At 40.6% G+C, this 144,179-nt stretch overlaps 2 protein-coding genes across 4 annotated transcripts; one reads left to right on the top strand and one right to left on the bottom strand.

Moving 5' to 3' along the window:
• The first annotated feature begins 42,944 nt into the window (after positions 1-42,944).
• On the top strand, positions 42,945-112,055 carry PPP2R5A (protein phosphatase 2 regulatory subunit B'alpha). Its single transcript, XM_004424892.3, has 13 exons — positions 42,945-43,824; positions 76,455-76,651; positions 79,591-79,692; positions 93,282-93,374; positions 98,151-98,281; positions 99,635-99,694; positions 100,626-100,734; positions 101,403-101,456; positions 107,572-107,622; positions 107,918-108,037; positions 108,126-108,253; positions 108,973-109,074; positions 110,838-112,055. The coding sequence occupies exons 1-13, from the start codon at positions 43,644-43,646 to the stop codon at positions 110,968-110,970; spliced, it is 1,461 nt and encodes a 486-aa protein (XP_004424949.1). The 5' UTR covers positions 42,945-43,643; the 3' UTR covers positions 110,971-112,055.
• A 1,745-nt stretch (positions 112,056-113,800) lies between these two features.
• Positions 113,801-139,476, bottom strand: PACC1 (proton activated chloride channel 1). 3 transcript variants are annotated; one of them, XM_004424893.3, is made up of 8 exons: positions 139,320-139,475; positions 135,458-135,554; positions 127,071-127,280; positions 125,459-125,610; positions 120,310-120,452; positions 118,913-119,057; positions 116,470-116,577; positions 113,801-114,759 (listed from the first exon to the last, which is right to left on the bottom strand). In XM_004424893.3, exons 1-8 carry the CDS (start codon positions 139,353-139,355, stop codon positions 114,598-114,600), a joined length of 1,053 nt encoding a protein of 350 aa, XP_004424950.1. In that variant the 5' UTR covers positions 139,356-139,475; the 3' UTR covers positions 113,801-114,597. The 3 variants fall into 3 exon arrangements, with proteins under 3 accessions (XP_004424950.1, XP_087295500.1, XP_087295507.1); XM_087439374.1 differs by lacking the exon at positions 135,458-135,554 and having other exon boundaries at positions 139,320-139,429; XM_087439381.1 differs by lacking the exons at positions 113,801-114,759; positions 118,913-119,057 and having other exon boundaries at positions 116,466-116,577; positions 139,320-139,476.
• Between the last annotated feature and the right edge of the window lie 4,703 nt (positions 139,477-144,179).

Genomic DNA, 144,179 nt, shown 5'->3' with positions numbered 1-144,179 from the left:
GTTTGGATCCTGGGCGCGCACCGATGCACCGCTTGTCAAGCCATGCTGTGGTGGCGTCCCATATAAAGTGGAGGAAGACGGGCACAGATGTTAGCCCAGGACCAGTCTTCCTCAGCAAAAAGAGGAGGATTGGCAGATATTAGCTCAGGGATGATCTTCCTCACAAAAAATAATAATAATAATTCATTCTGCTGCAGAGAATGAAATTCTCTTGTTTAGCATCTTTCTTACCTAGCAAGACCAAATCTCTTTAGTCACATCCATTGAGGCCATTTTGTCAAGTTCTGCTCTCAGTGGAGATGGAGATCCGAAGTAGCCCTCTCTCCTATCCTAATCCTTGGTTATTTAAAGACTACTAAGTCTGATCTACTTTTAGAAGCCCTGCTTCTCTCTCTCTCTTCTTACTCCTGCATTATCCAGTTTCGTCAAGAGGAATGAAACTATTGGGGCACTTTTGGCAGAAGAATTGGTGTTTGGAACATTCATGTGGCTGCTCATCCAACCGGAACATCCTCACACACCCCGATACTATCGACTCTCAGTTCTCTGTAATAAGGGGGATGGCAGAAGTTATGAAAGTCAAAATCTGAGGAGAGAATGAAAATCTCAATTCGACCTTTAGCATCAGCATTACATTTATCAGACCTTGACCACAGTGTTGTTCACAGGTAACAAGTGTTTGGGTTTTCTCTTTTCTCCCTGGCTGTGTATTTCTCTCAGTTGAGAGATTTGGAAGTAAGGATTCAGCCATCTACCACGGCCATGCAAAGGAGTCTGAATAACCCACAACGTGAAAGTGAGTCAGTAGGTTGTATTTTAAGTACCCAATAATCTACAATAGGTGCCAAGCCACTTCCACCTCTGTTTTAATCCCCTTGAACTCTGCTTTCTTTCTACTCCAGAAAGGTCTGCCGTCAGCTTTTTGCCCTTTGTGTGACTTTAAATCAGTATGTTTCCTCTCTCAGGGGTACTTTATTTTTACACCTTTTTCTCTGAGTAAGAAATGAGAAGATGTGTCCTTTCTTAAAGAGGTTGATGGTGTCCTGGTGACAGGTTATTTTAAAGATTTTTATTTATTTATTTTTCCCCCCAAAGCTCCAGTAGACAGCCGTATGCCATAGCTACACATCCTTCCAGTTGCTGTATGTGGGACGCGGCCTCAGCATGGCCGGAGAAGCGGTGCGTTGGTGCGCGCCCAGGATCCGAACCCGGGCTGGCAGCAGCAGAATGTGCGCACTTAACCGCCAAGCCATGGGGCCGGCCCATGACAGGTTATTTTATGTGCCTGCCTGGAATGGCATAGCAGGGCTGCTGCAGACTTTGCCTAAAATAAAGAAGCCGTGACCACTTACAGGTTCACACTGATATCCTAGGGGGAAGGATGGACTCTTCCCGTAAAAGTGAGGCTTCCAGGACAGCCTCTGCAATTTGCAGGTTTCCAGAGCATGAGAGTATCCAGAAGTCTACTGTTACCCTGACCCCACCCTCTGCAGGACATCCTTCATCATTTCAAGAAGGTAAAATGAGACGACCAGAGCAGGCAACAAGATTTCTCCTGGTTTATTCTGACAAGCCGGTGTGTAGGGTGCTCTGTATGGGGAATATGACTCACCAGCCTTGGTCATAACTCTGGGCCCAGGATTCACAAGTGTTCCAAAATTAACAACCAGTCTTGTACACCCACAGGGTAGTAAGACACTTCCCATTGAAAACAATCAATGCATAAATACATGGAGAAAAGGAAGGTTAAAAGAGCTGTAGATTATTATAGCTCTTTTAGTTAGCCTGAAAAATCTTTCTGGAGAATATAGTCATCTTTGCTTCACCATTTATTACCTTTTCATTCATCCATTCAAGAATTTTTTGTTGAACGTATTCCCTGTGCCTCGTGCTGTTCTAGGTCTGAGGGAGGCAGCAATAATCAGGCAGTCCTTCCTCTCATGGAATTCACAATTCAGTGGGGAAACCTTGGGCAAGTGATTTAATCTCTTATAGTTTCCTCATCCATAAAATGGGGTAATAATGTACCTGATTTATTGGATTCATTCAATAAGGTATATATAGCACTCATCAGAGTGCCTGACACTTAGCAGCCATTTGACTCAGGTTAGCTGTTAGCTTTTGTTAAGAACCAACTGGTGTGGGACTAAGATTATCGGTGTCCTGATATGCCCGTTGGTTCTATAGCCAATCTCCCCACTGGGAGCTTAGGGCCTCAGCAATGCCACAGCTGGGAACTTAGCCCCAGTGGGGATGGAACCAGAGATGCTGAGCTTAGCGTAAGCCTCCATCCGTTGGACAAACCTCATCCTCACTAACTTGATCTAAAAGGAGCTGGATAATCAATTAGTGCTTGATGACGAGAATGATGATGATGACGATAAAGAATCTGTGTAAAGTATAACTCAGTTTTATAGTCATTCATTTTATGAACTCAATTTTATAGTCATCATTTATTTCCTCTTCATTGTGGGGAACCACCCAATCAGATGGCTGCACAATGAAAATAAAGTCTGGGAATGTCAAGGTGTGTCACCCGTGGTAGTCCCATTGCAAGGAAAAGGAAAGTCAGATTGTAAAACCAGCATCGCCTGCCTTCACCTGGTAGACCCTGCTGCCTCCCAAGCCTGCAGTTTCTCTGGGCCTCAGTTCCTTCCCTGGGTCTTCTCCCTGGTGAGGTTTCCGGACACCAGCAGGCACTGATAGTTTCTGGTTTGAGTGCTCACATAAAACTCCTTACAGGTATCTGTTAACACAGATAGTATTATCATTATGTGTATGTGAGTTTCTTAATAGAGCTACTTATTTCAATATTCCTGGTGACACTTCCAAGAGCTCCTTCTGGTTTGGAAAAGGCGGGATAGACCCTCTGGCCTTACCTAGTGAGGACCTGGATTGCTGGTGGTGGTGGTAGGGGGTTGATAGGCAAAGCCATCTTTAAGGAGGCAGCTTCAGCATCAGCCTCCATTGTATGATTCCAGGCAAGTCCCTGAAACAGCTCAGTCCCATTAACAAGGGGCAAATCTTCTTCCTCAGTCAGGGAGAAAGGTTTAAACATACAATGAAAGATAACTGTTGCTTTAAGTAGCCTTGACAAGGGACATTAGATCATCTCTAAATTTCCTTCCAGTTCTATGATTCTGGAATCTTAACTATCTTGAGCTGAAGATAGTTGGAAGCTGGGCTGAGAACCTCAGCAGAGAGAGGAGAAAAGGGGGGAAAAATGAGATGGTTTAGAAAATCAGCAGAGAAGATGAGAAAAGTTTTGAGATTTTTTTTCATTTGGAGATTTGGCTGCATTTAGAGCCATTTTTTCAGCTCTGCTGGGTTCACCTTTCTGAAAGACATGCCACTATGAGATTTAAATCAGCTCACCAATCTGGCTAATTGGTGTGGTTTGAAATAGCAAAGGAGCAGGTAATCAGAGGTCTAGCTCCTTTGCTGTGCCTGATGCTACCTCCAGCTGACCCGATTTGCACATCCCCAATCTTTGTGGTCTTGCAGTGGCCTCCTTTCCAAGCCCACCAAGCATTCATCTGTCTTTTCACATGATCTTCTTTCTGTGTCAAGGTATCATAGAACCAGACAGGCCTGGCATGAAATCCATCACTTGTTAGTTACGTGACTGGAACATATTGAACCTCACCGAGCTTCAGTTTTCTTATCCATTAAATGGGACCATATTAACCTATAAGCTATTATAGATTTACTGTGAGAATTAAAAGTGCAGATGCATGGGCCGGCCCCGTGGCCTAGCAGTTAAGTGCGCACGCTCTGCTGCTGGTGGCCCGGCTTCGGATCCCGGGCGCGCACCAACGCACTGGCTGTCCGGCCGTGCTGAGGCCGCGTCCCACGTACAGCAACTAGAAGGATGTGCAGCTATGACATAGAACTATCTACTGGGGCTTTGGGGGAAAAAATTAATTCATTAATTAATTAATTTAAAAAAAGTGCACATGCATATATGATCATACTTAAACATTAGTTGAAAAGTAGGGGATTAGGTGTGTGTCCAGTGTGCCATTTAGTAGCTGTGGGACCTTAAGCAAGTTACTTAACTTCTCTGTGCCTCAGTTTCCTCATCTGTAAAATGGAAATAATATTACTTATGCCATTGATTTGGGGTAATGATTAAATGAGTTAATGTGCGTAAAATGCTTGGAATAGTAATTGGCAGGTGGTATATGCTAGGTATTAACTGTTAATATTATTGTTATTATTATTATGCAATACACCCAGCATAATGCCTGGCACAGAGTAATGCTAAAAAAATATTAAATCCCTGTCCCCTGACACCTTTAGTACTAAACTTGCTGCTGATCCTCTGGAACTCCTTCCTCTCTAGTTGTCCTGCTTAGCTGAGTATCTCTCCAGTTCATATGAAGCTGGGGCTTCAGGAGCTGCTCAGCAACCAGGCAGTCAAGGCCCATGTTTGGTGGCCCAGGTAGGTCAGTGGGTAGGTCCAGAGGAGAGCAAAAGGATGAGAAGGAACAACAACTTTCACTGCCTTTATTCCATTATTTGTCCAGGGCTCTAGCCTCAGGGACACCCCAGAGAGGGAAACCAGACTATGTGATTTGGGGGCCCTCTCAGGAAGGAGACAAGTGTTCTGGCTTCCTGGAGGGAGAGTCCCCCAAACAGATTGTGCCCCTACATTTTGTTAGCTCTGGCACATGTCAAAGGTGGCTCTGGGTTAGCTTCTGTTTTTCTGAGCCTGCAAACTAAAGAGGGATACAACAGCTTGCAGTCCCAAGAATTCGGGTCCGCACCCAGCGCTAGGCTTCTGCTTGTCGGGAAGGACTGCTAGGTACTGTGCCATCCATGGAGAACAGCTTCAGGAAGGCTCCACGAGGGAGGGAGCACTGGGCTGCTGGCCCTGCTGACTACTACGCTGGTCCAAACTGGCTGTGCTGGGGCTGCAGGGAAAATACGCTCTCACCTCAGCAGAACCAATCATGTATGGGGCACTCACCCTGCACAAGGCACTGTGGAGGGCACAGTGGAGCCTGAGGCACAGCCCGAGCCCTCAAGGAAGTCACAAATCTGGTGGAAGAAACAGAAGCACTTAAGGAGTAAACTAATAAGAGCAGGATATCTGAAGTCATCAGTTTGTCATTGCAGATATCAGTGACCTGTAAGACTCTTTAAATTCTTGAAGTTCTAGGAAGAGCAAACCCTATTAGCAGAGGCACAATAATAATATCTACTGTATACTAGGCACTCTTCTGAAGGCTTTTATATATATTATTTCATTTAGTTTTCACAGTAACCTATTGTAGTGGTCCTTACTTTCACATGGAGAAACTCAGGAACAGGGAGGCTAAGGGACCAGCCTAAGATCACACAGGTAAGAAGGTATGGAGCCAGGATCTGAACCCAGCCTCTCTGGCTCAAGAGACCACACCTTTACCCTCCTGGTTAAACTAGCTGCAGCCAGGGAGGGTGAACCCTGAGAATCACACAGGAAGGGATTCCTTCCTCTCTCAGGTTGTAGGAAACCCCCTGGTTACTTCAGTGCCTGGGGTTTAACCCATGAATCCATCACTGTGCCTGCCCCTCATATGGAGGCCACTCGTATGTCTTGCCTTCAGTACGCTGAGGGAGAATCTGCTCTGCTTGTTGAGTCACTAGCCGGGAAAGGAATCCCTGTCAGGGCAGAGGTCTCTGGCCAGGCCCCTCATAGGCTTTTGGCCAGCCTCCAGGTGGCTGCCTTTGGGGAAGAGAGGATGCCAATCCAATCAGTTGTGGCCAGGTTGGTGGGAGGTCATATAGAACAGAGGAATCAAATGGTTCCCTGCACCCTGAAAGAGCTTGACTAACACCTGAACTCACAAGGAAGGGATGTGGCTGCTCTGTATCCCTTATCATACTGAATTGCTACTGGCTGCTCACTTAGAAGTCTTAAAAAAAAAATATATATATATATATATAATATATATACATATATTATATGTATATGTATGTATGCACAAAATATATTTATAAGATTGTTTATACTACTGAAAAATACAACTATCCAGCTATCCAGACCTAGAGGATTGGTTAAATAAAGTACACTCAAGCAACAGATTACTATATAGCTATTAAAATCAATGCTATACAAGTATATTTATCAACATAGAAAGATGTTTTCATATGTTGCTAAATGTCAAGATCAACTTAAAAAACAAAATGGATATTCTGATCCTATTTTCATAAGAAAAAACATGTATATGTATGTATAGAAAAAGTTTCATTTATATACACAAAATATTAATAGAGGCTATCTTTGATAGGAAGGATTACAGATTTAAGTTCTTTCCTTTTTGCTTATTTGTATTTACATTTTCTATAGTAAATATGTATTTCTTATGTAATAAACTTGTTATTTTAAAAATCTAATGGTATGTTAGAAATTGCCCTAATTTTGTGAAAAGAATCATCTCAGTAGAAATACAAGAAAACAAAATGTCTGAATTTCTTGTTCTCGTTCCTCTTTGTCCCTCCTGCTTTTAGTGGAAAGCAAACAGTATTCGTTGTGAAGAATGATTGTAGGCCATAACTTACCTTTGAGTAATGGCATAGGAGAGCTGAAAGGGCTTTTAGGGATCATCTAGCCCAATTCCTTATTTAGCAGATGAGGAAACTGGACCCAGAGGCGTAATTAGTCTTCTAAGTGCTTGGTAGCAAAACCTCGGCTGGAATCCGGGTCCTTGGACTCCCAGTCCAGGGCATTTCTACATCATGGTGCCAGGCCGTTACATTTGCCCCATTGACACACAGAGGGGATTGGAATCATTTAGTGTGGAGACAACAACTCAGCATAGGAAAGGCTGTTGTGATGATGATGGTCAGTCACTATTCTTCAGCCCTACTGAGAGGCAAACATAGGAAGTTGGGTTTAACTTACCGTAGATCCAATAGTGAGGGTTAAGACATTGTGATGGGTGATGGGAAGATAATTCTTGCACTTTCTTCTGGAAATCTCCTATCTGGAAAGCTTATATGTGATTCCACATGAAGGCAGAGGCCAGGCTCCAAGTCTGTTCCCCAGATTCCTTCCTCTTCTTCAGTAGATGGGTCATAAATGCTGTTTGGGACATTTTCACTCTTCTTTCCAACACTTATCTTTCTGGAAAGTAGTATAGTGACAAAAATTCAAAGTCAGCATCCTATACATTGCTCTTAACCCTTTGTGAAACCAATTTTGAAAACCTGTACTAATAATATCACTTTGTCAACTTCCCTAGAGAATTCTTGGCACTAGCATTATCATATTAGTCAAGATTTTTGATTGCACGTATCAGAAACCCCACTTGAACTAGTTTAGGCAAAAGAATGACTGTATTAGCTCATGGAATCCAAGGAAAGGTTGAGTATCCAAACTAAGCAAAGGTCAGGGATGCATGGAGCTCGGCCTCAGGAACCATGAGAACCAAGGACTTCAGTGCCAGGCCTTCGTCTCTGCCTCTTGTCTCTATTTCTCACTCATGGTTGCTTCATTCTCTTTTACGGTGACAGGCTGACTCTACTTTCCATGACCATATTTCCATCTGACAGTCTCTTTCACCAGAGATGAACTTTCCTGGTGATCTCTCACTTGTCCCAAGTTAAGAAATCCCATGGGAGGGCCAGTGTGGGTAAGCTATGACCAGGGTGCTGGGTCATACAAGAACATGACCATTCCAAGACGAACACATTGTTTGTCTAGGAGAAAAAGCATTTCCCAGAAGATGAGAAGGTATTTGCTGAGACAAAGATATCCTCTACCCTCTCCTTAGAGATAATGAGTCTGAGGATAAGAGATTGAACAATTAGATGGTAAGTGAGAATCCTTAAGACGTCAAAATAAAAATCCTGAGAGTAGGATGTGCCAGGCCAGGGACATCCTTATTTACAGTGATTGACATCCAGTGAATAAAAGCCTGTAGCAAATCTGTCCTTGGCTGGGCCCCCAAGGACACACACCTGGGTATTTTAGGACCTGAGACAAATTTCAAGAATTGTGCTCCCTCTTTCCCAACACGCTCTTCAGAGATCTAAACCACGGGGGTAACAATCCTGTAATTTTAACTGTATTTATAAATCCCTAATCCTTTATGTAGTGCTTTCTTCTACTCTGTGCTTAGTCTGAGTGTTGCTATTTTCACAGAGGAAACCAGAGGAAAGAGGCTGTAATTATAGGTCAAACACCAGCTCCGGAAGCAGCAAAGGCAGCAGAGAGCTTATGGCTCCCTGCCCTCTTCCGGGTTGCACCCTGGACATCTCCCCCCTCTTTCCTCAGGCCTAGCTCAGCTCTTCATGTCTTTATCCTCATATCTTTTCTCCCTTTTGTTTGCCAGTCCAGCATATCAAGAGATAAAAAGGGAAAGTTAGAACTAAAAGCCAGTAAATTAAAACTGCATGATGCTTGAGCAGACCTGTCTCTTGGAGATAATTCAAATGGGAAAGAAAAGGAAAAAAAAAAACCATTTCAGGTCATTGGCTTTTTTAAACAGACCGCCGGCAATATTTACTACTCCTGAAATAGCACAGTCACATGAAATAAAACCGTGTTCAGTTAAAGCCTACAAAACAAAAGGACAATTTACAGGCTGGCACACTCACTGAGGTTCCTCTGTTTGCCGGCCGGATCAGGGCCTCTGCTTCCTGGTTCTCCTGGCCACCTTCTGCCCAAGGCCTGCAGATCTGTGGGGGTCAAGGTCAGACTGCCTTGGAGACCTTCCCAGACTTTTTTTCCTTCAAATAATTTGGAAAGGTAGCTAGAGGGTTGAGAGCTGGGCTGGAACAGGGACATGGTAAATGTGGCCTCCACCATAGAACTCGTGCCTGGGAAGCCCAGGTTGTGTACAACACAGGAGCAGCTGCTAATGGCGCCCATCGCCCTCCAGCAGGGTCATCTGTTCCTCTCTCCTTTACTCCTTACCTTTTTTTTTTTTTTTTCGTGAGGAAGATCAGCCCTGAGCTAATATCCATGCTAATCCTCCTCTTTTTGCTGAGGAAGACTGGCTCTGAGCTAACATCTGTTGCCAATCCTCTTCCTTTTTTTTTCCCCCAAAGCCCCAGTAGATAGTTGTATGTCATAGTTGCACATCCTTCTAGTTGCTGTATGTAGGATGCGGCCTCAGCATGGCCGGAGAAGCGGTGCGTCAGTGCGCGCCCGGGATCCAAACCCAGGCTGCCAGTAGCGGAGCGTGAGCACTTAACCGCCAAGCCACTGGGCCGGCCCCACTCCTTACTTCTTTATCTGTTATCTACCCACCCTCTCTCTCTCATCCACTTTCCTCCATTTTCCCCCTCATCTTTTCTTACATTCCCCTTTTGCCTTTTCTCCTTACATCTTAATTCTGCTGGGGCCCCTCATGGACCTTTATCGATTAGTCCTGCTGTAGCCTGGAAGGTCTGAAAGGCTTCTGGTGCAGGATTAATAAATGTGCAGTCACAGGAAAGGTCTGTAGTCGTGGTGAATTCCCACTGGGACTCAGGCCTCACTGAGGACTCAGGGGAACCTTCTCGGACTCACTCTTTGAAAGTTTTCTCCTCAGTTGCCAAAGATTTCTAAAAAAAAGGCAAAAGCTATTTAAAAGAATAATTCATTTTATTTGTGAGCATGTCATGTTTCTCAAAGCTCTTTCATATCCATTGATTTAATCTTCACATCAACTTTGGGATGTGGGCAAAGCAGTTGAGGAAATGGAAAAATAAAGAGGTTCAGTAACATGCCCAAGTCAGTCAGAGAACTCGATTCTCTGCTGCCTGGGCTTCTATGTGTGTGGCAAAGGAAGAAAGAGACGCCAGAGAGGGACTCTTCTAGCATCCAGGTGAGAAGTACATTAGCCTGAGTCCCTGGCTTATCAAATGTTGGATGCTTTGTTGACCATCGACTTTGTCACCTGGAACATCATGAAGTCCATTTCTCTCGGTGTCTGTTTCCTTCCTTTTTTTTTTTTTTTAGAGGAAGATTAGCCCTGAGCTAACATCTGTTGCCAATCTTTCTCCTTTTTTCCTTTTTTCTCCCCAAAGCCCCAGTAGACAGTTGTATGTCATAGTTGTACATCTTTCTAGTTGCTCTATGTGGGACACCACCTCAGCATGGCTTGATGAGTGGCATGTAGGTCTGCACCCAGGATCCAAACCAGCGAACCCCAGGCCGTCAAAGAGGAGCTCGCAAAGCCAACCGCTACGCCACGGGGCCAGACCCTAAGTTTCCTATTTTACATCAACAATCTAGCAGGTATTGCCTTCATTTTCTTTTGCATGTGCCAAAGTACGTACAGTAAGTGGGAAAGAGCCAGAGATGTGTATAACGTACTCCATTTTTTCAAGCATTTTATGGTTGTAAAGAAAATTACTTTTAAGTCTCCAATGAAGTCTGTCTCAATCGATCTATCAATCTATCTATCAACAAATACCTACCGAGTCTCAGCAGCGTGCTATGTGATAACATGTGCTAGGTTCCGATATGTTTGTGGGAAAAGGAAACCTCAAGAAAGAGCGTGTAGCAGAGCCTGTGTGCTTTCACTTCTAATAGCCAGCACCTGCGTCTCTATGTCAAAGGGCTGCTCTCAGCTTACCAGGACATCCTTTGCCTGGGGTTCCTGAGAGCTGAAGGGCCTGGACTGTACACACCCGGGGAGCAGCCCTCAACCAATGACTGACAGGTGTGGGGTACAAACACCCCACTCCGAGGTCTGGCATGCACTGCTGCTCCCCTGTGGGATTGAGCTCAAGTTACCCTCTGTGGGACTTCACTTGATAGCACTCCCTTCTTGGCTTCCACATATTCCCTATGCTACCTTCCCACACCCCTACTGTTTATTCCGGGATCACTTTCACACCAGTTCTTGTCTTAGGATGTGCTTGTTTCGTCTTGGGCTCCCTCCCACCCTGGTCTGTAAGACCAGCGTGAGTGAGAGAGATGGGGGAGTGGAAGACTAGGCCCGCCTTCAGGTACCAGAGAGGGACATAATTAACAGCTGAAAGTGGGGCCTTCCTAAAGGACCAGGGGACAGGGCAGCACTCAGGCAGCGAGGGAGATGATGTCCCTAAGTCTGCACAGGATACAGCTCAGTGCAGGGAGGGGAGGACTGATGGCAACTGAATGTCATTGGGAACCTTAGGGGTTTCCAGTTTGAATTAACAGAAGACAGAACCAAGGCAGGAGAACAACATCCTCAAGGCAGAGGTTGCAGCTGTGAGGCACTTCTGGGAAGCAGATGTCCAGGAGCAGACTTGTGCTTGAGCACATGGGAACCACCATCTGGGATGCCCAGAAAGAACTGAGAAAAGGAATAAAGTACTGATACACGCTACAACATAGATGAACCTTGAAAAGCTGCTAAGTAAAAGCAGCCAGACACAAAAGGCTACATGTTATATGATTCCATTTAGATGAAATTTCCAGAACAGGCAAATCCATAGAGACAGAAAGTAGATTAGTGGTTGACAGGGGCTGGGGGAGAGGGGAATTGAAGAGTGTCTACTTAATGGATATGAGGTTTCTTTCTCAGTGATGAAAATGTCCTAGAATTAGATAGTAGTGATGGTTGCAAAACCTTGTGAATATATTAAAAATCACTGAATTGCATGCTTTAAAATGGTAATTTTTGTGGTATGTAAGTGATATCTGAATTGAAAAAAAGGAAGAAAGAAAGAACTGGGAAACTTTGGGGTGGTTGAATGAGGGACTGAGGTCCTGACTTACCAGGGCTGCAAGTTAGTAAAATTTTCATTTGTGTCCTTTATTTGTTGCACTAGTTGTTCCTCATTTGATGATTGTGATCATTAGCGTCACATAACTGTTGAAGAAGGGTTGGTCACTTAGATTGCACGCGGTACAACCTCTGTGCTGTACGTGGTGGCCCTGGTCAGTTACGTATTTCTAGGAACTTCTTCAACACTTAAGATCTCTACTGCCCAAGATAGAAGTTTGGAGACTTTTTTCTAGTTGTTTCTTGAGTGCCCATCCCATTTCCCTAACTACAATGTAAACATTTTGAGGTTAGAGATCATGTTTTTTTAGGGAATTAGAGATTCCCTCTTCTTTTCCTTCCCTAAACTGGGCACCATGACCTTGTGACCTCCTCACGCTGACTCTAAAGTGAACATAGACCTGGGGTCTATGCACCCCAGGGCCTAGGCACCCGGGGCCTGGCACCAGGGTGCACCCTGTGTGAGTCTTCACCCCTGGACAGGGTTCTGTTCTATTTGCTGCTAATCTCCCTCAGATTCTTCTCCAAAGGTCAGGGATGGTTCATGGGTCCAGAGATTTTCCTCATTTCTATCCTGATACTTGCCATCATTGTTCCCTTCAACGGGAAAGGTTGATTTCTGGAGGTCATATGACATCTGCTTTTTCTGTGTCACAATACACTCCAACATGGAGCAGGCTGATTATGATAATATATTTGATATTAAACTCCAGCAAAATTGAGGCCTAAGCACCGAAGCCAGTTCAAAATGTACTACAAGTTTTCTATTTCAGTGGAAGAAAAAGAAATTTCCAATTAAAGTGTAGAATTTAGCTCCCTCCATTCAGTTCCTCCTGCATTTCCTAAACTTTCAGGAATGAAAATAAATCCTTTTCTGACAGCAGTTAGTTCCCTTCTACTCTGGAAACCCCGGTTAGGAAGGTAGTTACCTCTTAACAGCTCTTTGTGTGTTGTGCTGTGGATCGCAGCCCTCTACTCCTCACCTCCACTCCTCCATCCTGAGAAACAGACTAGTGCAGCCAGGCCTCTCCTCCCAGGGCCTGCGTTTCATAAGGGGGTCGTCTCCAGACACCCAGCATGGGTGTTTACTTGAAGGCCTGGGCGAATAGGAATGTCATTTTCTTGTTCCAGAGCTGGCAGAGTGCCTGCCCCTCCCTGCTGGCTGAGAGCCAGAGATGGCCTGAGGTGCACACGTTCTCTCTGCCGGCATGTTCTCAACGTCCCTGGGGCTGGGTCACATCTGGACTCAGAGTTTCTGCCTCCTGAGGGAGTATGTGTGTTTGCATGCTTCATGAGTGTTTGTGGGGTTTGTATAAGCATGTTATGGGTTGGAGTGTTTGTGTCTATGTATGGGTGTGTGTATTTTGGGAGTTGAAGTGGCTAAGTATATGGAAAAATCAATATTCATTGTAAAACAGTCTAACAATGAAGAAAAATATAAGCTAAAAAATCACTCAATATCACTTTAGTGAACATTCTGCCGTGTATCTCTATATATATACGCACGCACACACGCACACACACACATACACACATAGATGTAATTTTCCATAAGAAGTATCAGACAATGTACTGGAAGGCTGTTTTCTAAGCTAATAACAATAACAGACAGTTACTGAGCGCTTGCTATGTGCTAGGCACCATGCTGGTCCCTTGACATGGGCTAATCTCATTTAATCCTCATGGCCATTCTATGAGGTGTGGGTACTATTGATATTCCCATTTTACAGATGAGGAGACTAAACCGTAGAGAGGGTAGATAAGGTTAGCCTCCAATGAGTGGCCACACAGCTAGTAAGGGGGCAGAACCTGGATTTGGACTCATCTGATTCAGAGACTCTGCCCTTGACCACAGAGCTCAGCAACAGTAAGCAGCACAAGCTAGCAAGGGTCTTGGAGTTTGTTCATTCATTCAGCGTTTACTGAGTGCCTAACATGGGCTAGGTCATGGGAGTAAAAATAGGAACAAGACACAGATCTTCTTGAGGCTGTCTTTTGAAAGAGACAAATATGTAAATAAATCATTGCAACTCAGAGTAATGAGGCAAATTACTAAGGGAACAAAGGGGAAGCCATTAATACCATCTGGAGAAGTTTTAGAGGTAACATTTTAACTCTATCTCAAAAAAATAAAAAGAAAAACTATTTGCCAAGGAGTTAAATTTGGGGAGAGAGACGGGAAAGGCCACCTCAGGCTGAGCAACTAGTATGTGCAAAGGTACTGGAAGTCTCAAGAGTGTGGTGTGGCTGCAGGTGGAGAGGAAGGGAAAGGAGGCTCGCAGATAAGAATGCCAACCATAGAGGGTCTGGATGCTCCGCTGAGGAGTTTGGCCTTCATTGTATAGGTGCAAGGGAGCCAACTGGGGGTGTTTGATCATGGTGGTATTTTAAAAGGACTAGACAGCAGTCTGGAGGAAGGTTTGGAGTGGAGTAGGGCTGGGACCAGGAAAAGTAATTTTGTGTAGAGACAGTAAAGCAGTGGTTCTCAGCCCTGACTGCCCAGGAGCATCACCAGAGGAGGGGGTCCAGAGCTCAAGAGAGGTCTGGGCTGGAGATATTTTGAGGAGCCATGAACATATGGGTGGAAAGTTGAAGCTATAGAAGTAGATTATGTTTTGATTCAATTTGTCTGGGGTGGGGCTAGGATAATGGCAGGCTTTAAAAGTTCCCCAGGCGATTCTAATATGCCACCAAGGTTGGGACCATGTCAGTACAGGCTAGTGATTAAGAACACAGACTTTTGGCTCTACCACTTACCAGCAAGTAGGGGACCTTGGGCAAGTTACTTAATATCTTTAAGCCTTTGGTTTTCTCATCTGTAAAATGGAGATGGTAATAGCTACCTCACTGGCTTGTAATCAAATCAGATAAGTTATATAAGGGTTTGAGCGCTGTTCCTGGCACATGGTAAGCATTCAATACATAGTAGCTATTATTATATTGCAGTGATTCAAGAAAGAGAGATGAGGATTGGAACTAATTCAAAGGCAAGGGAGATTGCGAGAAGAATGTGAATTATAAAGACATTTCAGGGGTGAAATGGTGGGGCTTGATGAACAATTACATGGAGGGTGAGTGAGGAGAAGAGAAGAATTGAAGAGAACTCCCCGATTTCAATCTTGAACGACTCAAGAGATGATGATGCCATCACTGAGTTGGGGAGTGCAGGATGAACAAGGATATGGCCCAAGGCAAGGAGAAGGGATAAGAGAAGTGTTGGGATGGAGAAAATAAGTTGGATGAGACATATTGCGTAGGGTACCTGTGAGCCATCAGATGGAGACATCCAGCAGGAAGTTGGAGTTATGGTCTGGAGCTCAAAGGAGAGGTTTGGGGTGGAGATATTTTGGGGGAGCCATGAACATATGAGTGGAAAGTTGAAGCTATAGAGGTAGATAATGTTTCTCAGGGAAAGTATATATAGTGAGAAGAGATGAGGGCCAAGTCTAGAACATGGAGAATGCCCACATTTAAAGGGTGAGTGGTAAATGAGGGAGTCTGTCCCCCAAGAATGAGGTAGGGGATAGAAAAAATAAAGTAACAGGAATTATCATAAGGAAAGCACTAAGAAATAGCTGGCTGCTATCTGCAAGGAAAGAAATAAGTCTGGGATAGAAAAAAGTCTAGTTGAGAGTGTTGTGCAAAATAATGCGATTTTTTTAGTCACTTTGGTTCTAGGATGCTCTTAAAAGACTTTCAGGTTTTCTCATTTTGCCCACTCCTTCCAAATGGCTTCTTTTCCTTCCATATCTGGATGGCAGACGCTGGAGCAGGAACAGTGGCAAAAAGCCTCAGCCACATCCTGCCCTGTGGCAGTCCTGTGTGGGGCTGGGATGAATCACTATACAGGGCAGACCTGCAGGCATACTTTTTATACACGGAGACCCTTGCTTGAAGCTTTCAAGGATCTGACCTGGGGAAGGCCCCTGTTGCCCGTCACACCTCTCAAACTTTCTGTGGCTCACAGAACCTAGCTTACCCTGTCCTTTGTGTAAGGAAGCCACTCCTCTACCCTATAGTCAGGCCCCTCATCTCACCTCTCTTCACCAGGAAGACATGTCTTTCAAGTGGCTCCTCCCCACCAAAAGGTTTCGACGACCCAGGTCACTCGCTGAGCCCAGTGAGATGCCTCAGAAGTGGACAGCCTTGGGAATCAGGACTGCATAAATGGCCTGGGCACCAGGGACTATGGAAGGCTTTCTGAAGCTCATGTCTGATGGTGGTTCTCAAGGTTTGGTCCCTGGACAAGCAGCATCACGTGGGAGAAATGCAAATTCTCAAGGCCCAGCCCAGATCTACTGAATCAGAAACTCTGGGAGTAGAGCCCAGCAATCTGTTTTTAACAAGTCCTCCAGATGATTCTGATGCACGTTCAAGTTTGAGAACAACTGTCCCACGTAATTAACAGCACTGGAAACACCAAGGTTAGGAATCCGTCTCCTTCTTTCTGTATATCTCTCCCTAGTACACAATTCTGCAGACAATAGAGCTTAATAAATGCTATTCAATAAGTATTTATTGAGGATCTGGTATGAGAAAAACTCTTCATAACACTGAAGCCAAACACACACACTTTCTCTTTGGAAGCTTGTCTTTCACTGGGAAGTAGCAGTACACACATATGCAAAAGTTAGGTCAAAGACAGGGGTAAGGCAAGGTACAGGGTTGAAGTGAAAGGTCTATAAGTGATACCACAAGGAGCAATCAGCCAAATCCAGAATGTGGGGCATTCTACAGGACGGTGACCCTGGTTTGTTATTTAGTCAACGGCATGGTGGTGGTCGGGGGGAGGTGGAGGAGAGACTATCCCAGTTTAAAAGGAGTTAAGAGACCTCACAGACATAACCAAATATGATGAGTAAAGGTGACCTTGTTTGGATCCTGATTAAAACACACTCAACTCTCCAAATGACTTATTTTAGATAATTTTGGAAAATTGAATATAGACTGAGAAATAGATGATAAGACGGAATTATTATCGATTTTATTAGGTGTAATAATGGCATTATGAATATGTAAGACAATGGCCTTTTTTGAGATGCGTGCTGAAGTATCTGGGTATAAACTGACATAACGCCTAGAATTTGCTTTAAAATGGTCCATCCCCACCTCTAGTAAAAATGCCAAAAGGAGGATAGATGAAATAAATATGGCAAAACTTGATCGCTGTTAAAGCTGGCTGATGAGTTCATGAAGGTTTTTTATGTAAGTTTGGAAATTTTCATAAGACAAGTTTTTGGCTTTGCTTGTTTGTTTTTCAGTGAGTGATGTAGACATGGATGATGGAGCAGTTAGTGGTAAGGACTAGAATGATTTGTGGAGGGGATGGAGGTGAGCACTTCCTTCCTCTTCCCCCCGCCCCCTTCCTAGGAGTTAGCATCTCACACATACCAAGCAGAGTACAGTATTAAAAGCAGCCTGGCAGGAGCAGTGGGTGTTTTGGGGGGAGTGAGGAGATTGCCTGGGGAAGTCAGCGGCCAGACTACAGAGGAATGTGGGGAATGCCAGTCTGGATGCCTGGCTGAACTTTGTACTATAGACAATGATGAGGCTTCTGTGCAGAAAAGGGAGTGATGAAATCTGTGCTCTGGGTGGATTAATTTTGACATGCTGGGCAGGATGGAGTGAGTTGAGGAAGTCTGGGAGGGGGCTGTTACCGAGGTCCAGGCATGAGAAAGTGATAAGGGCTTGGACTGTACAGGAGTGACAGTGATGAGGGGCCAGTGGAGTGACATTTCAGATGAGTCAAGAAGTAGCCGAATCTACTGGTGACTATTTATGAAGCTAGCAGGTGTGAGTCAAAGATTAACTTGAATGACTGGGTAAAGGGTGGTACAGTTTAAGAGAAACGAGGAAACCGAGCTGATAGTGGAGATGAAGATGAAGGGTTGATTTCAAATGTGCAAAATCTGAGGTGAGGACAGAACAACGGAGCTGAGATATTTCAAACAATAAATTGTTCCAAGCAATTAGGCCATGGGGAGGTGAGGAGACTCAGAGTCACATAATTTGACTGGTTAAATAAATAAAGCCTGATGAAAGTTCAGAGACTAAAGTCCAAAAAGGAATATGAAAAAGTGAGTGGTTGAGCAGAGATAAGAGGTGAAACTACAGGGAGGGTGGGAAGGCAAGCGGGTGTTTCCAAGGCGCTGAAGAAACCTTGCTTTTGAAATCCTGCTTTCCTGTGACTTCTGCTTCCTGTTTGTGAACCTTCCCAGGGTTCCATGGCACGCAGCTCTGGTGGGTCACTCAGTCTGCACCCAGCTGCATCTCAGTTGGATAACTGACAGCTGAAGAAGGACACAGGGCACTAGACTAGGTGCTCCGTGAGAGTGGGGACCAGTTCTATTACTCCAGTCACAGGTAACCAGGACACAGCATGCTCTTTCTGGAAATGCTGTGGTAGCTGCTGATGACCTTCCAGGCCCATGCCCCACAGAACTGGGGGACTGTTTTGTCATGACTATTTAATTACTGAGCTAACAAACAAGGGAAAAAAAAAAGTCACACGGGGCAGGATTTCAAGAGCAGAATTACTTCAGCTGCCTGTGGAAATAACACCAGGTTGTGCAACAAGACTTTTGGGGTGAAAAAGGCACATTAGATCTTGGTCTGACAGTCTGGCCATTTGTAAAAACACAGCTCATTTTTCCTTTTTTTGGAGCTGCAGATAGGACAGTGGTGAGACCCCTCTTCCCCCAAAACCAGTCAAAGAGAGAAACACCTGATATTTTGTGATACAGAAGCCTTGTGTTGGTTTCGCTTTCTGGTTCTTCATTTCCAGAAAAATGACACCAAGAAGCCAATAAGATTCAAGGTGAATTTTTTTTCTCAACTGCCTTCCTTCCTGCTAAAAAACTCTCAAGCTCTGCCCATCCCCTCTTCCTTACCCCACCCTCACCCCACCACAAACCCACTTCCTTCTCAGGTCCTAGCCCGCACACTAACACCCCATTTCTGCTCTGCCCCTTTTGCTCCTCCTCCCACAGCTGCCAGCTCAGGGGTCATGCCCAGGCAGCTTGATCCTGGCCGAGATTCTTACCTCACTCAGCAGCCCTGCACAGAGCTGGCACCGCCAAGCTGGGTCACCTTGGGAGAAGGCAGGCAGGAGGGGCTGGGGTTGTGGCCTGAGAGCACAGCCGACCTGGGCCCTGTCTTACTGTAATCATTTTAAATATGACTTCCTATTATTCTTAATGTTATTAATATATGAATAAGAGCTACCATTGAGTGAGTAACTAACTACACCCCAAGCACAGTGCTAAGGGCCTTACATGCCGTTTCTCATTTAATCCCCTGGCAAACACATGAAGTAGCTGCTCTCACCATCCCCCTTTTTTTTTTTTTTTTTTTTAATTTTTTGTTTATTGCAGTAACATTGGTTTATAACATTGTAAAAATTTCAGGTGTACATCATTGTACTTCTATTTCTGCATAGATTACATCATGTTCACCACCCAAATACTAATTACAACCCATCACCACACACATGTACCAAATTATCCCTTTCACCCTCCTCCCTCCTCCCTTCCCCTCTGGTAACCACCAATCCAATCTCTGTCCCTATGTGTTTGTTTATTGTTGTTATTATCTACTACTTAATGAAGGAAATCATACGGTATTTGACCTTCTCCCTCTGACTTATTTCACTTTGCATTATACCCTCAATGTCCATCCACGATGTCACAAATGGCTGGATTTCATCATTTCTTATGGCTGAGTAGTATTCCATTGTGTACATATACCACAGCTTCTTTATCCATTCGTCCCTTGATGGGCACTTAGGGTGCTTCAAGTCTTGGCTATTGTGAATAATGCTGCAATGAACACAGGGGTGCATGTACCTTTACAAATTGGTGTTTTCAAGTTCTTTGGGTAAATACCCAGCAGTGGGATGGCTGGATCATATGGTAGTTCTATCCTTGATTTTTTGAGGAATCTCCATACTGTTTTCCATAGTGGCTGCACCAGTTTGCACTCCCACCAGCAGTGTATGAGAGTTCCCTTCTCTCCACATCCTCTCCAACACATGTTGTTTCCTGTCTTGTTAATTATAGCCATTCTGACGGGCGTCAGGTGATATCTCATTGTAGTTTTGATTTGCATTTCCCTGATAGTTAATGATTTTGAACATCTTTTCATGTGTCTGTTGGCCATCTGTATATCTTCTTTGGAGAAATGTCTGTTCAGGTCTTTTGCCCATTTTTTAATTGGGTTGGTAGTTTTTTTGTTGGTAAGATGCATGAGTTCTTTATATATTTTGGAGATTAAGCCCTTATCAGATGTATGGTTTGCAAATATCTTCTCCCAATTGTTAGGTTGTCTTTTCGTTTTGTTGATGGTTTCCTTTGCTGTGCAGAAGCTTTTTAGTTTGATGTAGTCCCATTTGTTTATTTTTTCTATTGTTTCTCTTGCCCGGTCAGGCGTGGTGTTTGAGAAGATGTTGCTAAGACTGATGTCGAAGAGCGTACTGCCTATGTTTTCTTCTAGAAGTTTCACAGTTTCAGGTCTTACATTCAAGTCTTTAATCCATTTGGAGTTAATTTTTGTATATGGTGTAAGGTAAGGGTCTACTTTCATTTTTTTGCATATGGCTATCCAGTTTTCCCAACACCATTTGTTGAAGAGACTTTCTTTTCCCCATTGTATGTGCTTGGCTCCTTTGTCAAAGATTAGCTGTCCATAGATGTGTTCACCATCCCCTTTTTAAACACGAAGAAATAAGGTTTAGAGAGGTTAAGCCAGCTGCCCAAGACCAGAGAGCAACCAAATGGCAGCACTGGGATGGAGTCTCAGATCTGCCTAATTCTCAATCCCCTGCTCTTAACCATCATGACAAGCTGCTTGAAAGGCATTTAGCTTGACTTATTCCTGCCTGCTGAAGTGGTAAAGACCATTTCGAACAGAAAGCTATTTTTGGGGGGAGGAAGGTGGTCACCAGGGATCTGGGGTCAGCCTGCCCCAGAAGCCACAGGGACCTGTATCTGGTCATCTGCAGGGTAGCCTGCTCTTTCTCAATTTTGCAGTCTCCAGGCTCCAGCTTTGCCAGGCCTCTGGCCCCATGTCCTACTTGGGTGAGTGTAATAGGGCCCAGGTCATAGATTGATTCCTTTGTGGACCAGTTCATTTCCATCCATCCTGTGGTCACTGACAGTACTCCTAACTTAGGCCAGCATTTCTCAAGTGCAGACCACTGGATGAGAACAAAGTGTTTTATTTGCTCTACAATCCTCTATTTTTAAAAAATAAATATGTAAACTATAAAAGAATATAACCTATAGATGGATGGTCAAGAGTTACAAATTTATATAGTTTTCTATTTGCAACAGAGACCTAGCATCTCAGTGAATCCCAATCCCTGAAAGGCTGAGCTCCAAAATTTACTCCTCTTCCAAAAGGTGTACTGGGAAATTGTAGAAGTATTCTAACACAGCTGAGATATCACATTTTGTTTAATTGTTCTGAGCTTATTGAGTCATGACACACCACCTCCTCATCAGACATCCCTGAGACAGAAGAGAAATCTTGTAGCGTTCAGTAACTCAGCACAGATCCAGTACAGGGCTCGGTATACAGTGGAAGTGAGTAGCTACAGGGAAAACTATACAAATTGGCCTCTCGAAGCTATAACTGCAGACTGTGAATTGTCTCGCAAAGGCTCTAGACCAGTGAAGGAGGCAACCTCCACTGTGTACACAGCACTACGGTGGGCTTGGTGGAGAGCCATGGCCATCTTCAGCACCTTGACCTGAGTGGAGGAGACAGGGAACACACCGATGCAGGCAAAAATAGACATTGAAACATGCACCCCAAAATATAGCACACATAATGATGAGGGGGGCAGAGACACAAGGGGAAAAAACCAAGTGGGTTTAAACATGGAACAGATTTCCAAAAGAAGGAGAGCATGGAGCTTGGAGTTGAAGAGTTCAAGTCTAGATGGAGAGAATAATGTGAGTCAGTGTGTGGACACAGGGCCCAGGTCAGAGAGGGCCTGTGGAGCTCAAGGCTTACACTGAGGAGAGAACTGGAGATAAAGCCAGCTGTATTCTATGGCACCATGCCAATGCCAGCTGGCTGGGATGTTTCTACCCCCAATATATACCTAATTAATTAGTTCAGCAACATTTATTGAGCTTCTATAAGTGACTGGCATTGTGCAAGGCACCAGAAATATAATTATGGTTAATACATATTCTTACCTTCAAAGAGCTTATGGTCCAGTCTAGTTAGGAAGATAATAAAGCAAAGAGGTAGTTACAGTCTCCTGTAATAAAGACCATGCTAGAGATCTGCTTGAGTGCTCAGAGAAAACAGAGGAAGGAGACCAAGCTCAGGGGGGTATCAGGGATTGTGGCACCTGAGTTAACTTAAAGAACAAATAGAAAATGGAAGGTGATGAAGGTGGGAAAGGGTATTCTGAGAGAGAGTTCAGCATGGGTAAAGATATTGAAAGGAAAAGCACATGGGACATTACAAGTATTTAGGTGTGGCAGGCGGTGTGGAGAAATGAATTTGAAGATATAGGCAGGACCAGATGTCAAACCAAGGATGCAATAGTAAGCATCCTTTGGATGAAAGATTTTAAGCAGGGAAATAATAGTGTTAGAATTTAATTCTTCAGTGGTTGGTAGTCATAGATCTAGAGTGAGAAGATAGAATAGCTTTATGGAGAATAACTACAACACCTCTCCTGAATGCCCACCATTTCTCCCAAAACCCTTACTTGCCCCGACATTTCTCTTTCTCCTTGTACTATTCAGTGCACACACTAAGAATGTTGGGAGGGCAGCCTGACGCTACTTGCACTAAGGAACACGAGCGCGCTTGGCGTAGAGCTTAAAGGCATCCACATGAGCTTCTAGGATTCATTCTAAGGTGTCCTCCAAAGGTACCCAGGAGACTGAGAAGAAATTTGCAGGGAAGATGCCTTCCAAAGTCTTACAGATGTCTCTTACCTGCCACTCCAAAATCCCAGGAAAAGGGCAGGGTCTAGGAGTCAGCATATTCATGATCTTTTTGATATTAGCCTAGAGCAATCTGAGAATAGGTAGGATAGACAGACAGACAGACAGAGAGAGACAGACAGATAGATAGATAGACAGACAGACACAGACAGATAGATAAATAGATTAGATAGGTAGGCCAGTACTAGTTTTGGTATCACAATCATATCCTACTACCAATGTTTATCTTTTCAACACCTACCCTCTTTGTTGTGAGAACTTTAACCAATTTACATTTGGTTATTTTTCCTCTAAATTGATTAAAATGCCCATTTGATTTCTAAGACACAGTGGGTATTGGGGGCCCAGACTAACTTTTTAAATGGTTTTGTCTCTTTCAAAACAGGAAGCAGCATTGACCAAGTTCATTAAAAATCAGCATCAGAGAACATTTACTGAGTGCTTAACTAGGTAATCAGATTTTGGCTTGAGGGCTGGGAATAAAGTTAGAAAGAAAGAGAAAGAGACTGGTTATACCTGGGTGGATGAAAAGGGAGCATGAGCAGGTGATCAAGACAGCTCAGTCCCTTTGCATGTATGCTGGCCTCTGTTAGTCCCATGTCCTTGAGCCTGGTGGCCAAGGTAACAGGACTTGAGATGTCCTACTTCCCCAAGTCCAGTGATTAGTGACACTTTTCCCTGGGGAGGGTCAATCCCCTTCCAGGTATGATTGCCATTGGTTGCATCATGCCTAATGACAACAGCCTAACTTTAGAATAATAGAATTTTGAGATGAGAAGCCACCTGTGTATTTTGCAAACCCAAATGAGTTGGTACCCAGCCCAAACTCACACTAAAGTTAAGGATAGGCCTAAATCATGCTTCTCCTGACTCCCACCATTCTGCCTCTTTTTCTCCTTGCTAATTTACCATCACCTTGGAACCACAAAAAAGGCAAAACAAACTTGAACCTTGTGCTGAGAGTTAAGCCCATGAGTCATAGTTGAACTACAGCTTCTTTCTCTCCACATTAGCTGTGTTTTTCCTCCACTGCGGCCCAAACAAGAATCAACCATGTGACTTTAGTTCATTCAATGGTTATGGAGTGCCTGTTATGGAGCAGGCACTGTGTTTGGATTCTGTGATGAGCCAGGTAGTAAGGTGTCTTTTCCTGTTAGAGTGCCCAGGGGGATTAGTGAGTGCAGAAGGCAGGAGAGGAGGCACCTGACCTCCTTCACTTTCAGGTGGTCAGCAAAGACTAATGCAGAGGGAAGGAATTCCAAACATCTTAAATACCTGGGTGTGGGGGAGGCTCCAGGGCAAGAGGAAGGAAGCTCTGGGAATAAGCTATCAGAGATTGCTAAAGATCTAAAGATGCTTTAGAAAGCAACTTGTGTTGCTTTCTAAAATTGGATGTGGCTAGAAATAGCTGTTGGAGGGACAACGGGAAAGAAGGAGCTTTGCCTCGAGTTCTAAGACTGTGCTGCAGGGTGGGTGTCCACTTTGCTCCCTGACCTCTGCTCTGTCCCTCACCTCTGCCCTTCTCACTTCCCACATCAGCTTTGTTCTGCCTTTTCACGCTTATCTCAAACTTTTGCTTAAAACTTCCTCCCTCCGGTGACGTTCTTTGGTTCTTTGTTCTTCGTAGAGGATACTTGGATCTCCCAGGTCAAAGCTCTTTTTTTCCCCTAAATTTTTCAAATGTCCCCACTGATTGACCAAATATTTCTTGAGCAATTAGCATGTGCTGTTGGGGAATGCACAAATTATAAAACATTCCCCTAACCACACCAAGGAGACATATACACGATTATTTTAAACAACAATACAAGGTAGTATATGATTAAATACCAAATATACACAGTGTATAGGAAATGTTTCAGGAATTTAGAGGAGAGAGTGATCACATGGGGCTGGAGTCCACGGTGAGGGCCTCATAGAAAAGTGGGCCTTCAGTCTAGAAGGTAAGAGAGTGGAACTAGGGAGTTTCCAAGTGTAAGGCAAGTTTAGGGAACAAATACTCAGAGGAGGAGTTTCATGGTGGAGAATAATAAAAATAATGTTTAACAACTAAAGAGCTCCTTGTGGTTTGCAACTTCTTTCGCACACACTATTGAATTTAAGAGTGGTGAGCTGAGCCAGATTACAGAGATTTCTGAATATCAGCTAAGATCAGGAAGATTCAACAAGCGTATGGTGGGCACCTACCTCTTGTCAAGCAATTTTGCATATCTTACCTCATTTAATTCAAGAAGCAACCTTGTGAGGTAGATGCTGTTATCACTACTTCACATATGAGTAAATTAATGGTTAAGGAACTTCTCAAGGTCATATAGTTAATAATAATAATGATAATAACAATAGCTATTACACATGGTAATTACTACGTGCCAGACTATTTAAGTATTCTTATAACAACTCTATGAAGTAAGAACTGTTGTTATCCCCGTTTTTAGATGGGAAAAACTGAAGCATGGAGATGTTAAACAACTTGCCGAAGGTACACAACTAAGTGTCAGAGACTGGACTTGAATTCAGGCTACCTGGTTTCAGAGCCCAGTGCCTGAAGCCTCTACTCTATAGCAGAGCTGGCAAGAGAAATACAGTGCACACCGCAATGTGAGCCACATGTGTAATTTTAAATGTTCTAAGAGCTACATTAAAAAGTAAAAAGAAACAGGTAAAATTGATTTTAATACATTTTATTTAACCAAATATCTCCAAAATATTATTTCAACATGTAATCAATATAAAATTTATTAATTATGTACTTTACATTTTTTATGTAAAATCTTCTAAATCCACTGTATATTTTTAAACTTAGAGCACATTTCAATTCAAATGCTAAATTTGCATCAGAAATAGTTGATCTGTATTTACATTTCATACAATTTATAGTTGAAAAAGAAGATTTGCATACCCAAGTTATTCCAAACATACTTAAAAGTTTTCCAATAACTAAGTTCCAAAAATCATTCTTTTAATATTTGAATCCATATTGTCAAACTTGGTTCCTTTATTTTAGAAGCAATGATCTGATTTTGAAGCAAAGCCTATCAGTTTCAAAATTATCTGTTTAAGCAACTTACTAATTCTTCTGTCAACTCAGTATTATTAACATTGAATTCAAAGAAGTATTACTTAAATTGAAAAGCAACTGTAAACTCATGATTATTAATAAAGTGTTCTTCATATTTTTTAGTTTTTGCAACTAATTTACATAATGTTCTTGATTACAATAAAAATCGGTACATTAATGCATGTTAGAAAAATTGTTAAATTGTTATTATGAAAAATTTCAATTTCAACATAAATTCTTACATCTTCTAGCTAGATCACAAATAAATTTTTCCTTCCCTTGGAACTTCATTTATTTAGCTCATTCATATGCAGTGTGATAACAGTGAGAAAACATAAATCACACTGCTGACTTTTTGTCTTTGATTATTGAATATTTGGCAAATATTTCTCTCATTTCAAGAAAATCTTAGCATTAACAGTGCAATAAGTCTTTGTAAAGGTCCTCCAGTACTCAACCAATAAGCATTGGAAAAGAACAAGATCATTTCATTCATTTTCTTCTTTTTCTTTCTACCGTTCTACAAGCTCGCATTTGCACATATTTAGAACAATTTTAACAACTATATCCATGACACCGTTCAGAAAACTGAACACAAATATCTTCAATATGTATCATATAAGCAGAAAAAATCAATAGAAGAAAGATCAGTTTCTTGCTTTAAATTTTTAATAAATCCAAACTTTTGACTTAACATAGAAAACCCTTCATTGTGATAGAAACTGTTTTTCATATCTAACTGACGTTTTCTTTGACAGATGTAAAAGACTCCTCAATATCTATACCAATGAGTTCAGTTTTTAGGCTGCAAAATAAGAATTTTGTTTGGTAAGTTTGAAAGTCTTTTGAGACAAAACACATTCAAAGTATTAATTGGGCAGTGTCTCATATCTCGTGACTCTTTAAAGCTGAACAAAGCTCTTGCAATTTTTCAAAATTTGAATCAGCTGAGCTTTGATATGGTTACAGTGTATTCAATGGGCAATTGTTTAGTGGCTTAACTGAATAACTTTCATTTTTTGTAAAATATCTTTTTTAGTTTTTTTATTATACTTTTCTAACAAAATTTTCATAATTGAAATAATTTATTTTATTATCTCTCTATATAAAAATGGTTTTCTTTTTTGTGTAAGATTCCAAGTCATCTTATGGCTGTCAAAGTTATGAGGTCAGATCCTGCTAAAAATTGTCTTAAAAATGTTTGTTGGACATTTAATTCTAATTTCAAGCAACTAATATTGACTCTTTTGACTGTTGAGAGGAAACTTTTTATCAGATTCACTATGTGTTTGCCGAAAATATCTCTAATATTGTCTGCTTTATCTTTAAAATTATTTTCTACAAAACAAACAGCTTTTTCATTTTGCTTTGCGGCAGCAAATTGCAATTGCCATTCATTTAGAAATATGTGACATGCCTTCTTCTCATCTCTTTTTTTTACTGTTTTAGTCAGAGTATTTAGAAGCTTCTGCATCTCTACTCCAGTCTGCATCAGTAGTATGCCATCATTTTAAACATTAAAAATTTTCCATACTGATTTTTAAACTAGAAAGATAATTTATCTCATAATTAAAATTAAAATATTTCAATTTCATTATCAATTATGATTTACATAGGTATCACTGTAACTTGCATTTTCTGCAATAAAATATTCAAATAAACATATGATGATGTTACATCGGTATGTAAAAAAATCATTCAAACCACTCTATCCATTGATACCAACTAGATCAGAGATATGTTTATGTGTAGAAACTATGCATGCACCTAACACATGCATTACAATATAACAATATTTTCCAAAATGTGTTTAATGGAAAAATGATTTACAGTGCTTCAGGTTTTAAATTTAAATTAAATTTAATTAAAATTAAATAAAATTTAAAATTCAGTTCCTCAGTCACACTAGCCACATTTTAAGTGCTCAATAGCCACATGTGGCTAGTGGCTACCATATTGGATAACACAGCTCTAGACTGTCTCTCAGTAGCAGAATCTGAGCTATGACTCAAACTCTGATTCTAAGTCCAGTATGCCTTCCTCAACCCCTCCTTGCCTCTCCAACAAGGAGCTCTGGTTGGAAGGAGACATCCTTGTGGCCTCCCAAGTTCAAGGTTTATAAACTGGGGTTAAGAAAGCCAATAAATTTTGAACAACCAGGACTCCAGGCATGTAAGAGGCTAAGAGGACAAGTGAGGGTCTACTTAGAAGCAAAAGGAGGCAAATTAACCATAAATCATTTCTAATAGTCATCGTCCAGAGACTTACAGAGACCTGGGCTCAATAAAAGCAAGATAAAGTAGGGAATAACATGAAGCCCTAGAGACAGGAAGCTTAAAAGAAGCTGAGGGCCAAACTTGTATCTGTCTAATTGTGAGGAGGCATGGTCCATTCATGTCAGTCTTACATAAAGGCTGCTAAGTTTACCAATTTCCCTAAAGATGTCTGGCAGTGGAATGATGTGATTCTTCAGGTTAAGGAAGGCCACTCCGGCAGCAGTGAACTGCAGGAGAGACTGGATAGGGAAAAGATTGGAGCTTCAAGTCTAGTTCTGAGATGACTATTGTCTAGGTATAGGGTCAAGGGGACCTAAAAAAAAAAAAAAAAAAAAGGAATAAAGCTGGAGATGCCACTCCACCCTCTTTTATTCTCATGAGTTTCTCTTCTGACTCTGCAATATGTCTGCACATTCCAATATTTGGTTTCTCCCACCTCTTGTCCTTTGTTTTCTTTCTGTGTTTGTGTCTCCTAGGCTGGTTTCTGCTCTCCCACATCACAAATGGTACAGTTGCCTCCAATTTTCCTCTCTTCCCTAGACTACCACCTTTAGGTACTGGTCTGTTCAGAAAATCACTCCGTTGTTGAAAAAATTCAGAATGATCTCAATTGATTTTTATCCTACTTGGGGTTTGTTGGATTTCTTGAGTTCATGGGTTTATAGTTTTCATCAAATTTGGAAAATGTTCTGCCGTTATTTCTTCAAATATTACTTCTACTCTCCCCACTCTCCTTTGGGATTTCAATTACACTATTTTAGACCATTTGATATTTTCTCATGGGTCACCAAGGGTGTATTAATTTTTCTTTTTTAGTTTTCTTCTTCTCCATAGTATGGATAATTTCTGTTGCTATATATTCAAGTTCACTCATCTTTTCTTCTGCATTGTTTAAGTTGCTGTTAAGCCCATTCAGTGAATTTTTCATTTCGCATATTGTACGCATATTTCAGCTCTAGAAGTTCCATTAGGTTCTTTTTTATAGTTTACATTTCATTCCTCATTATTTTCATGTTTTCCTTTAAATTCTTGAGCATATTTATAACAGTCCTTTTACAGTTCTTACTACCTAATTGCAAAATCTCTGTCATTTCTGAGTCTGTTTCTATTGATTGATTTTTTTTTCTTGTTTATGAACGACATTTTCCTGCTTATTTGCATGTCTAGTAATTTTTGATTGGATATCAGGCATCGTGTTGCTACCTGATTGGGTGTCTGGGCAATTAAGTTATTTGCAGATCAGTTTGATCTTTTTCAAGGCTTGTTTTTAAGCTTTGTTTGGGAAGGTCTAGAATAGCCTTTACTTCAGGGTTAGTTTAGCCCTACTACATAGGCATCATCCCTCTGGGGTCAATTCTGAATGCCACAAGGGTTCTACAAGGTCTCTCCATTCTACCTGGTTAGAACTTGAATGTCTCCCAGCCCAGCCCAGGAACTTGTATAACTTACAGCAACCTTGGAGTTCTCTTTGCTGAGTCTCATGGTGCTGCATCCTATTCAGCTTAGTATTCAGCCTAAGACTTAAGGGGACTCAAGATTTCTGGAGGTCTTTCTCTGCAAACCTCTCTCTTCCCTGGTATTCTGCCTCAAATATTCCAGCCACCTCAGCCTCCCCAAACTCTGATCTATTTGTCTTCATTTCAGCAAGACTGTCATGTCTACTTGAAGCCTCCTTCTTTGTGGTCTGGAAAGTGCCTGCAAGCAGAAAGCCAAGAGTATTGTACGGACCACTTCATTTGTTTCTCTTCTCCCAGGGATACAATCTTGCACTGTATGTTGTACAACGAAAACAACTGTTACATACATTTTGCCCAATTTTCTTGTTTGCCAGTGAGAAGGCAGGTCTAGTTTCAGTTAATTTTCATATCTGGAAGTGAAAGTTTCTTCATCACAATTGCTTTTTGCACTGCTAAAATTGTTCTTGCTAAAGTCAATAAAAATATTTTTCTGGACAAATCAGACTGTCTTCTTTTTCTAACTTCTTCCCTGCTGCCACTGATGGGCTATTACTTCCTTTCTCCTTAGGAATCTAAGGAATTGCATTTCCCATGTTTTTGTTTTAGCAACCCATCTGCTCCTCTAGCATTTTCTCTGCTGGTGTTACTTCACTGTCACTTCTGCTGTGGGTGGGCACCTTCGAGGGTGATGCTTGAGACTCTTTCTCTTCCGTTGTCCAGCTCCTTTCGGGGGATTTCTACTCTGGCGCATGAGGGTTGGCAGTCTGTCTGCTGGCTGGATCAAATGCAAGTTGCAAAGGATTCTCTCCTTAGCTGGGTTTCCCTTTTTGTAAGTGCTCAAATATCAGCTCAATCTCACCATTTCTGAAACACAGAGACCCTACTTTCTTCACTCCAAAATTAAAAAATGCATAGGTATATAAATATATTATTTCCTACATACAAACTGTGTAGAGAATAATATAATAAACACTCACCAATCCAACATCTAGCTGAAATTAGATACAGTTAAAGACCTCAGTGTATCCCTCTCAATTGTATTTCACTTCCTACTCTCCTTCTAGGAAGTAACAAGACTTCTGAATTTGGTGTTTTTAATTCCCATGAAATATATATTTAACGCTATTTATTGTTTAGGAATACGTATATATAAAGTTTTGTGTGCATGTGTGTATATGTATATATAACTACGTATATACTATCTACATATCCCTAAGCAATAAATAGCATTTCACGTGTTTTTAACCTCCATTCATTCATTCATTCATTCATTCATAGTTATAGCTTTTCTGAGCCACTGTGTCTGGCCACAGCAGATAAAACAAAGGGACACTCAACAGAACTCTATTTACCAGAGGCTAAGAGGTCTTCTAGTAGAGTGGTTATCTTAAGGGACAAAGGAGCCAGTACAACTGCTTGACCCAATATACAGCCTTGGTCATCTTGGGGGAGGAACAATCCTGGCTGAAGCAAGGGTTTGCCATTTGGTTTTATTACCTGAACTCATGGCAGAATTCTGGGGAGAAAAAAGGATTACAAGGAAGAACTAATTATGTAACTACTACTGATGCTACCACCGCCACAATTACCATCACCAGATCTGTCCCACACGACCATTATGAGTCAGGCACTGTGATAAATGTTTTTCAAAGCATTTTCTCTAATTCCCAAAACAATCCTCAAAGTAAGCATACTTGTCTCTGTTTTATAGATGAAGAAACTAATGCTACCAAGACCTTAACCATACTTTTGTCCTGAACACAGACCCTCATTCCAAGTGTTAATGAGCATCTTCATATGGAGAGTCCACAGACATGTTAAACCCAAACATGTCTATAATTTCTCTCTGCCTGTAGCCTCTCCCCACTTCATTTCTTTGAGTTAACAGTTGGGGGGTTAAACATCTTACATCCAGTCTGCCCTGCTCTGAAGTCTTCAATAGCATCTCCCTGCCTAAAGAATTAAGCACAAACTCCTCACGCTGGCATTCAAAGTCTCTATTTTAGGCCCCCAACCTGCGTTCCAGCTTCCTACTCTCCTATACCCCAGCCAAACTAAACTATTTTCTATTCTCCAAACATGCCATACATTTTCCTATCTCAGCAACCTTTCTCATGCTGTCCCACTACCAGAATGTTCTTCCCCTTTCCTCTATATATCTACCCATTGAAATTCTATGCATTCTTCAAGGTCAGTTTTATTTTTTATTTATTTATTTATTTTTTTGTGAGGAAGATCAGCCCTGAGCTAACATCCGTGCTAATCCTCCTCTTTTTTTTTTGCTGAGGAAGACCGGCTCTGAGCTAAGATCTATTGCTAATCCTCCTCCTTTTTGTCCCCCAAAGTCCCAGTAGATAGTTGTATGTCGTAGTTGCACATCCTGCTAGTTGTTGTACGTGGGACGTGGCCTCAGCATGGCCGGAGAAGTGGTGAGTCGGTGTGTGCCCGGGATCCGAACCCGGGCCGCCAGTAGCGGAGCGTGCGCACTTAACTGCTAAGCCACGGGGCTGGCCCTCAAGGTCAGTTTTAAATGTCCAGCTTCTCCCTGTCACCTGTTCTCCATTAGCCCATCAGAATATTATTTTTCCTCCTTTAATTATAATTGCATTTTGTTTGTACATCTCTTATCTTGACTTTTACTGTGAGTCTCTGTGTGCTTGACTTTTCTTCCTCGTGAAACTGCAAACTCCAAGAGAGCAAAGGCTGTGTCCTCCTTGCCTTTGTTTCCCTAGCACCTCCTAGCATATAGAAGGAAACAATGCTGTAAATCATTGAATTGATGTAGTACTTTCTCTCTTACGAAGACTAATACTCAAATAATTCATGTCAAAATATGGAGTCCGACATGTGCAAAGGGAGGGATTGCACCTTACACAAGGTTATGGTCATTCTTCAGTTCTAACCTGTATCCTTGACCCTAAGTAAGCTGAGACATACAGTCCCTATAATTCAGTGTGCGGGAACGGGACTTAGCTACTGAGGGCAAGAAAAGGCCTTAGCCAATCAAGAAGCTGGGATAGTTGGGAACTTTACATAGGCCTTGCCTGAAACTGGGAGGAGACCCTCAATTGATTGATAGATTTTTGCTTCCTCTATGACAGCATCACAAAGAGATTTTGTCACAGTTTTGTGTGCAAGATGGTTAGGATTAAGGACACAGGTGAGTGTGTGCATGTGTGTGTGTGTGTGTGTGTTCACGAGCACACTCGTGCATATGGTGTGTCCAGAGGGATCATGAGCCCTATTTGTGAATAGCAAGGGCTGCTTTGTTCCTGATCCTTGGTCTATACAAGGGGCTGCCCCGGGCCCTGGTTATCTCCTGTGCAGTTCTACTCACCGTTTGGTGCTGGAGCCTAGTGAGGCATGTGACAGGCTACACATCTTTTGCCCATTTGTTTCTGTCATAAATTTTTTTCCTTAAAGAGGAAAAAGAGGCTTGCATTGTTTGTATAATTTCCTTCTTTGCTCTGGCCTACTCCAGGCTGTCAGCCCAGTCTAGTCTTCATCTTTCCCCAAATTAATATACAACATGTCATCACCTCTTTTTAAAAATAAAGATCCAGCTCTCCAGCCTCAATGACCTTAAGAAACTCTATTTTTTTTTTTTTTTTTGTGAGGAAGATCAGCCCTGAGCTAACATCCGTGCTAATCCTCCTCTTTTTGCTGAGGAAGACCGGCCCTGAGCTAACATCTATTGCCAATCCTCCTCCTTTTTTCCCCCAAAGCCCCAGTAGATAGTTGTATGTCGTAGTTGCACATCCTTCTAGTTGCTCTATATGGGACGCAGCCTCAGCATGGCCTGAGAAGCGGTGTGTCGGTGCGCGCCTGGGATCCGAACCAGGGCCACCAGCAGCGGAGCGCGTGCACTTAACCGCTAAGCCATGGCGCCGGCCCAAGAAACTCTATTAACTCAACACGTCTAACCTCAGATTCATCTTTGCTTCCCCCTTCCTTCCTTCCTCTGACACCCCTTTCTTCCCCTTCCCACAAAGAAAACTGGCTCAGCTTTTGGACTTTTTGTTAAAGGTCCCCAGTTCATTTGGTCACCCAATTCAAAACCTTGCCATCATTTGTAATTGTTCTCTTTGATTTGCCACCTCCCTTTAATCAAATCTCTCTAGTGTTTCTTTTGTAATGTCTCACATCTATTCCCAAGGCCATTTTTAGTTTAAGCCAGTGATCATCAAGGAATGGGGGATAGGATGGGAGTGGGGATGGGTGGGTGTGTTGGATTGTCACTTGGGAATTTTTTCAAAATTTACTATAGCTTGAGAAAACTGCACAGGTGATGCTGACACACTGTTTAGCACCACTCAGTCAGGTCCTTATCACCTGGACACCTGGCTTGCCTCCAACCAATCTCTTTGGCTTCCACTTCCCCCACCCAGTGTTCTTAAAACACTACTTTCAACATGACATTTTCCCTTCAAACATTCTTCATTCTCTCCATTGACCTCAGGATAAAGTCCAAAGTTGTTGACATGCCATAATCTGATACCATCTTCTTTCTCTGCAGCTTTCCCAAATATGGGTATCCTAGGGGTTTTTCTCACTCTCTTTCCTTCTCACTCTACACACTCCACCCAGGAAAACAAGGGTATTCTTAGAACTCCATCTACTATTCGTATATCCATGACTCTCAGATCTCTATCTTCAGCCCAGATCTCTTTCCTTCCAGACTGCACTATCCAACTACTTACTGCATATCTCTCAAACTCATTGTCCAACTTATTATGTCCATTATATTCCTCCCCTCTCTGTCTTACTAAAAGGCATTGCCGTCCACCAGTTACTCAATCCAGATACCTGAAAGTCATCCTTTCTTCCTCTCTATCCCTTACCTCCCCCCCCAACTCCCCAATAAATCACCATGTCCTTTTCTTTGTTTACAATATCTCCTGAGGTTGATCTCTCCATCCACCTCAGATGCCTTCTTCAGGCTCTCATTATTCCTCTTCTGGCCCACTGGTCTCCCTATCTCTGGCCTTGCCCTCTGTATATAATCAGTTCATCCTCCACATTGCCAACAATGTAATTTTTCTAGAATGCAAATTTGATCATGCCACTCTCCTGTTTAAAACCCTTCAGTGTCTCATTACCAACCTGAGAATAAAATCCAATAACTGCACACAAAGCCCTTCATGACCCTCATCTTCTGCCCACAGCAGGGGGGTCATACCCAATTCCCTTCAGCTTCCTGATATACCCCCTTCTCTCAGGGCTCTGCGCCTTACACATTCAATTCCCACTTCTTGTAATGAGTTCCCCTTTCTTTCTGTTTTCAACTAACTCCTTATAGTTCTTCACTTCTCAAATCTAAAGCCTCTTCCTCTAGAAAGCCTTTCTTGCTCCCTACCCCATAGATTCTGCACTCCTCTTCTGTGCTTACCTCTGTCACAGTATTTATTATATTATCTATGGAGGTTTATGCCTTTTTGGTTTTTTGTTTTGCTTCCCTTTCCAGACTCTCTGAGGGAAAAACCTGTGTTTTTTTCCTTTCTATCCCTAGAACCTAGACCGGAAAATAGCCAACAACAAGCACTGAACGTTTGTGGAGTGAGTGAATGAACGTAGGTTTTCCAGCTTTCTCTGCCATCACTCCTCCAGTCAACATATCTTCTAACCTCCCCTCTACAAGCCTGAACTTCCCCTTCTTCACACCTTCACACCATTCCTCCCTTCACTGACTGGTAGATAGTGATATCAGGTAGTGAGAAAGGGAGGGGAAGAGGAGGTAGACATAAGAAGTTGGACACTTTGAATTTGAGAGACACGCAGTAAGCAGTTGGATAGTGCTCTCCCTTATCTCTTCTCTTTTTCTTTACTTATATAATTATGCCCCATCCTCCAGGTCCAGCTTAAATCCCATCTCCTCCACTTCAACACAAACACCACCTGTGAGCTCCTTGGAATTTATTGTCTTGGTTCTCATCAAATATTGTCCTGAATGAGAAGTGATCTTTTCCTGGACTCATGCCTCATCTCTTCCCCTAGAGCTCATGCTCCCTTAGGGTTGAGACCACAACATTTAGCCATGGGCCTTGCTCATAACAGGCTTAATAAATAGACGTTGATTGTTTGGTTCATAGGGTGACCAACTGTCCTGGTTTGCTCAGGACTGAGGGGCTTCTGGGACACAGAATTTTTAGTACCAGAACCGGGAAAGTCCCTAGCAAACCAAGATGAGTTGGTTACGTTATTGGTTCACCTAAGCAGCTGTGGACATCTGTATGTGCAACTACATGGTGTTTCCTCTGGTGCATATTCCTTGCTTTGTTTCCATAGTTGAACTTTAGTTGATGTGAGCCTTCCCCACTGAAGGTGAGCTCCATGCAGGCAGACTGTCTCATTCACTACTATATTCCAAGCACTTATGATTATAGGAGGTTAATGAATATATTTTTTTGAATGAATAGGAAACATTGAGCACCATTATGTCTCTTGATAATCTCATATTTCTTCTAGGTAACAGGACTACATGGTTTCCACATATGTAAAAATTTTTAAATGCTAGACAAGAACAATGATCTTATGGTAGTGAAAGTCCAATACATTCAATTTAATTTTTTGTGCATATTTTTGTGCTGTGAATAAATAAAGCTTGAATTTCTACTGATTTTTACAGGAGAATAGAGGACCCCAGAGATGCTAGAATACAAAATATTGCTCCTGAACACGACAGGAGTCACCGGGACCAAACTCCTAGAAGGACAGAGAGGAGTGTCACACAGATGAGAGAGACTTTAAGAGAGGATCTCATTTGATCTCTTTCTGCCAGATTCTTTATAAAAATGGCACCTAGCACATAGTAGGTGTTAAATTATGGTCGTGATTATATTTATACACACCCACAGACACACATATTTTTCAGAAAGCTGTATCCTGTGGTATAGAAGTCAAAGCTTAGGATCTGAAAACACTGAAGAACTTCCAGTTCAATAATTCGTGAAAATCCCACAGTATTGCTTGTACTCCTTCTTCAAATCACAGATACCACCTGACGTTGAAGATATAAGGTCAATTTATCAGATTTTCAAATTGATTATTATCTGTAAGTTTGAGCCAAAATAACAAGCCACTAAGAGGGAATACACTGTTGGCAGGTAGCAGCTAGGTATTTTAAGACAGGGACTGCCTCAAAACCTATTAGATGCTTCCTCCAGGTGTACAAAAGAGGAATACCTCTTACAGATTTATATAAAATCCGCATGTGAGTAGAACATTAAGGAACCATATAGTATTTTTGTAATCACTGCTCCTCATAATATTACATAGAGGGCAGTCGTGTTGAATTTAATCTCTGTTTTTTCTTTGCTAATCTACCTCCAGGCCAAATTCTGACACAAGGTGTGGCATCATATACTCTTCTGTTGTAATGGAATTTTTTTTTTTGGTAGCATATTGTGTGAAATAAGTAAACTCATTGACTGAGATGTGGAAATCTTTTTAGTGATAAAGCAATGTGGGTAAGCTAATTTCTTGAATGGCAAGTATTCCTTTTTTTTTTTTTTTTTTTTGGCCTTATCTGTATGAAAACTTTGTTGTGTTTCAAGACTCACTTCAAATATTACTTTTTTTGTTAAATTTTCTCTGACTCTCTCTTCCCAAACCAAATTTGATCTTTCCACTGCACACAACACCATAAGGAACACTTAGGATATAGTCTTTGATCATTTGTTTATGTTGTCCCTCCTCACTAAATTGAAAGGTCCATGCTTTATTTACCTTTTCATTCCTAGTGTCTGGCATATTGCCTGGCACAGAGAAGGCACGTGAAAAACGCTGGCAGGGTTGAATTAAAGAGTGGAGAGTTTGCCAACATCAGGCTTTTAGTTCCACTCTGCAAGGACAAGAGCATATGGCATGAGTAGAGCGCTTTCAAACTCTATCTTGGTTCCTCATCAATACAGGTAAAAGAGTCTGTATGCCAGGCGTTATCGGACATTTATGATTATAGCCCACTTAGATAGGGCAAAAGACCTCACAGCTATGGAAAAGTGAATCAGTGATAATCATAAAGTTTAAGTAAACCAGCATGTTTGGGAGGGATTAATACTCCCTCTGCTGTACCAACAGCCCACATTGAATTCTTTTGAAGTCCTATGTCCTCTTACTCTAAAATAAATCTCCAATCTAACCATCTCTACTGCCACTGACCTAGTCTAAGCTACTGGTTGACCAACCCAATAGCCTGTACAATAGCCCACAACAAACTGATTTAATAATGATAAGCTTAACTAAAAGCAATTTATAATTAAAAAGCAAAAATGGCTGCAGTTGAAAACCATGACTACTGATCTTGCCCCGCTAACAAAAGCCCCTTCCTAAAAATTGCAGGAGTTCCAATCATGTCAGTGTGCACTTGTGCTTGCACAGTGGCCAGAAACACAACATAGAATTAGAATACTTGAAAAAAGTCTAGAAAAGTGCTGAGTTTAGTTTATGAAAACCAAATTTCAATAAGCTTTGACAACTTGCATAGTTAAGTAATTAGTCAGAAGATCTTATTGTACATAGAAACAAAAGTAAAATATGAAAAAAAACGACTTTCCAATTTGGATCGGTTTGAGGCCCATCAGTAGGACCTTCTTGGTGTACCTGGGGTTAGGTACCAACTTGACCAAACCTGTAGTAGTCAGCCTTTAAGGTTCCTTCAACTTTCACATTCTGTTGATGCACAGCATGCATATATAAATATGTGTTACATGAGTGAATTAATGAACAAAACAATGAATGAATGAATGAATATGAATAAACCTGTAAGAACTCTGGAAGGTTCACTGAAGTCTAGAACAGTGGTTTTCAAACTTCTTCAGGTAGTGAAATACCTATAAATCATGTAGCTTCTGGTGGAGCTTCTTAAAATGTGAATTTATTAAATCTCAAGAGAGTAAACAGGGGCCGGCCCCATGGCGTAGAGGTTAAGTGCATGCGCTCCGCTGCTGGCGGCCCGAGTTTGGATCCCGGGCATGCACCGATGCACCGCTTGTCATGCCATGCTGTGGCAGCATCCCATATAAAGTGGAGGAAGATGGGCACAGATGTTAGCCCAGGGCCAGTCTTCCTCAGCAAAAAAAAAAAAAAAAAAAGAGGAGGATTGGCATGGATGTTAGCTCAGGGCTGATCTTCCTCACAAACAAAGAAAAAGAGAGAGAGTAAACATATTATATCTCTAGAAGCACATATAAAAATCTGATAGCACTGGTTGCCTCTGAAGAAGGGAACTGGATGTTGGGAGACAGGGGTAGGAGTGAGACTTTTCCTCTTACCCTTTTACTCCTTTTGAATTTTAAATAATTTCAATGCATTTAAATAAAAAGAAGTGAGGTATTAAAAGTTTTTTGATAAATCAGATACTATCTTGATTTAGATTCCAGTATAGTAAAGTGGTAGTAAGAATCGAACTTTTAAGAAAGACATAAGGAAGAAATTTTATGTTATTTTTATAAATTTGGAAAATACCACTACTATTTGATTCTGCAGATAAAGCAAGCTTGTCTCGTGTTCTATTGGAGCACAGTTTGGGAATCATGGCTCTTAATGAAAGAGAACATTGAGAGCCATAACTGTGCTTGGATATACTTTAGAGAATTTCACAGTGATATGAAAAGAACGCTCTCTCTAATGCACTCTTTAAACTCGTTAAAGGACCATGATTTTGCTATTGTGGATATTGTTGTTTTGCGAATCACTTATTTTCCCCAGCAAGCTAGATATTATGAATAAAAGAATGAGATCAGTAAGCATACCTGTGTTTATGGACGAAGGAAATCAAGTAATGTGAGGATGAACCAATCCAAAGAATTTGCCAGTGATGAAGCCTTTGCCTCTGAATCACTGTTTACCAAGGGGCTTCACACATGGGAAGAGGCAGGAGTTCCATGGCATGGAATCAGACACTCTTCCGGCATCAGGGTACATACAGATTAGTACCGAGATTGCAGTTTCCTGTTAGGTGATTCTTAGTGATCAAATCTCTGTTTAGGACCCAGATACCTTATTTACTCAAGATGGCACACGGAAAATAAATGTTCCATAATTTTCACTTTCCCAAGTGTTTTCTTTCATGTGTCATATTTAAAACTCATGCCAACTCTGTAAAGAAGGCTGTTCACTTATTTTTTTTTTCTGACGTACAAATGTGGAAACTAAGGCTCTGAGAGGATGAGTGACATAACAGGATCATACTATCAACAAGTAATAAAGGCAGGCCTTTTGATTCTTGGGCTATTGCTCTTTCCATCTCTCCCAAAACGTTTGGTGACTTGAATCTGGAATACCACCCGTCTCTCTTTTCAGGTTTTGACTCACTCACTCTTTAAAATTGTGCTTAAAATTCTTTCCCAAGAGGCTGTTTCAGAAAGCCCAGACAATATTGCTCATTGCCAGCCTCCCAACAACTTGTTTCCAGTATCTATTTTGTATCTATTCTATTAAGTATCTAACATCTATCATATTCCTGTATGAATTTTAACTTTATTGGTTTGCTCTCTGCCATTTATTTTCCCTTTTTACCCTATGTTAATTCTCCTTTTGAAATAAATAGTACTACCCTTGACTTCTAGACATTTATAATCTATTTTTAATGACATCTAAATGACTAAAGAATAGTTTATAACTTCACACTTTTGTGTCAATAAGAATGACCGAGGGAGCTTTTTAAATATAGTTTTCTCAGTGCTTTTCCACAGGTTCTGATTCTGTGTGTCTGGGGTTAGGTCTACCTGGGGTCAGGTACCAACTTGACCAAACCTGTACTAGTCAGCCTTTAAGGTTCCTTCAACTTTCATATTGATATATGCATTTTAAATAAGCACCCCAGGGGCCAGCCCGGTGGCGTAGTGCTTAAGTCTGTGCTCTCCGCTTTGGTGGCCCAGGGTTTGCAAGTTTGGATCCCAGGCACGGACCTACGCACCGCTTATCAAGCCATGCTGTGGTGACATCCCACGTATAAAGTAGAGGAAGATGGGCACAGATGTTAGCCGAGGGCCAATCTTCCTCAGCAAAAAGAGGACTGGCAACAGATGTCAGGGCTAATCTTCCTCAGAAAATAATAACAATAATAATAAGCACCCCAGAGGATTCTGATGCAGGCCAGCCAATGACCACATTTTTAGAAACCCTGCTCTTGAGAACTAAAATTTGGATGGTTATGTACTACATATCTGTCCTGCGTTCAGTAGGGGATACAGAGGTGTAAAATAACTGAGTTCTTGCTCTCTTGGTGTTTACAAACTTTCAGGGGAGAAAGAGCATAGTGCCATCTCCAAGGTATGTGATGGCTGGCCCTGCGAGTGATGTTGATAATAAATGCTATAGGAATATAAAGGAGGGAGACATCACTTCTGGCCAGATTATCATGAACGGCTTCATTAAAGATAGGGGTTGAGCTGGGGTTTGAGAAAAAGATAGGTTTCAACAAGATGGGGGAAAAAGCAGATTACTTCAAGATGTTGGAACAGTAAAGACTGAGGGTCAAGGAAGCACAACAACTACTTTTAGGGGATCCGTATGTGGAATGACGTGCCCGACTGAAAAAAGAGTTTGTGTAGGGACGTGGTGGGATTTATGCGTGGAAAGATAGCTAGGAATTAGATTGAGGAGAGCCTTGAATTTGGACTCTATTCTGTAGGTACTGGGTGGTTCTTCAAATAGGCAAACAATATAAAAGTGGAGTTTTTAAAGGCTGATCTGGCAATGAGGTTTTTGAAAGCCCTGAATTATGTTTGGTGGGCCATTGTGCAGACCCTGAAGAAGGCCTGGTCTGAATGTTTGTGAAGGTAGATTCAACATAGTCTGGAGCTTGACTGGATAAGAAAGAGAAAGGTGTCAAAGATGCTGCTAAGGTTTGAACCTCTTTGTCCTGGACGATTGTGTACAATTTCACCACTCAGTGCGTCTGAGGAAGGAAATGTTTTAAGGTAGTAAGTTTGCCTCTGGATATAGAATCCAACTTCCTACCCAAAGCTGAAATCTTCTGTACATATGCATCAGGTCATTTTGCTTAAATGGTAGTTTAAGCTGCCTTATATGGCAGCTATTTTTATTATGTTGAAAGGAATAGGTGTGGAGCTCGAGGGTGAGGAATGGAGATTTGGGTCCACTAGCGCAAAACTACTAAGTCAAAAGAGAGACAGACTGTTCAGCTCACTTATTTTTTTTTCTAGGCTTAAATTTAGGCTTAATAATTTTTACACTGCTTCTACTCTGCAAGTGTTTATCTATTTTTATGTAAATGACAAATCAATTTCTGAATTTTGTCTAGTACTTTCTATACTTTGAGTAGTGAGGGTCTTACAATAGGGGGGAGAGAGAACACTTGGTTCCCTTTGCATACTTCTCATACACACATCAGCTCACTTATTTTTATTAGGCATCATTATACATAAAGCACTACACAAAGAACTAAGATGACCAGTCCTCGTCCTTAAGAAGTTTAAAACCTAGACGGAATCTCAAAGGAAGGGATCCCAATAAGAGTAAATGACAAACTCGCAAATACACAAACCACTGATCAGCGAATTTGTACTCGTTCTGTTGGAGTAGTTGAAGGCCCTCAGTTGAAAAAGGGTGAAAATCAGTGGGATACTAAGTTGGGCACGAGAAACCTCTTCTTGAAGGGTGTGGATTTGGAGAACTCTTTTAAATAGTCGACGCTAGACTGTCCAAACCAGGCGCAAGAACAATTTTCGGGAACCGCGGTACCTGAACCACTCGAGACCTACAAATTTATTCTGCTATTACCAGTTACGCGGCTGAGGGCCTGTGAGGCTCCAAGGCCCGCCCAGGAGTCCAGTACCTCTCTCCGATTGGACGAGCTCACTTCCTCACCTTCTCTGGGGCTCCTTCGCCCGTCAATCCGCTGCTTGTTCCCCCACCTGACCTTTGCTCCGCCCCTTTTCAGTGACGTTACACCTGGCGCTCTTTCCCGCTCCAACCCTCACTATCGCTTCGGTTCCTCATTGGCCAGCAGAGAGGAGAGGGAAGGGAAGGGGCTTTCTATTTTGCTCTCTAAACTAGCCCTCTCCACTTTTCTTGTCTTCTCATAGGCTGTTTGGAGAGCAATTATAGCCTGGAGCGCTCGGGCAGGCGTGTAAAAGTACTTGGTGATGGAGAGGCACTTCACCTTCCTCCCAAGAAAATTCAGGGCGCTGTTGTGACGCGAGCGGCGCGCCGCTCGTCGTATTCACTTCCGATTGGCTGTGGCCGAAGTCCGTCACACAACCACGCCTCATTCCTCTGCCTGTCCCCCCAGCTTGATTGACTTTCCAGAAGGCCACGCCTCACTCCGTTTCTGCCGCTTAGCCCTGCGATTGGCTGAGGGAGCTGGCATGCTTTCCCACCCCCTACTCCCTCCCGAGCATCTGAGAGGCTGGCTGGACCCCGCGGAAGTTGTCAGTCAATCTCCTCCCTCCCCACTCCCTGCGAGGCCCCGCCCCTGAGCCGCGCGCCCTGGCGCGCGCGCGCCCACGCACACACACTCCCCCCTTGCCTGTACCCGCCAGCATTTCAAGTTGTAGCGGTGGCTCGCCGGGGGTTCTCCGTGGGCGGCGGAGAAGCGCGTGGGGGAGGGGGTCCGGACGGCTTCGCGCCGTGAGAAGCGACTGTGTGCGTGCCCAGGGTCGGGGCGGCGGGTGCCCGCCCCGGGGGATGAGGGGCCGGCGCTGACAGGGAAGAGCGGGCACCGCGGCGGTGGCGGCGGCTCGGAGGGGACCCGCGATGGCTGCGCCTCGGGAGGAGGTTCGAGGCAGGGCAGGCTGCGCTGGCAGCGCCCAGTGAGGTGCCGGCCGGCCGGCCGGCTGGCGACCTGGGCTGAAGAGACGAGAGGCGCGCTCGGCGCCCGCAGCCCCGCGCCCTTGCCTCAGTTGTCTAAACTTCAAGCTCCCTTCCACCCGCCCTCCGCGCCCGGAGTCAACAACTTCTTCACCCCCCTCCGCCCCCGCCCTTGCCTCCGTCAGCCCCGGGAGCTCGCCGCGCGGCGGGGACCAGGAACCTCCGGCACTGCGATGTGGCCGTGAGGCGTCGGCGAGCGGCTAGGAGAAGCTCGGCGGCGCCCGGGAGCGGGAGGGCGGTGTGGCCGGGGGGACGGGGCGGCGGGGCGCGAGCTCTCCGCGCCTCTCCCCCGCCTCCTCCTCCTGCCGCTGCCCGTTCCGCGCAAGCAGCAGCCGGAGCTGCCAAGCGCCAGGGCCGCGGAGATGTCGTCGTCGTCGCCGCCGGCGGCGGCTGCCAGCGCCGCCATCTCGGCCTCGGAGAAAGTGGACGGCTTCACCCGGAAATCGGTGCGCAAGGCGCAGAGGCAGAAGCGCTCGCAGGGCTCGTCGCAGTTCCGCAGCCAGGGCAGCCAGGCAGAGCTGCACCCCTTGCCCCAGCTCAAAGGTAACCTCCGAGCGCGCAGCCCCGGGAGGGAGCGCACGGGCTCGCCGCCGCGCCGGCAGGGCCATTTCCTTCTGGGGTTTCCTTCTGCCCAGCTGGGGCTCGAGGTGTGAGTCGCGTTCTCCGCGAAGCCTTGGCGACCCCGCCTTTGATTCAGACAGATCTGGTGTTAAGAGTCCTGCTTCTTTTTCCTCTCCCCGATTCACCTTAACTCTTCCCATCTTGGAGGAGGCCAGCACCCCTCCACACCTGCGCGCTCGCGTACCTGCCCTTGAGCTTGGAACTCTCCTGCGTCCCGCGAGGTAGTTCTTCCCTCTTCCCCAAGGCTTGCCCTTCCCCATCTTGCTTTAACAAGCGGTCTTACCTCCCGACCCTCACTTTCCCGAGACCCACCTCTTGTCGGCCACTCTTCCCTAGTCCTTTACTTTTCCAGTTATAAAGCGTCTGCGCTCTGTCCTCAACCCCCCTTCCCATTGATTGTTCCTAAGAGTCACGCAGATCAGGAATCTTAATTCCTTAATTATGAGTTACTGGACCTTTAGATTTATTTATAAAGAAAAAGCCTAAAGACCTGACATTGTAATATCTTATTTACTGGGTGGGTCGTCAGGTTTAAATGTTATCCTGTCGCTTAAAGAATACAAAGACTTAAAATACTTTATTGTCTGAGAAGATATACACGGTAAATTTGGAGAAGTATAAAGGAGTAGATGTTGTTGCTTTGCAATGGAATGGGAACTTGGTTCGCCAAGTGGTGATTCCAGGGACTTTGTAGGTTTGTACAGTAATTCACATTGGTATCCGTGCCCAGTGCCTTGCAGGAGAACTTGGCACTCCATTTGGCTCGCTTACTTTTCCCACTAGGTTTAGGGGATTTTTAACAAATTGTTTCCTGGTGTTCTAGTTTATGCTTTGTTAATTACTACCTTTTGATTTTGTAATTTTAATGTCATCGTTTTTTATGGGATAGAAATCATCATGGAACAAGATGATAATGTTCCTAGACATTTAAAACAATCTTTTAACAAAAGAAACCTGATAGAGATCTAGATCATTTGCTTTGCAAGGCCAAGAAATTAGAAGTTCATACTAAAATAGGTGAGTGTTCAGCAGATTTTTCAATCTATTTCATCCACTTCAGGGCCAGTCTGGTTCTGATTTGTCTTTGGGCCTGAGAATCCAGCCTTAGTTTGGCTAGGACTCTAAAGAACACCCCAGATCAAATCACAATTGACCTCCAATAGCTCTGGAACCCCATTCAGACCCTACACTGCCCTGCCTCTTGGGGTATGTCTAAATCAGGGACATCCTACAGCCAGGCTCAAACTGGCTTTTGAAAGAAGGTTTTATTTAAAATATGTGTATCTTGTGTTATTTGCATTTATCACTGGCTCTTTAGTATACAAAAATTGTTAAAATTACGTATCGTAGTCAGTGGTAAACCACAATGGTAGGCATTGCCAACACTTTAATTCTTGAGTGATGTCATAGCCATCAAAGAATATCGTTTTACCAGTTAGGACATTGAATTACTATTCATGGATTTTAAGTTTTAAACTTAATAAAACATCATAGTTGTTTTTATATTATTGATTTTCTTCATTAAATTGTTGAATTATTTTTAAAGTTTGAAGGTTTGTTGCTAGTGTTTTTCTTTGGTATTTAATTTGCTTTTTAGTAAGGTATTGTGGTTCCTTAGTCTTGTCCTTATTAATATAGTATTTCCTTTTATTTAATAAACATAATTGAATATTGAACATGGTTGGTTCAAGCCAGGAGATGCAGCTTTAATACATTTTGTTCTTAAAAGCCTGGCCAAAATATGCAGTTAGTAATCATTTAAGTTATATGGTGTACAGTTCAACAAGTTGAAGGTGCCATTGAATGTTTTATTTATAGCATTTGGTCACTAGTAGAGAAAAAAATAAATTGGAATTTTAGATTAATTCTATATACTTTGCATGAAAATATAGTATTCTTTATAAGGAAAGTTATGTATTCAAGATAAATTTATGCAAATTTAATTGAAGATATAAGACCCTTACTTGGATTACCCACTAATAGGAAAAACTGCTTTTACTCCAGATGCCAAAATGCTTGAAAATTTATTTATTTTTTTTGCAATTCAGTTGCTTCACTTGGTACTTTAGCGGTATACTTGATACTACAGCATTGTGTGCTTTTTCTTTCAGTAGTAGTTTTTTCCATTTGTGGCCTTAACAAAAACCAATGGAAAGCCCTTTAGTATGTATATGAAAGAGAATTTTTCTTCTTGCTCTGAAATATAATCTTACTGTGGAGTGATTCAGATATCTCTGAGCATCCAAGATCTTTCAATTGTTTATACCCAACCTGCTTATGTTACACTTTTCCATGTGGATCTAAACTGGAAAGGTGCCAGCTATTTTCCTCAAAGCATGGGTAAGGATTGACAAAATAATCCAGCTTTTTCCTCTATAAGAAGTTTATTTCTGCAAAATCATTTAGTAAGTGGGTTGCAAGATTTTAATTCAGAGTAATTTCTCTGTTTTGTTATAGAAAGTGTTTAATAAACAAGCCTTAAGAGGGTACTTTTTTTTTTTTTTTTGAGATTATAATTAAGAGATTTATTGGAAGGAACTGCTTATGCGATTGGGGGTCTGGCTAGCCAAGCCCCTAGATCCCCCCAAAATCCATATGGCAGGCCATCAGGAGGTGCAGGCTGGAATTCTCAGGCGCTGGATGAAGCTACGTCCCAAGAAGAATTTCTTCTTTTTTTTTTTTTTTTAATTTTTTGTTTATTGCAGTAACATTGGTTTATAACATTGTAAAAATTTCAGGTGTACATCATTGTACTTCTATTTCTGCATGGACTACATAATGTTCACCACCAAAATACTAATTACAACCCATCACCACACACATGTGCCGAATTATCCCTTTCACCCTCCTCCCTCCCCCTTTCCCCTCTGGTAACCACCAATCCACTCTCTGTCCCTATGTGTTTGTTTATTGTTGTTATTATCTACTACTTAATGAAGGAAATCATACGGTATTTGACCTTCTCAAGAGGGTACTTTTTAAATGAGAAACTGTTATGTGGGTCCTGAAAATTAAACTACCTTACATTGTACAGCTTAAAAAATTTTTTTTCAAAACACTTTTAAAATTTATGTTAATTCTGTAAGCTCCTCTGAGAACTAGGTACTAGAAAATAAAAGTAGGAGCGTCTTATCAATCATTTTTTCTGTATTTAAATTTACATAAGTATAGGACTTAATTTTTCTACCTTAAACTTTTCCTGTGGTAACCAACAGTTAGGAAACTTAACTTCTAAAAAGTCTGTTATTCAAAGTAGGAAGTTTTTCAGTCTGTTTAACCTATTTTGTTTAAGTCTCTGGAAGGATTGGTTTGGTAAAGTAGTAGATGTCTTACATTTATGTAACGTTTAGTGTTTACAAAGTATTTTGCACTTTATTTTTTAATTATAAAAACAGTATTGCTCATAACAAGTAAAACAGTCCAAAGATGTGTAGCTCCTAATCCCTGATATCCCTTGCTATTGGCACATCTGCTAAGATAATGCTGTTGTGTGACAATCCACAGCTCAATGTATTTATACAGACGTTATATTTCATTGGGTCATCCTAGCAACTCTGTGCAAGACCAGTATTGTTTCCATTTTATTAATGAGAAAGTTCATGCTTAAATGCTTAGTTTCAGGCCTGTGATTATTTATCTGGATGATGTTGCAACTGACACTGGTACGCAGGTCAAATGATTTCAGTATTTTTGCTGTTAAACTACCTTACGAAAATTGAAGCAGTATGATAGGAAGAGTTGGGTCATTGGGGTCAGTCCTGAGTCAAAGGTAAATTTTTAATCTTTCTGAGTTGTTTTCCTTATCTGTAAAATGGGGATAATACCTTCTATCTCCCCAGGATTGTGAGGATTAAGTGAAATAATGTAATTAAAGTGCCTAAAAATAGGCAAAGAATGTTAGCTGCCATTCTCTTTGACATTTGAAAATCCAGATTAAAAATATTTTTTAAATGAAGGATACACATAAATAGTAAACTTTCCTAGTGTACTTCAAGTATGATTTCATTTATAATCAGTTTTCAGATATGATTTATGCGAAGTGAGGTGAAGCTGTAACATTTTTCAGCATAAGTTTGAAAGTGGAAATAGGGTAGAGTCAGACTCTTTAAAATATTGAAAAACTGTAGTTAGAAGTTTTTTTACCAAGCAAAGAAATTGAATTCATCAGTAGAATTGTATAGATGTGCATTTCTCATAGGAGACACCAGTAAATAGCAAAGAACAGAATAAAACTGGTTTTGAGGTTCAAGTCCCTGTGAGATGAGGTAAAGAACTTCCCAAGTATCTCAGATTCTTTGTTGATATATTCTTAGAAACTGGGTCCCACTGGAGATATCAAGGCCAGTAACAGTGGTGCTGATTTGAAGTGCCTTGCTTACTTTTAGGGAAAAAAAATTTGTTTTCTTTCCTTGAGGTATGTGGTCTTTTAGGGTAACTGGAGCAGGAACACTGACATGATCTGAAGTTTCATAACTATCTTTTTTGTCAGAGGAGAACACTACTCATTCAACTTTTAAGGTTTATAGATGTTCTCAAAGTTAATAGCATTTCATCTAAACCCCAAACCCCATTTTGTAATTGGGATGGCACTCAAGGAGAGTGGAAATTCATCTGAAAATGTTAATAAAAATGTTTGTTTACAAAGGGAAATGACATTTTAGTCATTTTAGGGCAATTTTCTGGAATTAATGTCATATTTCTTTTGGAAGACTTATTTTTTTAATTTTTAAAAACTTTTTCAGGGTATACTTCTTAGAGAAATTGATAAATATAGTGTCCATTGCTGGCCTTCACGTGAAGGAAAAACTTTTCTATTTAAGTCTAATTTAACATCTTCAGAATTCCTATTTAGGGTCAAATTTCTTTTCCCCTCAATTTTATTACCTCCTCTGATTCTTGATTGAATTTTGGATTATTTTATGAAGTGTTTAAATGAATAAAGTGATAATCCAGTAAAATGTATTTAGTAAAATACTGTGATCATTGGGATAGAGCACCATCCTGTGAATAGTAGACTTGAGTTGTCCTCTTGCATCATTGATGATTCACAATTGCTTTGGGCTAGTTGTTTAACCACTTTGAACTTCAGTTTAATCATTTTTACTTGTAAGAATAACATTTTCCCTTGATAAAAATCACAAAGATGAATTAGTCTTTAATGAGTTATTCTCCCTCTTTGTTTGACCAAGACAGATTTATCAACAAAAATAATACATTTGAGAAATAGATTTTTGTGCTTTATTTATTTATTTATTTATTTATTTTTGAGGAAGATTAGCCCTGAGCTGACATCTGTTGCCAATCTTCCTCCTTTTTTCCTTTTTTTTCCCTCCCCAAAGCCCCAGTAGATCATAGTTGTACATCCTTCTAGTTGCTCTATGTGGGGCTCTGCCTCAGCATGGCTTGAAGCGAAGCATGCAGACTTAACTGCTCTGCCACTGGGCTGGCCCCATATTTTTTGAGTCTAACTTTTTAAATTGTAAAAAGCTGGGGATAGAGACTAGCTTATTTTTATGTGTTTTAACACTTTGGTTCTCAAACCTGACTGTGCTTGGAGAGCTTTAAAAAAGTCAGTGTCTGGGTCCCACCCTCAAGAGATTCTAAATTAATTGGTCTAAGGTAGGATCCAGGCATTCGCATTTTTAAAAGCTTCCGGGGTGCTTCTAATGTGCAGCCAGGGTTGGAATCACTAATTTAGCATTATCTGTCTATTGATTTAATTCATTAATTGAGACTTTGTCCCTTTCCCTCTGATACTCAGGGCTCATTACCCAGCCTATTAACATTTCCTGCCCTCGCTTAACCTCCTGCTATTTACTTTTCACTCTCTTAACTTTGCTGCCCCCTATGGCTACTCAGCTGTTTTCCTGAAGGGGATAGTGCTGTTAGATTCTGGAGTTTTGGGTATGATGAGATAATTCTATATCTATTGAATTTTGCTGTAGTTATCGTAATTAAAACTCAATTATTGATACTAGGTGGTCAATTTTTCTTTGTGATTTTTGGAGCTGTGGCTGAGCTGTCAAGTAAAAGTGAGAACATACGATAGAGGTGTACCTAGTTTTAATCCCATCATTCAGGGCAACATGATGATTCTAACAACTTGGGAGTGTAAAACATACTTGTTATACGCTCAAAGCGTTGTTCTGCTTCTTGAAGATTTAGAACTAATATTACTACTGTATATGTTGAATATTAGGTATTAAACAAATGAACTATTCTTGAATTTAACTGTGCTTTTGGTCATGCATTATATTTATTTGGCATCAAGAAGTGTTGTTCTCCAGTGTCTGTACTTCTATCATCTTAATCTTGACCGCAGGTTTTTATGGAAGGTAGGGCAGCGAGGACCTGGAGCCACTTATATTACAAATCCTTGTTTTGTCTTTGGCCTTTCTGCTAACCAGTTTGAATAATACTTGTATCTGTTGATTTGTTGTTTTGAGTCAGCGCCTTTCAGTTGTTATGTAGTGATATTCTCTCTCCAGAATGAGATGGTAACATTTTTGTGAAAGCAGAAGTCATCTGTGTTTTCATATCCCATTATGGTACCAAACACTGTATTCTGTGAGTAATAAATGTGGACATGTAGATAGCAGCGCTGTTTTGATGAAGAAATTACCTATTGGTTGTCTTCTGGCCCTCTTCCCTTTATACTGCACCACCCGCCCCCTCAGTTATTATTGGTTGTGCTTCTTTCAGTGATGTTAGATGCTGTCTACCAGCAGATTGGTTCTCTTCTGTTTTGTTTGGTTTTTTGTTTTAATATATTTGTGCCTAAATCTGGTTCAAGGTTTTAAAGTAAATAAATTCTGGGTTTTTAACACCATGATAGTAAATAGTAAATGTAGGTTTAAAACAAGGATTGTTTGCTCTTGTATTTTTGAGCTTTGTAAATGACTGGTGTAAGTGACATGTAACATTATTGATAGATATCTTGCTAAGAAAGGTATTGTGTAAGGTTTGTGTGGACAGGTAATACTGGTTGACTCCCAGATATGAACATGGGTATATAAACATTAAATGAACTGAAATAATTAGTTTGCAGTAATTTCTAAATTTGAGGCTCAATCTTTATTTATAAGGATGTCCTTGAAGGAGATGAAAGGAATAGATTTTAAATATATAATTACTTTTAGTGCATTATCATGTAACAAGGTACCTAAATGCTTTGCTGAAAGTTTTACATGACAGGCTAGGTTTATGCAAAATAAACTCTACTTGTCTGAGCACGATATTGACTAATAAGCAGTTCCAAACCTACTTTTTATGTATATCTTTTTGAACTCTTGCCTGAAAGAATTTGTTTATTTGGGCTGTTTGAGTGAGTAATGGTGAATTTTAGAAATCTTGCAATTTTGATCAGATTTCCTAAAGAAATCTATTATGATTTTTTTTGGAGGTGGGGTTAGTTTGCTGAATGTGATAGGCTCACGTGATAAAATTCAGAGAACCTATTTCTAACTTGGGTACTGAAGGCAAGGGATTTCTTGGGAACACACTCCTCCTGCTGGAATGGTGATGCTAATTGCACGTGCTCTACCCTTACTGTGATGTTATATCTGGTTGAGCCTTCTTCCCAGTGCTGAATTGGGACCACAGAAGTCATTCTACTTTAGCTTCCATTGAGAATCGGTTAATTTCACTCTTGTTCTAAGTAAATCGCTGTCTTGTCATTTCCTCAGAGAAGCTTTCTTTAAGGTAGGGAGGAAAGTAGGAGGTTTTTAAGCTCTTAGATACTCTCTCAGGTTTTGCTTAGTTAATGAATAAACTGTATAGACAATAGCTAAAAAGATGTTAAATGTCTGAAACAAGAATTTTTTTGAAGGAAGATCAGCCCTGAGCTAACATCTGATGCCAATCCTCCTTTTTTTGCTGAGGAAGACTGGCCCTGGGCTAACATCCTTGCCCATCTTCCTCTACTTTATGTGGGACTCCGCCACAGCATGGCTTGACAAGCGGTGCGTCCATGCGCACCGTGCGCACCTGGGATACGAACCTGCAAACCCTCAGGCAGCGGAAGTGGAGCGCATGCACTTAACCACTATGCCACTGGGCCGGTCCCTAAAACAAGAATTTTTTAATGACTAGACTTAGAACTTGTAGTTCAGGCGTATCATATCTTAAACATAGCTTAAAAAATTGCACATTTTCACTGTTTAATTGGTTTTGCCTTTGTTTCCCACTCATTGGTAAAGGATATTCTAGAATTATAGCTATTGTCAGAAGTTGATGATTATTTGAACTCATTGTTAATCCCATGCCTTTAAATTGATAAAGTGAAAAAGATGAGACAGTTTTTGTTGTAAACTCTGAATTTTGATTTAGCAAAACTGTTTTTTTTTAACATAATTTTTCAGACAGACTTTTCTAAAGATAAATATCTGTTGAAGTCTTAAGTAAAATAAGATATAACGTCTGTAGGAATATGTATCTGCTTTTTTTTTTTTTTTTAAACTTGCACTACCATTCTTCATTTAATTGGCCAGAGGAAAAAGATTTTGTTTGAAACTAGATACATACTTTGCTTTCAAAATCTAGTACAGAAATATTTTCCTCTCATTGGTGTCCATAGTGCTTAAAATTTAGGTGAACCATTGTAGAGATTAAAACTTTACTTAGTAAAGTGAATAAAATGATGAATGCCTTTTCTTTTCAAACTAAATGTCTTTAGGAGCTTGTAGTTTGGGGGAATACAGACATGTAAGCAAGCAATTTCAATGAGTGTGTTAAGAGTAAGCAGTAAGAGGCTAGGAGAGTATGTGAGGGACCCCACCCAGTTTTGGTACATGAGGAGAGAGATCAGGGAAAGCTTCCTGCAGAAAGTGACAGGTAAACTGAGCCCTAAAAGGCCAGAGGTGTTAGGCCAAGACAGATGGGGTCTAAGAGGTCTACCTAAAGGATAATATGTGTGGCCCCAGAGGTGAGTGAGCATAGCATATTTTGGAAACTGTCAGCAGTCTATGTGGCTGTGATAAAGAATATTATAATAGGGAACTTGGTAGAGAAGAGACTGGAGCAACATTTAGGGTCTAGGTCATAGTCTTGATGCCATGTACTGCGTTTATTCCTGACAGTAGTGTGAATTGTATTGGGAGATGGGAGAGAGGAACGCTACTTAGGATGCTGGCATAGTGATCCAGACAAGAGATGAAGGTGGCCCTTTCTAAGTGGGGATGGGGTGGTATCACAGGCAGGACTTGGTGAGAAGGAAGAATCAATGATGATACATTTCTAACTTGGGCACCTAGAGGTACGATAGCAATTTACTGAAAGAGAAAAGGAGGGGAAGGTCATATTTGAGAGAAGATAGTGGTTCTTTGTTGGACGGGTAGAAGTGCCTGTGGGAAATCGAAGTGAAGCTGTCTAGTAGGAAGTTAGATATTTGGGTCTAGAGCTAAGTAAAAAGACCTGTGCTAGAGATAACAATTTGGGAGTCTTTAGATTAAAGGTGTCATTTGAAGCAATGCAGGTAGAAGCAATTGCCCACTATAAATGTACGGAATGAGAAGAGGCCAAGGAATACCATCTTTAGATGATGATCAGAGGAAAAGGAGTAACCGTAAGGCAAGAGAGACTGCTTGAGTGGAGGCAAAGGAAGACAAGAGAGAGTAGAGAAGGCAGTCAGGGCAAGATAATCTTTTTAAAAATGGGGGTATGGGGTAACTGTGAAAAGAGCTGTTGACAAGTCAAATAAATAAGAAATGAAAAGTTTCCATGGGTTTGGTAGTTTTTAGGCAACACTGGTGACTTGGGAGGTGTTTCAGAGAATTGATAGACTTGAAATTTCTGTAAGGTGAGGAGTGAATGAAATTGTGAAAGCCAAGTCAGTAGGTAGGGACATCTCTTTCAGAAAGCTTGACAGTTAAAAAAAGCATGTCATTGGGCTGGCCCCGTGGCTTAGCGGTTAAGTGCGCGCCCTCCGCTACTGGCGGCCCGGGTTCGGACCCCGGGCGCGCACCGACGCACCACTTCTCCGGCCATGCTGAGGCCACGTCCCACATACAGCAACTAGCAGGATGTGCAACTATGACATACAACTATCCACTGGGGCTTTAGGGGAAAAAAAAAAGGAGGAGGATTGGCAATAGATGTTAGCTCAGAGCCAGTCTTCCTCAGCAAAAAGAGGAGGATTAGCGTGGATGTTAGCTCAGGGCTGATCTTCCTCACACACACACAAAAAAAAGCATGTCACTTTAGCTGCTGGATGGAGAATGGATTGTAGGAGAACTAGATTTTTAGAAGGATGACAAGTTAGGAGGTTATTTTAATAGGCTAGGTGAGACATGATATGTCTTGGGCTAGGGTGGTAGCAGTAGAGATGGAGAGAAAGAGATGTATTTGAGATAGCTTAGATAGGACTTGTTAATGAATTGTTTGGGGGGAAATGGAGAAGGAAAGGTAGGAGTCAAGGATGACTCCCCGATGTTTTAGCTTGGAATACTGGGTGGCTAGGTCTACCACCACTGAGAGGGAACACATTAGAGAAGGAACCAGATATAGAGGAAAAATCCAGAGTTGTATTTTGGAAATTTTAAATTTGAGAAGTCTTTTGGAAACCCAGATATAAATATCAAATAGACTTTTAGATGTGTGAATCACAGAGTGCCCATTGGGTGATTTCTATGACTTTTAAACATTGATTACAAGATTTCCAAGTTTGTTTATTAGAAAATGTCCATAGTTTGGGATGCTGGCCACTTGATCTTCTGGCCAAATTGAGCTTATCTATTCCCTATTTAATGGAATGGGTATGTACACTGGATGGGATGTGTGTGAGGGAGATCACAAAATATGTTGAGATAAGTGCATGAGTAAGGTTAGAGTTACTTAGTTGGCAGTTTTCTGCCTTTAGACTCTAAGTTAAGTGCTCCAAGACCTGAGATCCATATCTTCGTCCACAGCATTTAGGTAGCCAGTGCTTGATTTTAATAGTTATTGAATGAAATAACGAAGCAAAAACTATTAAATTGATTTAAAGAAAAACACCATTTTATGTCATGCAGTAATTCACAATTTTATGACTTATAACTGAGCAATGTTTACATACAGCCCTAAACTTAGCATTTTGTTCATGGGGAAACCAAAACAGGTAGGTTATATTTTTGTGCAAGTCATTTATAATTCACTGTCTTCTCAATTGGTTATTGATTCTTCCTCTATAATATTAAACTGAAGATGTGTATTGCCTGTGCTAAAGCAAAATTAGCACCTTATTTTCTAACAGTGCAAAGGAGAAATATTTGTAATTGGAAGCCTTACCAAGATATTGATTTCTTTTAGGTCCTGGGCAGGTAGGCCAGTATTGAACATAGGTTTTTTCTAAGAACCTTTAAAGCAGAGGATCTTTATTTCCTAAATTCTTCTGATATAAAAATGCTTCACTGATCTTCTTTGGGGTCTCCCTGTTAGCACTAGTACTCCATTTTTAAAGTAATATAAAATTTTTATTCGAGAACATTTGTTTTATGAATGAGTTCTGAGCAAGATGAAGTGAACTTTTAATCACTCAGCATATTTGTGTCAGAGTTAGATTTATGATTTGGAGTCATTACTCAGTTAAAGTTATAATCTGTAATTAGCAGTTTTGAGGAATTACTATGGAATATCAAGAATTGGTTAGACTCTGTGTACTCTTTTTTGCCTCTCTATTGGAAATTCATTTTAGTCCCCCACTACACAAGCTATGTATACAACGTTTTTGAAAACATTTTTTTTTTTTAACTGTGGCCACGTTAGCATAGCACTGCCTTTCTGATCATTATTTCCCAATTTGAGGGAGGAAAATAAATTGGGGCACGATAACTGAGACTTGGATATAAAAGTCAATTGGGCGAATTAATCTATTACTTTACTGATTTTGTTCTCCTGCTAAAACCTCCAGAAAAACTGAAATTAGACAATATGTTATCTTAAGTTTTCGACATACATTTGTGCTTCCAGTGAATAAACCAGCCTAAATTTGAATCCAAAGTGAAAATAAAATAGCAAATGTAACAATGAAATGCTTTTCAGGTGTATTTAATTTTCACAGCCATATTTCCTTCATAGGAAATTTCTGTCATTCATGTAGGAAAAGTAAAAATAACTCAGCTTTTACCTAGCTACCAGAGACCCTGCACTGATTTTGGTATTTCATATATTTTGATATTCTGTTTTTAATTTGAACCACCTGGATGACCTTACACATAATGTATTTTGATATTTTGAGAACTGCTGTTTTTAAGATCTAGAAAAGTAGCTTCTCCTGTGGAATAGGAATGACTATTTTAGGATATAATACTTGCTGTGAGTCATGAGTGAGTCTCAGTTTTCATGGTTTTCTAAAATAAACTCATTTAAAGACTATGCAATGAGAAATGTCATATTCTTAACTACCCTATTTCTTTTATAACGGCTTTATTATTTTTGTAAAAGCTTATAGACTTACTGTTAAAAACAAGTCAAAAGAGAATCTTATAAAGACTGAGAAAACTTCTCTTAAAATTTTGAGCATCTTCTTGTATTTTCCCATTAGTGGGACCGTGTAACATAGGCTGTTCTGTAAACTATTGTTTTTAGTTTAATAGAATATTACAAATAGCATATTTTCTGAAAGAAAAAAATTAAAATCAATTTAGAATTGTTTCTGAATAAAGTCTTTATTTCTGGAAATACTGAATCAAATCATCTTAAACCTTGATTATAAAAATTCCTTATATTAAAAGCAGAGGAAATAATCTAAGAGTACTAGTATTTAATTTTAGGGAGGTTACACATGGATCTCTCAGAAAATTTGATTAAAGGAATACATTATCTTCTCAGAAAATATCATATACAATATTTTGTATATAATTTCAGAGTTCTTGGATTCCCCACCACCACCCTGAAGCCCATCTATAGTCTGATGGTGGAGGGAAGTGGGGTGTTTGTAGACCTTAGGCCCTGCTCTAGAGACTTGAGTATACTTGTTAAAGTAAAGTAGGTAATTCTTTTCCCTAACACAGTAGCAGGTGTTTCTTAGGGGTTACAGGTAAGAGTGCTATAAGATGGAACCTCATCGCAGCTGTCAATACTGAAAATAGCTATAGCCCTCCATTCCATCTATAAAGATCTGCTTAATACTTCTTGTTCCCTGTAAGTCCCAAATGAGAAACAAAGATCCTTCTAAAAAAACCGTTTTATTTAAAGAATAGCAGGTTTTGTATTCAAATTGCATTAAGCAGATGACACAAATATTCCATTTATTCTCCAAGGAGACTTTATTTTTCAGTATTCTGTTTCCTAAAGTCCAAGATTCTACATTCCAAGGACTCCATATAACATGTTCCATTAGCTCATCTTCATTCCTTGTTCTTTTCTACTTTATCAGAAGTGGTTTTTAAATACCAAAGATAACCTAGTTAATTTTTTTGAAATAAAAATTGAAGAGCATATTTTAACCCTTCTATAATGCAATAGTTGTGGATATATTCACATTTGAAAAGCAATTGAGTAAACCATGAAAATATATATGCTCCTCAAAGTTTTAGATAGTATTCTAGGGTTTTTCTTAAAATAATGTATGTTTGTATATTAGAATTTATTATCAGACTGGTAGGGTGCATATATTCAAATTTTCTAAAATGTGATGATGTCTGCAATTTTTCCCACCTTTTTCAATTTTAATGAAGTCATAGATCCTTAACCAAGTCAATGGTTACAATGCTATATTTAGTTACAATTACAATATTTAGTTACAATGCTACCAATCATGTGTTAATAAATGTTTCTATTGTTACTTTATAATAGCTTGATCCTCTAAAGTTTCAAATAAAAGCTGATTTTAGACTCTTAATTATTAATGTTCTAGGGGTATTGCCAAAAAAAGCTACATGTCCTATATTCTGTGCCAGTTTCTTAAATTAGAATCTTGGATTGCATCCTGAACGTGTCACTGTAGTGGTATTGCTGGGTTGCTATGATACAGTGCTTGTTCTATAATTTGTAGTGTGAATCCTATATGAGATCCTACTTTAGATTTCAAATATGTGAGCAGCAGTAATTGGGAATATGGTACCTTTTTCCTTTCAGGAAAATTATACCTATAAAACTGTTATTTCTGTTGCAAATTGTGATAACCTGGTACTTCAAACTATTTACTTTTTAGGTGTAAAATAGAGGATTAACAATGAACAACTTGAAATAATTTGGTTATCCCTAAAGTAGTTTAGTTTATCACATTGACTTTTATGAAAATGGGCAAGAAGAGGAAGGCTTTATGATAATGAATATATTAAAATGTCATTGTTCTTCTACTTGGTGTTTGAGGTCTTGAGGGAAGTGAATATAGACTAGATTTTCTGATAAGATGCATTTGCGACAGTACCAGCAAAACTACATTACAAGGGAAAACTCCGAATTATCTTACGCTACTGATTTTTTTTTTAATTCAGTGAACTGTTCTTTTTTTTTTTTCCCCCCCAAAGCCCCAGTAGATAGTTGTATGTCATAGCTGCACATCCTTCTAGTTGCTGTATGTGGGACGCGGCCTCAGCATGGCCCGAGAAGCAGTGTGTCGGTGCGCCCCGGGGATCCGAACCCGGGCCACCAGCAGCGGAGCATGTGCAGTTAACCGCTAAGCCGCGGGGCTGGCCCAAGTGAACTGTTCTTAAAACCAACCCTACATAGCCATTTGATAAAATATTATTATTACCTCTTTCTCATTTTATGTGGTAGTTTTTGGGTTTTCATTTACATGTTCCATGAAAATTTCTATCCATCTAATTTAGTATTATAAATTGGTACAGGTAGCATAAAAACAAAACAAGGGTGTCACAGGCGTGTGTTGTGTACACATTTGTGGTGGAATGAAGTTTATGTGATTCTTTGTTAGTAGCATTTGATTTTTAAGCCACAATTGATCTGTAAACTTTTACTGTCTTTCAGTAATGTCTTGGGTATTTGATATGAGAGCATTTTAGAGACCAGGACTGGATTAAATTTTTTCAACAGCTTTATTGAGATACAATTCACATAACATAAAATTTACCAATTTAAAGTATACAATTCAATGGCTTTTAATGTAGATCTGTGCAACCATCACTACAGTCGATCTTAGAATATTTTCATCATCTCAAAAAGAAATGCTCTACTCTTTATTACCTCCCCATCTCCTTATCCCATCCTTCCCTTGCCCTAAGCAACCACTAATCTACTTTCTATCTCTGTCGATTTCCCTATTCTAGACATTTTATATGAATGGAATCATATAGTATATGGTCTTTTGTAACTGGCTTTTCACTTGGCATAATGTTTTCAAAGTTCTGTTAACCTTAAATAAATAGATAGCCAATTATTTCTCCAGCAAAAATAAGTTTATTCAGGATCAGCAAAGAATTGCAATTCGGGGTCTGCAACCATGGTAAGCCATGTGCAAGTCCTCAGCAACAAAGGGAGGAGAAACTCTCCTAGAGGGGAAGAGGAAATTGGGAGCACTATTGTAAAGGACAAGTCCGTTGGAGGACACTGGGAGTTCGAAGTGTAGTGGCTTTTCATTGGCTGAGTTGTGACAGTCTCTCATTGGCTGAGCTTCTTACCAGTCAGGAAGAGGAAGTCTTTCTTCTTCCTTTTGGGCTCTGCTTTGGAAGTAGAGCATGAGAGCTTACCCTTTTGGCCTCCTGACTCTATTTTAATGAGGTTTCTGTTTATTAATTTCCACAGTTCATCCATGTTGTAGCATGTATCGGTACTTCATTTCTTTTATGGCTGAATAATATTCCATTGTGTGGCTTTAGCACCACATTTTATTTGTCTGTTTGTCAGCTGATGGACATTTGGGTGTCCACCTTTTGGTTATTATGAATAATGTTGCTATAAACATTTGTGTACAAGTTTTTATGTGGACATATGTTTTCATTTCTCTTGGGTATATACCTAGGAGTGGAATTGCTGGGTCATATGGTAATTCAGTGTTTAATTGCTTGAGGAACTGCCATGCCGTTTTCCACTGTGGCCACACCATTTTACATTCCCACCACCAGTTTATGAGGGTTCTAATTATCTTCACATCCTCACCAACACTTGTTATTCTGTTTTGTGTGTGTGTGTGTGAGGAAGATTAGCCCTGAGCTAACATCCGTTGCCAATCCTCCTCTTTTTGCTGAGGAAGATTGGCCCTGGGCTAACATCCATGCCTGTTTTCCTCTACTTTATGTGGGATGCCTGCCACAGCATGGCTTGATGAGGGGTGCGTAGGTCCATGCTCGGGATCCAAACCTGTGACCCCCGGGCCGCCAAAGTGGAGTGTGTGAACTTAACCACTATGCCACTGGGCCGGCTCCTATTCTGACTTTTTTATTATAGCCATCCTAATGGATATGAAGTGGTATCTTTTTGTTGTTACGATTTGCATTTATCTAGTGACTAATGATATCAAGCATCTTTGAATGTTTTTATTGGCCATTTGGTATATCTTTCTTGGAGAAATGGCTCTTCAGATTCTTTGCCCATTTTTTATCATTGAGTTGTAAGAATTCTTTATATATTCTTCATACAAGTCTCTTTGTCTTTTCACTTTCTTAATGGTGTCCCTTGAAGCACAAATGTTTTTAATTTTGATAAAAAGTCCCAGTTATCGTTTTTTTCTTATTGCTCATACTTTTGGTGTCATATCTAAGAATCCTTTCCCAAATCTGAGGTCTTTAAGATTTACTCTTATGTTTTCTTCTAAGAATTTTATAGTTTAGCCCTCACATTTAGGTCTTTGACCCATTTTAAGTTAATTTTTGTATGAGATGTGATGTAAGAGTTTAGATTCATTCTTTTGCATGTGGCTCTTCATTTGTCCCAGCACCATTTGTTGAAAAGACTATGCTTTCCCAATAAATGGTCTTGGTACCCTTACTGGAAATCAGTTGGCACATGGTTTTTTCCTGGATTCTTGATTCTGTTCAATTGATTTGTATGACTATTCTTTTTTTAGTACCACACTGTCTTGATTACTGTTGCTTTGTAGTTTTGAAATGGGGAAACAGGAGTCTTCCTACTTTGTTCTTCTTTTTCAAGATTGTTTTGGCTATTCTGGGTCACTTGCAATTACAAAGCTTAGGTTATTGATTTGATATTTTTGTTCTTTCTTATATAGGCATTTATAGCTATAAATTTCCCTCCAAATACTGCTTTAGCCACATCCCATATGCTTTGGTTTGTTATGTCTTCATTTTCATTTGTCTCAAAGTGTGTTCTGATTTTCCTTTTGATTTCTTCTTTGATCCATTAGTTAGGAGTGTGTTGTTTAATTTCCACATATTTGTGAGTTTCCCAAATTTTTTTCTGTTATTAATTTATAATTTTATTCCATTGTGGTCAGAGAACATACTCTGTGTTATTTCTATGTTTTTAAATTTTTTGAGGTTTGTTTTAGAACCTGGCGTGTGGTCTATCCTAGAGAATGTTCCATGTGCACTTGAGAATATACATTCTGCTGTTGTTAGGTGGAGTTTTCTATAATAAATATAAATTCTGTAGTATTCTATAGAAGTCTGTTAGGTCTAGTTTGTTTACAGTGTTGTTCAAGTCTTTTATTCCTTATTGATTTTCTGCCTAGTTGTTCTATCCATTATTGAAAGTGAGATATTGAGGTTTCCAACTATTGTTATTGAATTGTCTATTTCTATCTTCATTTTTGTCAGTTTTTGCTTCATGTATTTTGGTACTGTGTTAGTGGGTGCACTTATCTTTATAATCGTTACGTCTTCCTGATGAATTGACCCTTTTATCCTTATAAAATGACCCTCTTTATCTCTAATAAAATTTTTTTTTGTTTTAAATCTGTTATCTGGTATTAGTATAGCCACTCCAGCTCACTTGTGGTTGTTTGCATGATATATCACTTTATATCCTTTTACTTTCAATCTGTTTGTATCTTTGAATCTAAAGTTTATCTTTTGGAGACAGCATATAGTTGGGTCATTTTTTAAAATCCAGTCTGACAGTCTGTGCGTTTTTATTGGATTGTTTAATCTATTTACATTTAACATTATTGATATAGTTGGATTTATGTCTGCCATTTTACTTTTTGTTTTCTGTGTGTCTCATGTCTTTCTCTTTTGCAGGGGAAGATTTGCCCTAAGCTAACATCTGTTGCCAATCTTACTCCTCCCACCCTGCCCCCCAAGCCCTAGTACATAGTTGTAAATTCTTCTAGTTCTTGTATGTGAGCTGCTACCACAGCACGGTTACTGACAGATGAGTGGTGTGGTTCCACGCCCAGGAACCGAACCCAGGCCACTGAAGCAGAGCACACTGAACTTTAACTACTAGGCCATCAGGGCTGTCTCGTGTCTCATGTGTTTTTGTTCTGTATTTTTCCTTTATTGCTTTCTTCAGTATTAAGTGACTGTTTTCCAAGGCAGCATTTAAGTTTGTTCAATGCTTTTTTTTCACTACATCTTTTTGAGTTTATTTTTAGTGGTTGCTCTTGGGCTTATCATATACATATTAACATATTAGAATCAACTTCATATTTATACTAGCTTAGTTCCAATGAGATATAGATGCATTATTTCTTTGTTCCTCTGTTTCCTTCTCCCCCTTTTTGTGGTGTTATTGTTATACAGTTACATTTATTGATGTTACAAACACAACAATATTTTGTTATAATTATTACTTTACCATCAGTAGTTATTTCTTTAGCCCAGTACAGCTTTGCTCCCATCCACCTCCTTTGTGCTGTTATTGGCAAGTATATTACAAATATATTGCATTTCTTTGTGGTAATGTCAACAATACATATATACATATTACTTTATACAGTGATCTTTTTTCAATCAGTTAAGAGAAGAAAGAAAAAATATGTATTTATACTGTCTTTTATAATTACATGATTACCTTTACTGGTGCTCTTTGTTTTTTTGTATGGATTTGAATTACTTTGTCTAGTCACTTGATTTTGGGCTGAAGGAATTCCTTTGGTGTTTCTTGTAAGGCAGGATGGCTAGCAATAAATTCTCTCAGTTTTTGTTTATCTGGGAATGACTTTATTTTGCCTTCAGTTTTGAAAGATAGCTTTGCTGGATATAGGATTTTTGGTTGACAGTTTTTTTCTTTGAGCAGTTTGAATATGTTATTCTGCTGTTTTCTGGCCTCTGTTGTTTCTTCTGAGAAGTCAACTGTTAATCTTATCCTTTGTAAGTGACCAGAATTTTTCTCTTGCTGCTTTCAAGATTTTCTCCTTGTCCTTGACTTTCAGCACTTTTACTATGTGTCTGTTTGTGGATCTCCTTGCATTTTTCCTTCTTGGAGTTTGTTGAGCTTCCTGGATGTGTAGGTTAGTGTTATTCAATAAATTTGGGAAGTTTTCAGTCATTATTTCTTCAAATATTTTTTCTGCTCCTTTCTCTCTTCTCCTTTTGGTACTCCCATTATATGCATTTGGTAAACTGTATGGTGTCCTACAGATGTCTGAAGCTCTGTCATTTATCTTCATCTTTTTTTCCTCTCTGTTCTTCAGATTTCATGATTTCTATGGATCTATCTTCTAAGTTCTCTAATTCTTTCTTCTGCCAGTTCACATCTACTGTTGAGTTCTTCTAGTGAGTTTTTCATTTCATTATGATACTTTTCAATACAGAATTTTCATTTGTTTCTCTTTTTTTGGGTAAATTCTGTCTATTGATATCTTCTATTTGATGTGACATTGGCACATCTTCTTTACTTCTTTAGTCGTGGTTTTCTTTAGTTCTTTGAATATATTTATAATGGCTACTTTGAAGTCATTTTCTGTTAAACCAACATCTGGTTACTCTCACAGGTAGCTTCTGTTGCCCCCTTTTTTTTTTTCTTAGCATATGGTCATACTTTACTGTTGCTTTGTATATCATAATTTTTTTGTGGTAAACTGGACGTTTAGATAATATATTGTAGCAACTCGGGTTACTGGTTCCACCCCTTGGAGCTTGTTATTGTTATTTGTTTGTTTATTTGTTTAGTGACCAGATGAAGTTTCCACCCACTACAGTGTTAAGCCTCTAATGTTGTTCCTCAGAGAGGCACAGCTTTGGGTATGCCAGTAGTCACCCTGAGATGACAGTGGTTTTGGCAGGACTCTTTGTCTTTTCTTGACCACACTCCCAAGTTTAAATTTCAGTGACTTCCAGCTGATTGCTTAATTGTTTTCACAATGCCCTGGGGCATAAATTGTTCTACAGACTAATCCAATCAAATTCAGGCTCCTTTGAAGGAATAGTTACTGAGGTTAGTGTTTGATATTTGTTCTGACACCAGGAGTCCTCCTCCAAGCTGTTTCTTTACCTGGTCTTCTCCTGCAAACTAGCTAGCTAACACCTATGTCCTCATTGAATCTACAAATCTCCCCATTGCCTCTCACCACAATCCATACTGTTTTTAAAAGCACTCTTGTTTGAACTTTTCCATACTCTGTTGCAAATGAAGTCGGTTCCTTTGGGAGGAGACATAACGGCTGTTTTATGGCTTCTCCCTCCAGGCAGAATCTCTAACCCAGGGCTCTGGAGCTTGGGGTGGGGACAGTGGCATGCTTTTGTCTGAGTAACGGCCACTTTAGGAGCTGAGCATGCAATGGAGAGGGAGCAGATCTTTTTGGCTCAGATCTTTTTGGCTTACCTCTTCCAGCATGGAACCACTGCCTTACCAGCCAGGACTAGGGTAATTGGGGCCCCAGTATTCTCAGTGGTGCTGCATCAAAGGTAGAGCCTTTATCCCAGAAGTGGAGGTTGGGCAGAAGAAGGGAACCCCTCTTCTCAACCGCACTGGCCTGGAATTTAGCCTTAAGCAACAACAGTTAGCTGTGGGCAGGATGAGAAATGCCAGCATCCTGTTGCTCACCTGAAGAAAGCTGTCTGACCAGAAGCTGGAGGTAGAGGGGGGATCCCTGTGTTCTTGGCTGCATCTCTCTGGAGTGCAGTTTCTGCCTAGCTGAGCTGGGAGGAGAGAGGGAGGTAGCTGTCTTGGTTCAAATACTACCGACTCTTGCTTTTCTTACCAAATTTTTATAGATATTTTTGGATAGATGTTTCCTCATTTGCTGTTTATCTTAGGACCATTTCCAGAAGCTTTAAAAAGTTGTTTTAAAAATATTTTTCATCAGTTTCATTGGGGAGCAGATCTGTAGAGCTCTTTATCTTGTCTTGCTAGGAGTCGATCTTCTTGTGGACTAAAATTTTAGCTGCTTTTTGTAGTAATAATTAGTACTTTACTCTTATCTAGGAATTCATAGCTTTCAGGGATATAATCATGCCAATAAAGTTGGAAACTTAGAGGAATTGGGAAAATCTCTTGAAATAAACAGCTTTCTGAAACTGACACAAGAAGAAACAAAAATCTGAATAAGTCTTATATCTATTTAATTGAATCCTAGTTGAAAACCCTGACAAGGACATTACAAGAAATGAAGATTATAGACCAATATCCTGTATGAACGTAGATGCAAAAATCTTATACAAAATATTAACAAGTTGAATTTAGCAAGGTATAGATAGATGATTCATCATGATCATGTGTGATTTATGCCAGAAATCTAAGGCTGGTTTTACATTTAAAAATGATTTGCCACTTAAATAGAATAAAAGAGAAAAGTTATATCGTCAGTTCATTTCTCCCTCGTACTTTCCGTGCAAATTCTAGCCACGTCAATAGCCCTCATCTCTGCTCTCTGTTTAGCTCAGTTAGGCTGCTTGCTGTTTTGAGGCTTCTCCTATGCTGCAATCTGGAAAGTGCTGACAGAGCTGTTGTGATTGTGGAGCTGTCTCTGTTTTCCTTCTCTCAAGGATCACAATCCCATATTCCCTGTTTTCCAACATTTGAAAACAGTTATTTCATATATTTTGTCTAATTTTTAGTAGTTTACAGTGGGAGGGCTAGTCTGCTGGCAGCAGAAGTCTTGCCTACATTTTTTGTTATCCTTATCCAATGGGTATGAAATGATGTATGGCATTTCATACATAAATTTATATATACAGTTTATACATATTTACATTTTTCTACTTACTAGTGTGGTTGAATACCTTTTCATATGCTTATTGGTCATTTATGTTTATGTGCCCTTTCTTCTATAGATTTATTTGCCTTTTTCTTATTGATTTATAGATGTTCTTTTGTGCATTCTGAATACCAATCCAGAGTTGGTTATAAAACTCGAAATGTTTTACAGTTCTCCTATTCACATTTAGTTTTTTAGTTCTCTTGGAATTAATTTTTGTAAATAGTGTGAGAGAGATCTAATTTATTTTCATATGAATAGCTAGTGGTCCTAGGATAATATATTGAATTTTAAAAATTGCCCACTGAATTTTTTTTAAAAACACCAACTCTATTATACATTAACTTTCTGTATAGGTACACTGGCATGTTTCTAGGTGTCTTATTTTTTTTTTCCAGTGGTCTTTTTGTCTATTCCTGTACAATACTATGTAGTTTTAATTACTGCATGTGATGAGGTGACTCTTCTCATCTTCATCTCTTTAAAAATCATGTTGGCTATTCTTGGCTCTTTATTTTTCCAGATGAATTTTAAGAGCAATTCTTCAAGTTCCAACAAAACACCCTCTGATGCAATTCAAATTGCATTTCCTGTATAGATTCATTGGGGAGGACATTGAGTCTTCCCATTCATGAATATGGTATATCTCTGTTATTTGTGTGTATCATATAATTCATAAAAATTTTATAATTTTCTTCTTAAAAGTCTTGAGTGTCTTTTGTTAGACCTCTCAAATTACTTGCGCCTCAAACCCAGTCACTATATTTTGAAGAAGTTCAGGCCACATGAAAGGTCACATGTGGGGGTTCTGGCGCTAGCCCCCCAAGCTAATACTTCAGCCAAAAGCCAGAATCAACTGCCAGACATATAAGTGATTTAGTCTTCACAGGATTCCAGCCTCTGGCTTTCTAGTTTTCTAGCTGAGGCCTTAGACATTATTGAGCAGAGATATGTTGTCCCTGCTGTGTCCTGCCTGATTCTCTGACCCAAAGATAATAATTATTGTTGTTTTAAGCCACTAGATTTGGGATAATTTGTTACTAAGCAATAGAAAATTAATACACCAAACATCATTCTGATTATGATTTGGCTTCTCCTGTAGGTCTGCCTAAGGAACATTTATTAGAATATTCTAATACAGCACATGGGTGAATAATTTCTCATCCTAAATTAATAAATTGGCATTTATTACTGTGTCATGAGCTTGCTTAATTTATATTTGTATGTGTATGATAAAAAGAAACCATGTATCTGAGTGTATAAGGCAGAGGAATAGACTCAGACATTCAAAATTCATCATGGGACCAGCCCGGTGGCATAGTGGTTAAGTTCATGTGCTCCACTTCGGTGGACCGGGGTTTGCAGGTTCAGATCTCGGGCACAGACCTACACACCGCTCATCCAGCCATGTGGTGGCAGTGTCCCACATACAAAATAGAGGAAGATTGGCACAGATGTTAGCTCAGGGACAATCTTTCTCAAGCAAAAAGAGAAAGATTGGCAACAGATGTTAGCTCAGGGACAATCTTCCTCACCAAAAAAAAAAAAAAAGAAGGAAAGAAAGAAAATTCATCAAGAATACAATGCTTCTTGGGAAGCTTAAAGATTTCTTGATTTAGTGGTAGTCTTCCCAAATAGGTTTCATAAACTGACACCAAAGAATACAACATAAAATTTCCTTACAACGTTTTCCTCAAGATTCTAATTTACTTCAAAAAATTCTTACAAAAGTTTCCTAACATCGAATGAATCACTGTAATCAGCCAGGCTGTATACTCAACTGCATAGGTGTTGTTTTTCTCAAATAGTTTATTCTGTGAACCTCGAGGGCTCTTGTGACTCTGGATCTTTTCAGGAAGTATCAATCTTAGAAGTCATATAACCTTTTATGACCTAGACCTGGAAGTCATCACTTCCGTAATACTGACTCTGTTCCCTAGAAGCAAGTCACTAAGTCCAGTCCGCATTCACAGGACGAAAAATAAACTCCACCTTTTGAAGAGAGGAATGTCAAATAATTTGTGGACACATTTTAAAACTACTATACTCGATAAGCGTGGAATTAGAACAAGAGAAGTTTTGTAAGTATTTAATGGTATTAGGTTAAAATAGTCAGCCCTGGTGGTCTAGTGGTTAAGATCTGGGGCTCTTGCTGCCGTAGCCCAGGTTCATTTCCTGGTCAGGGAACCACATCACCCATCTGTCAGTTGTCATCCTGTGGCAGCTGCATGTTGCTGAAAGCTATGCCACTGGTATTTGAAATACCAGCAGGGTCACCCATGGTGGACAGGTTTCAGCAGAGCTTCCAGACTAAGATAGACTAGGAAAAGGGACCTGGCTACTCACTTGCAAAAAAATTGTCCATGAGAACACTATAAATAGCAGTGGAGCATTGTCTGATACACCACCGGAAGGTGAAAGGATGATGCAAAAAGACTGGGCAGGGTTCCACTCCGCCTTACACAGGGTCGCTAGGAGTTGGAATCGACTGCACAGCACTAACAACTAAATTAGGCTAAATATCCTGGTTCTCTATCTCACAACAGAGGATATAGTCATGTTTAATGGTCCTGGTAGACTTGAAATCCTTTGGCTGAAGTTTTTTTCTCATTGGTTAGTGTTTGGATGGGCACTATCTTTATTTGCTTCTGAAGAGGATGAAGAGTAATGATGGGAGAGTGCATTCCAACTAGCACTTGTACAAACAGGCGATTCAGGGACCTTGAGATATCAATATGAATGGAACATGGGGTACAAAAGGGAGAGTAACGGGAAATGAAGTTGGAAAGGTAGTGCCCCTCAGTTTCTCCTCTTCTCCTTTCACCCTCCACTTTAGTCATCTTTACATTACATTTTTAAGGTTGGTAACATTTTCTATAGCCATAATTAAGTTTTCTGTAAATTGTATGTTAATTCTAAAGGTTGCAAGTCAGTGAACGAGGTTTATATTGTGTGACTATATAAGCTGCAGAGCCACAGAATATAATTACATTTCCTTTCTTATATAATTTTTATATATTATGTATATATAATTATATATATACTATTTATATACTAAAAATACTAATTTTTTAAGTATCTCCTGGAGTTTCTAATTGTGTCTCATTTTCTTTTCTTGTACTCTCAGTTTTTTCCTCCATATCTCCACGTAATAAGATATCCTGTTGTTCCACCTCTAGAGACCACTCTTATGGGGCCTTTTTCCTCCACCTCCAAATGGCCCAGTTGCTTCTCTAGGCCATTACCCATTATCTTCTGGCATCACTCTTGCTGATAAGAAATCTGATGGATATCTACCTCTGGTTTTTTTGTGAGTGAACTTTTTTTTTTTTTTCCTTCAATCTGAAAGCTTTTAGTCTTTTCTCCTGGGCATTTGAAATTTCACAGTGATATGCTATATTATCCCTTTGTTTGAGGTCATTTTTTTCTGTTTATTTAGTTTTCTTTCATGTTACAGGCTTTCCTTGAATGTCTAGTGATCCTTTATTTTCTATTAATATATATGAGTGAAAAAAAATCACTTCAGAAGTTGGATGGGGTTTATTGACTGTCTGAACTAGTTAAAAACTAAGATGTATGAATCTTTCTCTGGGACTATTCAGTTTTTTTAGGGAAGAACCTTCCAGGTTTTTTTTTTTTTTGCCTGGAGCATAAATGCTTGACTGTCTTTTTGAGTGGGGTGGTAGACCATTCAGCACATATAGATTTGTATAATGCCCCTATTTTCAGCTCATGTCTTAATCCCATCCTCTATTTCACTAGGCATTTCTAATCTGGAGTTCTGTAGGAACTTTTTCTGTAATTCCCTTTCTGTTTATCCTAGGATATGACTTCCTCTGTTTTGGTTTTGTCATGTAACACTTCTTCCTGTACTTTGAGTTTTCCAGAAATTTGTTGAAGTCTCTTGCCGAAGGGCCCATTTTTCTATTCTCTTTGTTATTGTAGGTTAATATCTTTTTTTTTTTTTTTGGTTTACTTTTATTTTTTGAGTGAAGGGGAGGAGACTTGCCATTTGTAACTAATATGCATTGTGAATCTCTAAATAGGTAAGGATTTAGAATATAGCTATTAAAGGAACAGTTGATATTTCAAAGATAGTAGTCTTATGCTTGTTCTTGCATTCTAGGTGATTTGAGTCCCAGTTTCATTACAGATTTTCTTTGTGATTTTAGGCATGTTATGTAGTGTGGGATCTTGTAGTACTTTACATATGTACAGCAATGGCTTTCAAACTTTTTTTGACTGCAAACTATAGTAAGGAACACATTTTACTTTACAACTCAGTACTCATATACAGTTTAATGAAATAATACTCACATGCAACTTGCTGTTTTATATATATTTTAAAATTCTGTTTGTGACCCACTAAAATGATCTTACTTCTCACCAGTGGGTTGCAAACCACACTTTAGAAAACAGTTCTCTAGAGCAGTATTTCTTAAAGTGTGAGCCAGATAGATCTTCAAGTTGGATGCTGAAAAAAACTTAAGAATTTAGAGATAAGTAGGGAACACCTGGCAAGGCTTTTGTGAGTCTTAAAAGTTGTGTTAATAATTTTCCCAGGGTGAAATGTCTCACTTCTCTAGAGTTGTCTTGATTCTTTCTCTGCCTAAGACCATGCAGGGATTTCTACAGTGGTGAGAATTTTTTAGTGAGATCAGATATCAGTCATAATAAAATGGAAGACAGTTAAGATGTGCTTAAAAAACTCATCTTCTGGTCAAATTTAAACTAATTATATATTTTGCAAGGCAAGGCACGTCTGTTGTTTGGACAATTCCTTGATTGTGCGGTTTTTCTTGTATCTTTCATAATTTTCATGCAGAGCTTTTTATTTTGAGGATTTAGTAATATTTTCTAGAAGAGCACTTGTAGTAAATCCTTAGCTCTGATGTTGTTATTAAGAGGCAAATGTAGATTAGTATTTCAGGTCATTACATAATATTCATAAGTTGTAATCGAGTTTCCTTGAGGCAACATAAATACTTAAGGCATTTAAAATTGGTAAATATGATGCACTATGATAATGATTAGTAGTCTGAATTGCTCCCAGGTAAGTACTTAGGGAGGTCAAAATATACTAATAGGTTTATGTGTAGGACTGGGTTTTTCTCTTCATTTAAATAGCAGTCACTGGGATGTTAAATACTCATCTTTTATTTGCTCCTGATTCGTTTACACACTTTGGAAGAAATTAATATCTGTTTGAAATATATAACGTCATCATTTCAAGAAAACCTGGTTTAAACTGCTCCAGCAATAATTTGAGGTCTCTTGTGTGGTAATTAATTTCAAGGTGACTGAGCAAATACTGTGTAGTACTTGGGTCATGATGCAAAACAATTACACTGTGAGCATCCACCGTTCCAATCACTGTATGATGTACAGTCATGTGCTGCATAACGATGTTTCGGTCACCGATGGACCGCATGCACAACGGTGGTCCCGTAAGATCAGTACCATGTAGCCTAGGTGTGTAGTAGGCTATACCATCTAGGTTCGTGTAAGTACACTCTGTGATGTTTGTAGAAGGACAAAATCGCCTAAGGATGCATTTCTCAGAACATATCCCTGTTGTTAAGTGACGCATGCTTGTAGTACTATAAGGTGTTCTGAATTTTTCCTGTGACCTTGTGTATTTCCAGAGGTGTTTTTAGTTTTAAACCTCTAAGTGAAATTCTGATAGAAAACATCAGTTATTATTGCAGGGAGAATCCCAGGGAAAGAAGCTATCACCATAGGAATCAGAATGAACATTATTCACATTGAAAATGGCAAATGGATAATCAACATTAGCCCAGTAAAAAGAGCCAAGTAAAAACAATATGTGACATTACTGCCTAAATATAAGACATTGCAAGACTGAAACATCGTTGAGTATGACAGACTTCATTTGCAAACCTCCTTGTAATGGGGAAGCTAAGTATAAAGTGGCCAGTGTAGATATTGCCAGTGCTTTTTACATTTAACTAACAGAATTATTATGCATTCTTTTTCTCATAAATTGTTATTCATATTTATGAAATATAGTCTGATCTTTTTTCAACCTATTGAAGTTTATTTTCTATTTTTTCTTCTCTATTTTTTTTAATGACAAAATTCAGTGTAACTGATGTTTAAGAAAGGTGCCTAAGAGTTGGGATATATTAAACATCTACAAGTGCAAAATATTTCATAATTTTTTTAATGATGAAAACTATGATCATTATCTTGTCTTGCTAAGAAAACCATTATAAAAATGTTTTTGACCTATATAAAACTATTGCATGTCTTGAACCTAGAAGTAAGCTAACCAATAGTAGATGACAGTAACTTCCTCTCTTCTCTCATTAAACCTTTTACAGTCTGGTCTACTCTTCCACAGCTGTTTTACCTTAGCTTCCAAGAACCACAAAAACAGTGGTTAAATATAGCAGTCAAATACCTTGTAATATCTGTAACTTCCCTGCTTTTAATTAATTCTGATTTTATTTTTAATTGCTCTGTTTATATTTAATCTTATAAGCACTCTCAGATTTTTTTTGATTCCAGATTATAGAGAGAATAGGCAATATATATATGGTAAATGGCAACTCCTTTTGCATTTGTTTATTGCCTAATAGTATTATCATTATATGTTTTGTATCTTGCCTTCCTAACCTGCTTCTGATCTCTTAAAGGCAGGAAATCAAGTCTAACTTTCAGAACTAATCTCAAAGGATTGTTTTGAAGGTTAAATAAATTAGCACATATGAAACACTTAGAAATGTATTTGATATGAAGGAAGCACTAATGTTAGCAGTAGTAGTATATTTTATTATGTAGCACAGCAGACTTCTCAGTAGAACATATACTTACAGGGTTAGGTAGGAAAAGATTTTTCTATTCCCTAATACCTAAAAATAATTGAGAATTAGAAACTTCTATTGTAACTCAGAGCCAGAGGAGTTGAAATGTTAACTGTTTCTAAATATTTCTAATGTTTGGGAAGATCCAGATGTGACCTATCCTACCCAAGCACTAGGTAATGCTGGGATATAGTTCTGGAGGAGAATAATTCAAATAAATCTTTAGGCCAGGAAATGGATTACTAAATGGAGAAGCTATGAAAAACATTAATTTCTTTCCGGAGAAGACTCAAGAGTTAGGTGCCTGGAAAAAGAAACTTTCTTTTTTATATGTAACATGTTCCTGAATCTACTGTTTGCCAATCCTGAAAATCATGTTGTGTCTTCTAACATGTTAGCCATAGGCTATTAGCCTGTGATGTAAGAGGAAAATGCCTTCCATTTGTATTCCACTTTGAAATCTATGCACACACCTTCATGATCATTATTTCATTTAATCCATTTAAATCTGCCATCAAAGTAGATTACTGATAAAAATGGTCATTGTTATAAATTCTTAAGCATAGATATGATGTAATAATTTACTATTTATGCTACTTTTGATACCCAGCACCAATTTTGAACTCTTCCTTGTTCTAGCCTTTTTTCAGTACATAATTTTTATTCTTCAAATTTAGAGTTTTTTCTAGCATCAAATATGTATTTGTGCAGTCCTTACATACCGTATGCTAGATGTAAAAGAAATAAAAAAGAAACCCTGCTCAGTGAATGATACTTGCCTTTGAGAAACCTAAAGTCTTTTGGTGGATGATAAAAGAAACATTCGTTAAATTCAAGCCTGAAGATAGATTCAAGCCTGAAGATAGTGCATACTCGACTGTATGATTGAGGTTGTGAGTACTACAGATGATGTGAGAGGGGAGGGGTCACTGTATCCTGACCTACCTAAGGGAAGTTTTCTGGAGAATGTGAGATTTAAGTTTATTTTTAAAGGGTGAGTAGGATTTTGAAACATAGAGGAGGAAATCTGGTAAGGTATTTCAGGTAAGAAGAATTTGAAAAAAGCCATGGCCTTTGGAGAATAGGAAGAGAGTGATTTCACATTGAGGAGCTGGTAGGGGGAGGAAGGAGAGAATAAGACTGGCGGTATAAAGTGACCACATATTGAAATGGGATGTTGTATGAATTTGCTTTTGGCATAAGGAAATAACAGCTAAAAAATATTTTAAAACTCTCCCCAAGCCACATTATAATATTAGTTATATATAAAGATTTAATCCATATTATAATAGAGATATAATATAAAGCTATATAATAAGGATATAGATATCTTTATAAATAGATAAAGATATTACTGAGCAACTAAGAGAACTATGGGGATTTCCTGTATAGTGTGAGTTGAGAAGTATTCTGATAGCTCAAATAATTACTCCTTCTCTACTATGTAATACATACCCAATCTAATAGGTTTAGCATAATTAGGAAGCTTACAAAAGCAGTGGTGTCCATCTTCTAGTTTTTCAAACTAAGTATCAGTGTTAAGCAGACATCTGTTTATTAATTGAAATTAACTAAATACCAGTATTAAGTGGGCGTCATTTATTAATTGAAATCAAATGCATATCACCATTTTAACTTTAAGGGAGAAAACCCCCTAGAGGATTTAAGGAAAAAGCCATTCAGGATACAACGGACCTGTCAGAGAATGAGCAGATTCCACTTAGAATGACTGATGGTCAGTTTGGGATGAACAAGGGTAGTGAATATATGACTTGGTAAGGTTATATGCAGTATGTGTGCCAGATGGTGCTTCATTTTCACCCCTAATAGAATGAGGTTAATTCTAGGGTAAGGATAACTGTTTAACATATTACTTGGTATTAAAAATAGTTGCAGATTTAATGGTCTTCTTTTTTAAGGATACATAACAATGTTCCCACTTAAGAACAGTTTCATTAAAGGTGATCCTGAATCAAAAACTTCATCAAAGTGATCATCAGAAATGTCATGTACTCTGTTAATATTATGTAGACTCTGATGCCAGTCTTAGGATTGTAGACCTCGGCCTTCATGTAGCAGAGAGCCACTACTGATTCTGGAATAGAGAGTATTATACAAGTTCTTTGTAAATGTAGAGCTACCATAGGAGAAGTTTCTAGTGGCATAGCCAAAAATGGGCTGCAGAAAATTCAGATTTTTAAAAAAATCTTCATATTTTTACTTTAAAAGTCATGTGAATTTTGTCATTCTTTATAATAGATCTGCATTTGTTTTATTAAAAGTTTTGTTTTAAATTATTGAGTAAAATTCACTGATCAAAAGGATGTGCTGTATTTGTCTTCTGACTTTGTCTGAATGGGTTTGGGATATCTGACCTGCTACATTTTAACAGTACCTTATCTACATCAGCTTCTAAGGACAGAAACTTGAATATAATAGCAAAGTAATTTCGCTAGCTTTCTGCCCCAGAGAATTTAAAAAGCATAGGCATCTTGGTTAGGTTATCATCTTTATGAAGATTTCTACCTGTATCTTTATATAAAGTAGATACTAGTTTTGAGTGGAAGAATACTTTTGTATATTATGAGCTAAATGTCAGTATTGAAATACATGATTTTTTAAAAATTTAATCTCAGTAGTTCAAGAAACTTAAATATTGAGCTAATGGAAGGTCCTTGTTTATAGATTTGAAAGTTCAGAATTGAAGTTTTGTTATTTTTTGAATATTGGAAACAAAAGGATTTAATACATTTGTTTGAATCAAATCAATATAATGTGCTCATATTTTTGTAATAAGTAGAAAGTAAAACAATAAACATTTATTGAATGCCTGTTATGTGCCAGGCACTGTGCTAGATACAAGAGAGGGCGGGGGGAAGGGGAGAGAGAGATAGACAAAGATAACACTTGTTTCTTGACTTCAGGGCCCTCATAGTCTAGGAGTGTTATACATGTAAAATATAATTGCCATGTAGCACAATAAATACTACAATATGCACGTAAGATACACTTGGGTAAAAGTGAATTAATTACCAACCAATTTAGCTTCAGTGCCATAAAGAAAGCTTCTAAGGGGGGAATATACATATGCTGAAACTTAATGGGGAGAGTTCCCAAGGTGGGAATGTGTAAAGAGGTCATTCCAGGCAGAGGAAACAGTATGAAATCTTCAGGAAATTGCAGGGAGTATGGTCTAACCAAAATGAAGGTGCATGCTGGCAAGTGTTGAGATGGCTCTTGACAGTAGGGAGCTGCATTTTGTATGTAGTCCTGAGGAGTTTGAACTTCATTCTCTAATTTTTGGAGGATCACTGAAAAGTACTGAGTGTGAGCAGATTGATTTTCATTTTAGCAATTTTAGCTTTTGAGATAGTTTAGAGGATAAATCAGGAATTATAGTGGTTATGGGACTGGGCAAAGGGAGCAGTTAGAATATCATTGTATCATCTAGATGATGGATGATGGGGGTCATTAAAATGGCAGTGGGAATGACAAGAAAAGGATAGATTCCAGATATGTTTAAGAAACAATCAATAACATTTAATGATTGATTGTGTGTAGTGAGAGAGGAGGAAGAGTCCAATATAAATCCCAGATTCTGGCATGAATGATGGGATTAGATGGGTCAATTTCTCACTAGATTTTTGAGAGAATTTTATGTATGTGAATAGCATCTACAAAATTAATAAGCATATAAAGGTAACTTCTGAGGAGGTTATTTCTAAGTTTTTCTTTATTTTTATTTATAGATGCCACTTCAAATGAACAACAAGAGCTTTTCTGTCAGAAGTTGCAGCAGTGTTGTATACTGTTTGATTTCATGGACTCTGTTTCAGACTTGAAGAGCAAAGAAATTAAAAGAGCAACACTGAATGAACTGGTTGAGTATGTTTCAACTAATCGTGGTGTAATTGTTGAATCAGCGTATTCTGATATAGTAAAAATGGTAAGCCTCTAGACTTATGTTCCTCAGATTTATATAAATCAAGTAAGATCTGAGGTATAACTATGAATTAATGAGACTTATTTTTAATAAATGTACAATAATTAATATACTCAAAAGAATGTTTTTTAAAATAGTCCAATTGAAAGGATAACCAGGGCCGGCTCCGTGGCTTAGCGGTTGAGTGCATGCGCTCTGATGCTGGCGGCCTGGGTTCGGATCCCGGGAGCGCCCCGAGGCACCACTTCTCCGTCCAACGTGAGGCCGAGTCCCAGGTACAGCAACTAAAAGGATGTGAACCTATGACATACAACTGTCTGCTGGGGCTTTGGGGGGAAAAAAACTGAATAAATAAAATCTTTAAAAAAAAAAAAAAAAAAAAAAAAAAAAGAAAGGATAACCACCTATTCCAATGATGCTGGCATTGCTTATAGTAGTTTGGGAATTCAACAGCCACAATGGCTGGTGGCTACCATATTGGATAGTGCAGATCTAGAGCTTAGGAGAAAGATGTAGGCTCAAGATTATATAGATGAATAGGTAATTAATGTCATGGGGCTGAATAGTCACAGAGGGAGAATGTCTAAAGGAGGAAGAGAAAACCAATGAAAAACTATGGAGCTGTCTACATTTCAGCAGTGGATAAGGGAGTTAAGTCTAAAAAAATTCTAAATAAGAATTTTAAAGGACTAAAAGTCTAAAAAAGGACATTTTTATATCATATTTTCTGATTCTGTAGCACTTGAATTTTAATCAAAACTCAGGACCTTTAAGAAGTTAAATAATATAAATAAATGTTTGAAATATCTGATGTGAAAAATAAACTACTGCCAACTTTATTGAAGTAAGGTTGTTTAGAATACTGTTTATTAATAATTCAACCTTATTCTCCATCAAACAATAGAAATTCGTTTAGGATTTGTGATTTTTGTTATTTGGTGCATACTAAGAAAATACGAAAAATTCAGTTGGAATAATTAAAGAGTCACTGAGTACCTAATTTAAGCTTAAATGTTACCAGGGTATAGAAGGTTATAGCAGTATAACCTGTAGTTGCCTTCATTTCTTTTCCCTTGTCTAATATATATTCTGAGAGAAGAGCAAAATATGTAGGCAAGTTAAATTTGGCCCTAATATACTAGTTGAGTTTTCTTTCATCACATTGTGTTAGAAGACCTGTTAAAAGAACTTAGGAAATTTTGGTTGTTTTTTTCAAAATATGAAAATAAAAGCCTTAAAATTTTTTAAAGATTAACTATAGAGAGAACATTAATCAAAATGAAATTGGCTTCTGAAACTATCATAGACAGTAAAAAGTAAGTGACAGTTTGAGAATATAAATATTGAATATTAATAGACTTCTTATTTTGTTTTTTAATTTGTGTTTAGTATTAAAAAAGGTTCAGGGGGAAAAAGCAGTGTTTTCACTTTACTGATTTCAAATGGTTTGTATTTAGAAATTTTGAAAATCCTGGGAAGATACTTACAGCTCTATAAAGTTGTTGACTTAGATATTGAAAGTACTCAAATATTTGAGTCAAATTATTCCGTAATTGCTATATACTAATAAATTCTGGGATTTAATTTCTTTCCCCAAGTAAAAAGGTATGTGTGTTTTGTCTTTTTTTTTTCTTAACTTCTGAGTATATAACTTGACTCTTTCTAGATAAGAGTGAAACTAGCTCACCCCCTTAGTCCTTTAAAGCTTTTCTGTATATTTGTTATATACAGTTAATTTTATTGGTGGCTACAAGGTTAAGTTTTTCTTTTACTGCCAACAATAATAAGTATGATCTCAAGGGCAATTGTGTGCTTTTATGGCATATATTTCCTTTTCAAGTTCTACCTATGACTTTCTGCCACTTTTTTGTGAAATTGATATCCATCCAACTATTTATTGGTTCTGCCCCATGTACTGGCTTTGAGTTCTAACAGATCAAAATTCTAGATTATTACTTTCTAACTCATAGTTATAGTAATTGACTGTTAGCAGTTATTTGGCCTACCACAGATGCCACTTCATAAGAATAGTTGGAAATTTGCTTGCACCACCAAACACACCTTGTCTCATTCTCTATTCCTCAAATAGTTTATCTCAAGTGACCAATCCCTCAGTAGTATGGCCTTAAATGTTTACTAAACCATTTGGTCTGTCAGTCTTTTCATCATTCTTCAAAAAATTTTGAGTTGGGACCACAATCTATCCTTTGCTAGAGAAAAAGGATATGTAATTTACCTTGGTACTGAGACAGACAATATGAAAGATGAAATTATAAATACTGTATTTCATTGAATCTAAAATGAAGAATCTCAAAGCACATCTTGATTTCAGAAAGATTTAATATGTTTTTTTTTTAAAGGCTCAGGGTAGATGAATTACAGTAAATTAAATCATCATGGGATATTATAAACTATGTTTGTAATAGCAGTGAAGGTATTCTACTCCCTCCGTCCTCCTCCTTAGTGTGGTGTGTATGTATAAGAATGGAGATATTTTACCAAACTCTTTTGGGTTGTAAGGTAAGTAAATGGCTGGGTTAGAATATGGAGGGAGTTGTGGAAAGATGAAAAGAATCAAGTTAGGGATAGGAAGAGTTAGGAACTTCATGCTTTTCCCCCCAAAATTACCTTCCCTCCCTTCTTTTTTTTTTTTTTTTTTTTTAAGCAAAACTTGGAAAGAACATGTTTTAAGGAAGTGGAATCCAAAGGTAATCTGTAATCTTCAGTACCTTGGCGTCTGAAGGAATCAGAGTATGAGATATAGAAAACAGAGAAACAAATGCCTGCCTTCTTCATATCTTGAAGAGGTTTATAGGTTTTGAACTAAGCTTATAGCCACAACATAACTTTTTTCTTCAAGTTGTCTTAAAATATTTCATTTTTCGTTGTTGAATTTAATTAGACAACAAAGAATATAAATCTAAATTTATTTTTCCTTACAGATCAGTGCTAACATCTTCCGTACTCTTCCTCCAAGTGATAATCCAGATTTTGATCCAGAAGAGGATGAACCCACACTTGAGGCCTCTTGGCCTCACATACAGGTGTGGAACATAATTATGTATGGACAGTTTTTACATTTATGATATTCTGCTGAAATCATGGTTCTCTCTTTTAGATCTGCGTGTCTATTTAAAATATTTGACTTTTAAGGTTTTCTTAACATTTTCTTTTCCCAAAATATTGTTTTTTACTTTTTTATTGTGATAAAACACACTTAACATTTATCATTTAAAGCTTTTTAAAGTGTACTATTCAGTGGCATTAACATTAAGCATCCCCACTATCTAGTTCCAGAACTTTTTCATCACCCCAAATGGAAACCTCCTTGTCATTAGTGTCACTTTTCATTCCCCTATCCCCAGAGCCTCTGACAACTACTAATCTACTTTCTCTCTCTGTGGATTTGCCTGTTCTGGGTATTTAATATAAATAGAATCATATAATAGGTGGCCTTTTGTAAAGTCTGGGTTCTTTCACTTAGCCTGATATTTTCAAGGTTCATCAATGTTGTAGCAATACTCTTCTTTTTTTTTTGCGGAGGCAGATTCCCCCTGAGCTAACGTCCGCTACCAATCTTCTTCTTTTTCTATGTGAGCCGCCACTACAGCATGGCAACTGACAGATGAATGGTGTAGGTCTGCACCCAGGAACTGAACCTGGGCTGCCGAAGTGGAATGTGCCGAACTTAACCACCAGGCCACTGGGGCTGGCTTTCATTTTTTTTTAATGGCTGAATAATATTCCATTGTATGGATATACCACATTTTGTTTATCCATTAATCAGTTGATGGACATTTGGGTGGTTTCTACCTTTTACCTGTTGTGACTAGAGCTGTTATGAACATTCATGTACAAGTTTGTTTTAACATCTGTTTTCCCTAAGTTTTGATATATTATGTTTTTGTTTTCATTCATCTCAAAATATTTTCTAATTTACCTTGATATCTTTTTTGACTCATTACTTATTTAGGAATGTGTTTGATTTCTGTGTATTTGTGACTTCCACATTCCTTTCTGTTATCGATTTCTAATTTTATTCCATTGTGATGGGAGAATATACTTTGAATGTTTTCAATCCTTTTAAATTTCTTGAGGCTTGTTTTATGGCCTAGCATACTGTCTGTCCTGGAGAATGTTTCATGTGTGCTTGAGAAGAATGTGTATTCTGTTGTTGCTGGGTGGAGTGTTCTGTAGAAATCTGTTAAGTCTAGTTGGTTTATAATGTTGTTCAAGTCTTCTATTGTTGATCTTCTGTCTAGTTCTATCCATTATTGAAAGTGAGATATTGAAGTCTTTAACTATTATTGTTGAATTGTCTATTTCTCTCTTCAATTCTTTCAGTTTTTGCTTCATGTATTTTAGGGCCCTATTGTTAGCTGCGTATGTTTATAATTGTTATATCTTCCTTATGGATGGCTCTTATCATTATAACGTTATCATTATAAATCTAGTAACAGTTTCTGTGTTAAAGTTTATTTTGTCTGATATTAGTATAGCCACTCCAGCTCTCTGTTAGTTACTGTTTGCATGATATATCTTTTCCATCCTTTTACTTTTAATCTGTTTGTTTCTTTGAATCTAAATTGTCTCTCTTGTAAACAGCATGTGGTTGGATCATGGTTTTCTTTTATCAATTTTTTTTTTCTTTTGTGAGGAAGATCAGCCCAGAGCTAACATCCATGCTAATCCTCCTCTTTTTGCTGAGGAAGACTGGCTCTGAGCTAACATCTATTGCCAATCCTCCTCCTTTCCCCAGTAGATAGTTGTATGTCACAGTTGCACATCCTTCTAGTTGCTGTATGTGGGATGCGGCCTCAGCATGGCCAGAGAAGCGCTGTGTCGGTGCGTGCCCGAGATCCGAACCCAGGCTGCCAGTAGCGGAGCACGCGCACTTAACCGCTAAGCCACGGGGCCAGCCCCCCAATTTACTTTTAATGTAATTACTGATAAGGTAGGATTTACATCTGCCATTTTGCTGCTTTCTGTATATCTTATGTCTTTTTTGTTCCTGTGCTCTTCCGTTACTGCCTTTTGTATTAAATACGTATTTTCTAGGGTACCATTTTAATTCCCTTGTTTCTTTAACTTTCTTTGAGTTATTTTCTTATTAGTTACCCCGAGGATTACAATTAGCATCTTAAAACAATCTAGTTTAATTGATTACCAGCTTAACTTTAGTAGTATACAAAACTTGGATACAACATGCCTCCATTCCCTACCCCCTCCTTTGTGGTATTATTGACATACAAATTAGATGTTTATACATTATATGCCCACCAACACAGTTTTGTAATTATTGCTTTTTGCAGTTGTCATGTAAAGCAGTAGAATACAAGAGTTACAAATAAAAATACATTTATACTGTCTTATATTTACCTGTTTAGTTACCTTTACCCATGCTCTTCATTTCTTCCTATGGATTTAAGTTACATATAGTATCCTTTCATTTCAACCTGAAAGATTCTCTTTAGTATTTCTTGTAGGGCAGGTCTGTTAGTGATAAATTCTCTCAGTGTTTGTTTATTGGGGAATGTCTTAATTTCCCCTTCATTTTTGAAGGAGAGTTTTGCTGGATATAGAATTCTTAGCTAACTGCCTTGCTCCTTCAACATTTTGAAGATGTCATCCCACTAGTCTTCTGGCATCCATGGTTTTCTGGTGACAAGTCAGTTGTTAATCTTATTTAGAACTTCATGTATATGATAAGTTATTTCTCTCTTGCTGCTTTGAACATTTCTCTTTGTCTTTAACTTTTGTCAATTTGATTATGATGTGTCCAGATGTGGATTTCTTTGACTTTATTCTACTTGGAGTTCATTGAGCTCCAGTTAAGTGTTCATTGTGTAAATTAATATTTTTTGTCAGATTTAAGTTGTTTTTAGCCATTATTTCTTCAAATATTTTATCTGCCTCTTTCTTCTCTCCTTCTGGTACTTCCATTATGTCTATGTTGATATGATTAATGGTGTCTCACTGGTCTCTCAAGCTCTGTTCATTTTTTGTGCATTCCTTTTTCTTTCTGCACCTCAAACTGGATAATCTCTATTGACCTATCTTTACATTCGCTTGTTTTTTCTTCTGCCTGCTCAGTTTTTCATTATTTTTGTGAGACAGGAAGTTCACCGAAGTCCTCATTCTGCCATTCCAGAAGTCCATCTCTAGAGCACACCTTTTTGGTTGAGATTGAGGGAGGGATGGTCTTCCTGCCCTAAATGCCATTGTGTGACAACTCACTCCTCAGAATCATTGGAAAATTGGTAATAAAAATTTGTTATATAGGCAGGACCAATTCTTCCGTTGAACTTTCCCTAACTAATTCTGTCTAGCTCTAACTGCTTCATTCAAACATCTCCTCAAATATGTGGCTTTAATACATCATCTAGGGTTCACTCAACAGAATCACATTGGCACTACCTCACTTGATACTGTAGTTACTAGAACTCTTTAGACAGGATTCAGGGTAGATTATCTTAAACCACTTATGCTGTATTATGAAAACTGTCATAAAGATTCCATTATAGCTGTAAAAATATTATACTCACGTGTTTAGTGTTTCTTTTGCACATGTTCTTATATCTAGTCTTTATGATGCACATGTTCTTATATCTAGTCTTTATGATCATTGACTTTTGACTATATACATTGGGTTTTATTTTTACTCCACAAAATGTCTAGTTAAAATTCTCTGAGAATACTCAAATGACACCTTCAGTTTACAGATATTTTCATATTTTCAAAATAAGCAAGGCTTTGAGGGAGAAAGTAAAAGTCACCAAATTCCAAGGATTCTTGCCTAATGCTTCAAATATAATGACTTTTATATTTTTAAGATAATATTAATGACCTAATATCTGCAGGCAAGCACAACAAAATGTTTTTCTAGAGAATTCAATGTATCTGCCTCCATATGACCAATGGCGTTCATTTATAAGATTGCTCATCATGTTTAGCTAATTATATTAATAGCAATAACAATAGCTACCATTTCTTGAGCACTTAACCATGTTCCAGAGATAGTGGCAACTGCTTTATATACATTATCTCATTTAATCCTTATAGTAACAATATAAAGTAGATATTGTTTGCATTTTATAGATAAGCTTAGATGAAGCTAAAAGAGATTAAGAATCCTGCTTAAGATTATACAAATAGCAAGTGGCAGAATCAGGTTTATAACTCGTATTACTCTGAAGTCCATGCTCTTAATTATTACAAGTTTTACTGCCTCTCCTAGGTATAGTCTATGGCCCTAAAACAGATATATACAAATTCTTATGAGGTTTAATTCATACCTTTATAGCTTCATTATAACACCAGTAAATTACATCTTCCAAATAATTTAACTAGCCATCACTTTTTCTTTTTTAGCCCTCATAAGTGAGTTTTTAAAGGTATATACAGGTATAAATTGTGCCTTAGTTAAATGGAACAAAAGTTTATATATAGGGCCGGCCCCGTGGCTTAGCGGTTAAGTGCTCACGCTCCGCTGCTGGCGGCCCGGGTTCGGATCCCGGGCGCGCACCGACACACCACTTCTCCGGCTATGCTGAGGCCGTGTCCCACATACAGCAACCAGAAGGATGTGCAGCTGTGACATACAACTATCTACTGGGCTTTGGGGGGAAAAAAATAAATAAATAAAATCTTTAAAAGAAAACCTTTTTAAAAGTTTATATATACAAATTCTAACGAGAATTATTTTCATTACAAAGCATGGGGAAATGGAGATGATTCTGGTGACAGACTTCTACTCAAATCCCAGTTTTGATATTTTTCTATCTATATGACCTTGGTTAAGCTGCTTAACTTCTCTGCATTTTCCTTTATAAAACTGGGATAAAACAGGATTGTGTTAGGATTGAGTGGGATAATGTATGCACAGAACCTAGCACAATTTTTAAAACTATGCTGTTTTCTTTGCTCTCCTTTTTTTTTCCTTAAAAGATAGTACTTTTGGTATTTGGGAAGTATACTTTTTTCTTATGTTACCTTTATGCTGATACCTTTACATGATACCCTTGGTTCTCTTTTATAGCTAGTTTATTGGTTCCTTAGAATGAACAATACTGAAATTAGCAAGTAGTCTCTTCTTCCCCTACTTCCTTCTTCCCTAGCATCTAATATAAAGTAATATCCTTTTACTCTCACAGTAAGTACCTATATGGCAGTTTGAAGCTTTCTACTTTCCATACACTCTTCTCCATTCCCTCACCTAACTCTATATTTTTGATAGTTGTAATACCTACATGGTTAGAACATGTAACTAATTATTGTATACTATTCTTTCACCTTTATGCCCATCACTTACTAGTTCTACAGCTAATATATTTAATGTTTACCATGATTCCTTATGTCAAAGCTTCTCTAATCATTTCTTGGTAATCTGGAGCTCATTCTTTAGAAGACGGATTCATGGGAACATTATTCCCTGAGTTCTTGCATGTTTAATAGCACTTTGTAGCTTTTTTTTTTTTTTTTACGATTTTATTTATTTATTTTTTCCCTCCAAAGCCCCAGTAGATAGTTGTATGTCATAGCTGCACATCCTTCTAGTTGCTGTATGTGGGACGCGGCCTCAGCATGGCCGGAGAAGCAGAGCGTTGGTGCGCGCCCGGGATCCGAACCCGGGCCGCCAGCAGCGGAGCGCATGCACTTAACCGCCAAGCCACAGGGCCGGCCCCACTTTGTAGCTTTTATTTTTTTTATTTTTACTTATTTATTTATTTATTTTTAAGTTTTAATTTTATTTATTTATCTTTCCCCCAAAGCCCCAGTAGATAGTTGTACGTCATAGCTGCACATCCTTCTAGTTGCTGTATGTGGGACGCGGCCTCAGCATGGCCCGACAAGCGGTGCGTCGGTGCGCACCTGGGATCCGAACCCGGGCCGCCAGCAGCGGAGCGCACACACTTAACTGCTAAGCCATGGGGCTGGCCCCAGTAGCTTTTATTTTTTTATTTCTTTTGTGAGGAAGATTGGCCATGAGCTAACATCTGTTGCCAGTCTTCCTCTTTTTGCTGAAGAAGATTGTCCCTGAGCTAACATCTGTGCCCACCTTCCTCTATTTTGTATATGGGACGCCACCCCAGTGTATGGCTTGATGAGCGGTGCATAGATCTGCATCCGGGATCCAAACCTGCGAACCCTGGGCCGCTGAAGTGGAGCGTGCAGAACATCCCCACTACGCCACCGGGCCAGCCCCTGTAGCTTTTATTTTTAAAGATCAACTTGATTTGATATAAAATCCTTGGTTCAGCTTCTTTACTTAAGTACCTTAAATATGGTTATTCCGGGCCGGCCCCGTGGCTTAGCGGTTAAGTGCGCGCGCTCCGCTGCTGGCGGCCCGGGTTCGGATCTCTGGGTGCGCACCGACGCACCGCTTCTCCGGCCATGCTGAGGCCGCGTCCCACATACAGCAACTAGAAGGATGTGCAACTATGACATACAACTATCTACTGGGGCTTTGGGGGAAAAATAAATAAATAAAATTATAAAAAAAAAAAATATATATGGTTATTCCGTTGTCTTCTGATTTCAGTCTTTCTTTCCCTTAATGAAGACTTGGCCTTTTTGCCTGGATGCCCAAAGGATGTTTTTCTTTTAATGGCCAATTGCTTTACTAGACTATACATAAGTGTTGATTTTTCTAGGTAAATCTTCCCAGTTGAATAGTGTTCTTTCACTATAAAAGTCTATTTTTCTGAAAAGTTTTCTTCGATAATAGTTTTTAGTATTTCTTTTGTTCCACTGCTTTGGTTTTCTTCTTTGGGGATCCTGGCTATTCAAATGTTGGCTCTTCTTTGCCTTTGTATCTCTTACTTTCTTGTGAAATCTTTTTTTTTTAATCTCTTTCTTCAGGCTGTTGGATTGTCTTTAATTTTTCTTCTTTCCACCCTCTTTTTCCATTACTCTAGTTGTAAGGTTGACTGACAGAGTGAATATTTAATTTTTCCAGCTTCAGTAGGAAGGGAATGGGTATTAGGTTAGCCAAGCAACAATGCCTGCCACAGGCTAGAACAATTGGAGGGAAGAGTGTCTTGAATAAAATGAAAAATGATATATTTTTAATGACAATAGGATGAATAATCAGCAACATCAGCTATTTTCTACATTGTCCCTGGGAGGTAGAAAGGCACCCTGCTTTATATATGGGTGCTAGGTATTACTTCAGATTACATTGTTGATTTTTAATTTGGCAGGACTTATATTTTTAAGTGGTCATTTCGTTTTATTTTTATTATAAAAGACAAGAGAAAGAAATTTATATTCTAAACTATTTGGGACACTTTAAGGAATAGTCGTCCTCATTATTTATTAATTTATTCACTCTGTTTAGCACATATACATCTAAATAAAATGGAACAGTTGTCCTAGGATTAGTTAAAGCTGATAAAAATTTTAAGATAGAGCAGCACATTAGAGCTAATAGAATTCGAAAATCTGAAGTGGAAAACTATTTTTTAATAGCATATACACAAGTTCATCTGAAATTTCAAGCATAGTTGGTATAAAATTAGTGATACTGTATTTAATGATGCAGCAGTTTTAAAAGCATGAAATTCTCATTAGCTGGTAAGTTACATATTTTTTAATCACATGTAGTTGGATAATCTGAAAAAGTCTCTTCAGTCTTTGAATTTTTAAAAATAGTTTTTCCAGGGGCCAGCCCAATGGCGTAGTGGGTATGTTCACACACTCCGCTTTGGCAGCCCAGGGTTTGCGAGTTCACATCCCAGGTGTGGACCTACACACCACTCATCAAGCCATGCTGTGGTGGCTTCCCATATACAAAATAGAGGAAGATTGGCACACATGTTAGCTCAGGGACACTCTTCCTCAAGCAAAAACAGGAAGATTGGCAACAGATACTAGCTCAGGGCCAATCTTCCTCACCAAAAAAAGAAAAATAGTTTTTCCTTTAAGATATTTTTATATGCCCATGGAAATTAACAGTGGAAATTCAGCCAAATAAACAATACGCTTTCTGTTTTTCACTGGTATGATTTGAAATTTCATTTAAATTCCCTGAAACTAATGGTTCTTAATGTTTTAGGAGGTGGTGAGTTGCTTTCAAAATATTTTTTTTTAAAAAATGAATTTTCTTCCAAGACAAAGACACAGAGACTCACAAGAAATTTTTGTACATCCATGATCCCCTGATTAAAAGGCTCTGCCCTAGATGTGTATGTTTATAGTTAGAAATCTTTTTAGTAACTAAAATTTGTTTTAGTTTTAAAATTTTGCAATTAAATGGTCTAGGGTTATCAGAAACTACTAAATAAGTGAGCTGATTTATAAGATTTGTCAGTATATTGTTGCTACATTATTATTTAAGCATCTCATGTTTTTTTATTGTGGAATATTAAAGCTGCTCTGATAAATGAGATTATAGAGAGTTGTAGCACTGAGGGAATTTGCTCAATGGAAGTTTCTTTCCCTGTTGTCAATGTACTTTGAATCAATTCTCCTAGACTTTTTTGTTTTGTATTAAAAGTTTACTTTTACAATTAGCTTATCAGATACTTGGTGCTAGAAATTAATTTAATAGGGTTAAAAGTAAATGTTAAGTTTAGTTAATGAGGGGAATAATCACAATAATTTCAAAACCTTTCAAATTTTTATTTCCCCAACCCTTTTCATGAATTTTCTAAAAATGTGCTAATTTACAGTTTATCTCTTTTTACTTTTTTTCACACTGATGGAAATACTAATGAGCATAAATGGAATAATGGAATAAATGGAATAAAGAAACACATAAGAAAGAAACAAAAGAAAGGTCATTTCAGCACTAGGGGATTGGTTATATCTTTTCATTTACTAAGTGTAGTATTATATGATAACTATTAATGAACAAGTTATAAATTACTTTTTATTTTCTTTCCTTCCCAGTATTATTGCTTTATATTTATTGAGGATCAACAGGATAGTAATTTTCTGTATACCTACTTTTAGATAATTAGGGAGGATTGGCTGCTGTATTAACCTGGAATACAGGCAGATTGTGTAGTATTTTCATTTTCTTTTAGCAATTATTTTCTTTAGTGGCACATATAATTAAGATAAGGATAGACCTTTTATGGAATAACCTGTATTAGGGACCAGAGGCTCTTTTTGGTCTGTATAATTAGAAATTTAAACTGGGGACATACATATTTCACAGTGTACACCTTCACATTCAAATAGCTCTTGGCCAAATACTATATTTTATTTATTTATTTTTTTAAAGATTTTATTTGTTTATGTTTTCCCCCCAAAGCCCCAGTAGATAGTTGTACGTCATAGTTGCACAGCCTTCTAGTTGCTGTATGTGGGACGTGGCCTCAGCATGGCCGGAGATGCGGCGCATCGGTGCGCGCCCTGGATCCGAACCCAGGCTGCCAGCAGCGGAGCGCGAGCACTTAACCGCTAAGCCACGGGGCCGGCCCCAAATACTATATGTTAAATTTTTGCATGTTGTAAGAATAAAAAATGACCTGGTGGTGTAGTGGTTAAGTTCAAGCACTCCACTTTGGCAGCCCAAGGTTCGCAGGTTCGGATCCTGGGTGTGGACCTAATGCACCACTCATCAAGCCATGCTGCGGTGGCACCCTATATAGAAAATAGAGGAAGATGGGCACAGATGTTAGCTTAGGGTTGATCCTCCTCACCAAAAAAACAAACAAAAAAATCAGAGCCAGCCCTGATGGCCTAGTGGTTAAAGTTAGGTGCGCTCCACCTTGGTGGCCCAGCTTCAGTTCCCCAGGCACAGAACCACACCACTTGTCTGTTAGTAGCCATGCTGTGGCGGCAGCTAACAAAGAAGAACTAGAAGAACTTAGAGCTAGCATATACAACTATGTACTGGGGCTTTGGGGAGGAAAAAAAAGAGAGGGAGGAAGATTGGCAACAGATGTTAGCTCAGGGCGAATCTTTCCCAGCAAAAAAACAAAAAAAAGATAGGGATCATAGCCTGATACATTAACATTTATGTACAAAAATAGAAAAGGAACATCTTTTATCCTTATTAAGGTTGAGAAACATTTTTATTACTTTGACCATTTTAATTGTGAATAGTTATTTATTATTAATTATCCTTTTAATTCTTATGGATAAAAAACTATAGACTAAACTATTCAAGGTTCGTTCAGAATCTGTCCTATTTTTTAAAAGATTACAGAGAAAAAAACATTCTTAGAGAACTAAGATTTTGTGTTTTCCATGTTCCAGGCAATGTTCTAGGCACTTAATATAAAATATTTCATCTAGTTTAGTATTTAATTCTTACATGAATTCTTTCATATATTAAATCAATTTTTAAAACTCATTTAAATTAGTTTCTTCTTTATGGAGGTTGGAAAACATTCAGTCACCATACTTCTTGAAAAGAGCCTTTTGTGTTTGTAGATCTTAAATTTGCTTCTCAGTCTTTGCCTCTCTGGGCCAAACATTTCCAGTTCCTTTAGCTTTTTGTATAGATCTTGTTTTCAGATAGTTTAATCATCTATGCTGTTTTTTGTTGTACCTTCTTCTAAAGTCTTTTATTGGTGAAGACCAGAATTTTTATATATTTTATTTTAACTACCTTAGGAAAGACATGGACAGTACTGAGTAGAATGGTAAGATTACCCTTTATTCCCTACACTTTTTTATTATCTTTCATCTTTTTAGGGTATTTTTTTGGTTTACAGAAGTAGGAGGACCATACATTGAACATCTGTGAAGTTTGCCATTTTATTAGAGAAATGAATCCGTTGCTGAAAGTATCTGTTCTTTGCAGCACTGTTTCTTAGATTCTTGGAGCAAATTCTTTCTTCATATAGAAGAACATAGAGAAACTTCAGTAACTATACAGAAATACAGTCTCTCAACAAGTATGATTTTCATTCATTCAGTATTTATTGAGCATCTATTGTGTTCCAGGCATTATTCTAAATATTGAGGGTAAAGTATTGGACTAATAATAAGCAAAAGATTCTAGTGGAAAAGAACAAATAATAATCAAATAAATAATACAATGTCAAGGTATGACAAACACAAGAAAAAAAGTAATGCAGGATAAGGGTATAGAGAGAGTGACAGGGGACAGTGCATTTTTATAGAAGCATAGTCTTAATTGTGCCATATTGAAGATTTTCAGCTCTGTAGATCACTAGTGTTTGTACCTCCATTTGGGATTACTCAACATGTATTTAGATAACCTTTTGTTATCATGGCTTCAGTGGTACTAAGTTGGCTGCATAAAAGCAGTTTCCTGCTAATCTTGACTGGTCACTTAATGTTCACCATGTCAGGTAAATGATGCAGATGAAAACTATGTAAGAAATAATGTGTGGTTATCTGTGATAGGCACAGGTTTCAACTGTATATGTGATTTAGAGGATTCTGTTTGATCTGGAGCTTGATGTCTTGTAAGTCTCCTCAAAGACGTGCTATGACTCTCAAAACTATTAAGCCTTGAGCCCTGTATTTCTGATGCAATCTTAAGAGGTAGAGTATGCAGGCTAATGTGTGCCATACTTGACTCATGTTTAACCTGGTCCCACCTTACCAGGAATCTTAACTTCCAATGAACTAGGGATCTGCATAAAGATTCTGAGTCTCTGATTCCATACCCACCAACCTGTACCCTACACCATCTTCTTCTCAAGACATGTCCTTTCTTTCTATAAAAGCCCTCTTCTTTCTTCTTGGCTTGTCCAAAATCAGATTGAATGCAGAGCTCAAGTTGCATGTCCTCCTTACAACTTTTTTTACTGACCTTATTCCACAGTGATATAGCCCTTTTCTAAATGTCTCCTGCACTTGCAGTCTGTGCCATAATTTTTGTCTATATACCATTTTATGTTTTTAGTTTGGTCTTACCTTCCTAACAAGTGAATGAGCTTTTTAGAGCTTACAGTGCCTAGTGTGTTCACACTATATGTAGCTAAAGGAAAACTTGTTACCTTGACTCAAAACACTTCTGACACTAAAGGTGTGGATTTTCCACACCAAGAAATTCTCCAGTTCTCCACGGACAGCAACTGGGTGTCCTACAGTTTATTCGTTTCTGACACTAACTACCCAGAGTTAGCACAGACCCCACAGGTTAGGGGCTCAGTCCCACAAGACTGCCCCCCACTTCGGATGGCAGTCACGAGTCTGGGCCTCCTGTACTTTTGACCAACTGGCTCTAAATCTGAGATTCCCGTGACCCACTCCTCAGGTTCAATTATTTGCTATAACAGCTCACAGAACTCAGGGAAACATTTGACTTACTCTTACCAGTTTATTATCAAGGATGCAACTCAAGAACAGCCAAATGGAAGAGATGCGTAGAGTAAGGTATGAAGAAGGGGCTTGGATCTTCCATGTACCACCCTTCTAGCATGTTGAGGTGTTCACCAACCCAGAAGTTCTCTAAACCCTTTTGTTTAGGATTTTTATGGTGGTTCCGTTAGGTAAGCATGATTAATTAAATCATTGACCACTCAACTCAATCTCCAGCCCGTCTTTCCTCCCTGGAGGATGGAGTTTGGGGCTGAAAGTTCCATTCCCCTAATCACATGGTTGGTTCCTCTGATAACCACCCTTCATCCTCCTAGAGTCACCTTATTAGCATATACTCACATATGGTTGAAAGGGGCTTATGAATAACAAAAGACGCTCCTCTCACCCCTTATCACTCAGGAAGTTCCAGGGGTTTTAGGAGCTCTGTGCCAATAACCAGGGATGAAGACCAAATATATATTTCTTATTATATCACAGTATCACAGTATTGAACATGAAAATAGGCACTGAGCAAGACGTGCCAGTGAAAGTGTGTAGCAGTCCATGAGACTGTACTAACTCTTCAGAGGACTGTGATAATTTCTCTCTTTTTGCATATGTGTACCCCAAAGCAAAATTATCTATATAGTTGGTTGATTAGAAGATTATTTATAAATACTTAATTGATATCAACTTCAATTTTTTCTTGTTATATCCCTAATTCATACTTAACCTTAAAAATTAGATAATAATTAGACCAGATAAGCATCACTCCTTTTGCATAGTTGGGCAAAAATGCATCAAACAAAACAATATTTACTCAGATCCCAAAACCATTGTTAGCCTTAGAATATTGTTGAACTCATAGTACCAAAAATTTGTTATTCTATGGTAAATGGTAGGGCCCAGATCTGGTAATGCTTTTTGTATGTTGTGAGGTCTAAGGTTAGTGAGCAGTCTTCTTTTTTCTCTCCCTTCTATATGTGGCCTAACTGGCTACCTACATGTTTGTTGAATGACTACTTTTACTTTGGGATCTAATCCTCCTTTTTTATTTTTAGGGCACTGAATTGATATGTTGTTTAATAGCTAATAAATTAAGGCACATTTTGAGCTATACTCCTGCCTTTTATAGCTGTTAGGTTACAATAAAAAAAAGTTTAGTGTATTGGCTTTTCTTCTTGAAAGACAGATGTAGGTGTGATGGAAGCAAGTTGAACTTAACATTACTTTCAGTTCTGATTTGTGGTAGCAAGTGAACATTTGCTATTACTTTTAAGATACTTGGCACTTTTTAAGTAGAAGGCCTGCTTTGACTTCTGGTTTATTCACTGTGGTTCCTTCCTGAGCCCTGTACTTATATAATTTGGTTCATTATCTTTTATTTGACTTTCTCTCATAGTTGGTGTATGAATTCTTCTTAAGATTTTTGGAGAGCCCTGATTTCCAGCCTAGCATTGCAAAGCGATATATTGATCAGAAATTTGTACAACAGGTAAGGAATTCTTATGTCTTAAATTTTCTTATATTCATCTTAGCAATGATTTATTAACATGGTTAAAAGAGTAGTTTTTCAAAACGTTAATGATTTATTTCAATATAACAGCATTCAATATTCTTACCAGACAATTAGGATAAAAGTGAAGTAGTTTTGAGAATAAAAGAGTATTTTTAATCAAGAGTGAGCTCTAATGAAGTCAATCACATTATCCTATCCAATCTTAAATTCTCATCATTATTTTATAAAGACCAGAAAAGCAAGCCTTTCTGGAATATCTAACTGAGAAAATTTGGTATTGACCATTCAATCTAAGGGCAAACTTTAAAAAAATTTTTCAGTCTTTTACCTTGAACTTGACATGTTTTAAGCACTGTGACTTTGAAATGACAGAGAGGGTAAAAATGGAAATAGAATCATTGTTAGGAGTTTGGGCTGTAGGCTTCTTTCCTGTCATCAGGTATCAATTACCTTCCCTTTTCCTTTCCCTTTCCCACCTTAGGCATTCTAGCCACCCAATTCCTGAACCACAGATAAAATGGGATCTTTAAGAAGAAAAGGCGATAGAGTTAAACGTATATGATACCTTCTTTCTTTTTTAAAATTGGTTATTAGCTATTTTTGGAACCTGCATACTCAAAATTAATTTCTCAAAGTATGTTCATTTTTATTTTTATTTTCAAAATCTTTTCAAGAATTTAAAGGCCTCTTTTAACTACATGGAATTGGCTGGCCCTAGACAAAACTGTGAAGTAGACCGAACCTTTTTATGTCCGTTTTCTCTTTTGAAATACTTATCAGTATGTAAGGTCTCATGAGGAATTTGATGCTCTCCTCTTCTAGAGTTATTTGCATTTTAAAGAAAGGTAGAAGTGGGGCCAGCCCCGTGGCTTAGTGGTTAAGTGCACGCGCTCTGCTGCTGGCGGCCCGGGTTTGCATCCCGGGCGCGCACTGACGCACCGCTTCTCCGGCCATGCTGAGGCCGTGTCCCACGTACAGCAACTAGAAGGATGTGCATCTATGACATACAACTATCTACTGGGGCTTTGGGGGAAAAAAATAAATTAATTAATTTAAAAAAATTAAAAAAAAAAAAGAAAGGTAGAAGATGGGTGAAGGGGTAGTAATGAACCCAGTGTTGAGGCAAGGATTAAAATCATTACAAGGACCCTTCCTACCCCTTACCACCATTGTGTGTCCCCTATGATAAAGATTCTACAGATATGAGTTTCACATATTTGGAGTTCAGTTTCGGTCATTTGTAGCTACCCCTGACTTCATACAAAGTATTCTGACTAGTTGCTGTGAATGTATTGATAAATGAAGAACATTGTCAAGAATATGTTCTTCAACCATTCAAATAGCTCTTCATAAACTATGAAGAAATACTGTGTGTTAACAGTAAAATGTACATTTCAATCACAAGTAAAAATCAATCAGATTAAACGGAGCTATGTTATTTTGGTAACTGCAAATGAATGCATATTTATTTCCTTCTATAGTCTTGTGTGCTACAGGAGTACAGTATATTAAGGAACTCTAGTAATGCCATATTAAATTGTATTTAAGATAACAGCAGGGGGCCGGCCCGGTGGCTTAGCGGTTAAGTGCGTGCGCTCCGCTGCTGGTGGCCCGGGTTCGGATCTCGGGTGCGCACCGACACACTGTTCCTCCTGCCATGCTGAGGCCGCGTCCCACATACAGCAACTAGAAGGATGTGCAGCTATGACAGACAACTATCTACTGGGGCTTTGGGGGAAAAATAAATAAAAAAATTAAAATCTTAAGATAACTGCAGGTTGAGGGGAACAGTTGCCTTAGTGCTTCCTCCTGCTGGAGCTTGAGGTATTTCGGCTGCTAGATTATTCAGTGAGGGGGAGCAAGAAGAAAACTGGTGGGGTGGGACCCTTTTTCTACATTCTACTCTAAATGTCTGAATTATCTGAGAAGCCAAGGCCCAATAATTTGTTTTTAGCAGTTTATATGACTGTGCTTTCACAGATCTAAGGTATTAGTGTGCTGCTTTAATAAATAGTATGTATGGGAATTCTCAGCTTTTATATTTTGATATTATTTGATTAGGGTGGTAAGTTTTAAGACTTAGAAGTACAGGAAAGGGCCGGCCCCGTGGCTTAGCGGTTAAGTGCGTGCGCTCCTCTGCTGGCGGCCCGGGTTGGGATCCCAGGTGCGCACCGACGCACCACTTCTCCGGCCATGCTGAGGCTGCGTCCCACATACAGCAACTGGAAGGATGTGCAGCTGTGACATACAACTATCTACTGGGGCTTTGGGGGAAAAAAATAAATAAATAAAATTATAAAAACAAAAAACAAACAAAAAAACCAAAACAAACAAAAAAGGAAGTACAGGAGGGGCTGGCCCGGTGACGTAGCGGTTAAGTTCGTGCGTTCCGCTTCAGCAGCCCGGGGTTCGCCGGTTTGGATCCTGGGCACGGACCTACTCACCACTCGTTAAGAGATGCTGAGGCGGCGTCCCACATAGAAGAACTAGAAGAACCTACAACTAGGATATACAACTATGCACTGGGGCTTTGGGGAGAAAAAAGGAAAAGAGGAAGATTGGCAACAGATGTTAGATCAGGGCCAATCCTCCTCCTCAGAAAAAAAAAAGTAGTACAGGAAAAAAATCTAAAGTATAAATTTGAACATTCTTTTTTTTTTAATTTATTTATTTTATTTTTTATTTATTTATTTTTTTCCTCCAAAGCCCCAGTAGATAATTGTATGTCATAGATGCACATCCTTTTACTTGCTGTACGTGGGGCGTGGCCACAGCATGGCAGGAGAAGCGGTGCATCCGTGCGCGCCCGGGATCCGAACCCGGGCCTCCAGCAGCGGAGCACACGCACTTAACCGCTAAGCCACGGGGCCGGCCCAGAACATTCATTATTTTAAGGGAAGAAAACAATTGCATAATTATAGGTTATGTTCAAATCATAGGATTTCAGAAGAAAGAAGGAAGCTAAGAATTATTGAGTGCTTTTCATGTGCCAGGCACTGTCCTTATGTGCTTTTATATAAAGAGCTAGATGGCACAGTCAGGATTTGAACTAGACTCTCTGTGATGTTACCTTCTCTTAAAAAAAAAATGGTTTCAACCATCCTCATTTTGTCAATGAAGAAATAGGCTCAGAGGTTATGAATTACCCTTAAAAGCACAGTTAGATATAAGTATCAGAGCCAGAATAAGAAACATAGTTTCCCAATTATTAGTTTTTTGTGTTTTATTATGTGAATATTGTATTTCTAATTAGATTATTTTATTTAATTATACTATTTCAAAATAGATTTCTTTAAATAGATTTGACACTTAGCTAACAACTATTCTTTAGTTTAGTATTTCCCCCCTGAGGATCAACTTGTATTAAATTATATTGTTCTTGAATTAGACATGATGACCTTAACAATGAAGGGCCCCTTTTATTAATTTGAAAGCATATCTTCCAAGTAAACCCAACATCAGAAACTTGCATTTGAGTGTCTTAAGTAGTGTAGCCATTTTTAATTAGAATAATTTGAACTGAATTTATTAGGTATGTTAATATAAATTTTCATGCTCATGGATATTTTTTTGCTGGAGCCTCATGCAATACTTTAATAAGCTAGTGAACAAAGAATGCAAACTATAAGCAAGACACTTGTTTAGGGGTATATAAATATGACTAAAGTCATCACTACCCTCAAAAAATATCCACTCTAGTAGAAGAGATACACATGTACATGAATAATTCAAGACAGAATGGAAAAAGAACTTCTGATGAGGTTCAGAGCTTGCCATCATGACTGTAATTATCAATTTCAAAGTACAGAACGTAAAATTCCTTCACAACTTCATAGGTAATTATATCGTATAAAGAAAGATTATTTTATATTTTTTCCTAAGAAAATCCAATGTTTCATTTAAAATACAGTAATACTTGTTTCTGATAGAAGAAATTCAGTTTCTTTAAAATGGAAATCTGAGCTTTTGACTTCAAATTTTTCAAAGATCTAGTCTTTATCCTCCCTTTGCTAAAGAGTTGTGTAGAGGTGTAGGAAAATGCTGATTTGGCCGATTTGAACTGGTTTAAAATTTTTCAGCCATTTGCTAAGCTGACTTAAAATAAAAATCTGTGGTCTCCTCTTTTATTTCAGTGTTGTTTCTTGGATGATTTCCACTCTATTAGCATGTATCTGCCAAAATTTTATTCTACTAATTATTACTTTTTGAGCTGTTGGCATGGTGACTCTTGAAATTTTTTAGTGTAAAATCATAAAAAAAAGAAGGCTTGGTTTGTATAAATCTTTCTGATAAACTGGGAATACATATTTGTACATGTATATTTTTAAACTTCATTTATTTAATGACTTGCAATCTGCAAGCTAAAAATTTTGTATGTGTTTTTGATTTACTATCAAAAAGCATTAAAAATATCTCAAATTTCAACACTCTAAAATTATGAGCCATATTTAGTAGTTAAGAGTAGGATTGAATTTTAAAATGAGTGGCAAGGCAAAAAAATTCCACTTTTTATATTATTGTGTTTTTATATTATTTATTGTGTCATTTTTTTGAAATGAAATAAGTGAAGAGAAATGCTCTCTAAACTTTTCTTTAGCTTCATTATCTAGCGAGAATAAATTCAATCTGATAAGGCAGAATCTTTAAAAATTTTTTTAAGATTTCATGGGTTATCTTAAAAACAAAAGTAGAATAAAGTGAAATTTTAGCTCGATTATTTTTAAAAAGTAATTTCTCAGATTTTTTTTAAAGCTCCTGGAGCTTTTTGATAGTGAAGATCCCAGAGAACGTGACTTCCTGAAGACTGTTCTGCATCGAATTTATGGGAAATTTCTGGGATTAAGAGCATTCATCAGAAAACAAATTAACAACATTTTCCTCAGGTAAATTGGTCGTATATTCATATATAGCACTTTTTTCCCCCTCCACATTTTCTTTTTATTCCAGTTCCTTTAGGTTAATTTTTAATAGCTGAAATATGCAAATTTAAGTGACAGTATTTGAGTCATTTTTAGCCTATTTTGTGGACATCATTTGATTGCATCTAACTTTTTAGAAACTTTAACCTACTTCTGGGCCGGCGCCGTGGCTTAGTGGTTAAGTGTGCGCGCTCCGCTGCTGGCGGCCCGGGTTCGGATCCTGGGTGCACACCAACGCACCGCTTCTCCGGCCATGCTGAGGCCGTGTCCCACATACAGCAACTAGAAGGATGTGCAACTGTGACATACAACTATCTACTGGGGCTTTGGGGGAAAAATAAATTAAAAAAATAAAATAAAATAACCTACTTCTCATCTAAGTGGATAGTAGTAATGAAGACAGTTTTTAATAGGTAATACTAGTCGTATTCATGTTTAAGATTTATTGAGAGGAAGAGAATTTGTCTAGTTACCTATTTCTTTGAGCTTTTTGTTTAAAAAATTTGTATGTAAATACTATATAAATCAATAGCTCATGGAAGTGCTTTCCTTTGATTTTCTGACAAAGCTAATTAAATTTATATGGGGCTTATCTTTTTACTACTTTGTAAATAATAATCTGTTAAGTAGTTGCTTCAGATTAGAAGATTTCGCTTTAATACTCACATTTCAGATTTGGTTTGTTTGTTTTAACTGAAGATCTGGCAAAATTAGGCTAGCATTCCCACACTGTAACAATTAGAGATGAGTAATAGCTGCCCCCTCTTGAAAGAGCATCTTTCTCCAGTTCTTCTTTGACCTCTCCTAAGTCCATCTGAGTCATTTATGATACCTTCCCTGTCCTGTAGTCATTTGAGTTTATGACTCCCTGCTTTAAAGGCCATCCTAATCTTGGAAAGCTAGGCAGACTGTGTAGGTTTAGAGAAATTCTGAATGAAAGTGGCTTTATTACATATGGGTCCTTTTCTCTTGGATTTTCCTATGAGTAGAGGTTTCCTATTTTGAAAAGTATTTTTTTGAGAAAACCATTTCTCTTGTAAATTTTTAAGTAAAATAAAATATTCTAGGTGAAATTATATTGTTATCTTAATATATAGCAGGTTTTAGCAAAAGTATATGTGGTTTAATAGGAAATAGACCTTCTTTTATAAGATTGCTAAGAAGTAACTGATTTGGGTCAAAGTAGCTTACAGAGAATTCCTAAAGCATGTTGGTATGTTTCTTACATTGTCCTTTGGATTGATGTCCTGACTTCCTGTCTCTCTCTGTTTTCTGATGTTTGATTTTTCATTACATCTATCTTTATTTTAAATTCAGGTTTATATATGAAACAGAACATTTCAATGGTGTTGCTGAACTCCTTGAAATATTAGGAAGGTAGGTCTGTTTTTTTGTTCTTTTGAGAATTAAGTAACTTTGAATGTTTTATGTATTAAAATCTTAGCTGGGGTCAGAGACATTATTTCGTATTTTAGAGTTTAAATATAAAGCGCAAGACATATTTTCTCAACTGAATTCTTATTATAGTTTTTTAGGGGGTCAGCATATTAAAATACTGCCATGCAAGACATCTGTTTCAGAAGAGGCTTCCTGCTTTTGAAGCTGTGGCATGTTTTATGCCTGATCTTGCCAGACTGCCTCAGAAATTTATAGGATCTGATTGGGAAGAGATGAAATAAGCTATAGTGAATCTTTGATGAAGTTACAAGAATTTTTGTTCAGATGTTGATAGACCATTCTTAATCCATCTGTTCTTTTTAAAAGAATCTACAGCCTTTGATTTTAATTTACATGAACATTTTGCCTTCCTTATTCACCACATAGCAGTATTAACTTGAGAGAAGTTTAGACTCTTCTGTTTATATTTAGAGAATGATTTTCATCTCCTCTATTAATATTTAGAGAATGATTATGGAAAGAACTACTTCTTAATTTCAGATCTTTCAATAAGTAAGAGCAACTACCCATTTACTTCAGAAAATGTTGAAAATTCTAACAATATTGTGATATTGACTCTCCTGTGGCTTTACGCAGGAAAAATAAAGGCAACAATGCATAAATAAAGTGATAGGCCTTATAGGAAATGAAGATAGAAATTGCTTACTGGGACATTAATTGGCAGTCCTAGTTTTCTTTTGGGATCATTGAATGACAGAGGAACAGACTTCAAAGTAGTTTGAAGATGAGTAAGTCATTCTACACCAGGATTGAAGCAGGGCACTGTTCCTTATGTACTCATGGGTATAATAACTTTTAGAGATAAAGTGGTAACTACTTACCCCTTCCCCCTGCCTTTTTTTCCCTCCAGTATTATCAATGGCTTTGCATTGCCACTGAAAGCAGAACATAAACAATTTCTAATGAAGGTTCTTATTCCTATGCATACTGCAAAAGGATTAGCTTTGTTTCATGCTCAGGTAAGTTTCAGAAAAATTTCAGATGAAATGAATATGGTTTCAAAGACTGATATAAAGACAGAGAAACTGAAAAATATTGAGGCGGCAATTTTAAGTATAATTAAGCAATTTGCTTTGTAAGTTGCCCAAAGCAAATTTTTATTATAATTTAAAAGTATGATAGTATTATTAAATAAGCTCAATGTACTTTAAGTGTAGATATAGGAAAGATAATATCAAGTTCTCTTTTCTAGTCCAAGCCCTGACCTAATTAACTATGTGACTTTGAATAAATCCCACATAATCTGCAGATTGTTCCGTCTAGCCGTGATAACCTAGTTAGAGAATGATTTTAGTTTCTCTGTTAATATTTAGAGAATAATATCATATTAGCATAGGCATACATGTAGCAACATGCTGAAAAACTAAAATGTTAGCTCTAGTCTTATTTCGTTTAACTTTATATTCAGAAGTTAACTACTCAAAAAAGTATCTTTTTTGAACTAGAAGTTACTTTCAAGGTTAAAAAGTTACACAATTGTGAAGATATTCATTTTCATATATTGGGTTAAACTAGAGTAAAATTTGTCAAAATGTGGTAGTCATTTTTGTTAGCTAAATAAAAAGATCCTGCATCACTAAATGTTATTTCACTCAGTAATATTTATAAACTGTCCCTTACATTTTAGCTAGCCTACTGTGTTGTACAGTTCCTGGAGAAAGATACAACACTAACAGAACCAGTAAGTATTCTATTTATTTTTATGTTTTTGGTCTACATTGTAGCATTTCATTGTAGCTTTCTTCATACCCTTATAGAGTTATCAAACAGAAGTAGTAATGTACTTTAAAATCATGTAGAAGAAGGAATGTGAGGTTAATCTACATTCAGAGAATGGGGTTGGGAGGGGGAGTTCTCATGAATTATAAGATATGTCTTGAATAACTTAAATATAGATTAATATTAACATATAGTAGTTGAGATGTGTGATGACAGGATCAAATGACTACAGTAAAATTTTATATACATATTATCTTTACTGATAATCTTTTTGATCTTCCTTTATCTTTTAAAATTAAAACACACTGTGAGGGTCCAAAAACTATTCCCTTGAGTTTTGTTTTAATTTTGGAAATAGGATTTTCCCTCTTATTAATGATAAACCACATGATAGGGATTGAAAACATTTCCTTGCCTTTGGTGATTAAACTATAATCTTGGAATAAAGGTTGTTTACTTTATGAATCAGCATAGCAACTCAGTCTTTGAGTTCTACTGCTTACTATTTGCCTACAATATGAAGATTCAGGAGAGAATAAAAATGTTATGACAATTGACTGAAGATTCAAGAAAAAGAAGAGATAAGGTAGGGAGAAATAGCATAGAAAACTTTTTTTTTTCTTGTGAGGAAGATTATCCCTGAGCTAACATCCGATGCCAAGCCTCCTCTTTTTGCTGAGGAAGACTGGCCCTGGGCTAACATCCGTGCCCATCTTCCTCACTTTATATGGGACGCCGCCACAGCATGGCTTGACAAGCGGTGTGTCGGTCTGCACCTGGGAGCCGAACCTGCGAACCCCGGGCCGCCAAAGTGGAGCGCGAACTTAACCACTACACCACCAGGCAGGCCCCTAGAAAACATTTTAACCTTGGTGAAATAAGTATTTTGAGAGTGCTTTCTAGGTATTCTAAATCTAAATATTTAAACTAAGAGTTCTTGAAGAAAAGCAAATGGTTTGAAATATTTAAATTATAAGATTTTCTTTATATTATGAACTTTCTGAGGCTATGCCTCGAGGTGCTTGAAAAAATTATTTACATACTATTCCCACTTTGACTTGAGCTTTGTGTAACAGAACAAAAGATATTCTTACATTCTCTGGTGTCTTGAGTTTTTAGACTTTTAGACTTACAGTTCTTTCTGGAAACAGCGAAAAACAGTTTAAAGACAAATCAGAAGAATGAGAAGCCCAGTATTTACATGAAACCACATAAACCTCTAAAGTGGATTAAAATGTAATACAAACCCATGATAACTCTCAATAGAATTGAGACAAAGAAAACTCATAACAAGTCATGGTTCATGCTTGATGAATAGTAAACAGATATAATTTAAATATAATTAAATTAATGTGGGGTGGCTAGGGGAGATAGGTGATTTCTTTTTAAGGAGTAGAAGATTAGGGAGAGGGATGATGGCCATACATCTGGCTGAGGTGAGTTGGGTTAATGAGAGTTGGAGCAGGATGAGGAGATAGTAAGGTAAATGTCCAAGTTGACAAAGGAAATATTTTTCAATTCATAGAGATCTGTAGATATAGAGATCTTGCAATTTCTACCATAGGCCATTTCAGCACCAAAATTACAGCCATATTACTTGGATTTGAGCCTTAATACTCATTTCCTACAAACCTGGCATTCATATCAAAGCTTCCTACAAATGATAAGTAAGTCAGAGCTTTGGCTAGCTTATTACATTCTTTATGTACCTAAATCTTGTATTGAAATTATTTTATTTTCTAAAATGGAAATGACTTTGTTATTTCTGTTTATGAAAGTAATGTGTATTGACTTAGTTCACACAATACAAAATCATAAAGCACAATGTGGAGAAAGTTCCTTGCAATCTTGTCCCTTAGAAATAACCACATAAGTTGGTGAATATATTTCTAGAAATTTTTTCTATGAATATATTTATGTGTAGGTTAAACTAACAGTGTGACAGTGCTGACCAGATTTTTTCACCTCCCAATATATTGTGGATATCTTTCCCTATTACTCTGCTTCATGTTTTCACTGGTAGCATCAAATTCCAGTATATGGATTACCATAATATATTTAATCAATCCTCAGTTAATGGGCACTTGAGTTATTGGAGTTTTCATTGTTATAAACATGTTGTTGGGTGTGAGGGGATGTTTTAGTGTGTTGGAATTGTTCTGTGTCTTGTCTCTGGAGTTGGTTACAAAACTATATGTGTATAAAAACCCTCAGAACTGTACAGCAGAAAAAGAAAAAAAATTTTTACTGTATGTTAATTTTTTAAAAAACCAAATTATTAAAATCAAAACCACGTTGCTAGGTCAAAGAGTACATGGAAATTTTAACATATTCCAAATTGCCTTCCAAAAAGTTTTAATAATATTCCAATCCAGAGTGTGAAGATGCCTGCTTTTCCTCACCCTAACCAATGCTGAATATTAAGTTTTAAAATTTTTGCTAGTCTAATAGGTCTAATAGTCTAAATATTACTTTAGTTGGCTTTTTTTTATTATTACAGGGATTGAACCATGTTTTTATATGGTTTTTGGTCACTTATATTTCTGTGTCCTTTGCCTTTTTTTTTTTTTTTTTTTTTACTTGAGGAAGGTTCACCCTGAGCTAACATCTGTTGTCAATCTTTCTCTTTTTGCTTGAGGAAGATTCGCCCTGAGCTAACATCTCTGCCAGTCTTCCTCTATTTTGTATGTGGGATGCTGCCACGGCATGGCTGCTGATGAGTGGTGTAGGTCTGCACCTGGGATCCGAACCGGGGCTGCCAAAGTGGAGTGCGCAAACTTAACCACTAGGCCATGGGTTCAGCCCCCTCCTTTGCCTACTTTTAACTCTTTTCCTATTATATTCTTTATCCATTTCAAGTTTTTCTTTTAACTTTGAATATACTGTTTTTTGGGTTTTTTTGCGTGTGAGGAAGATCATCCCTGAGCTAACATCCAATGCCAATCTTCCTCTTTTTTGCTGAGGAACATTGGCCCTGGGCTAACATCCATGCCCATCTTCTTCTACTTTATATGGGATGCCGCCACAGCATGGCTTGACAAATGGTGTGTCGGTGCGTGCCTGGGATCCGAACCTGTGAACCCTTGGGCCGCTGAAGTGGAGCGCGCACACTTAACTGCTGTGCCACCGGGCCAGCCCTGAATATACTGTTTTTAATCTTTGCCTTAAAGAACTAGAAAAAAAATTTTGTTTATGTAGTGGAATCTATTCATCATTATGGTTTCTGGCCTTGACGTCATGCTAAGAAAAATCCTCCTACCTTTTGAGATTATAAAAATATTCTCCAGCATCATATTCTAGTTGTTTTATGAATTTAGTTTTTATCTGTAAAAACTTTATTCCATCTATAATAGTTTCGTAGGCTGCCATGACGAATTACCACAAACTTAGTGGCTTAAAATAACAGAAATTTATTCTCTCACAGTTCTGAAGGCAGACGTCCAAAATCAAGGTGTGGGCAGGGCTGCAATCCCTCCAGATGCTCTAGGGGAGATTCTGTTCCTTGCCTCTTCCAGTTTCTGGTGTCTCCGGGTGTTCCTTGGCTTGTGTCTGCATAGCTCCAGTCTCACATTGCTGCCTCCTCTTCTGTCTCTCCTCTGTGTGTCTCTTATAAGGACACTTGTTGTTGGGTTTAGAGCCCACCCAGAGAACCCAGGATGATTTCGTCTTCAGATCCTTACTTAATTATATCTGTAAAGACCCAATTTCTAAATAAGTCACATTCATAGATTCTGGAGATGAGGACATGGACATATCTTTTGGAGGGCCACCATTCAACCCACTACACCATTTGAAATCAAAATTTTTGTGTAATGGGTAAGCAAGTGTATTGGTTCTCTATTGCTACATAACAAATTATCACAAAATTTAATGGCTTAAAACACAAACATTTATTATCACATAGTTTCTGTGCATCAAGAATCCAGGCATGACTCAGCTGGATCCTTTGCTTCAGGGTCTTTCACAAGGCCACAGTCGAGGTGTTGGCCAGGGCTGGGGTCTCATATAAAGGCTCAGGTGAGGGAAGATCTGCTTCTAAATTCACATGGCTGTTGGCAGAATTCAGTTCCTCAAGGGCTGTTGGACTGAGGGCCTCAGTTTCTAGTTGGCTATTGGCCAGAGGCCACCCTCAATTCCTTGTCATGTGGGCCTCTCCAACATAGCAGGTTGCTTTATCAAAGCTTGCGAGATGAGAAGGCTCTAGAGAGTCTGCTAATAAGATGAAGTCACAATCTTTTGTAACTTAGTAATGGAAGTGACATTCTGCCCTTTTTGCCACATTCTGTTGGTTAGAAGCAAGTCACATAGCCCACACTTAAGGGGAGGGGATTACACAAGAGTGTGAATTCAGGAAGGGTCATAAGAGATCATTTTAGGGGTCTGCCTACCAAAGGAGCTACATTTTTTTCTTTATAAATAGTGACCCACCAGTCCAAGTACCACCACTAAATTGACTAATTTGTTTCCCATAGAACTGAAATGCCACCTTTGTCCCATGGTAAACTCCATATATACTTGAGTCTGTCTAGATACTCTTCTATTTCATGTATCTTTTCTGTCAGTTTCCATGCTAATATCATCTTGTTTTAATTGCTGATACCAGTAGTGCAGGTTCCATTCCATTAATTCTCCCCCTAATCCCCCCCCCCAAATTCTTGGCTATTTCCTTACATTTTTGGATTTAGAGTAAGTGTTTCTAGTTTCAGAAAATAATTCAATTGGTATTTGATTGAAATTATATTACATTTATAGATTAAGTATAGGAGAAATATTTGTATAACATTAAATCATCTCATCTATTTGTAGTCTCATGATATTCGGTAAAGTTTTATATTTTTCTTCATATAAATCTTAAACATTTCTTGCAAATTCTATTTAGGTAGTTTTTGTTATGAAGGCATCTTTTTTATTTTCATCTGATTATTACTGATACTTTGTTTTGTAAAGGTATTGATTTTTATATATTTATCTTTTATCTGGCCACATATTGAATTTTCCTATTCATTTTAGTAATTTTTCAGTTTTTTTAAATATTTAGGGGGTAGATAATTATTATATACTTAGACAAATAAGTATAATTCTGCTATTCCTTTCCAACATTATTTATCAAATCCTTTTTATCTTACTGGATTGGCTCCAGAATGATGTTCTTCCCATTTTTAATATAAATGAGTGTTCTTCATTACTGGACCACACCAATATCTTAAAAGGCTGGCAAAGATCTATTACCACAAAAGCACTAGGCCCAGATGGTTTTACAGCCTATTTTCAAGAAACTATTATATAAGATGATTGCTGATGGTTTCTGATAAATTCCCTTAGTTCTAGCTTACTAAATTTTTGTCGATATATAGTCAATCAAAAATATCAAATAACTGTTCAGAATCTTCTGAGATGATCATATAGTTTTTCCCCCTTTTCACCTATAATGAGTGAACCATCCTGGAATTCTGGAATAAGTTATAATAGGCAGGTACTATTATTCTGTTAATATACTGTTATATTTAGTTTAATACAAATTTTTGCAACTTTGTTCACTTAAATTCATGATTCCTTGTGTTTTGTTGTATTTCGGTTATCAAGATTGTGCTAGCCATGAAATAAATTGGGAAGCTTTCTGGCTTTTTTGGTGCTTCATGATGGTTTAAACAATAGGAATTATCTGTTCCTTAGTTTCTCCCTAAAATAACCTCCCTTCCTCACCTCCCAAGGCTTTATCATATTTTCCTTTATTTTTTTAGTAGTAAGTAGCACTTACTACTATTAAAATTTTATTTATATGTTTGATAACTTATGTTGGTCTCCCTGCTTCATGAAAAGCAGGGACCCCATCTCTCCCAAGTTCATCAGTGTTCCCTAGCATCTAGGACAGTATCTGGTACAAAGGCACTCAATAAATACTTGTTGAATCAGTAAAAGTCTAAAGCTGAGCAGACAGTCTGGGGATACACTTAGATATTGAATCATATTGATCTACTTCAGAATGAATATTAATATAATCACAATTATTAAAAATTTCTTGGGATTAACCAGCTTCATTGCTTATTAATTCATGCTAAACTTTTCCCTTTTTGCAGGTGATCAGAGGATTGCTGAAATTTTGGCCAAAAACATGCAGTCAGAAAGAGGTGAGTTTTGTTCAACAAAAATAGTGCATTTTATTAGAACTTCTCAATCTCAGGGCTATAAACCATGCTTCTTTGAGCTGGCTGTAGTGTCGCTGCTACCAACCGGGAGACGTTCTACGGGGATTAGAGAGACTAACGTAGAATACCTGTATATTACAGTAAATTGCATATACCATCAAGACCTTTTTTGTCCACTGTGTAATTTGGAGGTTAACCTTCTCATTTGTATGTTTTCGACATTAACATCATATAATTTGTCATATTATGTTTCTTAAAAGAAATTTTTTTAACCTAGGTGATGTTTTTAGGAGAAATTGAAGAAATCTTAGATGTCATTGAACCAACACAGTTCAAAAAAATTGAAGAGCCCCTTTTTAAGCAGATATCCAAGTGTGTATCCAGTTCTCATTTTCAGGTATGATGTTTTCAGTGAAGCCATTTTTATTTTATACTATTAACTTCTTTTCTCTTTTAGTTTTGAAATTTCTAAATGTCTTTTTTAGGTTGCAGAAAGGGCACTGTACTTCTGGAATAATGAATATATTCTTAGTTTGATTGAGGAAAATATTGATAAAATTCTGCCAATTATGTTTGGTAGTCTGTACAAAATCTCCAAAGAACACTGGAATCCGTAAGTATCTTTTATGTTGATTGTGTTATTCTTGTGTTTTTGTTTTTTTAACCTTTTGGTCATTTTATCTCCTAATTCATATGGGAAACCTTTTATAAAGTTTTAAATGTATGTATCTTTATGTTCTTACTTTCAATTTAAAATTGCAAATCTCCCTGATCCTGCTTTCTACTTTTCTTCTTACAAATTATGGTAGTTGGATCTTTTTTGCTAAGGAAGACGGACCCAGGGCTAACATCTGTGCCCATCTTCCTCTACTTTGTATGGGGCACTGCCACAGCATGGCTTGACAAGTGGTGCGTTGGTGCACGCCCGGGATCCGAACCTGTGAACTCTGTGCCACCGAAGCGGAGCGTGTGCACTTAACCCCTAGGCCACCAGGCCAGCCTCCTTTTTCATCTTCTTTTTATGCTGTTACTCAGGGTTTGAGACAACAGACTCTAGAGCAGAGATGAAGATAACCATAACGTTTTTAGTTAGTTTAATCTAAGCGTGATACAGTGGGAAGAACATGAGTTTTGGAATCAGACAGACCATCTCTACCGCGACTGGCTGTGTGAGCTTGAGCAAGTTCACTAAACCTCTTGCACTTCAGTTTATCATCGCTACAATGGATTAAGGGAATCAGCCAGCATTTAACCCATTTCAGAAATGATAGTGTTACATTTCTTATCTGTTAGTAGCATTAATAACCTAGCGCTGCCTTATTTTCGTTTTAGGACCATTGTAGCATTGGTATACAATGTGCTGAAAACTCTAATGGAAATGAATGGCAAGCTTTTCGATGACCTTACTAGCTCATACAAAGCTGAAAGACAAAGGTATTTGATATTTTTAATTACAGTTATCTATCCATTTTAGGTTAGTTGAATGTGATTCAGTTCAATAAGGTATCTTCTCTAAGTTAAAATTAAGAAGTCAGTTACATTAAGCATTACAATTTGAAAGTCTCTAAACACTTTTAAGTCATTTCCAGGTAAACTTCCCCTAATGGTTAGATTATGATTTTAATGTGGATCATAAATCCTGTTTATCTTATTCTGAGCCTTAGACTTCATCAGTCTGGTAGCATCTGCGCTGTGAAATACAATTTATGCCGAATTTTAAACACTATTTTATACAATTTGATTTCTTATATTTATGAAAATCGTTTTTGTCTACATGGGCTTCCAGAGTGAGCGTTAACTCTTCAACTGCTCTTTGCACAATAATTGTATAGTTTTTAAGCTGCACATCTTAACAAGGTGGTATTTTAAAGTCAGCATAGTTCTTTTCTGGGAAGAGGGAACTCACATAATGATATGCCTCTGGCTCAGTACTATTAATTAATATTTTGTTCCTTGCAATAATATATATATTTTAGAGAATAAATGATAGCACACATCAGCATTTAGGAACTTGGCTTAGTGATTACCTCTTTTTGAGAACTTCATAAATTACTACAAAATAATCTAAAAATTACTTCCTTCTCATATATTTATTTGAAACTTAAGGGGGGAGGGCAGTAATCACTGTACCTGAGCCCACCTGTCATTTGAGGATAATAGCTACCATTTACTTCTAATAAGTATATTACCTGTGCTGTGAGGAAAAGATGATCTATTCTGATCATAAGTTCCTAGTCATGCTTTTCTTGTGGCAAGTAGAGAAAGGACAGCTCTTCCTCAAGGCCATCCTAGTCCATCAACAACTAACTCAATGTATTCTTTCTTTTAAACAGCACTTTTCAGGCAAGTATAGAAATTAGGTACCTAGTTTGAGCGCGAGGAAGCAATGGGAAGAAAGAAAAGATGATTAGGATCATATGAAACTTATATTTGAAAAATGTATATTTTACATGACTAAAAATAATCATTACATCTTACTATCTGCATAAAGGAGCACCTTTGTCCCTTTAAATTGTACATAATTGCAGAACTATAAGCCCATGTTTGTTTTCACATGTTCATATAGCCCTTCAGAATAGTTTGGTCCAGGTTATTCAGAGGTGTTTCCTTAGAATTGAAATTAAGTAATTGAAACAACATATAAAATATTTTGAGTTTTGGTTTTTTTAGAGAGAGATTATTCGAACTTTGAAGTTTTCATTTGACACATAAGAGATAAGAGACAGTAAGATACAGCCTGGTTAGTGGCGAGAGATGTGGTGCCAGAGGATGTGGATTCTACCTGGAAATGGCTCCAGACTGACCTCATGGCCAGCCCTTCAGTCCTGTTTGTAAGAGAGTGGTCATGAGTACTACAGTGACTGCAGGAGGCTTCCGTGAGGTTAACATGAGAGGACTGGGTCACTGTAGAGCACAGACGATACAGCGGTCCTGGTGGTGATGTGATGACTTGTAGGGGTGGGAAAGCAAGTAGTAACTTTCAGTTGGTATGGGAGATGCACAGACATGCTGTTACCCTTAGGAGAGTGACAGGGAGTAATGAGGTGCTCCAGGGAATTGGCCTCAAACGCTTTAGTAGAGGGATTCAAGTGAAACGTGGGTGAAAAATGTCTTCTCCAGCAAACTTGCCCAACAGCATGTTTCTTGAGGCTCTGAAATAAAAGTTTCTGATTACAAAAATTTTGGTTTATCTACAGAGAGAAAAAGAAGGAATTGGAACGTGAAGAATTATGGAAAAAATTAGAGGAGCTAAAACTAAAGAAAGCTCTAGAAAAGCAGAACAGTGCTTACAACATGCACACTATTCTCAGCAATACAAGTGACGAATAAAAAAAGCCTACCACCTCTGTTTGATAGGCACAGTTTTCTACACTTTTTTGAAATATGTAAAAATTACGAAACAAACCTCATCAGTATAATTAAAAGGCCAATTTTTTTCTGGCAACTGTAAATGATGAAATATATGGACTAAACATAGCCCTGTGCTATATCATGGCCACAGTATATCGTAACCTTTGTCTAAGCATTGATTTGTGTCACTTCTGAAGTTTCACAGAAATGAATGAACTTTCATTTATGATATGAGTGAGATAATTATGGGAGTGGTAAGAATTATGACTTGAATTCTTTTTTTGATTGTGTTGCACATAGATATAGTAGTTTGCTCTGTATATTTTTCCCTTTTATAATGTGCTTTTCACATTGCTGCAGACCTTAGTTATATCCTAGGAAAAAGAGTATTTCCTAAAATAAAACTAAGGTATAATCCTTACCCTTCCCTTCGTCTCACCCAGAAATATGATGGGGGAAATTACCTGCCCTAAGCCTTCCTTCATTAGAGATATTACTGTACTCTGGAATTTGAGCAAAAACTTAAATCTCCAGGCTTTTTAAAGCACAAAATATAAATAAAAGCTGGGAGAGTAAACCAAATTCTTAAGATTGTTCCTCATGACCATCCTCCTTCATCTGTAACTTCCCAGTGTGATGAGCACAGATCAGTGGAGGCAGCGCAGGTGAACACTCAGCCTGCCTCTCATCAGTTCATTCCTCCTCTTCCTCCCGAAGGCTGAAGGCAGGGCCTTTCCAGTCCTCACAACCTGCCCTTCCTCCAGTGCCCTTCTGACCCAGGGATGGAGGCTTTGAGTCCCACAATGTGGTGACACAGAGCACTCATTGTCACTGCCTGGCTTTATTTAAAGGAAATGCAGTAGGCTTACTCTGTAGAGTTCTGAAAAAGTTGACTATAGAGAGGTCTTGTATGTTTTTACTTGGTCAAGTATTTCTCACATCTTTTGTTATCAGAGTACCATTCCAATCTCTTAACTTGCAGTTGTGTGGCAAACTGTTTTGTAATGAAAGATCTTCATTGGGGGATTGAGCAGCATTTAATAAAGTCTATGTTTGTATTTTGCCATATGTTGTCTTTGCATTTTTCAGCTCTAAGTTTGGGCGTGTAGAAGCCTGCCCCCCTTTTATACATACATGTGTGTATATATAGAAAACTTTAAGGCAAATTGTGGGATATACTCTAAGAAAAGGAAGCTCGTGTGTCAGAGTTGGGTGTTCCAGCCATTTACCAAAGTATATCTATCTTTTACAGATTTACATAAAATACTGAGTTCTAGGATATCCTTCCATCCTCCTCCATGGCCCTTCATGTACAGAGGATGGGTTTAATTTACCTTAAATGTTAGTTTTAATTAAAATAGACACAGGAGGATAAATCTCAAAATCTATAATACTAGCACTGTTTTTTTGTGGGGGCAGGGAGATTGTGGCAGAATCAGAAGTCAGAGGTTATTATCAAGTTTTCAACTACTGATGTCTGATTCCACTCTCTCACACCCATGAAGAACTGCAGCATGGGTTCTACACGTTATTCCTTGGTCACTGTAAAAGCAACTCCTCTCACTCGCTGTGGCCCCAGGAGAAACTCTTCCTTTCAGTACACGGCTCACAGTTTACCTTGTTCTCAAGCAGCTGCCTTATCTCAGCCATCCAGGTCCAGGTGTTCTTAACCAGCTCTTCACACTAACCCACCACCAGCCAGGATTACTGACAGCTGGGGGCAGCGCAGGTAGAAGGAAAGGGTGATGCTACTACAGAACACAGAAGAAAGGCAAGGCCCTGCCTTTCCAGAAAGTGAAGGTTAGGTCTAAATGTCTATTTTGTGCAATCAGGTTTAGACATATATTTCTTTTACTGAAGAGCAGCCAGAGTGGATTTTGGCAGGCTGCAGCTAATAGTTTATGAAGTTTTTCTTCTTTGACGAGCTAAAAATGCTCATTTCCTAGTTATCTACTTACTGTAACTAAAGCACATTGAAAAGTTCTCTCAACTTTCCACAATACAGGAAATGCAGTTTTAGTATGTTCATTGGAGCAAATTTTATTAGATATTTAAGTAATATTAAAGTGGTGTGCCACCTTTAGAGATACTTTAAAAAAAACACACACCTGTTTTTCAGTACAGTTAATGTAAGCTTTTATGCCTGGCTTTGCACTGGCCTTACAATAAGATTATATAGAGACGAGACCTAGGCTAAAATTCAAATTTGCATGCTTCTCTGGCCTAGAAAAGTAGCAGGGAATATTTCTTTGCACAAGTTCACTTTTAATAATTCAACCAAAAAACAGTTTCTTGCTGCTAAGTTAGACGAGATAAAAAGGCTCTACTCATACATGTGAATTGTTTTCTTTCAGTTACCTAAAGCCAGGTTATGAAATTCAGGAAATGCTACCAAGTCCTCTTTGGGTGCAAAGGGCATGTAAATAATTTAAAATTACGGAAACAATTTTCATAACCTTCAATCAGCCGATGGCCACCACGTGAAAAATACCAAGACAGTACTCATCTCTGTCACAGGCTAGGCTGAAAGCTTTGAGGGTCATATGAGTGCCCCTTGCTCACACGGGTGTTTTTCTAGGACGGGAAGAGTTAACAGCTTATTCATAGGGCTTGATCCGTCCCTCTCCCTGACGATCCGCCATCAATCGCCACACCCACCCCACCCTTCCCTGGACAGTCAGGACGTACCTCGGAGTCCAGATCCAGTCATATGAGGAGTCCAGGCTCACGCTGCCTTTTATCTGGAGGTCACAGAATGGAAGCGTACCACTGCCTATTGATTTAGCAGATATTCAGACTTGCACACTGATTCCTTTTGTATTAACCTAACTTTTATTTACTTGTTAATGAAATCATCAACATACACTGAGTAGGCACCTACTATGTACACATGTCCTAGTGCTTTTGTGTGTTAATCATTCTCAACTCTCATACTTGCATCGACAAATATTCTAGCCAGACAGGTAGCTGGCTAGTCAGTCCACAATTACTAGTTTCTAGTAACTTTAAAAAAGTCTCATTTAATATTTAACAAATGAGCTTGTCAGAGGCTAGACAATGTAAACGGCAGATGATGCCAGCGACATAAGGGCTTCTGCCTTTGTGTACAGTGCATAGGTTTCAAAGCACGACCTACACATCTGGATAGTCAGGATTTGGGAGGGAAAAAAAATCACACTCTCTTCTGTCCACTTTAAAAACCTCAGGAAAAAAACACCTAAGGTAAAAAGTAGACCCTTAATTGTCCTGTTAGAGCTTAACTATACACCAAACCAAGTAAGAAGAAAGGCAGCTTCACACATCTTCAGAAAACTTGGTATATACCTAATTCCATCTTCCACAAACCCTATTCATATGTCATATGTCAAAAAATGTTAATAATTTAAGTACTTAAATAACTTTTACGTCATCCACTGGATCTGTTCCATTAGGCTCTAAACAGCCTCTTTTTGGGCCAGGTTAGAAGCTGCAGTTGGAGAGGCTGTTCCTCCCAGCAGGCCCGCTTCTTCAAGTGAGTACAGGATTGCTGGTAGCTCGGTTTATCAAAGCGGAAGTGATGAGAACTTCCATTGATGTAGGCAGGTCTATGAACCACACGAGGCAACTTCAGCTTATGTGGTTCGTTGCCTGACCTCTTTTTTTAAGGTATCTCCTCCTAATCTTGATCATCCATTTCACACTCAGTTTGGCAAACTCTGCTGCTTTAAATAATGCCAAGAAGGCCCCACAGAGAAGAGCGATTGTGTTCCAAGGATTGGCAGTGATTATCTGCAAAACAGAAACAAACACAAGTTTATTAGTTTGCTTCAATTTTTGATTCTTAGGTCATACTAGTGTCACTGTCAAGAGCCCCTCACCCCCAGTTATTGGAGTGACAAGAAAAACACCTGGGTTCTAAAATTGCCAAAACTTTATACTTCGTTCCGACTATCCTTTTAATGTCTGTAGCTTAGTCTGAGGAGAAAGATACTAATCCCTCCCTACAATCAAGTGATCCTGAAAGAAAAAATTTGTTTTTCAAAAAAGCACTGCACAAATAAGATACTCAGCACTGACCTTTCCATTTTTGGCCTAATTCACAGTAAGTGACCTTGCCTTGAGACAAATTTCCTCAAAACTATCCCTAGTCCATAAAAAGGTGAGCTCCTCTTGTTTCCTTCCCATCTCGTAGTTCCTCAAACTTCTCCATCCAGTCCAATGATGTCTTTCCTCCCACACTCAGCACAGGGACTCCCGCTCCAGGCTATGCCCCTCTGACTGCCCTGCCTGGGGTGCTCTCCTCTGACCTGGATTTACTAATCCTTCCACACTCCTCAGAGCTTTCTCTGACCACTAAGCCAAAACCCTCTTGACTTCAGCAAAGAGAGCTATCCCACAAACTTCTTTGCCAGTTATTTACCGTCTGCAATTAGTCACTTTACAGCTATAGACCGGTCTCACTAAATGTTAAACTCTTTAAGGCTGAGGTCATATCTTAGATTTCTGAGTTCCCCAGCACGGTAAACACAGAGCACTTTTCAGTCCCAGTTTAGCAGGGAGACCTCAGACAATCTGAGCCTCGCGGTTCACATGTGCAAAATGGTTACACCACCGGCACCGTTTAGGACTGTTGTGAAGCTGAGTGACAACACAAGGAAAGCAGGCTTCGAGCACGGGGCTTTCCGTGGCCCACAACAGGGACCTCATACTGAAAACAGTAGGTGAGAAAAGGTTAGATCACACGTTTGACATGTGGAGCTGAAGCTGCTCCTTCCTCCACCCCGAGTCTTGATTCAGGAAGCCTCTGCACATGGCTGCTCATACATGGCCTTCCCAATCCACGACCAACACTGGTGCTGGGGCTAATGGACCATCCATGTCAGAGAGCCCCTCCCTCTTTCAGTCTTGGCCCTGAGAGAACTGTCTCCCCTGAGCCATGACCACATCGGGACATTCTGTGATGATCTAAAGGCCAATCAGGATTAGATTTGGGACTGGCTCTGGTGGATGGTGTCTCATGAACGTTCTTTGGCACAGCTATCCCAGTACTCCTCCCCTTCCAAAACTGTGAGTCTGAGAATTTGGCATTAATTGATGCTCTGTTAATTTGTGCCTTTCTGCTCTGACTTACAACAAATAATGAGGATTCTTATCCCACAGAAAACCACTCAAGACTGGCTTCCAATAGAAGTAATCTAGATGTTAGCTTAATGCTTCCACTCAGTTCATTTAGTTAATGTTACTGTGAAGCAGCTCCTCTGTACTGGGCACTCTGCTGGACGCCACATAAATGAGAGTGAACAAAAACGAACTCCCCACCTTCACAGGACAACAGTCTAGTGACGAAGACAAGATCAGCTAAATAATACAGAGCATGAACATCATAAATATAAATAAACTGTGATTTGGGCGATAAAAGAACATGAGGATGGCCTGCAAGGATGAGCCCAAATGCCTTAGGGCAGGAAGTCTACTCTCATAATCATAAATAATACTCACATCTTGGACTTTCTGGATGAAAGGATCTTTCCATTCAAAGACCACAAAAAACAGCTGAGCACTTTTTTCGGCAGCTGGCCTCTGGTCATTGTAGTTAACCACGCTCGTCTAGGTACAGAGGAGAGAACGCAATGTTACCGCCTCTGTGCCCTCCCCTGCCTGGGCCGTGGGAAGAAGAGTCTTAGACTTGGCTCTCCTCACACCGTCTTTTGGAGGAAGAGAGCCAAAAGTCTCATATACACAACCCTCTTGAGATTGGTACAAGAGCCAAGACTTTATCTTGGTTTCCATAGTTCTTTGGGGAAATTGATAGGATCTGGGACATACAAGAAGTGTTTTGGATTGTCACCAAAATCTCTTTAGGTATCTATATTCGTGATTAAACCATATTAAAAGTACTGCGTAAGACTCACAATTAAAAGCCATAAAAATCCCAAATTTCAAAATATTTGATCTTAAGGGCCGGTCCCGTGGCTTAGCAGTTAAGTGCACGCGCTCCGCTGCTGGCGGCCCGGGTTCAGATCCCGGGCGCACACCGACGCACCACTTCTCCAGCCATGCTGAGGCCGCGTCCCACATACAGCAACTAGAAGGATGTGCAGCTATGACATACAACTATCTACTGGGGCTTTGGGGGAAAAATAAATAAATAAATAAAATTATAAAAAAATATATATATATTTGATCTTAAGAGCTGCGTATTTCAACCCTTCAAGTCTACAGGGACAATGCACAACCTCACAGGTCCACTCAGCAGAGCATTTCCTGTAAACACCTCATAGGCATGCTTGGTGAGATCTGGGTCTCGGTTACTAAAGAGGCTGCGTGGTGTTATGGAGAGCAGACGGGTTCCAGAGGCAGAAGCCCAGCCCCAGCCCAGAGGGTTGGGTCCATCATCTGATCTGAGCCTTTGCTCTGCCACTCGTAAAATGGGGGACAAAATGCCTACCTCACTGAGGTGTGGTAAGGATCAAATGAAACAACACATATGAAAGAATTTTAAGCTTTAAAACGATATAAAAACATTTTTAAGTTTTGTTCAAAAGAGTTCATGTCCCCCACCAAAAGACTTCCAATTTAGACAATAATGAAGGGCACATAAAACATTCTAAAACGTAGAGGTTCGCTGGGGCTGTGGCCTCCTTGGTTTCAGAGCACACCTGGAGCTGCAGGGGAGCCGGGGTCGGCTGGGGATGCGCCCAACTGTCACGGGAACACACTGAGTCTCCTTTCTCAGTTGTTGTGGGGCCAGATGACAAAGGACTCGGAGTTCTTGGAGAAAAGTGGAGTAAAAATCCAGGAGATGACAGTTATCTTAAAAATAGGAATGGTTTAAGGCTCTATTGCCAGGGGTGTTGTCACCTCTTAAGGCAGGAAAAAAGCCTGTGCTCTTGAAGAGAACTGGCTTTTAGCCCTTCCCAAAGGTCTCCAAACTGGAGCGGTCCTAGGAGCCAGGGCACGGGACGGGGCAGAGCTGGAGGAGTGCAGGGCTTCTGGCCAATGATGGCCCTGTTGGTTGGGGTGGATCCTTCTACACCAACCCAGCCCTTTCCAATGCTGCCCCTCAGAGTCCAGCCCAACAGACCCGTCTCCTCGCTGCCTCTGCAGGCACCCAGCCCCTGACACACGGGATGGTCTGGCTCTGTGGATGCAGCAGGAGGGCAGAAGCCCCCAGGTGGGGATGCAGCCTTGTTTTTTGGTGATGACGGACAAACAGCCCTGTTGAGGCAACCAAAACGTCCCATCCCTCCTTCCTCACTGCCTTTTTCCCAGGTCCTCTCCATCTCTCACTGGATCATGGCTAGAAGCTCCTGGCCTATCTCCTGGCTCCAGGCCAGGGGGCTGAAGACTTTTTGGTCACACTTTCCATTAGTAAAAATCCTGAACATGTACCCAACATATTTATAACTTTCTTAGAAGTGATGTAACATTACTATTATTGTTCTGTTACATGCATTTTAAAACAATCAAAAATAGAAAAAGGATGAGATAAAAAAATTAATACAAAGCTACTCTTTTCCTCCTGCATCCCAATGGAACATCATGCATGCAACAGTTCAGAGGCCACTGTAGCTCGTCTCTCTTCCCTGCAAATAATTGATCATTTTGCAGCTGCCAGCCTCTAGCACCAGGAGGTGCAGGGCTAAGAACATGGGCTCTGGCATCAGATATAGCTGGGCGAGTTACCCACTCTGTAAAACGCAGAGGCCTCTGCATCCATGTTCTGTGAGGACTGGCTGTGACGGAGGGAAAGGGCCTGCAATGTGCACTGCCTATGGAAGAACACATCAACTCCCTGCCATGGGGGCCCTCCTCATCCTGGTGAAGGTCTACTCACCCTTAAGACCCTGCGCAGAGGTCATCTCCTCTGCGAAGCTTCCCTCCACCCCAGACTCAAGGGTGGAAGTCACTGGCAGCGCAAAGCAAACCCAGTGTCACCCACCTCCTGCCGGAACTCCACTGCTTCCCGTCCATCCTCCTCCTTGGTCTTCACCAGGGACATCTTGACCCAGGTGCGGAAGCCCCCAGAGAACTTCCAGCTGGAATAGGCGCTCTCACAGGCCTGCATGAAGCCCACCCTGTCTGGGCTTGGGGGACAGAGAAGAAAGGTCCAAGTTAATCAGGCCTGACAGCAGGATTCAAACATGGCCAAACTCCAGCCCCTACTAAGCCGGTTTCTTGGTTGACACCAACAGGATGCTGCCCCTCCCTGCTGCTTCTCCAAGCTCTGCTTCTTGGCTTCCAAATGGAGCGGAGGTTGTCACCCATCTCAAGGCAGGAACAGGATCCCTGAGGCTCCCAGTGGGAAAATTCCTCCTCCCTCCCACCCCATTGTTCCAACAACCTGCTCCCAGGGCCATTGGCACTGAAGTCTGCAGACATGCCCACAGCATGGTGCTCCTGGCTCCTCAGAGACCTCTGGACGTCAGCAGCCCTCAGGAGCCATCACTGGCCTGTCAGCCTCCCTCTGGAAGGCCCGGAGAGGGAAAGAGGGTTCCTTGGGGAGCTCTTGGCCAGATGGGACACCCACAGGTCTGCCCAGGGTGGTGCAGATGCAGCAAGATCATCAAGTGCACACAAGCAAGGGAAACTGCAGCACAGCATTGAGGAAGCTCATGAAAGGAGCACAGAGGGGAGGCAGGGGAAGGCCAGACAGGCCAGCTTCAAGCGGGGGAGGGAGAGGGAATACTAAGTGGCAGAAAGAGCAGAAGATGCCAAGGCCGAGGCTTCACAAGCTCCCGAATGGGAAGGATGGAGCGGTGGTGGTGTGAACAGCAGAGACAGTTCACAGCCTTGCCACCTGGGGGAGCAGGCTCTCCCCTGCTGTGGCTGCCTCCCCACTTCCTCTACATGGAGCCCCAGGGCTCTGCAGGACCTGGAGGGACTGAGTCACCCTCGGCTCAGCCACATGCAGACAGGAACTGTCATCCTCATATTAGAAACGTGCGGCAAACGCACCGAGCACTCACTGAGAGCCAGATACGGTTCCCACGACACCACAGGGGAAACCTGGCACCAGGCAGGACTGCCGTCAAGGGGCTCACAAGATCAAGGCTGCGCCCTCGCGTCGTCAGCAGCCCCAGCATCGGGCTGACCAAACCTCTCCCCAGGACGCAGCCAGCTCTGCGTGCACCAGTCAGAACACTCCTCACACCTGACTAAACTGTGTGAGGAGAGGTCTCACAGACCCACTGAGCTCCAGAGGCCCTTCTCCAGGATGGTCCTTCTCCAGGCCAGCGGGTCATCTGCAGCCCCCTTCCCTGTCCCCAGCCCAGGGATGTGCAAGGCCGAAATAAGACAGAGTGTATAGCAAGCCCGCTGTGAACTCTACAAGGCCACCTTTGCAGAAACTCCTGGAAGGAAGAGAAGAGCAGGTAGTCGATGGCGCTGAAGTCCTCGCTGCTCTTGTTCAGGCGGAACTGGAGGAAGACCAGCTCACGCTTCTTCACTTCGCGGGGCCCCTGCACGATCAGGGCGGATTTCTGCAGAGACACAAAGGCCAGAATCTCAGCCCTGAGAGCTGCATGGCTGCTCCTGACCCTCGCCTCAGGCACAGAGACTTTTGAGTGACTGGAAAGCCCATAGCTCTGCCCCGGCAGCCCCCAAAGTGACCGCTGGCCACACCCTCCTGCTTAGGGAGTGCGAGCCAGCCCTGCCGCCTCCTGCTCAGCCCTCAGGGCAGCTCTCTCGCCCAGTGCCCCAACCAGAGCTGAGCGCCAACTCGTCCTCTGTCCAATTTCCTCATTGGTTGGCTGTGCTATGGAAGCTCTTTGTTGAGAAAATATATTAACTTCCATCAGTTATACGTACAAATGTTTTCTTCTAGTCTGTCACTATTGTTAACTTTGTTTCTAATGTCATTTGTTATAGGAAGCTCTAAATTTGATGTAGTGAAATTTATAAATCTTTTTCTTCATGGCTTCTAGGTTTTGCTTGCTAAGAAAAACCAAAATTGGGCCGGCCCCGTGGCTCAGCAGTTAATTGCGTGCGTTCCGCTACTGGCGGCCCGGGTTCGGATCCCGGGCGCGCACCGACACACTGCTTCTCCAGCCATGCTTAGGCCACGTCCCACATACAGCAACTAGAAGGATGTGCAACTATGACATACAACTATCTACTGGGGCTTTGGGAAAAAAAAAAAGGAGGAGGATTGGCAATAGACATTAGCTCAGAGCCGGTCTTCCTCAGCAAAAAGAGGAGGATTAGCATGGATGTTAGCTCAGGGCTGATCTTCCTCACAAAAAAAAAAAAAAGAAAGAAAAGAAAAACCAAAATTATATCAATATTCTCCTCTATTTCTTTATAGTACTTTTTTAAAACCTTTTTTACATTTAGATGCTTTATATGCCTGGCTTTCAGTTTTGTATATGGTGTGCACAGGGATCTAACTCCCACTCCCCAAACAATGGAGAGATGAGGATTTGATCCCTGGGCATTCACACGGCTCTGGCATCTGACTGGGCAGGTCCCCCCCACGTAACTCCTTCCATCCCCAAGCCTGGCGGGTTATTTCTGTACCTGTGCTCTTCCAAATGTACTTGAACACTAGCTTGTGAAGTTCCACGAAAAAATCAACTGGGACTTTTAACTGTGATGATACCGGATTTATAGATTAATTTGGGAAAAAATATCTTTACATCATCAACTTTTATAAATGCTCTACAGATATTTGAAAAGAGTGAGACCACTGTCAGGCACCAAGCGTTAACACACACACTCACTCTAAATTTATTAATTGTGCTATTCAATTCTTGTCCTTCCTACTTTCTATTTGATCTGTGAATTTCTGAGAAGTGTTAGTCACGCTCTAAGGTGATGGTATTTTTGATTTCTAACAGGTTGTGCCTGAAATATACAAATGGTACGCGTTTTGCGCATAAAGATCTATGACTGCTAGATCCTCTTAGTGGAGAGTGGTGGAGTTGAACCTCTTATCCATATGAAACATTCCTCTTTTAACCCTTTGCATCTGTAATTCCATCTTGACTGATATTAATATTGCCACTCCACTTCTTCTGGTTATTGCTGCATTTTCTCAAGAGATCTTTGTCCACCTATTTATTTTCAACCTTTCCATTACATGTTAAGTGGCAGCAGAGGATGCTAACTGTCCCCAGTTTCCACTGTCCACTTCCTCCTGTAGAACGAGAACCACTTCCCCAGTCCCAGATCTTAGCAGAACGCAGTCGCCCTGCTGGAGCCTCATTTCTGGCCTCTGATGTGGCCATGTGATGGAGTTCCTGGAATGTGCACAAAAGTGACTCATGCAGTTCCGCATCATGCCCACAAGAGGGAACTGCTTGCCCTCCACTTCTCACCTTCCTGGGAGCAGGCACGTGTACACATGCTGGTGAGCAAGTGCTGACCACGAGGACCAGGACAACGATGAGGGGACAGCAGAGTGACAGACAGAAGCCATCGCTGACCACCCTGAGGCAGCACTGCCCACAGTGCGGCACAGCCCACACACCCAGACTGTCCCAGAGAAAGAGACTCCTCTCTCGTCTCAGCCACAGTGTGTGTGTTTGCAGTGTTTGTTTTTGTACAGTCACTTAACCTATTCTCTGACCAATACGTAAGTTGTTTTCTGGAACTGGTAACAACAACCTAAAATGAGGCATCAGCTTAACATCTGGACACCGGGAATATGGCAGGCGGCGAGGAATCAGATGTGGGTCCTATGGACTGGAAAGGCGGTGACCCTAACAGTGCCAGAGCAAAGCATTTGGTAAAAGTTAACTAGATTATATCGAGGAAATGAGAGAGACTAGAAAATAAATGAGAATCTGAAGGTTGATGAAGTAGGACTAGACGAGACCCTTGGCTAGGTCACTTTCACGTGGACTCCACAGGACGCAAACAGCCAGAAGCCTACACATCTCTGCAAACAAAGGGGGCGGGGGCAGGAGAAAAACAACAAGCCAACCTCCAAGTCTACCCTAAAGCCGCTCCCTAACCTATACAGCAGGAAGTGGGTGCCCAGAGCTGTGCAGCCCGGGGAGGGCGTGTTTTCTAATATCCACTCCAGATACGGCCACGGAGGATCACCGCCAAGGCAGAATCTCCCACTGGACAAGGGCAGGGGCTATCAAGGACACAGAAATCTCCAACCAAGGTGCTCCTTCCATGTCGAGGCAGGACATCTCCCAGGTCCCACCCAGCAGGGCTTCATCGCTGCCTCGAGAGCAGCTGCTGTGCGCATCCCATTCTTCCCTTTTCCACGTGGGAGTTCCACCAAGGGTCTCTATTCCTCCTTCCCTGCTAGGCCCTGGTTTAACGTGGGGACATGGGGCACAGGGAGGAGAGAACTACTCTCTTAGTTTATGGCTGTGGATGGCGGAGCCACGTCTAGAACTGGCGGAGAAGACTGACCATCACCCAGAGCTGGAGATGGTAGCTGCAATTCAACTTAGTTTTCACGGAAACAACTCTCCTTTTGTGCCCTTATTTCATGGGTTTTTGCAATATTTAGTTAAATTATGTAACTATTATAACAAGTACAACAGGCACAAGCAGGTTTGGGAATAAATGCAACAGACTCCTGGTAAGTGCCCTACACAACTGGGGAACTGAGAGGAAGGACACCCAGAGAGCTCGCACCAGCTGTGCCTTTAAGCGTGCACGGGCATCCGGTTAGGAGGTTTGCAGAGGGGACGGAGAGAGCTGGGAATCCAGGCAGACGGCGTTTCTATTGTATATCTAGCTCTTCATTAAAATTTTTAAAAATTTATTTTCCTTTCATTTAAATCAGTTTCCATCTCCCTATTCTGCAGTCCATTCTCTTTGTTCCTCTTGGTCTTTCTCTTTTATGTTGTGGTTTCATGTAAACGTCTAATGACTCTTAACTCTCCATTCTTTCTGAAGGAAGGATTAGGTTGACTGTGGAGGTCTGGGGTGTGGGTTTCTTCCTAAGTGGCTCTCTCACAGGCTCACCCTCGTCTGGGGCTGGCTGTGAGGATGCCGCGCAGCAGCGGGCAGGGAAGGCCAGCAGGCCGGGCACTCCGAGTATTTCTCTTCTGGGAGGAGATTCCTTCCCGGCAGTTCTCCCCCAGCTTCCACTGTGGAGGTCCAGTCTCAAGTTCTTCTCTGTTTCTCTCTGCTCCCAAATGTCCAAGCGGGGAACCTTCCCTTAGCTTATATAGAGAATGGCCCCAGGGCCTTTGACCTGGAAGCACACCGTCCCCAGCAGCTCTGCTTGCCCCAGTAGGGCAAAAGATGTGGCAGGCCCAGCCAAAAGGTGGTCCTGTAATTATTATCCTGATGACAGCTCTATGGCCGGCCCTGCTCGCTGCACGTGCTCAGAGCCAGGAGCTGGAAGGAAAGCTTCCACCTCTACCACAGTCCTCTGCCACATCCGTTTTAGGGTATGGGTTTTCTCTGATTTGTTTGCTCCATCAATCTGACCCAACTTGCTATTTATATTTTATACTAGTTCCTCAAAATTTCTGGTCCACTGGTGATACCCTTTCTTAGTTTGCAGGGCTATTATTGATATTTTATTCTATTTTTTGTAGGAGTAGGCATTATTTCAGCAGGATTTTAAGAGGAAGCCTAGAGTAAACATACTAACAAAAAATCTTAGTGTGATTCTTTCATCTTAAGACCACTCGTAGCTCCCTACCACCCAGAGGAGCAAATCCTCTGCAGCTCAACTCACATGCTGTTCTCACCCGGCCGTTACTTCCTCCCACAGCTTCACCTCCACCGCTCTTCTGGGGGCACCCAACCCTCCAGAAACACCCAACTACTGTAATCTTGCACAGAGACACAAAGACAACATCTGGTTTCTTCCCTTTGTGTCTTGGTGCAGAGTTCCTCTGCCTAAAAAACCTTTCCTTCCTCTTTGATCTGGGAAACTTTTACTCAGCCCCTTTCAATCCTTTTTGAAGCAAGGATATGAGGTGAAAGGGAGATGTAAATAAATACAAAATTCCTTCCCTGCCTTCAAAACCCCGTGTAGGTGCCGCTCCTCCCTGCTGTCCATTTCCCAGCTGAGCTGAGCAGCTTGTGAGGACAGGGCCGGGGGAACTTGTTCCTTCTTTACATTGGCATATTTCAAAATATGAAATATGGGGGACAGGCCCTGTCCCCATGAAAAATGATTCAGTTGGCCTCATGGAACCTGGGAACCTATATTTTCAAAAAGGATCCCAGTGACTCTGTTGAGCCTTCAGGTATAGGACCCACTTCACTGTCACGCTGGGCCCACCCTGCAGCCCTTCATCCTTCCACCAACGACATGATCTTATCACATCATCAGGAACCCCTGATGGTTACTCCGAGAAGGCTGAAGGCCTCATTATCCTCCCTGAATGCAGCCGAGCCAGCCACAGCCACAACTCCACCTGGCATGGCCTTGTGTCTGCTGGGGGCCGAGGGCCCGCATCAAGGGACCAGGAGAGGCCACCTGGCAGAGAAGACTCGGGCCCTGGGGGTGCGGGGCTGACAGAGCACTCTGCCCAGATCCAGCTCGGGGAGACAGAGTTACCAGGGTCTGATTGGAGAAAGGGTCCGTGTAGTTGATCCTCTGGGTGGTGCAGTCCATGTCTCCCGGCTGGCCAGGGCTCCTCAGAGGTGGAATGACCTCGTAATGGTGCTTACAGCTGAGCAACTGGGCCTGCCCGGGGTACAGGGCAATACCTGGGGGGCACAAACAGGGAAAAGTGAACGTCAGAAGTCAGAGTCCCTGACCACACCCCTCAAACCATGTCACACACACTTTTTCACACCCACCAACAATCTAAGTTCAAGACTCCCTGGATGATTGCACAGGAGGGAGACGAAAAGGCTTAGGGAGGGTGGGGAGCCAAATCCTCTGCCCTCAGAAAGCCCCACTCTAATGGGAACACAACCCCCTCCTCAGTCAGCCTGTCTCCCGGCCTGGGATGCAGCCTCCCCAGCGCCTGCACCAAAACCCGCCCCACTTCAGAACCCTGCTCCACACACTCCGAGGGGGCCTCTGTGACTGAGCCTAATGGCGCAAGTCCCCTGGCACCGCCACCCACCTGCACATTCACCGGGGTTTTCCCCAGGTCTCACTTCGTCTCTCATCTCCTGCTCTGACTGGGGGCTCCAGGTGTGCAAGTCGCACCCCGACAGTCCCTCCCTCTCCCCCAGCCAAGGCACCTCAGCCAAGGCTCTACTGCCAGTAGCTGCTCCAACCTCAGTGGCAGAAACACGGAGAGCAGCACATGGCACCAGACCCAGGCAGAGCTCAGAGAGGCCAGGAGACCAGAGACAGAGAGTAAAACCCACAGATAGAGACCAAAGCAGACACACGGAGAAGGGGGACAAACACGAGATGGGCTAAGGAGCCGTAACCAGCATGCTTGTCGAGAAGCCTTAAGCAGAAGGATCCTGAGACTCTGGCCCTGCCCTGTGAGCAGGCCATCTGGAGGGTCACTCAGAGGCATGCTGTGGGCAGAGCAGGTGGCACACACCAGAGGGGCAGAGCCTGAGCCCAGACGGCTCATGCCGCCCGGCTCACTCCCACGCTTCCAGAGCCCCGTGCCAGCCCACCACCCTGGAGCAGACAGTCCGCTCTACGGCAGAGATGACTCTCTGCTCGGGGACTGGACTCCCCACTCGGACAGGAGATGGACGGTGTGGCCTGGGCGCCCCTTCTCCAGGCAGGGCCCCACCCACTTCTGGATGGCCTTGCCTCCCCCTGCCACCCTTAACTCCCACTTCTCCTCGTCACTGGCCTCTGGCTCTAGCCAGGCTGGACTCATCCTCTCCAGAGAAGCCCTCTGCCTCTCTGTACTCACCTTTGCTCCTGCTGATCCTCCATCCAGAAAAACTCTCTTCCCATCTACCAAAGCCCAGCTCAACCCCTGCCTCTATGCAAAGCGTTCCTTGCCCACCCCAGTGCTACAGTGACCACTCCACGTTCTGCCCACCTCTCTCCTCAGCACATGACACACTGTGCTGGGTACCAATGGCAGCTCTCTGGGTGTGTACTCTACGCCTAGACTGTGCTCGGACTCCTCCGCCCTGCCTGCGGTGCCCAGCACGATGCTGGGAGTGCACTGGGGGCTCAGGGAGGATTTGCAAGCTGATGCCCCAGACCTGGGCCCCAATGCCTGTCTGGGAGGCTCTACCTGGGGCATCATAGCGATCCACCTCCTTGTAAGACACCGACATGACAGGGTGCTTGAGTTTCTCACGGAAGTCTGTGATGGTCTGATAGACCAGGAAGACGGCCACGGCCATGAGCAGCAGGTAGATGAAGATGAGCAGGACCGAGAAGACGTTCTTCAGGCAAGCCTTGCTGAAGCGGATGCTGCTGGAGGCAGACTCACTGTCCAGGGCTGAACGACAATAACACACTCGTGACCTGCAGGGGCAGGTGCAGCCAGAGGAGGTCGACAACCTCCACATCCTTCACCTGCTTTACCAGGTGTGCAGGCGCCCACACACCCAACCTCCCCACCTCTGCTCCAACTCCCAAATCATAACACACTGCACCTGTCAACATTCACTACATACCTACGCTGCCAGGAAGGGGACTTGGCTATTGTCTTTAAGGAGCCTCCTCTCTAGCGGGACAGATAGTTACAATCCAACAAGCGAGCAAGCCCCAACCTACCTCCCTGGCCTTATCGCTCACCACTCCACTCCCCCACAGCCCCCAGCTCCACCCGTACTAAACAACTTTCTGTTCCTCCAGCGTGCCCTCCTCAACCCCGGAGCCCCTCACATTTGCCATTCCCCACGCCTGGCCATTCCACAGCTGACTCCTATCTCATCCTTCAGCTCTCAGTTTAGAAAGGCATTTCCTCAAGAAAGCCTTGCCTGACCCCATAACTTTATTTGGGCACCCTTCCTCAGTGCTCCCAGGGCACCCTATATGTCCCCTATCATCACTCTGCAATGTCACTGTCCGTCTATGTCTTTTTATCCCTAGGCTGTGAGCTCCACGAGGGCAGGGACAGGGCCAGTCCTGTTCATACTGAACCCCTGGCCCTTCACCCCGTGTCTGGAATAGAGTAGGCATTCTGCATTTATGCGGTGAATGACTAAATGACTGATTAAATGTGTCCTGATGCCACCTCTACAACACAGCTCTGTCTGCCTCTCCCGCCTCCTCTCAAACCATCCCCAGCCTTGATTACTCTCTGTTATGTACTGAATTGTGTTCCCCTCAAATTCATATGTTGAAGCCCTAACCCCCAGTGTGACTGTATTTGGAGACAGGGTATTTAAGGAGGTAATTAAGGTTAAATAAGGTCATAAGGGTGGGGCCCTAACCCAATAGGACTAATGTCATTATCAGAAGAGGAAGAGACACAAGGAATGCATGCACACAGAGAAAAGGCCACATGAAGACACAGGGAGAAGGCAGCCATCTGCAAGCCGAGGAGAGGGGCCTCAGGAGAAATCAAACTTACCGACACCTTGATCTTGGACTTCCAGACTCCAGAACTGAGAAAAAAATTTCTGTTGTTTAAGCCACTCAGCCTGTGGTACTTTGTTACAGCACCCCAAGCAAACTGAGACACTCCTACAGTGTTCCTTGTGCCATCTCTACTCTTTGGCTGAAACTGTGGCTCCCTAAGGAAAAGCCCTATTTCCTCTACAGCAGCTGCTCACAAGACGAGGAGCAGTTTGAATGTAAACGCAAAAAGGTACGTGCTTGCTTCTTGCTTCCTGCTTCCAACAGTGACAGAGTAGTGTGGTCATACCATCCCTCTACAGATAACAATCATAAAATTTGCACAAAATATTTAAAAATCATTTGAAGGCACTGGAGAATGATCAAAAGCAGGCAGAAATGGGAAGAGAGTCTTGAAAGAAAAGAACTGCACCTGGTGAGATCTGTAAATTCGCAGCTTTTTGCCTGAGGGCACTCACCAATCTCTATAAGACGTGGCTCAGGGCGACAGTGGACAGAGTTCAGGGCTGGCAGAGCAGTCAGCAAGTTAGGGGGAAGCTCTGAAAGGGAGCGAGCCATATAGGGGAGCAAATTTGCAGATTTCCCAAATCTGCAAATATGCTCAAATTCTTGGCTGGAGACCCCAAAGCAGCAGCCAGAAACTGAAAGAACTAAGTGGAGATTTCAGCTGCTGCTAATGCAGGGGACAAAGGAGTTTGGAACTTGAGTCTTGCCACATTAATTATCTGCTAAGACACAAATTCATCTTCACAGGATCATAACAAATCCAGAACCTCTGTAATGTATCATTTATAATGTCTAGTGTTCAATCAAAAATCACTAGACATGAAAAGAAACAAGAAAATGTGACCCATACTCAAGAAAAACAAAAAGCAGTCTACAGAAACCAATTCCAAGGTGACCCAGATGTTGCAATTAGCAGACAGGAACTTTACAGCACTTAAAGGACCTAAAGGAAAATATATAGATAAGGAATGCACAGAGGGGAAAGAGAGAAATAGAAACTATAAAAAAGACCCAGATTGAAATTCTAGAGCTGAAAACAAAAATAAATGAAATGAAAAATTGACTGCATAGTTCTCAACAGCAAAAGATGGCAGAAGAAAAAGGAGTCAGTGTAAACAAACATAAATTATCCAATCCTAAAAAACAAGATTGAAGAAAAAAAATGAACAGAGCCTAGGTAACTGTGGAACAATATATAGCAGTCTAACAACACGCAACTGGAGAGAGAAAATGAGTCACAAAAAATATTTAAAAACGTAACAGCCCAAACTTCCCAAAACTGTAGAAAAAACATAAAATTGAAGATCCAAGAAACTCAATACATGCCAAGCAGGATAAGAAAATCACTCATAGGTAAATTATAGTCAAACTGCCAATGCAAAGGTTAAAAAAAAAAAAATCTTGGGAGCCAGCCCAGTGGCGTAGCAGTTAAGTCCACGCAGTCCACTGTGGCAGCCCGGGGCTCGCAGGTTCGGATCCTGGGCATGCACTAACTATCAAGCCATGCTGCGGTGGCATCCCATATAAAGTAGAGGAAGATGGGCACGGATAATAGCCTAGGGCCAATCTTCCTCAGCAAAAAAAGAGGAGGATTGGCATCGGATGTTAGCTCAAAAAAAAAAAAAAGAAAATCTTGAAAGCAGCCAGAAAACAAAAAAAGATATATTACATACAGGATATTTTATCTAACGATAGGTAACTTTTGATCAGAAAAAATGGAGGCCAAAAGACAATGGAACATCTTTAAAGTGCTGAAAGAAAAAAATTCTGTCAACCTAGAATTAAAGAAATCCAGCAAAACTAACCTTCAAAAATGAAGATGAAATAAAGATATTTTCAAGCATAAAAGCTGAGAGTTCATCACCAACAGACCTGCACTACAATGCATGCTAAATAAAATTCTGAAAGCTAAAGGGAAATGATACTAGAAGATAACTCTCAAATATATAGGAAGGAATGAATATCACTGGAAATGTTAAATAGATGGGTAAATATAAAAAGCTCTTTATATATTTTTAAAATTTAAGACTGTCTAAAGCAGAAATTATACAACAATATTGTAAGGTTTATAACTTGCAGGAAAGAAGAACAGAGAAACAAACATATGAGATAAACAGAAGACAGCAAAATGGTAGAACCAAATCCAACAATACCAATAATTACATTAAATGTAACTGGACTAAACACTCCAATTAAAAGGCAGAGACTGTCACCTGGATTAAAAACAAGACTCAACTATATGCTGTCTATAAAAGATGGACTGTAAATACAAAGATATAAGACTATTTGCTCCTAATTATTTCTTTTATTTAAAAGCACAAAAGCAGGATCAGCACAGAACTATCAAAGTGTCCTAGGTTGGTAGAGATAAGGAAATCATTCATTTTATATTACCAACATGCATCAAGCATCAACTCTATATGCAAGACTTTGTGCTAGGTGCTTCAGGGAGATACCAAGAGAAGATTGATGGTCTGTGCCACAAGTGCTACAGAATTCAGAAGGATGTGAGGACGTAAAAAGTGAGATATCCCTTGCTCAAAGGGAAGAATGGGGAGTACGGGGAGAAGGGCAGAGATCAGCAAAGGTTTTGCAGAGGATGTCACATAGCCCCGTGCCTAAAGCTCCAGGGGGATTTTGAGGAAGAAATAACCTGGTTTTCATTATTCACTTATTTTCTGAACTGAAAGACAGACCAGATATCTAGCCCAGTGGTTAAGAGCATGAGCTTTAGAGTCAAAGAGATTTGGACTTCAGCTTCAGCTCTGCTACTAACTACTCTGTGACCTAGGACAAATTACTTAAGGCTCCTAATCCTCACTTTCTTTAAGTGAAAAGGAAATAATCATTCCAATTGTATAGGATGTCTAACAGAAGTAAATGAGAGAATGTTGCAATATGCATTACAGAGTGCCTGCTCAATGAATTACTGTCACTGGAGAAACAAAATGTACCCTCTAGCCTTCAAAAAATGAAGCCCTAAATGATGAAGATAGCAAAAATGAAGACCATGGCACTACAATCTCTTAATAATAATGAATTAGAAAAAAATATACACCAAAAATAAAATGGAGGTAGGGCAGAATACAGTGTCTTTCACATAGTAGGTGTGTAATGTTGCCATGTGTGTTAAATGAATAACTCAAATAACAGATGAGCTAAGTCTTGCAAAGCTAACTAGCTACCCTCAATTTCTCAGAGAACACTAGCCCATTTAAGGCATGTAAAACTATAAACCAATTGGTATGCCTTGCTATTTCTGGCAAAATACTTTAGAAAGTTTCCCCTTTACACAGAAGTGCAAATTCCCAGAAGTGTCTGTGAGGTTCCTGCAGGCCGTAAAGAACAGGTTACTGTAGGCAATGAATGTTTACCCTACAGCTACAAAGAGAAGTGAGGAACCAGGAAGCCCCAGGGAAACCCCTTGGGCAGCTGAGAGCAAAGCCACCAAGGTACACAGCAATTCTCTTTTTCAGCTTCTTTGCCTCTGATTCTACTTTTGCTGCTTCTTATTGTTATTAGAGACTGTGTCAATTTTTGCTCCCTCACGTCTTTGCTATCTGCCTTCTCTTCATGTTACTCTCATGACCCTGCTCCACTTTACTAAGTCCCTCTCCATGAGTCTTACATTCAGACCCTCTCCCAGAGAGTACCCTGTGTAGGGTGCCCTGTTAGACACATCACAAGACACTGCCCTCCTTCATACCCAACCTACAGATGGTTTTGCTTAGCTCAGGTGCTGATTCCTGATCAGTCAGGTGTAGCTGGGCTGCAAGGCCACAGGACCCAAAGTATGGTGGCCTGTCCACAGGTACCTACCCACAGCTGTTTTGCTTAGAAGGCACTCTCAAGCTCCCATGGTCCATGTGGGACCATAGGTTCACTTCAAAACATGGCAGGTAAAAACACATTCACCATCATGAGCTGCTCAAAACTGCAGTGGCAACAGGTATTGGGCTGCTACATTCTAATGGGATTTTAAAAGATCATGAGACAAAACTGAAGGAACTCTGAAGGGACTGATTTGGTGTATAACCTCTGGGGAGAATCTTTAAGAGGTGGAGGGACCTAAAAGGCCATCCGATCCAACTCCACTCCTTGTGCAGTGACCCAGGTCACACAGTCAATAACTGGCACAGAATGAGAGTCCTGGAGTCCCAACTCCTAGTCAATGCTCTTTCCCTGTTCATGACACTAATGTTCATGACAGTGAACATTAGTACTTAAGATTCCAGTCACCAATGATGATAAAAGAAGACCTGATCGAAAGAATATAACTTCATAACAAGTAGAAGTTTGGGACATTTTTAAGGTAAACTGCTTATTACGACCAGGCTGAACCATATAATGAAGACAAACAAGGATGGGCATTTGTAGGCAGGTATCCACTCTACCATAAGCTGATAAACATGACTTGGCAATGTTCTGCCTTCAGGACGCCTTTGATCAGGGAAAGAGATGAATCTCTCCCTACATGTTCTTGAAAATTCTAAAAGAACTAATTTAAGGCACAGAAAGTCACATGACAATCACATCACTTAGATTTGCTTGGCGGAGGTACTGGGACAAATTACTCCATGGGAACACTGGCCAAGACAGTCTCTTCTGTTTCACTCACAGAAGCCAAGTTTAGCTTCTTTACAGGTCTCTTCTTGGTCCACAAACTGGCATGTAAATAAAAACTGTAAAACTATTTATCATCCACACACCCTATAAGAGACACTCGAATTCTGAAACTAAATGCCATTACATTTTACAACTTAAAAAAAAAGGTGCTGCCCCTATGTTCATTGCAGTATTATTCACTATAGCCAAGAAGTGGAAGCAACCCAAGTGTCTCTCGACTGACGATTGGATAAAGATGTGGTATATATATACAACGGAATACTACTCAGCCATAAAAAAAGACAAAATTGTCCCATTTGCAAGAACATGAATGGACCTGGAAGGTATTATGCTAAATGAATTAAGCCAGAGAGAAAAAGACAAATACTGCATGACTTCACTCATATGTAAAAGATAAACTAACACATGAGCAGAGAGAACTGTTTGGTGGTTACCAGGGGCAAGGGGGCTGGGGGCTGGGCACAAGGGGTGAAGGGAGGTATTTATATGGTGACTGACAAACAATAACGTACAACTAAAATTTCACAACGTTATCAACTATTAAGACATCAATTAAAAAAAAAAAAGTGCTGGGTATTTGACAAAATGTCCCATGTATCCTGCAATCAGAAAAACCAACCACTGGCTTTTTTTGTGGCAAGGTGGATTAACGTGCTTTAAAAGTACACACCGTGGGCCGGCCCCGTGGCTTAGTGGTTAAGTGCATGCGCCCCGCTGCTGGCGGCCCAGGTTTGGATCCCAGGCGTGCACCAACGCACCGCTTCTCTGGCCACGCTGAGACCGCGTCCCACACACAGCAACTAGAAGGATGTGCAACTATGACATACAACTATCTACTGGGGCTTTGGGGAAAAATAAATAAATAAATAAAATTATAAACGGGGCAGTGGGTATGACAGAGCCTGGCCCAGAGGAAGCAGTTGGTAAACTTGAGCTGCCCTTCCAGCGTCCTTCCTTCTACAAAGTCTTCTCTGAGGATTAGACACAATCACAGAATTCCCCACCCAGTTGCCCTCCCCTACAAACACAGGGATCAAGAGGAGCAGAATCCCACCTCCCTCAATCCACCCAAGAAGCTGGAGTCAGGCTGGGGCTCCATTCACTCATTCATTCATTCAACAAATCCTCATTGCACGGCCAGGGCTAAGGTGGTGACCAAAATGGACTGGTCTCTACCCTCGTGAAGCTCACATTCTAGTAGAATAGACAGACATTAATCAAATGGTCAGGCAAACAAATATACCAGTCCATCACCGATAGGTGCAAGGGAGACGTGCGCAGGCTATAAGGGACAGGGTCGGAGGGGGAAGGGATGTAGCCAGGAGGTCACAGAAGGCTTTGTAGGAAAAAATGAGAGCTGAGAGCTGAAGAACGATTAGACGTTAACTAGATGACAGAGGGAAGAGAATTCCAGGCAGAGGAATACAACAAGAAAAAGGCCCAATGGTGGGAGGGAATGAGGCCCAAAACAAAACAAAGCCAGCAGGGTTGAGGGGCAGAGAGAAAGGGGAAGAAGGGAAGGAAGGGAAAAAGAATGACTCCTAGGTTCAACTGGATGGGTGGTAACATTCCCGGAAATAGGAAACACTGGAAGAGGGCCAAGCTGGGCGTGGGGAAATCACGAGGGCAATTTTGGACATGTGGAGTTTAGGGGACCTTTGGGACATCCAAGCAGAGCTATCACCCGAGCATTTGGATATACGGGCTACATAAGTCTGGAGTTTCCAGGTAACCTCTGGGCTACAGATGTAAACATGGCAGTCAAGTGCAAGCAAGCGGTGACTGAAGCAGGGGAAGGGGCCTGGGTGAGACCGCCCACTAGAGAGTGAGGGAAGGGGGCCTGTGACAAACGTTTAACACCCAAGAGGTAGATAGCGACTACAAAGGAGGCTGGAAGGAATGGTCTGAGAACTGAAGTGTTACATCAGGGAAGCTAAGGGAGCAGAGTATATCCAGGAGGAAGAAGTGGTTGACCTAATGCAAGGCTCCATAAGACACCACCTTACGGATAGGACCCTGACCACCCAGCTGGGCAACGATACTGAAGAGGCCTGATGTCCGAGAGGTGGGGCCTATTAGATAACCTCCCAGAGGGCCCTGGGAAGTGACCCAGATATCGGAGGCTCAACTGCTGACAGCTTCCAAGGGAAAAAGGAACAGAAGAGCAGACACCCAAAGCCCTTGCTATGTATCCAACAGCCTGGCCTCAGGAACTAGCTCAAACTGGAGCACAGAAAAGAGCAGGTACTGGACACCCCCTCTGTCCCATGCCTGGTTAAATATGTATAGCTTTAAAACTAGGGCAACACTTGAGATCTGACACCAGGGTGCAGGGCTGGGGGTGCTCCTCCTCTCCCTCAGGTACCCAGCTGGTGAGGCGCCTGGACCATGGCCTCCAGCTACAGCAACAGCACAGCACTGTTTTCCAGGACTTCCACCCCCAGCACTGAACCCACTTACCCGGTAAGATTCCTGCACCTTGGACTTTGACTGTCTCCTTTTCCTGCTCGTCCGCCTGCTCTGAGTTCTCAACCACCTGATCCAACTCCTCACTCAGCTAAAGGGAGAAACAAACAGGTCAGCTCCACCAGCCTTGCACTTCTGGGCTAGAATAAGCAGGCAGAAGCTGCTTCTCATTTAATCGTTACCAAAAAAAAAAAAAATCACACGATGTAGGGTGTGTTATGCCAGTTCTACAGAGGAGGACACTGAAGCTCAGAAAACTCAAGTAACTTGCTATATATTAGTTTCCCATGGCTGTTAACAAAGCACCACAAACTGGGTGGCTTAAAACAACAGAAATTCATTCCCTCACGGTTCTGGAGGCTAGAAATCTGAAATCAAGGTGTCAGCAGGGTTGGTTCCTTCTGAGGGCTGTGAGGGAGAATCTTTTCCATGCTTCTCTCCTAGCTTCTGATAATGGCCAGCAATCCCTGGCGTTCCTTGCCTTGCAGATGCGTCAAATCTCTGCCTCCATCTTCACGTGGAGTCTCTGTGTCTTCACATAATCATCTTCTTATAATGACACCATATTGGATTAGGGCCCACCCTATTCCAGTATGACTTCATCTTAACTAATTACATCCGCAATGACCTTATTTCCAAATAAGGTCACTTTTGAGGTACCGGGGTTAGGACTTCAACGTATCTTTTTGAGGAGATACAATTCAACCCACAACACTTTCCATGGCCATAGAGCCAGGAGTCAAATCCAAGTTGGCCTAGCTCCAAAGCCCATGATCTTAACTACTTCCCAAAGGAGGAGGAAACGTGGCTTAGAGTCTGCTGAGAGAGAAGGAACAGGGAAGCTGGTGTCAGAGCTCTCCAGGACTCTGACCAAAGTCCACCAATTCAGGCTGCAAGTGGCAGAACAAAGTAGGGAGAGCAATCCCTCCCAGAGACAGATGCTAATTAGCAGCCTCATAGCAGGTAACCTCGACCTCACTGCATCCGTGTTCTCACCTGTGAAATGGGGAAAATGATGTCACTGAGGAGGGTAGGTGGGCAAAAAAGGATACAATGATAACCAACAAGTCTCTGTAGCATTAAGGAGGGCCAGAGAGATCGAGAACAGAGTTTAGAGGAGGACCTATCACTGAATTGGGAGGTGGGGGGGATAGCTTTCCCAAGTATTTTCTTAGGCTCACAGTGTCAATGATTAAGGTCTCAAGACAGTTTCACTGAAAATTCATCTCCAGGACACTTGAGCTAAAATAAAGCTCTTTATGTATTTTTTCCATTCCCCTCTCCATGTCTCCACTCCTGCCCCTTAGAATCAGGTAGAACCCCCAGTTTACAGCCCTCCAAGCCCCAAAGAAAAGAAAACCAACAAGTGCAAGGGGGCCGGGAGACTAGAGAAGGCACCATGAGATACAGGTCCTCAGCGGGAGCACAGATCAAGAGGTCCCCAGAGCTCTCACTGGCCAAAGGGAAAGGAGGATGTTAGTCCTGGGAAGGCCCCAAGTTCTCTGATCCAAGCCTGGGTTAGCCCAGGCTCAGGCTAACCCAGGCGGCAACACACTCCTAACCCAGTTCCCTTCCTGACTACCTGCAGTCATAATGAGCCCACCTCCTTGCTTGCATCTGGCCAAATTCTCAGCATGCCCCATCCCCTAAAGCCAAAGTCTCCCCTCAGAAAAGAAACCTAACTTGGAGCTAAGTCCCCTCTCAGAATGATCCAGGCAAGAAAGATGCAGGTCACTCCCGGAGGCCTCCTTCTTCTGAAGAAGGGGAGAGACAGGGACTTCAGAATGGGCCACTGAAGCAGGCAAAGGAAGGGGTCTTTCCACTGCCTTCCACCATGGGGGGGGGGCCCAAATAGAAACTGACTCCACCCTTGGCCTTGCCCCTGCAAGCAGGATAACTGCCTATATTTTAACAAACATTTTAGGAGCCCTGCTAGGTAAGGAGATACTGCAGGTTACATGTGGATGAGGAGAGACACTGTCCCGTAAACCAGGACCCGAAACCTCCCTAGAAGCAGAAGCTGCCCACATCCTGTTCACAAGAGCCGTCATTCACTGAGCTAAGCACTTTCCACATACCAACTCCTCTAATCCTCACAACCTATGAGATAGGGACTATCATTACCTTTGTTTTGCAGATGAAGAAATGAGAGGCTCACAGAAGTTAAGTGACTTAACAAAAGTCACACAAATGGTGAGAGGCAGAGCCAGGATGCGATCATGGGCTTTTTGACTTCAAAGTCCTCATATTTACCCACTATGCTCTACTCCCTATAACCCTGAAAACTTTCAGAGTCAGGGAAAGACACAACTCATTCCCCAGGATTGCCCCACTGTCTAGGTTACGGAATCTAGGGGCCAGAGAACCCACAGCACTGGTTAAAATCCATTAGGCTCCTTTTGGATAAAGGAGACGGCAGGAGAAATACAGAAATTTGTCCCAAAGTCAGATTCCAGTCCAGGTCCTACACTAAAAAATGGCAAGTCTTAGACAAATCTCACCCATCTTCAACTCGGTTTCCCCTTCTACTGTGGGGTTAAACCATGTGCTTTATACACTCCACACAGTATCATTTACAAAGGGAGAATGTACACCAGTATTGACTAGTATTGATGAAAACAGCAGCAAGTTCATGTATGAAGGACAGAATGCTAGGCTGGTCTCGGAAGTCAGTCTCCAGTGAGCATAAATAATGAGACCCTCCCCCTTGAATAATGAGGGGATTTTAACCAAGGGAGCTTGAGAGGGAGTTAAAGAAGAAATGGCGTGAGCACAGGCATAGAGACAGCTAAATGTTTAAGACTGTTAAACAGTGAGCTTCCAGTGTGGCCGGAAGCTGGGTGGGTGAAGGGATGATGAAGGTAATAGAACATACGGCTGCTGAGCTGTGCAGAGCTTTGAAAGCTTGCTAAGAAGTTTGGACTGTTCTGGGTAGACCAAGGGCAGCATCAGGTGTATGTAAAAAGGAATGCTCTGGGATCAAGGCAGGGTCTCAAAACGAAAATCTGCAGAGCATCAGAGACACCAAAGGGAGAGGTGGTGGTGACACAGTATGACACTCAGGTGGTTGGAGCAAACACAGTTACACAAACCTGAGGACTGAGGATGTGAAACTGCCTTAACTTGCCAAGTGAGGGGGACACAGTGAAGGGCACAGGGGAGGAAGAGTACCAGACACGACCAAAGTTTGAGACCTGAGGAGGAGAGCAGGTCACCAGTTTCAGTAAGAGGCAGGAGGAAGAGCTGGTCTGAGGGAAAAGCTGGAACCGAAGCCTGTAGCTCAGAACAGATAAGAAACAGACAAAGAACTAGAAAGTGATAAAGTCTTGGGAGGAGGTGAGACTGAAGAGATAAACGGAGCGGAGCGAGCAGTAGCTGCGTCGGTGAAAGCACATCTTCAAAGTCAGGCGGCCACCACCACAAGATGTAATTATCCCTGTCATTAACAGCTGCAGGGCCACGAGGCCTTGGGCTGGGAGGCGGGCTGATGCCCACCGCGCATCTGCTCCAGCTGGGAGGAGAGCGAGGGTGCTTCCACTTGTGGCAGAGAACGCCGGGGTCCTTGGGGCCACTCGGGGTCCTGCCCGGTCCGACGAGGCTTTAATCATTCACCTGCCGGTTACGGGTCGCGGCTCCGGGGGGGCCCCGGCTCCATCCCTCGGCCAAGGGACGGCAGCATCCGGAGGAGGCTCGGCGCCCCGCTTCCTTCCTGGCCCGCTGCTCCTCTGCACGCGGAGACCCCTCCCCCGAGCACGCACCCGCTCCTCGGCCCGCCCGGACGCCACCCGCCCAGACCTCGGGACCCCGCTCCTCCGCCTCACAGGAAACTCTGCTTCCGCCCCCCACTGCCTTGTACCTCCTGGTAGGATGTGGAGAGCTCCTGCCGGATCATGGCAATGACCGGAGCTAAGGCACACCTGAGCCCGCTACGGCCGAAAGGAGCGGCGAGGCGAGCACCCCGGCCACAGTGCCGGGACCTGCCCGCTCCGCGAGGCTAAACTGGTTCGGAGGGGCGGCCCCGAGACCAGGCGGGGCGGCACTCGGCGCAGGCGCCTCTCTCCCGCCACCGCCGGCGCTACGAAAGGGTTGCTGGGAAATGTAGTTCTGGGCGGGGTCGCTTCTCACCACCCCTGGGGCGGCGAAGCCTGCGCGTTACCCGGAGCCAGTCTTAACTTGGGCATTAGATGCACGTGCTCTCTTTGTCTCTCACTTCCTCTCTTTGTTGAAGGGGGAGGGACGGAGAAAATGAGTGGAAAGTGGAACAAAGGGCCAGGTCAGATGGGTAGGAGAGCCTAATCTATAATCACAAGAGGAATCCTGCCCTGGTGGTTTATAACCGAAATAATTGTCTGGGGAGCACTTTGTATGTTACAAAGCGCTTTCAGCACATCATGCCCTTGATTTTGCAAGGGCTCCTGTGAGGAGAACATTTTTCTTCCTGTTTTACAGATGAGGAAACTGAGGTATCCTGATTCAGAAAGGATGGGGGGGGGCAGTCATCAAGTGAAGATTATTTAGTCTAGGACCAGACCACAGAATCCATGTTCTTTCCTATTATTCCTGGGGCAGACACTTGGAGTCAGTGTAAGTGAACATAAGTGAGGCCATCTTGTTATGCTAAATGACCCTTTCCTAGTTAGAACCGCCAAGTATGTAATCATTATGAGTTACTACACACTTGCATGATTTTCTGGCCCTGATCCTGTGCACATACACCTGCTGAGGTATTCTGATAGCTTTGTTCTTAACAATCTTAACAAATTTTTCCCAAGGAATAAGAAGGCTGCCAGGAAAAAGGAACACCTATAGGATATTCATCATCACTGCCAGAAGAAAAGAACAATGCAAGACCCTGGAGTCTGTCATACCTGAAGGCTGACACTTCTAAACCCCCTCCTTACTGCCCATTTTCCCTACATAACTAATTCAAGATTCTGTAATTTTTTTTTTAATTTTTATTTATTTGTTTTTTTCCCCCAAAGCCCCAGTAGATAGTTGTATGTCATAGCTGCACATCCTTCTAGTTACTGTATGTGGGACGCGGCCTCAGCATGGCCGGAGAAGCGGTGCGTTGGTGCGCGCTCAGGATCTGAACCCGGGCCACCAGCAGCAGAGTGTGCGCCCTTAACCACTAAGCCACGGGGCCAGCCCAAGATTCTGTAATTCTTAAAGATGGGTTTTTTGAGACATAAGTCACCTATCTTCCAATTATGCCAGCTAATTAAATTAAAGCTTCCTTTCTTGATCTCTAACTCATTGTGATTAATTGGCTCAGATCGCTGTGAGCAGAGCGAGCCCATTTCTTAGTAACATCAGGACCTCCAGGTTCTTGTCCTGGCTCTGCCCCTGTTCCACAGATCTTATAATGCTCAGAGCCCTCCTCTCTTCACCTTAGAATGTAACTGCTAAGCCTTGCCCTACTTCACGGCACCTTATGAGAGCCAAAATAGGTCATGAAGCAAAAATCCAGTGGTTCTGTTCACCACGACACAAGCCTGTGCCCTGAATGTGGCAGAGACTTGGGTATTTGCCCTGTGGCAGGGTGGACCTGAGGACCACCTCTTCCCCTCCTCCCAGTGCCTGAACAGCTGCTCTGTGTGGCCGCCCTGGGCTGCTTAGTGATGAAGCAGATAGAGGTTGCTTATGCCTTAGTAAATGCTGCTCTGTGTGCCCGGCAGCTGCAGCTGTGCCACCTCCTGCACTCAGGCCACACAGGCCTTCTTCCCTCCTCAGTGGCAACCACAGTAGCACCAATCACATCAGAGCACCCTGGACCTCAGGGAGCATTAGCAGTGGTAGGTCTCCATCACCTCTCCTGACTACCCTCCCCCACCCCAGGCCCTCTGCTCTTACATCTATTAAATGAGACATATATATAGCACCTAACATTGTAGGCACTCAACAAATGTTTGTTAAATTTATGAATGGAACATTTATTCCAGCTATTTCATTTAACAGTTGCTTACGAAAACAAATAAGAAACAACTCACTAAATTCCTTACTATATTAATACAAGGGAGGCTGACAGAACAAGTCACACAATCCCAGAATTTCAGAGCTGGAAGGAACCAGAGAAGTCAATGCAGCCCTATCATTCCTCTCTACTCTTTGTTGGTATGGCCAAACTGGAAATTTACGGGTTCCCACATTTGAGGGAGATACAAATACAATATTCAACATGGTTTAACAAATACAGTGTGCTGGGCACTGGGATACAGAAATGAATAGGATACCCCAAGGTCCTTGCTCTCATGGTTCTTCCATGTGGAGAGACAGACCATAAACACATAAATCAAGTTTTCCGTGCTTGCTGTCCCCAAGTCCTCTCCTCCCAATCCCTCATGAGCACATGCCAGGCAGGCTTTCATCGTCTCCACTCCACTGAAACAGTGCTGGTAAATGACCGCCAAGTTGTCAAATCAGATGGCCACTTCCCCAGCCTCCTCTCACTTGACCTATCAGCTGCACTGGACTCAGCTGGTCCTCCCTCCTCCTTGTACACTTTCTTCCCCTCTCTTCCAAGACACCACACACTCCCACTTTGCCTCCCACCTCACTCGCTGCTCCTTCTCAGTCTCCTTTGCTGGTTTCTCCTCATTCCCTCAACTCTCCAGGGTGGCATTCCCCAAGCTAGGTCTTTTGTCTCCTTTCTAGTCCCTCCCTATGGGCTAGTGAAGTGGTCTCCGCTAGTCTCATGGCTTGAATTACCATCTGCATCCTAAAGATTCCTGTTATGGGTGAATTGTGTCCCCCCAAAAGACACGTTCAAGTCCTAACCCCTGGTACCTCAGAATGAGACCTCATTTGGAAATAGGACTGTTGCAGATGTCCTTAGTTAAGATGAGGTCGTACTAAATAAGGTGATCCCTTAATCCATTACGACGATGTAAAGATAGACACACGGGAGAACACCCTGTGATGACAGAAGCAGAGAGTGCAGCAAGGTAGCTGCAAGCCAGGCGGCTTTAATCATTCGCCTGCTGATTACAGGTCATGTCTCGGGAGGCCAGGCTCCATCCTTGGCCAAGCAACAGGCAGCATCCCAAGGCTCACCAGCCACCACCAGAAGCTAGAAAGAGGCAAGGAATGCTTCTCTTCAGAGTCTTGGAGGGAGCATGACCCTGGCGATATCTTGATTTTGGACTTCTAGGCTCCGGAACTGTGAGACAACAAATTCTTGTTGTTTTAAGCCATCCAGTTTGTGGTATTTTGGTACGGCAGCCCTAGGAAATGAACACAATTCCCAAGTGTATACAAATGAATATCTCCAGGCTCCAGCTCTCCCCGGAGCCCAGTCTCACATGTCCAGGTGCCAAGGCAACTTCTCCACTGGATGCGCCCCCGGCAGCAGCAGAGGGGAGCTACTGAAGGCATGGACCCTGCAACCAGACTGCCTGGTTCCAAGTCTTGGCTCTGCCACTTAGTGACTTTGTGATCTCGGAACTTTAATCTCTCTGTACCTCAGTTACCTCATATATAAAATGGGAATATTACTACCTATTCATAGAGTTCTGAGAGGATTAACTGAGTCATCAGATGTAAAGTACTTGGAACACCGTCTGGCACACTGTAAGTGTATATTAGTGTTAGTGGTTATTGCAAGGTTCAAAACGGAACTACTAATCTCCTATCCCAAATCCGCTCCTCTCGAAGTCTTTCTCACTGTAATAAACTCCATCCTCCCATTTCTGTGGTCAAAACTCTAGAGTCATCCTCAGTTCCTCCCTTTCTCCTACATCCCACATCTAAATCAGCAAATCCCATTGGCTCTACTGTAAAAATTTATGCAGCATCTGATCACATTTCACCACGTACATCATTACCACCCTGGTACAAGGTACCGGAGTTTCTTGTGGATTATTTTCAATAGCCTCCTAGCTGTCTCTCTACCTCCATCCTTGCCACCCTATGGTCTATTCTCAACACAGCAACCTGGGAGAGTGGGTTAAACAAAGTCAGATCATGTCACCCCTCTCCTCCGACCCTTCCACAGCCAGAGTCCTCTCAGTGACCTACAAGGCCCTATAGGATCTGTCCCATAGCCCCCACCTTTCCTCTCACTCCTCTCCTTACTCTCTCAGCTTCAACATGCTGAGCCTAAGGGCCTTTGCACTGGCTGTTCCCCATCCTCGGAATGCTCTTATCCTGGGTACCTATATGAGTCACTTCCTCACCTCCTTCAGGGCTTTCTCCAAATATCACTTAGCAGTGATGCCTCCTCTGAACACCCTGTTAAAACAGCAAGCCCCACTGTCAGCACATCCCCTACCCTGCTTTATATTTCTCCCTCGCATCCACCTCCTTCTTTCCTTTCAGTCTCGTGCACTAGAATGTAAGCCCAGCGAAGATGAGGTTCTTTTGTGTTATGTTCATTGCTGTATCCCAGTGCCTCTGATGGTGCCTGGCATTTATTGGTACTCAAATAGTCGCTGAATAAAGAAATGAACAAAGTAATTTCACACAGTGACAAGAGCACTATGTGACAGAGATAGAGATGTGATAGAGAGTGATAGGGCAGCTGTGGGGGAGGCACTGATTTATCTCGGGGGAGTCAAGACAGGCCTCATGATGATAGTTACTTGTGAGTTGAGACCTGAAAGACAAGAAGGGGCCAGCACATGATGACCTGCACCCCAGGCAGAGGGCGCCAGTACAGTACAAAGGCCCAGGCTGGAACATAAGCAGCAGGCAGTGTGGCGGGAGGGGTCCAAGGAGG

This window comes from Ceratotherium simum, chromosome 2 (genome assembly GCF_057802395.1).
Source record: "Ceratotherium simum simum isolate JZ-2026a chromosome 2, ASM5780239v1, whole genome shotgun sequence".
NCBI lineage: Eukaryota > Metazoa > Chordata > Mammalia > Perissodactyla > Rhinocerotidae > Ceratotherium > Ceratotherium simum.
The sequence above is the reverse complement of the archived record's forward strand: the minus strand, read 5'-3'. Positions and strand labels throughout refer to the sequence as shown.

Excerpts from the sequence above, each read along its gene's own strand:
- PPP2R5A (XM_004424892.3), top strand. The coding sequence starts at position 43,644 with ATGTCGTCGTCGTCGCCGCCGGCGGCGGCTGCCAGCGCCGCCATCTCG. Across the intron at positions 98,282-99,634 it reads ATTAACAACATTTTCCTCAG|GTTTATATATGAAACAGAAC; the intron begins GTAAATTGGTCG and ends TTTTAAATTCAG. Across the intron at positions 108,038-108,125 it reads TATCCAGTTCTCATTTTCAG|GTTGCAGAAAGGGCACTGTA; the intron begins GTATGATGTTTT and ends TGTCTTTTTTAG.
- PACC1 (XM_004424893.3), bottom strand. The coding sequence starts at position 139,355 with ATGATCCGGCAGGAGCTCTCCACATCCTACCAGGAG. Across the intron at positions 135,555-139,319 it reads TCTCCACATCCTACCAGGAG|CTGAGTGAGGAGTTGGATCA; the intron begins GTACAAGGCAGT and ends TTCTCCCTTTAG. Across the intron at positions 119,058-120,309 it reads TTCCAGGAGTTTCTGCAAAG|CCCAGACAGGGTGGGCTTCA; the intron begins GTGGCCTTGTAG and ends CTGTCCCCCAAG.